The sequence below is a fragment of the Hemitrygon akajei genome, chromosome 2 (assembly GCF_048418815.1).
Source record: "Hemitrygon akajei chromosome 2, sHemAka1.3, whole genome shotgun sequence".
Taxonomy (NCBI): domain Eukaryota; kingdom Metazoa; phylum Chordata; class Chondrichthyes; order Myliobatiformes; family Dasyatidae; genus Hemitrygon; species Hemitrygon akajei.
In genome coordinates this window covers 112,515,058-112,659,236 of record NC_133125.1, presented here as the reverse complement: position 1 = coordinate 112,659,236, position 144,179 = coordinate 112,515,058, and positions in this window count along the sequence as shown.

Genomic DNA, 144,179 nt, shown 5'->3' with positions numbered 1-144,179 from the left:
ATTTGAAGGCTCTTGGCCCGTATTTGCAGGAATTCAGAAGAATGAGGAGTGACCTCAGTGAAACCTATTGAATGGTAAAAGGTCTTGGTAGAGTGGATGTGCAGAGGCCATTTCCTATTATGGGAAAGTCTAAGACCAGTGGACACAACCTCAGAACAGAGGGATGTCCTTTTAAAATGAAGATGAGGAGGAATTTCATTTGCCAACAAGTGCTGAATCTGTTAAATTCTGTGGAGGTCAAGCCTCTATGTATATTTAAGGTAAAAGCTGATAGATTCTTGATTGGTTGGGACATGAAAGGATATGGGGAGAAGGCTGTACACTGGAGCTGACAGGAAAATTGGATCAGCCATGATGAAATGGTGGAGCAGACTCGATGAGCCAAATGGCCTAATGCTGTTCCTACATCTTATAGTCTTAACTTACTTTTTATAAATCATTCCTGAAATGCTGAAATTTCTCTTTTGCATACACATACACATTAAATGCTCTTATGTCACCAAAAAGTGAAAGGGAATATACATATATTATATCTTATTATTCAAAAGTTTAAATTTGTCTGTTTTCTGAAGAAAATATTTCATTCATTTGGATTAACATTCATTTGAATCAGAGAGAAAATTTTCAGATGCCTTAGTGTATTTTTGATTTCTGTTCATCTGTCTTTACTCTTGCCATTATCAAGGACGTGTATTTTCCTTTTCATGTTGGTACAGACAAGATCAGAAAAACTTGAAAAGTGATGGAATGATCGCTTGTCTTTGTTTTAAAATATGCACCAGCTTTTCATGAGATAGTTCTGACTTATCTAATTAAATTGATTCGAATAGGATTAGCTCATCGTGAAAATGTTGCTCCAATTCTGTGGTATAAAATACAACTACTTCTAAAGAATACTACTGAATGTCAGTTATGTCCAACATGCTGTGTTCAAATAGTATACCAGAATCAGAATCAGGTTTAATATCACTGGCAAATGTCATGAATTTTTTTGTGACAACAGTACAATGCAAAACATAATAATAGAGAAAAAAAACAGATGACAGTAAATATATACACACACACACACACACACACACACACACACACACACACAATAAATATAATAGTTAAATTAAACAAGTAGTGCTAAAATAGAAATTTTAAAAATATCGAGGTAGTGTTCATGGGTTCAATGTCCATTCAGCAATCAGATGACAGAGGGGGAAAAGTTATTCCTGAATCACTGAGTGTGTGCCTTTGGGCTTCTGCACCTCCTTCCTGATAGTAGCAATGAGAATAAGGCACGACCTGGGTCATGGGCATTCTTAATGATGGATGCCACCTTTTTGAGGCATCACTCCTTAAAGATGTCCTGGATACTACAGAGCATTAACATGTCAAATCAAAAGCAAGTTTTCTGGCTTCTTTCAAATAAGTTTAACTGTGTTTTGAATTTGTTTACAAGTCAAATAATTTTGATAATTCTGTGAAACAGTTTTGGGTGAGATTTTAGCAACATTTTTGTAATTCTGGCATTGGGAAGCCACTGAGGAACCAAGCGACTAAGACATTCAGATGAATGTTACCTGTAGTAGCTGTTTATATTCCTATTTTAAACCTGTTGAAAAATTGTGTCCTAAAATTGTGCCAAAAATGTTATTTTCTATTACACTCTGTTTGAGGGCGAACAGCTTCCAGTTGGTTTCACATGAGTAGTTTGTAACATGTGTTAGGCTTTTTGGTGAGTGTGCTGAACCGTATTATAGACCTGAGCTGGGCTTTTAGAAAATTTGCACAATTGCTCCAGTATATTTACAGCAGATTGCAGGGCATCAAAAATGACTGCCTGTTCCTCCATTTCTTTAAATTGTTTGCTCTGTGGAGTGATTACTATATGTCACGGAGACATAATTCCTCACTGGGAAATGATATTTCAATCTTTTATAAGCTGATCCCTCTCTCTAGGAATATAAAATTGCATTAATAAGCTTTGCCAAATGTAAAGCCATTATAAGATTACAGTTGCTGGTGTTAAAATATTGCTTTGCTGAAGCTGCTGTTGCTTCATACGCTATAATTATATCCGATCTATTATGAGCCATTCTTGCAGTATTAACGCCTGACACTTTGTCATTACTCAGCCTTCTTCTCCTCCTATCCCCTGTACTACGTGAACATAGTGATAGTTTAAAACAACCATCTCTCCATATCTGCATGCTGACATTCAAATTCCTTAAATTCTCACAAATCTTCAGGGTCTCTCCTAACATATTTAATTATTTGTTGTCACATTTTGTCTACAAGCATTTACGTGCTCATTTTCTACTTGTTCAGTTAACAAGAAGGTAGAGCAGAACACAGAACAGTACAGGGCAGGAACTGGCCCTTTACCCAATGATGCCTGTGTCACACACATTGCAAAATGGAACTAATTATTTATTGCTGTAAAAGAACCTAATCCTTCCATTCTGTGCATGCTCATGTATTTATCTACCTGCCTCTTGAACACCACAATGGTCTCAGCATCCACCACTACCCCTGACAGTCCATTCCAGACACCCACCACGAACCTGCGCCATACATCTCCTTTAAACTTTCTCCTGTCATCCTGAATGCAGGCCCTTTAGTATTCAACAATTGCACCCTGGGAAAAGGATGCTGGCTCATTACTCTCTCAATGTCTCACAGAATCTTATAAAAATTCCTCAGATATCCCCGCAGCCTCTGATGCTCCAGAGAAAACAACCAGAGTGCGTCCAACCTTCCTGATAACTCATGCTCTCTAATCCAGGCAGTATCCTCATAAACCTCTTCTGTAATTGGTCAATATCTTGTTGTACACTTGGAAAGTCTTCAACACAGATATATATAATTTTGACTAATTGGGACATTTTGGGACCAGTACAGTTTGTCCCAATTAAGCAGTTGCACTAATTAGCTGAAATTTCATGGCAATAGTTGAAAAGTTATTTTTAAAAAACTACCTTTTAACTGAGTAACAAATTATATATTTAAATGAGATATAGAACACATTAGAACAATACCAATACCACTGGTGGTTGTCCATCATATCCAATGATGATAAGAATCTTGTGCAGGAGAGTTTTTAAAGTGGAAATTCTGTTGCACTGGAGAGACCCCACTCTCCCAGCCTCGGAAGTCCAGGCCCAGTGGGGCAGGCTGATGTCACTGGGACTTTCCCTGGTTGCATTGGTTTACCATGACTTATTCTGTGCCTTATCTGGTCCTTTGCTTTCCACGTGTCATTGCAGAACTGCCATTGGCTCTCACTGTAGATTTCATCCTCCCAGTCCACCGGAGCTGACTTAGCATGCTAGGACAGGCATATCTCTATCGCACTGGGGCTGTGGGGCCTGTCGGCTGAGCTCCCCTGGTCTAGTCCACCCGTCCAAGTGGTGAGCTGGGGTGTGGCCACTGTTGCATGCGAACAGCTACTTGGAGTCACAGGTGAGAGCTGAATGTCTGGTAGGGACCAAAGGTAATATTCAAGATGATTGTCAATACTTTCAAATTTTTTGTATACCCAACTTGTTGAAGTAGTGAAATAATTTAATTTTCACTCCCTGTCTGAATGCTTGAAACCTCAGTGAGCAAAACAGTTCTGAATTGTCTTACTGCTATTTCTTAACAACTATCAGTGACAAAAATCTCATTTTGAACACAAACACACACATCTAAAGACTACCTAAATACTGATTGCTCTAAGCATAGTGATGTGTCTAATGGCCCCACAAAATGAACATGACTGATGCTAGTTAGAAGTTGTTTGCCAGTAGTCTCCTGCCCCAATTAAGTGTCATAGTGTCCCAAATAAATAAAAGGAATCCCAATTATTTTCTTGATTAGGTTTGTTCTTTACGGGTTGTCCCAAATAAGTGGCTGACCCAATTAACCGATGGTCCAATTAACTGGAATCCACTGTAGTTCAGCACGGATTGGATGGGCCCAAGGGCTCTTTCTGTGCTGTAGTGTTCTGTGATTCTGTGACTCTATAATATTTACTTAGTTGTTATGGATAGCAAACCATTTGCTATTGGTTTGAGCACTTGAAAAAAAATTTGCTTCAGTTTAGGTATTTTCTTTGATGCTACTTTTAGTGGACACGGTGTTATGGCTTGCTAGTTTACTTGATCCTTTTAGGATTACTATGCCCCAGTTCTCAAAAGCACTGGAGTCACAATCACATGTGTCATTTATTCCAGTTTGATCCACTGTTATGACATTATTTCCAGAATTTTTGGTACCATACAGTCCTTTGATATTTCTGGTTCTAGGTACATTTTTCCCACATGGCCTTTATCATTTCAGAGTATTCTGAATTATTTTGTAAGTTAGTATTAAGCCAGGTCATTATCCCAGATAATTCAATGTAACATTTTACATAAAATCTTCTTTTCTTGTTTTCCATCTGCTGAAGCTGATTATACTCTTTAGAGGTTTAGAGAATGTTCTGACTTCAGTTGCTCTCCTCAGATAGTAACAGTTGATGAACATAAATCAGATTCAGCTTTTATAATCTTGTTTAATTTGATTCTGAAAGGAAGCACTTCGCCATTGTTATTTTTCTCTGTAGAAATAAAACAAATCAGAATATTGTTCTCAGTTGGGCCCTTTTACATGACTTGATAGGGTGAATGGATAAATCATTTGTTTATAAATTTCCCAATTGATTTTAGGGCATAAATGACTCATTTGATCATATTCATAATCAACCTATTTGTCTTTGTTGTCTCTTTTAGGGTTTATATAATTTCAGCTAATTGATATGAAATTATATTTCCTTCTTGTAGAGTTATGCAATATAAACTATATTTTATATAGTTCTCATAATGCAGAAGGAGATCATTCAGCCCATTGAGCCTATGTCAGTTCCCAGAATTTTTCCATCAGTCTCAATTTGTCATTTCCTTTTCCTCTCTCATCAACAACCACCAGCAACCTCACCCTCACTCTCCAGTTACCTATATATATTTCAGTTCATTTGCAGTATCCAATCATTCTTTCAGATGCAAGACAAAATCAGAACACCTGCAAGAAAGCCAAGTGGTCCCAGGGAAAACATAAAAACTTGACATAAGTCAAAGTTGAGTTCATTGTCTTATGCACAAGTACATGTGTGAGCAGGTGCAGCGAAAAACTTATGTACTTGCAGCAGCATCACCAGCGCATAGCATTATATAAACATCATTCACAAAAAGCATTGATTAAATATAAATGATACACCTTTAACAAGGAAGAACACATATAGAACATTTGAGTGCAAAGTGCTTGACGTGGTCATAGCAACGCTTAACTGGAATGAAGAGGTTTTGCTAGTTGTTTCCTTCAGCAAATGGCTGAAGGAAAGTGGCTGCTTTTGAACCTAGTTATTGAACTTAGTACCAGAAGTTACAACTAAACCCAGGTTTATGGAACCATCAAGTAGGAGTGTTAACTGCTTTACCACTATACCATTGAGCTTTAAAGTGATTGAGCCATTGAGAGATAGAGTATTCACAAAGTCTTATCAAGCACCCATTACGCTAACACGTACAAACAAGCTGGATGAACTCAGCAGGTCGGGCAGCATCTGTTAAAACACACAGTCTATGTTTTGGGGCGAGACCCTTCGTCAGGACTGAAGAAGGAAGGGGCAGGGGCCCTATCAAGAAGGTGAGGGAAGGGTGGAAGGTGCCAGGTGAAAAACCAATCAGAGGAAAGAACAAGGGGTGGGTGAGGGGAAGCAAGGAGGGGATAGGCAGGGGAGGTGAAGAAGGAATATAAGGGGAAAGCACTATGGGTAGTAGAAGAAGGCAGAATCATGAGAGAGGTGATAGGCAGCTGGAAGAGGAGGCAGAGTGAAAGTGGGATGGGGGAAGGAGGGAGAAGGAAGTTGGAGAATTCGATGTTCATACCAAGGGGCTGGAGACTACCCAGACGGTATATGAGGTGTTGTTCCTCCAACCTGAGTTTGGCTTCATCATGGCAGTAGAGGAGGCCATGTATGGACATATCCGAATGGGAATGTGAAGCAGAGTTGAAGTGGATGGCAACAGGGAGATCCTGTCTATTGTGACGGACGGAGCGTAGGTGCTCGACGAAGTGGTCCCCCAATCTGCGTCAGGTCTCGCCAATGTAGAGGAGGCTGCACCGGGAGCTAATTACACTAATCCTACATCAATCTCAATTTTTACTCTTCCTATATATCCATTAACTTCCACCAGGTTCTCCCACTCACCTAAGCAATGGAGTCAATTTTACAGTGAATAAGTGATCTAACTACAAACCTTGGTATGTGGGAGGAAATGAGAGTAACTGGAGGGAAGCAGCATGGTCTTAGGAAGAATGTGCGAACTCCATACAGGTGGCACCCGAGGTTAGAATTGAACTCTGGCACTCTTTGACAGCAGCTCTACTAGTGGCACCACTGTGCTGATCCAATATTAGACCAGCTTATTGCACTATATTGCATGTTCCATAGTACAAATACTTATATCTGCACACAATTCCTCTCCATCTGATCATGCCCAACTCCCATTAACATTTGCTTGTGTGGCTCTAAATTCATTTTAACAACTTAATGTTTTGAACAAATATTCTCTGTAGCTTGTTTATAGATCTCCTCTAGTTATTGTTTCATCCTCCTACACATTTGTCCTGAGTTATTACATTTTCTGACTTTTGGAGTGGGTACATATCCTCTTGTATAGGAAGTACTTCTCTTCATTCTAATAGTGTCACCTTATGACGTTTTTCTTGAATTCATCTGATCCTTTTCTAACTAAATTGTATCTTTTTATGGTTTCAAACATGCACTTCACAATCCCTGAAGACTAGATTTGCATATTCAGTACTCAATGGTTTTCAAAGGTTGCTCATGTGTAAAGTAATGATTCTTTGAGATATTCTTTTACATTTTAGTCAACATTGTTTAATTACAAGTTCAGTAGAATCTTGCTGCAGGTTTGGCTAGAGGAAAAAGGATCTAATGCCTGTGCATTATCAGAATAGTTCAATTGTCTGATATCTTCTCTCAGCAGATAAAGGGTTGATGTCCATTTCCTGGGTTTTTGTACAGATGATCATTTTCCTATGCCTAACTCTCAAATGAGGAGCGTCATTGTACAATGTTTAATTCTCAACAGAGTTTAAAAGCCATTATCCATTCTCCAGTTTCTTAGTCCTGATGTAGATAGGGAATCATTGTTTGTTATCTGATATTGAAGCACAAAGACGGGGATACATTGATTAATATCTGAGTCACAACCGGTGTCCGTGATCTTATCACTTTGTCCTGACAGAGACAGTAATTCTAGAATTATGTCCTAATCCTAACAGTCAGAACAATTCTAATACCTGAATCCAGACAAAAGAAACCATTGTCCAATGTCCAGATTTTATGGAAGGGATTTGACCAGTATCTTACAAATTGTGCTTTCTCCCTTTCCCCAATTTTCCTAATTACCAGAAAATGTTCACATCACATTCAGGAGAGAAGCAGAAGCAGGAAAATATTCTTTCATTCAATGGGATAAGAAGGTAAAGCAATGGGAAGGAAGAAACCTTGTGTCCATTGCAATTAGAAGTTTTTTCTTCAATGCTGTATAACTTTAATGAACATAGGTTTAAAGCGAGCAGCAGCTATGAGAAATATAATGGCTCCATGGAGTAAATGGTTACCAAAAGAAACAAGCAAAAATGAATAAGTGAGCAATACAGATAAGATTCATTTATTATTCATATTGACACATAGTAGTCCTAAGGATTTCAATCTTCCTCTTAATAGCAGAAGTACAGTATGCACACAGTAAGGAATTGAGTGACATTCTTAGGGTCTCATTCTAAAATGAAAGTTTATGGAATCTACAAGAGCTAATGTAATGCTAGCTTTAGATCTAAGGTGAGGAGAGAATATTAAACAAAGAAGATATTCGGAATCTAGTGTTCATGACATTCTCATACTCAAAGATGCAGTGGTAGAAAACAAAGTAGAATCCAGGTAAAAGATCAATTCTAGTTGCTATTTTAACAGAATAGCAACAAGTAAAATGATCTAGAAAACAGAAAACGGAGGATGAAGGTCAAAAGTTTAAAGGTGATAATCTATTGATACATTAATGCCAGGGGAAATTATCTGCAGGTGATGGTGTCTCTTTGCATTTCACTTGTTGCTCCCCGAGGAAGATGCTAGTGTACGTCTCTATCTCTCTTGCTCAATGCTGCCGGAAGATAGTGTTAGAGTCCTGGTTTGTGGGCAAGGTTTAATAGACACAGTTTGTGGGTTGGACTCTAGTTCATGTTATACTGTGTTTCTGGTTTCTTCTGCTCCTATTTTTGTTGCTATTTTGTGTGATTTTGATCAGGGTTTTCTGGCTTGGCGGCCTGAAGATAACATATGACACAGTGTTAGATTGGGTTGAAATGAACTGGATTGAAGATGCCTAGACTTTTTGATGACTTTGGTAGTTTCGTGTTTTATATTCCGTGTTTTTCACTCGTTTTTCACTGCTTGCATGATTTGATTTTTTATGGTGTCCTGGGGGTTTGATGTTTTTCTTTGAATTGGTCCATGCTGTTTCTTTGTTTTGTGGCTGTCTCTGGGAAGATGTATCTCAGGGAGGAATACTGCATACATACTTTGATCACAAGTGTACTTTGAATCTTGAATTTGGAACTAATGCCAAAATTAATGTTCATTAAGAAGAATGGGGATAGTTTGCAATAGCAGTAAAATATTAAAAACATTAAGATGAAAGAGGAATTGTGTAATATTTTGAAAGTTCATGAAAGGAATTGTCAGGTCCCTAAACAAAATTAAGCTGTGATATATCTGGAAATGTAAAGATTTTAAAAGAGATCATGAGGAAAATAACTGGAGAACATTAAGCGGTTCTTCAAGTAAATTCCAAATGAACAAAAGGTATAAAGGGAAATCACTCCATTGAGCTCAATTGAATGGAATACAGAACAGTGAAGCATCTGAAGCCATGATGTATATGTTGATCACAATATCAATTTAAACTAATTCTGTCTACCTACACAGGATTTATATCTCTCTGTTAACTGCTTGTCCATGTCCCTGTCTAAATGTCTCATAAGAAATGCTTTCATATTGCATATTTCATATCCCATTCATCTTGCAGAGTGTCCCCTCTCACCTTTGCCCTCCAATATTTGACTCTGTTGAGTCTACCATGGTCTTTCATAAATTCCCATACTTTTATGATGTCACCCCTTGGCCATCGTTGCTCCTGAGAAAGTGATACAAATTTGTCCAACTTCTCTTATAACTGTTACTCTCTAATCCATGTAACATCCTAGTGAACCTTTTCCACATCCTCTCCAAAGCCCCCCTACATTCTTCTTGTAAAGCAGCAATGAACTGCACATAATACTATAAGCTGTTTTCTATGGCCAAATACAACCCAACAAATCTCCAGGAATCCTGTGTCACTTAATCTTCTAGATCAGCCCACCATGAAGGACCTTGTCAAAAGCTTTTCGAAAATCCATGAATACAATATCCACTTCCTACACTCATCTTTGTTACATCCACAATAAACTCAATCAAATTTGTAAGACATGACCTTTCCTGTATGAGGCCAGTCTGACTATCCCTAATAAGTCTAACTTTCCTAAATATACGAAGATCCTATCCCCGAGGATCTTCTCCAATAATTTCATTGGTTGAGGTTACCCTCCAGATATCAGTGTATACACATTGAGTGGGAAACAATCTATTGTTGATATATCTGACATTTCATCTATATTGACCTTTTCTTCTGTGCTGGATTCACCATTGAGCCCATTGGTTAAGGATGCAAATGATGAAAAGAGAGTGTGAATGTACTTCACGTGATTTAGCCCAGGGTTAGCTAGAATAGGAAACCCAAAACAATCAATTAAATTGGTGATTGGCCTTATGGGAAAAAAAACCAAGGGCAAGCATGTGCATGAGATATTTTAATATTATTATTCACTTGATAAAATTTGGCTCTTGATTCCTCAATACAGGCGGCCCCTATTTTTTGAACGTTCGCTTTACGACAGTTCTTTGTTACAAAAGACCTAAATTAGTACCTGTTTTTCGCTAACCAAAGAGGATTTTCGCTTTTACGAAAAAAAGGCACCCATTTTATATGTGTGTTTACTCCAAAAAAGACTACCATGACCGTGAAGCTTTGTGCGGGCAGTTGTGTGCGCATGCGTGTACGTGCGTAGGCGTGTATGTGCAGATTTTTTTTCTCCAAACTGATTTTGCCTCGCTGTCTTCCCGATTTTGATAAGTAAAACTACACTGTACATACAATATTTCTACTTCATATAGTCTATACATTTATCATATCATTCCTGCTTTTACTATATGTTTGTATTATTTTAGGTTTTATATGTTATTTGGTATGATTTGGTAGGTTATTTTTTGGGTCTGGGAACGCTCAAAAATTTTTCCCATATAAATTAATGGTAATTGCTTCTTCGCTTTATGACATTTCGGCTTACAAACGGTTTCACAGGAACGCCCTACCTTCGGATAGTGGGGGAAACCTGTATTTGAATTCAATGTATTGTTCAAAAAATTCAAATGTATTTAAATCTTTTTATGGTGTTTTTATTCTAGTTATTTATTAATTATTCAGAAGTCTTTAACAAAAGACTAGAAAAATAAAGTATATTGTATACTTTTCTCTGACATTAAATGTACCTATTGAAACCTATTGAAGTTCTGCCCTCATTGAGGTGTTGTAACATCAGTTAGACAGTCAGCCAAACTCCATTCAAAAATGACATGAGTCAAGATATAGATTCTTAGCTGCTTAGTTTTATTGCAGACTCAATGGCATGACATAGTTAACAAGGAACAAAATTGAAAAACACCAAAATACAGGGCCATTACCACATTGTTCCATTCACACAAGTAAATATACACAGGTAAATAAGAAATCAACTTAAAAGCAACACTTCTGCTAGGGAAACAACAGGATGGCTTTAGATAAAACTTCTTCAGCTCTTAACATAAACCTCGGGTCATCTGCCGACCAATGTGCTCTCCGATTTACTACTTCCTGCCTGCACTGGAAGTGACCTCATGGAGATCGGAAACTGCTCGTTTCAAAATAAAACCTGAATGTGTTTAAGGCCATAGAAAAACCTAAATGAATTGCCCTAAGGGCAGAACGCTCCTCTCCTGACCTTTGTGAGGTCACTATTAAATACTTTGCTATAATGTCTGATATCTGTCTTCTTTGGGAAATGGAAAGCAATGAGATTCAGCATAAAAAGTGACTTCCTAGATAAGGTGACTGAGTTGCTGAGGGAACGTCTTGGAATGATGATACAGTCACAGACTGGTGACCTTCAGTGAAAGGAAATAAGGTTGCCCAGGCACAAGATGTAACATACGATACACTTCCTTTCCTGTTATATTTTTAAACAAGTATGATTAAGCAAGGTTATCAGCCCCTTTTTAAAAACATTTTGCAATTAGAGGTAAAAAAAAAATCACTGAAAGGCATTAAACAAAATGTACCAGACATGAGAACGGGTAGGGTGTATATTTGAAACTGCTACTTTTCTCTCTTATTTCAGAGTAGACCAAGGTTGGCAATGAGCACTAGGTGACTGAGACCTATAGGGGTAATTTCCCATCTAATTGCATTTTATACATTTAAGAGCTCCCAAGGTTACAAAAGATTTGACTTAATGAAAATTTTCCATCCATCTTCAAAGTTACAGTATACTACAACTATAATAACAAAGCAACACATACCTGGTTTGAAGAGAGAGGATGGTGTGTTGTTCGAGGAATGTATAGCTGCTTTAAATCTTGCAGCGAGTCCCTCCAGTCTTCCCACTTGTGGAGTTTCTCCTCTGGGATGGCCGTGTCCCAGTTACACATGTCTGCAGGAAGTTCCAGAAGCAGAGCTTTTCCCTGGGTAGAAACAGGAGCCACCGAACACAGGGGATGAAATACACTGCTCACTGAGGACAGCGCTCTGTGCCGAATGAATGGCTTGCTGCTGCTTGATACTGCAAAGGTGAAGATGCCGATTACTCTCCCACTGGAGTCCCGAACTGCATTGCATAGTTCTGGCTTCTCCACTGAGGTCCATGTCCTTAACAATTGCTGCACAGTCTGCATGTGGGGACACTTTCATAGCATCGTCACTGTTTGAAGCAAACTTATGCAGCTACAGCTTGACTGAGAAATGATTGGGGCCTCTGCGAGAGGTCATCGGTAGGTATAGACACAAGCCCGTCGTCAACATAAAAATTACATTCCACAAACTGAACGATGTTGGCTCCATGTTCACGAGCACCTTCTCGGATGGCTCGTCTAAGCCTGCAGATAGCAACAGCTGGGGAGGGCCTATTGGCAAAAATGTGGACTTTCATTCTATAGTTGATGACATCCTTGGCCATGTCATTGACCCTGTACAAGAAAAACCCAAGGTAATTCCTGTGACAAAAAAAAACAATGGATTATTTATTGTATGTCCTCAAGCATAGCAACCTGTTTCAAACATGAAAGTGGATCAAAACCCTCAGAAGGGAAATATTGAGGTCTGGGCCTGTGAGGAGCACCTAGGTGAAAGATGTGCCAAAATACTGGGTGTTGGAGTCAAATACCATTCGGATCTGAGCAGGTTTTTGAGGATGCTAGACTCCACAAGTTGGCAGGTACCGGCATTCCTCATTTCCTTACAGCAGAGGCGCTACTCCAGCATGGTTGTTCTCAAAAATCTTGCCCATAAAGGCAACAAACTGCTCTCTCATCTCTGCCTGTCTTTTCAGAGTTTGCTGTAGGTAGATGAGGTGGCTAAGGGACTTTACCCAATTGTTTGATAAGCACTGCTGAGGAACTCCACAAGGGAGAGGAGTAGCATGGCTATTTGTCACATCCATGGAGACTTCCTTGTCCATTCTTTTCAGGAAAATTGTATTTTTGATGGATGTTTATTGTCAGACTTTGTCTGATTGAATACGGTTTGTCCAAGTGTCTCCTCTATTACCCTGCTGAGCATGGGCAGACTGTTGCGTCATTCCCCACTGTGACTGACATTCTCCTTCAGCTGCATGAAGCCATTGCAGGGGATGAGAACAGAAGGACAGCCATTCTCCAGCACACTAGTCTTCGATGTGCCCACACTTAACATAAGAACATAAGAAATAGGAGCAGGAGTAGGCCATCCGGCCCATCGAGTTTCCTCCTCCATTCAACATGTTCATGACTGATCTGGCCATGGACTCATCTCCACTTACCTGCCTTTTCCTCATAACCCTTAATTCCCCTACAATGCAATAATCTATCCAGTAAATATGTCCTAAATATATGTACTGAGCTAGCCTCCACAGCTTCTTTAGGCAGAGAATTCCACAGATTCCCACTCTCTGGGAAAAGCAGTTCCTCCTCACCTCCATCCTAAATCTAATCCTCCAAATCCAGAGGCTATATCCCTTAGTTCCAGTCTCACCTCCAGTGGAAACAACCTTCCTGTCTTTATCTTATCTATCCCTTTCATAATTTTATACATTTCTATAAGATCTCCTCTCATTCTTCTGAACTCCAGAGCGTACAGTCCCAGGTGATTCGATCTCTCTCACTTGGCTGATGTGCATCTTCAAACACACATCTCCCACTGCCAACCAGCCCAGATCCACACTCTGTGTGAAAGGGGCATCGTGTGGTCAATTGACCTACTGTCTGACTCTCCCGAGCAAAGTGAAGATCTCTGCACTGGGGTCGAGCTCTGGAATGTGTGCTGCCTCACTTCTCAGACATGGATGGTGAAGAGCTGAAATGGCGTTGGTATTTCAGAGTAATTATTGAGTATCTTGCTGCACACAGTTAGAGGCAAAAGAGAAAGTCTGACCTTACCATTAAGTGATGCAAACTGGAAGCCCTCTGCCTTCCTCCCAAATGTCTCAATCGTACCAGCACAGGTTCTGAGTGAGTTCAGTGGCTTTTAACATCGAGCAGCTCAAAGAAGTTTGACCTTCTATCCTATTGAATTGAAAAGAAATTAATCCTCCAACCATATTTCAGTGGTTTTCTCAAACTATTTCTTGTTTGAGTTTAGAAAAAATTAGAAGTGTTGTTTTTGACCCTTCAATTAAATTTGAAGAAACTTGGAGACCATTTATTCAACATTTTCATATGAGCTAAACTGACTTTTCCTAAACCTTACTTTTATTATCCTTAATTATTTGGACGGAGGTACAGAGTTATTGATGCTGCTGTGTATATTTGACATAATGCAATGGCCCATGTTGGTTAGGTTTTTTTTTTGGAGGGTTTTTTTTTCTTATTTACTCCTTTTTTCGTAATTACTAGGAGTTTGGGAGGTTATTATATATGGATTATCATCTATTTGTATTTATACTTTAACCTATTAATTATGTATTCTCAAACTCTCTGTATCTATGTTTCTCTTATGTTTGTTTAAAATTAATAAAAAGATATAAAAAGAAAAGAAAGAAGTTTGACCTGGACAATGAGTAGTTACTTTGGTTGTCAAGTATGATGTACAGGCTGATAGCTCCTTCATGCTAGCCTTGAGAGTAGACGCTAACAAGACAGATCCCTGAGCAAGACCTAGCTACCTGCTCTGGACCACAAACCTTGCTGCATTGGGAGTTAACCACAGCCTTGATAGAAGGGTTTCCTTCTTCTTAGGAGCAGCCTTGATAGGAGGGTTCCCTTCTTCCACCCGCCGTGGTCTGATAAGTACTTTGAAGTCTTGAGGGCTTGAGGTGCTGGGAAGTGGGTGAATGGCTGTGTTACGGTGAGTGCTATCACACTCAATGGTGTCACAATGGTTGTTGTGATGCATCTAGTGTTGTAGTGTAGTGGTTAGTGCTTGTCACTCACACTTTCAGCTTCCACAGCTGGCTAGCAGACTTGAGAAAAGGAGAGCTGAATGTGTAAGCCTCTCTCTGCTAGTACATAGTCTATGCAACAGCAAGCCTCTTGTAGTGCCTCCTCACTGAGGACACATGGAAACTAAACTCCTTTCAGACTGTTGCGGAAAAGGTATTACTCAGACACGAAGGGAGATCGCCTCAGAAAGTCTTTATTGTAGCCTGATATCATGGAGAGCTCCTCCTGCTAAAAGCGGAGTTCCGAGACTCTGTCTGACGATGGGTCACACTCTTATTTATATCCCAAGCATACAAGAGAAAAATCCGTAAATCAGAAGGAGGAACTTCAATGGCAGTTCTGCTAAGTAGCAAAGTTGCAGGATATGTCCTTGAGCAGTTACACATTTACTTCAGTGTTAATTTCTCAAAAGAGTATATCAGACAGGCTAAAAGAGCATATCAGACATGTGATGAACAACAAATACAAACATAGTTATTTTAATCAGCCTGACTGAAAGGCACATTGTCAGCAGCACAGAGTACATTAGTCACAGTAGACTCTGATTTTACATCTGAAAATCATTAACCCTTCCTTGCTCAATACAGTGTTCAGCTCTGGGTATTTTCTTCCACAGTTCAGGTACAGAACACTGCTGTGAAGAAAAAACTCTATAACCCCTTAGTATCTAGCTAGTAACAAAATTTCTTCCACACAGACTCAGGCCAGACTACACAGGATGAGGAGGAGATCTGGTCCCTGCACACATAACACTCAGGCCCACCAGTGGGTGGACACACCCTGCTGCTCGGCTACATGGACTTGTGCAGAAGAGAAGAAGGCTATGGGAATAAACCCAAACAGCAAATCCAAAGTGGAGCCCCTAAGGCAGCTGGACGTCATTGAAGATCCTTCTGGCAGCTACTGCAGCCAAGCTGGTACCAAATGCATTGCTTCATAAGCTTTCTTTTGGACTACATTGGTGAGGCCAAGAGGGGGATCTTGGATGTCTGGGCATCTCAGGATTTCCATACCTTCTGCCCAAGCTTGTGATAATGATGATCATCTCCCATTGTCCTTCAAGACAGATGGATGCCAACCAAGCAACCATCACACTCTGTGCACTTCACGGTGGCTTTGCAGTCGATGTTTTGCCAACTAAGCCACTGAGGCGCAGCACTTAAAGCAAATTCCATTATCTTTGAGAAGGTCCTTTCTTTCATTGAGAGTCTTTACTGTAAAGCTTCTGCATTTCCTGAGTGGCTGTGGCTTGTTATGAATGAGGCAGTTCTTCCCTGGCACACTGCTCTTGTTTTACAGAGGATCCCACGTGCAAATCCTTGGCTGAAGGGATCTCTGTCTTGCGGACAGATATGCAGCTCTGTGTCACAATTCTTGAAGGTAAATCAATCTGATTTCCCTGGTGCACGGCTGCTACTTGGAACAGTGCAGGTGGGGTAATTTCTTTAGCGTACCTCACAGCAGATGAGCCTGACAAAGTAATCGAATGGGGAAAAATAGCCACTATTTTCTTTCTTGAACCTCAAGCCAGTGGTTATCAATTTTTCCTGGAGTCCATGGAAGGGGTTTCTCCACTATGAAGCCAACACCACGGGCAGTGCCCAGGTAGGTCAAACCCAGCAAATGCCTCTCTTTCTTAGCACGCTGTAGTTCTATAAGAAGGTCTTCCAGTTCCCTCTAGTTGATGCGGTCTTTGACAGAGGTTCTAGGAAAATCATCTAACTCCCTAGAGACTCCTCAATAACTGCTTGTGCGGTGTAACACTCCTGAGCCATTCCCAGGCCTTCTCTAAGAGTTGTGACAGGGTTACTTATATGCACTGAGCATATCCTCTTGACATACTCCCTGGATTCTTTGTCAGTAGCTCCAACACTTGTGTCACTGTGAGGCCCAGCTCCCTTGTGACATTGTTGAATGATGACTACCACACTCTGTGGCTCTCAGGTGTGTCACCGAACTGGTAAAGGGTCGTGCTCACTAAGTCACCACGAACCAGGTGTTGTACAAAGTGTTTTGTTACAGGTGCCAGGCTGGCAGAAGCTGCCTCGTTCTGGGGGACATACAACTGGGATGTAGTGTTCAGTGACTCGTTGTGGGGGTAGTGAGCTGTTATAGCATCCATCTGTTGCTTATTCTCCCTGTGGTGGGCATTTGTATTGGACTCTTTGGGAAGCGGTTTGAAGGAAACGATAAATGTATTGTCAGTAAACAAATGCACGATGAGGCCACTCTCAGGTTGGAGGAGCAACAGCTTACATTCTGTCTGGGTAGTCTGGCAGATGGACATCGATTTCTCAGAATTCCTCCCCTTCACCATTCCCATTTCCCTCTCTCGCCTTATCTCCTTACCTGCCCATTACCTCTTTCTGGTGCTCCTCTCCCTTCCCTTTCTTCCATGGCCTTCTGTCCTCTCCTATCAGATTCCCCCTTCTCCAGCCCTTTGTTTCTTTCACTAATCAACTTCCCAACTCCTTACGTCACCACTCCCCCTTTCCTGGTTTCACTTATCACCTGCTACCTTATACATCTTCCTCCCCTCCACACCTTCTTACTCTGACTTCATCTCTTTATTCCAGTCCTGCTGAAGAGTCTTGGCCCAAAACATTGATTGCTTACTCTTTTCCATAGATACTGCCTGGCCTGCTGAGTTCCTCCAGCATTTTGAGTGTATTACTGTATCAACAGCAATGGGTGGCTTCTCAGTTCTGTCAAGTTGTCAGCATGAGTCAAGTTCTGAAGGAGATCGCTAGAGAATAAAGCTGCCATCGGGAAATTGGGAAGAGGCAGGAAAAGCTGTTTGGTTCTGTGACATGCGAAGTTGAAGCTGTGCTTTCACAAATTTGCCTCTACATTCTGCAACATCTTTTTTTGCCACTGCTGTGCTAATCCTTTCCTACTTCATCGCTGCCTCTCGGTGAAGGGTAAGTACCCTTAGTTGGTCCTCTAATTTTGCCTCTTCTTATTGCCATTCAACTTCTTCCATGTTAATCTTTATCTCCTTCTCAGTAGGTGAAGTGCATATTTTTGCCACCTCTGCCTTGGCATGTGCCCTTGCTGTTGCACAAGCTGATGAGGCTGATGTACAGGAACTCCTACAGCTGGATATGGAAACATTATCATCCTGTTTCTGTTCCAAGAGCCAGTTTTTTAGACGTTAGGAGGTTTTACTTGTAGCCGCATTTGTTGAAGCACCAGTGATCTCGGCTTTTCACTGCACTGCCCTTACTGAGGTGTTGTAACATCAACTAGACGGTCAACCAAACTCCATTCTAAAATGACATGAGAGTCAGGGTATAGTCTCCTAGCTCATTGTTTTATTGCAGACTCAATGACATGGCATAGTGAATAAGGAGTGAAACTGAAAAACTTCAAAATACAGTGCAATTACTCATTGTTCCATTCACACAAGTAAGAATACACAGGTAAGTAAGAAGTTAGTTAAGTTTCCTACAGGTAAATATTATTGGATTCTGACAAGTAAATACTACAGGTAAATAACATGTGTAAACCATTAGCATCTAGGTTAGCGTCTAATAAACTCTAAGATATTATTCTACATTAGCAAAATCTTATCGACACATTAAATTACTTCTAAACAATAACATCAACTAATGAACAATGCATCTGCTGGGGAAATAATAGGATAGATTTGGATAGAAACTTCTTTAGCTCCTAACATAAACCCCTAGCCTTCCACCAGCCAATGTGCTTTCCTACTTACCACTTCCTGACTCTACACGAAGTGACCTAATACAGACCAGAAGCTGCTCATTTCAAAATAAAAGCTGAATGTGTTTAATCACATAGAAAAGCATAAACGAATTGCTTGAAGGGCAGCACAAACAGCCTTTAGCAAAGGTGTTCAGCTGCAGAAACTGAGAATGACATGCCACTTGGATGCTGCTCATCGTACAAGCCGATGATGCCAAAGTAGACATTAGCAAGGCCTTTGAGAAGATCCCACATGATATTCTGGTCTGGAAGGTTCTGTCGCATGGAATGAAGGGTAAGTTAGCCAATTAGATGCAAAATTCTTTGGCTGGTAGAAAAGGATTGCTTTTCTGATTGGAGGGACTGTGACCAGCTGTGTGCTGTAGGGATTTGTGCTGGGCATAATGTTGTTTGTCATCTATATTAATGAATTGTATGAGAATGTAATGGCTTTGTTAATAAGTTTGTGGATGACACCAAAATTGATGGTATAGTGGACACTGAAGGATGTTATCTAAGAGTACAGCAACATTTAGATCCACCGGGAAAGTAGGTCAGGGAATGGCAGGTGGAATTTAATTTGAAGAAGTGCAAAGTATTGTTTTTTTGGGAATAAAAAAATCAAGGACAGCACATGGACAGCAAATTGCTGGGCCCTCAAGGGTGCTGTAGAATGAAGAGCCTGGCGTGTAGGTACATAATTCCCTGAAAGTGGGGACGCAACAGGGAGGCAGAATGTTACGTTACCACTGAATGTTACATGGAGTTCTGGTCTAGTTATAGGAAGGATGCCTTTAGGCTGAAAAAGAGAAGATTCAAGAGTGTGTTATCAAGATGAGAGGGCTTGAGTTATAAGGAGAGACTGGAAATACATACTTTCCGTGGAGTGATGGAAGCTGCGGAGTGACCTTGTGGAGGTATATAAAATCATGATGCATCGGGATAAGGTAAACAGTGCTAGGGTCGAGAAGTCTTAAGCTACACCATAAAAGCATTTAAAGGGGAACAGAGGGGCAAATTTTTCCCACAGAGGGCAGTGGGTATCTGTGGAACAATCTGCCAAAGGCCATGGTAAAGGAGGAATTGTTTACAATGTTCAAAACACATTTGGGCAGGTATATGGAAAGCAAAGACTTCAAGAGTTATAGGTCAAATGCAAGTAACTGATCCTAACTTAGTCTGTGTGGATGGGCTGAACCGAAGACCCTGTATCTGTACTGTGTATGTCTCTGACATTTCCAGCATTTGAAAAATCTATCAACCTGGCCCTTCCAATTAGAATATTTAGCTGAATTTTGAAAAGGATTCACAAATAGATCAGTGAATACATTCACAGGAGTGAGTGGGTTTGTTTTGACAAGGTTCCTCAACATTGAGTAACTTAGGCACATGATTCTGCCAACTTTCATTCTTGGATTCTGATTGAGTTGTCTCAAATGATTCCAAATCAGCTTTAGATATTTTTTCATAGTTTACTGTTCTCAAGCCAATCCCAGAGCATAGCAAAATGGTGAAGAGACTCTTCAGGTAAAAGGGGCAGGAAACAAACTTTGAGGAATGATGAGCAGGTATTTCAAATGATTAAGAAAATTCTGTCTAAGGGAATGAGCTATTCTAACACAGTCCACAAGCTGTAATAAATGGAAGGTTACAGTTGAATTTTATTGCATTTGTTTAATGACTTAGTAAATAATATTATGGCTATTTGTTTTTCAGGATGACATTTGGCACTGTCCACATGTAGCTTCTCCAAACCAATGGGGCAGATTTAAATACATTAAAATAGAATGGGAAAAAAGATGTTTGGTGGGCAATATGTAGCAGTGAAAAAACTGACATCTGCTGGTAGCTCATTATCAGTGGAATGTCAAGAGGTTCGATTAGGGGTGATAAATAATATGCTGTAAAGAATGACAATCAGATTTGCAGTTACAGGAAAAAGATGTTCTCAAATACTCTTTGAACAAGTCTAATTCTCTGGAAATCTTTGGTCCATGACCATCAAAGCTGAGAAGTAGCTTTTGGAGTGACATTGAAAGCCTTAAATCTGTGTATTAGGAACATAGAGAAGACCAAACTATCTGCGAGCCTGCCTTTAATAGTTACTTCCTGCACCATCTACAGAAGAATCTGTAGTTCTATATTGGACCCACCTGCCATCTGAGAGCACACAAAAAAATCCAAGTGGAACCAAATCATCTTTAAATAGAAGACAGAGAATAGATAATATCATAAGGTTAATATGATGTGTTGACAATGTCACTTAGACTCCAAAACTGTAGATTTGTTCTAACTGGAGATTAGTTGTTTGTTCAGCACAAGTAAGTACCAAGGAGAAAACAGTGGAAGAATGTCTCCTCTCCTGGATCCACATTTTATTCACTAGCTCATGCTCCACCCCTTCATCTCACCTTTTCATATTGTCCATCTCCCCAATTCAGATGAAACATCTCGACTCAAAATGCTGACTCACTATTTCCTTCCTTTGGAGATGCCTGACCTTCTGTGCTTTTATTTAACTCCCAATAGATCATATTTCATACCCTTTAGATATAAAGAAAACAACAGTGATTATATGTGATTTAAAGATTACAATGCATAGATTATGCATATTTTCCATGAGAACATATAGAATTCTACATTTAAAATGTATGTTTCTTGTTCTTAGTTGAATATCACCAGTTGGAACTTCGTGTGATCCAGACTCCAGAGCTGACAACACAGGGCCTCTTTATCACTGTTACAATGGGATAAAATACTTCAGCTCAAAATATTAGGTGTCTGATCTCAACAACTATTCCTTCATCTATTGTCTTTCTATATCGATGGATGTGTCTCTTTCCTTTCAGTGCAGTGGAGTACTGCAGCAGGTACACAGATCAATGGTACATGTGACCAATGATTGAGAATGTCAGATTTACTTTCTCTCAACATTTAAATTATATCTTTATAAGACCATAACATATAGGAGCAGAATTAGGCCATTTGGCCCATCAAGCCTGTTTTGCCATTTTATCATGGCTGATCAATTTCCCCCTCAGCCTTCTCCCCATATCCCTTTTATGTAGGTGTCCTCTGAGATATCCAGTATTTTATTGTAAGTTTCCAAAGCGTAAGTGGTCTTCTGCTGTACGCTGGTATCTGCTCCCTTAGCAAAGAGTGATGTTTGTTAAGGCAATTGTCTTTGTAATTTCAAAACTGAACACTCCTTGTAGGTTGTGGTTGCATTTAAAAGCTGGTTCTTGGTTGTATTAATGTATTAATTAAATCAATGGTCACCATGCTCTATTATTCCGATCGTGGCATAGTACTCCCAAATATTGCCAGATGATGAATGTCAACTGACGCATGTCCAAGCAGATCTGAACAATCCTCAGATAATGAAATGTCAAGTATAGCTTCTGTTATGGCACAAACCATCTGCACTAGCTTCCAAGGTTCAGACGTCTAACTTACCAGAGATGGCTAGCTGCTGTGGCCTCTTTAAAGATTCAGGACTGTCCCACTAATTGGCAATCAAGTTTTAGACACCCAGGATTGAGCACTTAATGAGCATCTAAACTGAGGTTCGTTGCTCAATCAGAAGCCTACTCATGATTTAGTCTAGTGTTGTTTTGATGCTCTGATTCTCGATCTAATTTGAAACCAAATCTCCATCCTCGCCTCGGATATGCCAGCATTTGTCTCCAAGCCATCCGCATCAAGGACTCTCATTACAGCTTTATTCAGGGAATTGTGCAGTCACGGGATACAGGAGGGAGTGTCAGCAGGGTCAGTTTGGATTTCAAGTGTCTCTTTCTTAGGAGTTCCTTGGAATTAAGGATCACCTACTTCCACTCCAATTCTGTGAGTTCTGAGGTAGCTACTGAAGCAAATATGGGAACTGTGGACTCTTCCATAGCAGGAGCAGGTTGTAACTTATGAGAAAGGTCCACTATTTTAACCATTTCCTGAGCTTCTGTGTATTCCCAATGCCTGGCTTCTAAACTCTGAATAGCATCCTAAATGCACCCTGTCAACTCTGAACAGTCATGCCCAGATGCTCCCAGGAATTACTGGAGATGTTGCATTCCTTTAAGCAGGATTCGAGCATATCCCTGATTCCTTTCCTCTATTTCCTTGTAATCTCTTTTCATAACAGAGTTTGGAATCACATGTCTATTTGAGAAGGCTGGGGTTTGCCATGCAGATCATGTTGTTTGCCCATGATAACAGACTGAATGAAATTAAGGCCTCACTTCCAGATTTGATGACCAAAGAAAAGATTTTTAGATTAGTCATGTGAATTTGAAAGACTTTGCAAAGACAGCATTGGTGGTATTTTCCCAATGTATTGAGCTGCCTGCTTCAGGTAGTCCAGGAATCAAAAAGCATACAGCAGGGCTGGGATGACTACTCTGCGGGAGAGATTCATGCTTGTACTGTTTGGAGATCTTGATCTTTAAGTACCCTTTAGTTCCCTTGAGGAAAGGCTATGCTGGAGCAAAATAATCTGAGAAATGGCATTTATCATTTGAATCAAAAAAGTTCTAGACAAGTATTATCACCATCTCCAAAAATATGGATGCGAACTACTTATCTAGACATCTAATGGCATTACTTGCCAAGTCCCCAGCCATCACACCTGGGTACTCACAAATGCCTAAGACCTGAAAATGAATTAGTTCGGCCAAATAAAACTTCTTCAGTTCTGAACAAGGGCGACATCTCAGATGCCTTGGAATAGAAAGTTTCATGTTAGAATGCAGTGGAAATTGAAACACTGGAATGGATCTGAAACCGAGAGAATGGGATTGTGTCCTTACAAGAGGCAGTGTGGAGAATTAGTCTAGTCGGCTAGTTGACAGTAACTATAGTTTACAGTGAGAGTCAGTTAGTTTACAATAACTATTGGCGGACAGTCAGTCTCCTGAGATGGAGAAAGGGGACAGTGGTGTTGAATTTGAGAGCAGCGTAGAAGTTGGTAACAATGAAATTGATGAAATTATCAAGCTCTGCTTGGGCTTAGCCAGATAAAATATTTGGCTGCAAGAGCAAGTCAGAGTTGAACATTACATGGTGATCAACATCCTTAGAACCTCAGACACGAGTGAGAAGCATGATGGCATTCTCAAACTTGCCTGGAATTTGCAATTTTGGCCCCAAAGACTTTAGTCTGCTTGACTGGTATGTCAGTCACTTTCCTGACTGTTCATTCTCTCCAATACCTGAACTAGAGCAGCAATGTGAACACTTCAGCTGGTCTGACAGTGTGTCCTAAACTCACAACCACTGTATCAGGAAAGACATGTGATGCACCATCAATGACTCTCTCTGAGACGTGAAGTCGAGATATTGGCTTTTATTGACTGGAAGAAAGAACAAGCAGTAGTTGACCACCATGCTACATCCTGGAGAATGAGGCCGGGCTCAGGCCTCAATCGCCTTTATACCGGGGTCTGTGGGAGGAGCCACAGGAGCAGTCAGCGGGGGGTGAGTCCAGACAGGTATATGTAGTTCACCACAACATGGGAAGCAGGTGCATAGAACATCATCATTTGCATATTCTCTTCTAAGTTTTACACCATTCCTGCAATCCCTCATCAACACTTGGAATTTCCTACCCTCCTTCAGCAGAAGCACTTCAGTATTTGGGAGGTGAGTTCAAAACCAACAGCTGAAGAGATTTAGGGTTGGGCAATAAATTCTGAGTTACCAATAATGCTCACTTTCTAAAACATTAATTAAATTTAATTACATTTTAGAATGTCCCTGCATTTTCTGAAATAGTTCGGGATATTAATTACTTTGATACAGCGCTGCAGACCAATGGCTTTAACATTCTCTGCAATCAAAGTACAGCTCAGTCATTTAAAGGTAAAGGAGGTGGAGTGTGCTGCATGATTAACTCATTGTGATGCTGTTGTGGCAATTGTGTCTCAATCCTCCTCTCTCAACTTGGAACATCTAGGCTCAAATATCATCTATTTTATCTGCTGAGGGAGATTTCCGCCATCATCCTGATAGCAGTGTACATTCCACTTCAGACCAACACCAGCAGGCACTGGAGGAGCTGAGCAGTGCGATCAGCAGTCAGAAACAGTGCACCTGGATGCCTTCATGGCAACCAGGCCAGGTTGAAGAAGTCTCTGAACAATTACCACCAACATATCACCTGTGGAGCCAGAGGAGCCAACGCACTTGACCACTGTTATACCACCAAGTAGAACACTTACCATGCCATCCCACACCCACACTTTGGAAAGTCCAATCAAGTCCAAAATAGTTGTATTTCTACTCCCAGTGTATAGGCAAAGACTAAAGATCGCAGCACCAGGGTGAGGATCAAGCAGGTATGATCAAGGGAGACAGAAGTGCATTTACAGGACTACTTTGAATTAGTGGACTGAACAATCTTCAGGAAATTATCTTTGAATCTAAGTGAATACATCACAGTGCTTACCAACTATATCAAGACCCGTGTGGATGAGTATGTACCTATGAGAACACACTGGCTATATCAAACCAACAGCTGTGGATAAACCAGGAGATTTGTAGTCTGCTGAGGGTGAGATCTGTGACATTCAAGATTGGTGATCCAAAACTATACAAGAAGTTGAGATACGACCTATGTAATCTATTTTAAGAGGGGAAACAATTTCAATTGAAGTTAGAGGTGCAATCCAATCCATTGAAGAATAAGACTACAGTTATGTGAATCTCTGCAGCATCTAGTGACCCTGTGAACTTTACCTCAAACGATGATGTCAGAACATCTTTCAAGAGGGTGTACCCTTTCAAGGCTTCAGGCCTTGATAGAGTAATTGGTAGGGCTCTTAAAACCTGTGACAACCAACTTATGCAAGCAACCAACTTATGGGATTGATAGAAGTTGCAGAAAGCTGTAATCTCATGCAGCTCCATCATGGGCACTAGCCTCCCCGACATCAGCTCCCAGAAACTCTCCTCAAAAGGTGATGCGACAAAAAGGTGGCATCCATCATTAAGAACCCCCATCACTCAGAACATGCCCATCCTTCTCTCATTGCTACCAACAAGGCAGTGGTATCGGAGCCTGAAGACACACACTAAATGTTTCAGAAACAACTTCTTCCCTTTCACCATCAGAAGTCTGAATGGACAGAACCTATGAACATCGTCTCACTATCTTTGCTCTCTTTTAGCACTTCTTTTATATATATATATATATACACATACACACATACACATATACACACATATAATATAATTTATAGTTTTTTGTTACATATTGCAAAACAACAAATTTCATGGCATATCTAATTCTGATTCCGATTCTGACAGTTTTTGTGTGGGGAATTTCTTTTGGTTTTGTCTGGGTGAAAATGAGATTCAGATTATTATTTTGTGATTGTTTGAAGAACAGTAACTTTTAGTTCTTCTCAATCAGTTCATTTTGAAATTTTCAAAAGGTTTATACATGTAATTGCAGAATTATTATACAGCAGTGTGAAGCTTCAGACTCTATGAGGATCCTCATTACCACACTTCAATGAATACATTTTTTTTCATTTATAGAATTTCAGAATTAAGGGCTCAGTCAGTTTTTATGGGCCATTCGTAATTGCCCTGGAGCTGATTTTTTTGATTGTAATTGTTCCCACACTGCTGGCCATGCCTTGGTTGCCAAGGCTGTCAATGCCTGAGTTAACTCAACAACATCAACCATTATAACATTGTCTTGTTGCAGCAAAACATGCCAAGAACATTTCAAATGAAAACTATTGCAGAAATGTTGAATATAGAGTCATAGAAAAGTACAGCACAGAAACAGGTTATTTGGCCCATCGAGTCCATACATGTAAACTGCTTACTGACTTCAACATGTACCAGGACCATAGCCCTCCATACACCTGCCATCCATGTATCTACCCGAACTTCTCTTAAATGTTGAAATCGAGCTTGCATGCACTACTTATGCTGGCAGCTCATTCCACACTCTCACAACCTTCTGAGTGAAGAAGTTTCCCCTTATGTTCTCCTTAAACTTTTCACCTTTCACCCTTAACCCATGACCTCAGTGGAAAAAGCCTGCTTGCATTTACCCTATCTATACCCCTCATAATTTTGTATACCTCTCTAACAAATCTCCTCTCAAGCTTCTAAATTCAAAGGATTAAATTATTAATGTATTCAATATTTCCTTATAACTTGGGTGGGTCCTCCAGACCCAGCAACATCCTTATAATTTTTTTCAATACTCTTTCAAACCTATTTACATCTTTCCTGTAGGTAGATAAACAAAACAACACTCAATATTCCAAATAAGGCTCTCCAACGTCTTAGACAACTTCACCATAACAATCTGTCTCCTATACTTAAGACATTGATTTATGAAGGCCAATGTTTGGCTTTATGGTCAAAGCCATAAAGCTTTCTTCATGATTCTACCTACCTGTGACACCATTTTCAATGAATTATGTATCAGTATTCCCAGATCCCTTTGATCTACCACACTCCTCAGAGCACTACCACTCAGACTGTAAGACCTACTCTGGTTGGTCCTATACAGGGCAGAACCACACACTTGTCTGGGTTAAATTATATCTGCCAACTTCAGCCCGTTTTTCCAGCTGGTCCAGATCTCACTGCAATGTGTTGTAGCCTTCCTCACTGTCCACTACATCCCCAATCTTGGTGTCATCCTCATATCTGCTGATCTAGTTAACCACATTATCATCCAGATCATTGATATAGATGACAAACCATATCAATGATCCGGATCAGGCCTCCAGTCAGAGAGGCAACCATCTACTAGCACCCTCTGGTTTCTCCCACAAAGTCAATGTCTAATCCAATTTATTACCTCATCTTGAATGCTGAGTGACTGAACCTTCTTGACCAACCTCCCATGAAGGTCCTTGTCAAATATCTTGCTTAACTCCATGTAGGCAACATCCAATGCCTTGTCTTCATTGACTTGTCTTCAAAAAACTCAGTAAGTTTGGTTAGACATAACCTCCCACGCCCAAAGCCATGCAGACTATCCATAATCCAACCGTTTCTGTTACAGTGACATTGCTTAGTCTCTCCACTTCATCTCAGCGCAGAATAAGGATTTTTTTTTTGTAATTTACTAAAAATGTTTAATCAAGACTTTTGCACAGCCAACAATAATTCATATCTGGATTTTATAAATCTAGCTGGGCAGGCAGAGACATCAGTCTCACCAAACCTACTTAGCATTTAAGTAAATTATTCAATCTCTCTCTCATTTTGTAAGAAATTTCTAAACATATATCAAATATAGTGGCTGGCAGGTATTTATTTTATTCTCCATTGATGATTTATATATTTGACTTAAGTGTGCTCATCACTAATGGATCTAGTAGAAAATAACTTCAAGCCAAACAAGTAAATATATATCTAGGAACATGTTTCTCTCTGTTATATACTTGACAAGAAAGTTATTGTTTTGTCATGTGAGAATTTAACTCATGAGCCCCTTACCAGGCATATCATGATACCATAACTATAAAATGAAAATTCATTGAATTTTCCTTCAGCTAATTGGAATTTTCCCAATTAGCTGGAGTTTCATGGAAATAGTTAAAAAGGTACCAAGCAGCACATACAAAATACAGAATAAATTAGAACATTTCAATGCACTATGGGGTGCCACGGGAGTGTAGCGTTTATCACCATGGGAGTGTAGTGTTTAGTGCCAAGGGAGTGTGACATTTAGCACCACACTGTTACAGCTCTTTTCTCCAAGGAGAACAGGCTCAGCTTCTCAATTCTAGCTTTATACCTGGAATTCCTTGTCCAATTATATGGTCTTTTCTGTATTCTCCACGGGGCCTTCTCATCCCATCAATAGGATGAGAATTGGCTACTGTCTAGTTGAAGCCTGACTAGTATTTTGAACTAGTTCAGTGTAATTTCTTTGTACTCTTTGCCTCTATTAATGAATGCCAGAAACATACGGATTCTGAACCACTTAACATTCCTAGCCACTTACAAAAAATTATACACTAGAACAGTCAAGTCTCGTCTGTTTATGCACTTTCATTATAACTGTCCCACATCTCTACTCTTTCTGCCATGATATGTCACTTCACACTTCTCTGAATTAAATCTCAATTGTTAATTGTTTGTCTAACATCCGCCTATTCTCAACTTCCAAGCCTATCATCCCTCAACCCTTCCTTATCCACATATCACCTACTGGATCCATCACTCGCTCACCATCTCCTCCTCCCTTTTCCTTATAAACTATCTTCCCTCTTCATTCTCAGTCCTGATACAGGGTCTTGACCTCAAAGATCAACAATTCCATTCCTCTCATAAAGTTACCAACCTGAGTTCTTACAGCAATTTGTTTTCTCAATCCAGATTCCGGAACCTGCAGCCTCTTGCTTCACTAGTGTAACATTGCCTTTGCCAAGCAGAAAAATAACAAATTTCTGTTTCACTCCACTGGCAGTTTCCCTGCATGTGGGGAGGACTGGGTTATTAAAGCAAGCTTTTCTTGTAACTTTCATCCAAGCTTCCTCAGCAGCATCAGATACATGACATCTGAACCTAATAGCTATTTTACTTTAAGGATAGACAACCTTTCTAGCACCTTCTTCCTATCAGTTTTCGCCCCGCCTGTTTACCCTACTATCTTCTCTTTGTTATATAAGTGTGAAGCAAGAACAGGAAACACTGCAGTAGTATTAAATGTTTTTACTAAGTTATGTTAATCACTAGTATACATTGGGCAACTCACAGTGCAGGAGCGATGAACCAAACCCACTGAGATGAAACCATGCACCCTCAAAATCCTGCACAAGTAGTAACAGGCCAGATTGATTCACTACATGCCACTCTAGACTATCTCCCGAAGGCAAGCTGTGGAGCATGCTTTGTCTCAGGACAAATTGTGCTTTTCAGACATAAGGCTCTCCTGATTTCTCCCATAGCAGACTTCAAGAATTAATGCTTGAATAAACATAATTTCTTTGAATTTGCCTGGGGGAATATCTTTGTTCTTGCATTTCTGCATCATTAGGATCAATCTTGTATTGAAATTACCTTTGTTTTTAATGGGGGTCTGGCACAGCTGTGAGATCCTGAAGTCTGCCATGAAAATATTGAAGTGCATCCTCCAAACATTGTGCAAAGCCTCAAACACATTTGTCAGTTTGGATTTGATCTGTAAGTGCAGAGCACCTAAGTACTTCTGCCTGAATTCTCCCAAGTGCATGCAAGTTTTTTTCGCACTGCAACCAGGTTTCATCATTTTTCTCCAGTCCTGATGAAGTGTCTCAGTCTGAAGTGCTAACTTTTCCATAGATGCTGCCTGGCCTGCTGAGTTCCTCCAGCATTCTGTGTGAGTTGCTCAGGTATAAGGGATTGATTTTGCCATAGCTGTGGCCTAAAATGGAAAGGGCACTCAGAGCAGAGTGGCCATTCTCGTTTTGATCTTCGTCTTCAACTGCTACAGAGCAAGAATGATAACAGAGTAGTAGGATTCAACATTTTACTGAGTCATATTAGCCACTATACATGCTGGGCAACTCACAGGGTGGGAGCCACAAACTATACCCACCACGACAAAACCGTGCACCCTTGAAAACACATGCAAAAAGAGTGGGCCTTCCACACATATGAGGCCCAGTTGATTCACCACATGATCAATCAGCAGAACATATATGCCTACTTGCCACATTCTCACAATCGATCTGTTATGGTTCTGCTCAAGGACACATTTGAGAAGGAGCAAAAGAGAATATGAAATGGTAACAGACCTAACCAGCTACCATCCACCGCCACTCTCCTCCATCTGATGGAACTGGTCCTCACACTCAACAACTTCTGCTTTGGCTCCTCGCTCTTTCTCCAAACCCAAGATATAGCCATGGACCCCTCCATGGGCCCCAGCTATGCCTGCCTTTTCATTGGCTACGTGGAACAGTTCATACATCAGTCTCCAGTGGTGATGATCCCAACTCTTTCTGCGCTACGTTGCTGACTGCTTTGATGTTGTTTCTTGCACCCATGCTGAGCTCATCGATTTTATTAGCTTTGCCTCCAATTTCCTCCCTGCCCTTAAATTTACTTCATCTATCCCAGACATTGTTTTTCCCTCTCTCAATCTCTCTGACTCCATCTCTGGAGACAGACTGTCTATTGACATCTTTTAAAAACCCACTGATGCTCACAGCTATCTTGACTATATCTCCTCCCACCATGTCACTTGCAAAAATACTTTTCTCAGTTCCTCTGTCTCTGCCACATTTGTACTCAAGATGAGGATTTCCATTCCAGAACATCTCAGGTGTTCTTTACCCGCATCTCCTCCATTTCCTGGATATCCACCATTAACATCTTTCCTTACTTTTCTATCAGATCGCTGACAGGTGGTAAGAGTGGGCACCCTCACCTCTGCCCCTCTGACCCAACACAGGAGCCCCTCAGGGATATGTTCTAAGCCCCCTCCTTTACTCTCTGTATACCCATGACGGTGTTGCTACCCACTGCTCCAATCTGCTAATTAAATTTTCCGACAATACTACATTGATTGGACTAATCTCAAATAATAATGAGGCAGCCTGTAAGTCATCACCCTGACACAGAGGTGTCAAGAAAACAACCTCTCCCTCAATGTCACAAAAACAAAGGAGCTGGTTGTGGACCACAGGAAGAATGGAGACAGGCTCACTCCTATAGATATCAATAGATCTGGGGTTGACAGGGTCTATAGCTTTAAGTTCCTCAACATATACATCACCGAGGATCTCATGTAGTCTGTACATACCAGCTGGGTGGTGAAAAAGTACAACAGCGCCTCTCTCACCTGAGACGGTTGAAGAAGTTTGGCATGAGCCTCCAAATGCTAAGGTATTTCTCCAGAGGCACAATTGAGAGTATCCTGGCTGCATCACTGCCTGGTATGGGAACTGTAATTCCCTCAATCGCAGGACTCTGCAGAGAGTGATGCGGACAGCCCAGCGCATCTGTAGGTGTGAACTTCCCACTGTTCAGGACATTTACAGAGACAGATGCATAAAAAAAGGCCGAAAGGATCGTTAGGGACCTGAGTCACCCCAACCACACACTGTTCAAGCTGCTACCATCTGGGAAATGTTACCGCAGCATTAAAGCCAGGACCAACCTGCTCCAGGACAGCTTCTTCCACCAGGCCATCAGACTGATTAATTCATGCTGATACAATTGTATTTCTAAGCTATTTTGACTGTCCTGTTGTGCATACTATTTATTACAAATTACTATAAATTGCACATTGCACATTTAGATGGAGATGTAACGTAAAGATTTTTACTCCTCATGTATGTGAAGGATGTAAGAAATAATGTCAATTCAATTCATAAGCCTCTGCATTCAGCACATAACTCTCCATAATGTCTGCCATCCCTAATGGGTTCCTACCCCTAAACACAACTTCCTCTTTACCTTGTCCTCTCTGCTTTTCACTGGGATTGCTCTTTCCATGCCTCCCTTGTCCATTCCTACCTCCCCACCGATCTGTCTCCTGGCGCTTAGCCCTGTCAGCAGGACAAATGCATCACCTGCCCCTTCACCAACAGTCAGGGCCCCAACAGTCCTTCCTGGTGAAGCAACAGTTCACCTGCAAGTTTGTTGGGGGTCATCAACAGTATCCAGTGCTCCTAGTGTGGCCTGCCATGAGATGCGACATGGATTGGGAGACGAGTTCATCGAGCACCTTTGCTCTGTTCACCACAAAAGCCAGGAACTCCGATGGCCTCCTCTTTTACCATTACTCATTCTGGCTCCCCTCTAACCCTTTTGCTTCTCCTCACTTGCCTATCACCTCCCTCTTTTGCCCTCCTTTTGTCCCTTTCTCCCTGATCCTCTCTCCTCACCTCTCAGATTCCTTCTACTTCAGTCCTTCTGCTTTTCCAGGGTGCCTTCAAAAAGGTGAACTCATGGGGGAGCAGTACAATGGATACCATTAAATACTCCCGTTTCAGCCTGCTGCAGTTGAGAATTACAACTGCATCCAAGGCCCGTACAGTTAATAAAGGTGATTTAGGCAATTGAATAATCTATTGCTGATTAAAACTGACAGAAATAATGCTGACTGTGGCTGTAAGATCCTCACTGGGAGGACAGCTCATCAGAAACATGGCTGTTACTTGCAGCTGCAAGTGTATTTTTTAAAAAAAAGGTTTTTGACTGTCATTACCGACTGCCTTGCTGGCAAATGTACGGTCTCTGGTAAATAAAAACAATGATCTCAGAGCCAGGGTGCTCCATCAGAGAGACATTCAGACAGCGTGTATCCTCTGCCTTCCCCCTCATCTGACTTTACCTTTCACCTGGCAGTTTGTACTTCTTCCCCTCACCCCACCTTCTTATTCTGGCTATTTCCCTTTCCTTTCCAGTCCTGATGAAGTGTCTTGACCCAACATATCAACTGTTCACTCCTCTCCATAGTATGCTGCCTGACCCGCTAAACTTCTCAAGCATTTTGTATGTGTTGCCTCTGGATTTCCAGCATTTTCAGAATCTTTTCTGTTTGTGAAAAAGTGAAAACTTTCTTAGGTTTAGTATCTTCATTTTCATTTCCTTTTCTCCTGTCATCACGTTTACAACTTTACAAAATATAAGATATAAAACAGCATGTTCAGATTGCCTAGAGGTACTTTTTGATGCAACATTTAGATTCTTCTGCTTGGTGCTCTGAAAGAAATATAGTAAGTGACAGATATTCAAACACGTCAATATTATTGCCAATTTCAAAATGAAACTATAGCAACACACAAAATTCTGGAGGGGCTAAGCAAGTCAGGCAGCATCTATGGAGAGAAATAGACAGACTTTTCATGAGGACTCAAAATATCTCAGCCTGAAATGTTGTTTATTTCTTCCCTTCCATAGATGTTGCCTCACTTGCTGAGTTCCTGCAGCATTTTGGGTGTGTTGCTTAAGATTTCCAGCATCTATAGAATCTCTTGTGTTCAGGATGAAGCTTTGACTAATTAGGGAACAAATATCAGAGACAGCTGAACTATTGGCTTTGCAGTGGAGGAAGAACAGCACACCTCCATCCCCTAACCCTTACATACAGTTCATATTCTATACCTTCACAGTATGGTCCAGGTCAATTTTGACCCGGCCCAAGAATCCCCTCATAACTAGTGTCTATACCAAATTTTGAACCACAGAGCTATTTAGAATGTATAAATAGCCTATCTGACATTAATAGATGGGTGATTAATCCTTAATTAATGTTTCAGAGATCTAAAATCCATGTCAATAGATACGGGTCAAATTTGACCCGGAACAGCCTCAATGTACAAAAATTTGTAGCGCTTGTACAAAAGTATAACATTTTTAAATATTTTCATTTTTGCACATTTTGGGTCACTTTAGGAAATGCTAAAAAAAAAATGGCATTTAGGGTGTTTTTACTGCTGTCAAATGTCAAAACGGGTCAAATTTGACCCAAACAGTATGTAAGGGCTAACAACAGTTGCCTCCACTCCCAACTTCTCAGGAATCTGTTCTCACAGAATGAGTCAGGAAGGAAGACTGCCATTTGAGCAAAATTATCTACAGGTAGCATACATCCATATGAAATATCTTGCAATATTTATTGGGGATTATACAGTACACAATGGTCAGATGAACCATTTTCTCCATTATTGCTTCTCAAAGAAAAGATGTCATATTTTCTTCTGAAGATGTGGTCATACAAAATAAAATGCATTTTAATATCATTAATGCTCTGAATACTAACATAGAAACGATGCATGCTGTAGATTCAAAAGTAACAGTGTTAGTTCTGAGAATCAATATCAGCTCGGGAATTGTTCAGCAAATTTAACATTGGTTCCCAGAACAGAAATTGATTCTGTGTTGGCATTGGATCTCATAATTGACACTGCTCATCCATATTAACATCAAAATTAAACAAAAATGAATATTTAAGAATGTTTTTTGTTCCAGTAGTACATAAAGTGACGGGACGTGACCCTACACTTATATTTGTCAGGCAATGTTAAGTCACTAATTGCACTGACAGTTGTTTAATATTTCCTCAGGATAGTGACATATTAATACAGATAGCACACAGATTTAATTTTACTTTTTTTAGTTTTATTTTAGTCATTTAATTCTCTTTTGTATTCCGTACTGCTCTTTGTTTTACTTCTTTTAATCCATTTTAGCTTCAGGAGAATTATTTCAAATCACCTCCCTGCAATCCCAAGTGACATGCAGTATAAGCTAGATACCTGTTTTCTCAAGGACCAGACACCAAAAATGAATTAACTGAAAATAAATGTCAAAGCTAAGGAGATCTGCACTCCACAGGTCATCCAGATAACTCCTTCAATAACCTTATTCATGTCAGAAATTTCATAGTTGACTTGCATTAATTATTTCAGACAAGCTGCCTTCTGTGTGGACACTGCATGTCGTATGTTACTGTAGCAACATAATAATCGTGGTAATAGTTCTGAGTTTTTAATGGTTCTCTCCTGCTACATCACCACCTCACCCATAATTTTACAATGATAACATAATTTTTTTTTAAGTATAAAGATTAAACTTGAGAACAAAACCTGTTTTTAAATTAAAGTGCAACTTCAATTGATGATAGAACTGCAGCTATTATTATGTTTCAGGACTGCTCATTCAAGGAAAAAATACTGAAAGTTACTATGATATATCTCCATTTCAGGAATGAGATTAATACAAAAATGATTTCTTATATCAACAGCCTGCCAAACAAGTAACCGTAGTGAGGAGGAAATAATCTTTATTATTATGTGAAAAAATTACAGATGAGGAAATTGAAGCTAACTTAACTGCTTAAACAAATACTTATCGCAAGAATGTGCAAATTTTAATGAAAGCATCTTCCTAGGTTTTCAAAACTATTCCTACACCTAATTGGATACTATCAAAGTACCTGTGATACTCAAGTTCCATCTTCAATGTCAGGAAGTCTGTGTGGGCATGTGGGCACCTCCTGAGGATTCCATAGACACACATTAGTTCACTAAACACCAGACAGCCCATTACAGTTCTCAGGTCAGTCATTAGAAGGGATACAATTGGATGTGAATCTTCATGGTGATTAATACTGAGGTGGGGATGGCAGTGAACTGATTTTGATAACAATTTGCAAGGGCTGATCTTTGACAAAGGGCTAGATGCTTAACTGTTGGTAGTGGAGGATTGTTTAGGAGACTGTAGTCAGATAGGAATGGATTTCTGTTCCACCCAGCAACTCATGTTAAAAATTTATTTTTCACTTGTTCAGTTTTTGGGATGCAGGAGCCATTGGTAATGTCAGCATTTGGAAATCATGTCTAAATGCCATTACGAAAATAATGATAGGAAAGCTTCTTGAAATTTTGTAGCCCGTCTAGTGAAGGCATCAGCTAGGTGTTGATTGTTCCCAGACATAGCCCAAATATCAGAGAGAGAGTGGCAATTTATTTCCAGGGCACAATAATGTGTGATTTGGAGGGGGACCTTCAGATGCTAATATTCCCATATGCTTCCTGCTAACTCTTTTTTTTAAGGTAAATACTACAAACCTGGGAGGCATTGTTAAAGAGCCAAGTTGTTAAAATTTAAGGAAGATATCATACTTTCCAGTCATAATGTCAGAGTGATAGGACGCTGGATTGGATGCCAACCATTCAAATCCCACAATCCTGAATGATGTTCAGCATTCTAAATGCTGTCAGGGAAGAATGTTACACTGGCGAGTACTTTGTAGTTTGTGGAAAGACTTTTGAATGTCAGGAGATGAGTCTCTCGCCTTGGGATATCAGCCAGTGAAGTCTTCTTGCAACTATATTATTTATGTGGTATGTCCAGTTGAATTCTCAGTTTATAGTCACCACCATGATGTTGGTGGTGGGAGAATCAGAATTATCATGTCATTGAAAGTCAAAAATTGACACTTTTGTTGGAGGTACTAGCTAAAAAAGATGTGCTGGCATTGGAAAAGGTCCAGGGGAGGTTCACAAGACTGATTCTGGGAATGAAGGGGTTAATGTATGAGGAGTATTTGATGGCTCTGGGCCTGTACTCACTGGAGTCTCATTGAAACCCATAGGATATTGAAAGGCCTAGACAGAGTGGATGTGCAGAGGATATTTTCTACAGTGGGAAGGTCTATACCAGAGTGCACAGCCTCAGAATAGAGGGATATCCATTTAGAACAGAGATGAGGAGAAATCCCTTTTTGCCAGAGGTTAGTGGATCTATGGAATTTCTTGCCATACATGGCTGTGGAGGCCAAGTCATTGGTTATATTTAAAACAGAGGCTGATATGTTCTTCATTAGTCAGGGCATCAAAGGGAGACGGCCAGGGAATGGGGTTGAGAGGGATAATAAATCAGAATCAGATTTATTATCACCAGCAGTGTCATGAAATCAGCCATGATGGAATGGCTGAGCAGACTAGATGGGTTGAATGGCCCAATATTGCTCCAGTGGTCTTAGGGTCCTATTTTTCTGGAACTTTGTAATAGGAGTATCAGTTGCCAAAAAAATAGTCTGTGCCTGAATGTTGTATAGATCTTAGGAACATTGAAAGAGAAAAACCTACAGCACAATACAGGCCCTTCAGCCTACAATGCTGTGCCGAACATGTACTTACTTTAGAAATTACCTCAGGTTACCCATAGCCCTCTATTTTTCTGAGCTCCATATACCTATCCAGGTGTCGCTTGAAAGACCCCATCGTACCCGCCTCCACCACCGTCGCTGGCAGCCCATTCCACACACTCACCACTCTCTGCATGAAAAGCTTACCCCTGACATCTCCTCTGTATCTACTTCTAAGCACCTCTAAACTCAGTCTTCTCATGTTAGTCATTTCAGCCCTGGGAAAAGGCCTCTGACTATCCACATAATCACGATGTGTCTTGCTGCAAGCTTCATTTTCTGAGGGGTTGCAAGTGGAATGGATATCACTGCTAAAATCAACCATCCATTTTGATATGTGTGAGGTCTCACCCTTGATGCTGGTTGACCATAGCATTATCACAACCTTCGGATTCCTGAAGATATCAGAGAACGTATGCTTTTAGTCACCCAGGATAAAACAACCTCTTCCCAATAATTAGTCCAAGTGAACCTATTCTGGATTTTCAGAATGGTCTGTATATCCTTTCTTAAATAAGAGGATTAAAACTCTATAAAACTCCAGCTGTGTCTTCATTGGCACCCTATATAATTTAACAATACTTTTCTATTTTTAAACTCTGTGCCTCTGAGAATAAAAACCAATATGCTGCGACTGCCTTCTAACCATTTGCTACGCCTGCTTGCTAGCTTCTTCATGATATGTGCACAAGGACAACTAAATGATTGTACTTTGTTCATCAGTAATCCACCTCATTTAGATGAAAACCTGCCATTGTGGTCTTTTACTGAAACATATGACTTCACATTTACCCTCATCAAACACAATTTGTCAAGTTCAGAATTCAGGATCAAGATTATTATATCATTATATGACATGATTTCAGCAACAGTAGCGCGGAGAGCTAAAGTTACTATAAATGACAAAATAACCACTGTAAATAATGCAAAAATAGAAATAATGAAATAGAGTTTGTGGGTTCATGAACTCTACAGAAATCTGATGAAAGGGGCTGGTGAGTTTTTGCCCACTTATTTATCAATATCCAGTTGCAGAACCCCAGTGACTTCATCAAAATGTGTCTTCCCACCTATATTTGTCATCAGCAAATTCAGAAACCTTACAAGCTTGTTAATATATGGTTATTATAAATCATGAATAATTGAGGACCAATAGCTTTCAACCTGATAAGAACTGCTCCTTTTAACTCACTGCCTTCTATGCAATAACTAATCTTCAGTCAATAGTAACATACTATTGCTCCAGCCATTTCTGTGGGCACTTGTCAACTGCCTTTTGAAATTCTACATATAACATATCTGCAGGACCCAGTTCACTGACACGCCTGGTTATATCCTTTAAGAGCTATATCAGATAAGGTGTACCTTTCATAAAACTATGTTTACTTGGCCTGATTACATTAACTTTCCAAAATATCTAGTTAGGGCTTTACTTTCAAAATTGGAATGCTGTTCCATAGAGGGCTGTGGATGTTCAGCCACTATGTTCAAACTAGATATTTCAATTTAACCAACAGACTATGATCACTGGCATATGCTTAAACACAAGAAATTCTGAAGATGTTGGAACTCCAGAATAACACATACAAAATGCTGAAGTAACTCAACAGGGCAGGCAGCAGCTATAGAAATGTCAGGACACTGGAGCAGGGATCCAATTGCAGACCCAGTACTGTGCACACAGTGATATTAATTGAGTAACAAATCCTAAGGTATAAACCAAGTCAGCCTCAAAGTTCAGGCAGAGATCAAAGCAGCCAGAGAAATCCAAAAACCAAAATTGGGAGACAGACAGTGTACAGATACAAATACCAGAAAGGCTCATGAAAATTCATTGACACACTCTAGCAACAAACAGGTGAAAGCACAGGACTGAAATACACTGAGCAATAAACAGAGAGGCAGATGATAGGTGGAGCACAATGAGACACAGGTGGCAGCAATACAGGTAATAATGAGAAGCAGATGAGAGACAAAGTAAACACAAGGAAATCTGCAGATGCTGGAAATTCAAGCAACACACACAAAATGCTGATGGAATGCAGCAGGCTTGGCAGCAGATATAGGGAGAAGCATTGTCGATGTTTCGGGCCAACGTTTCCTGACAAAGGGTCTCGGCCCGAAACGTCGACAGTGCTTCTCCCTATAGATGCTGCCTGGCCTGCTGCGTCCCACCAGCATTTTGTGTGTGTTTCTTGAGAGATGGAGTACTCAGTGAATCCGGGACTGGAGTAGAGCAGGAGTGGGGACAGGAGCACATGACAATACAGAACCACAGACTAACACCTCGGGGGGAAAACACACAAAAAGACAGAGTTCAACTAGAGGTACTGACAAGAAAGGAATAAACAGCCAGCATTTCAGGCTGAGACCTTTCATCAGGACTGGAAAGCCAAGAGAGAGAAGTTAGAATAAGTAGGTAGGGGGTGGGAAAAGAGTACAATCTAGAAGGTAATAGGTGAAGCCAGGTTGGTGACGGAGGGTGGAAGAAGTAAGAAGATGGAAGATGATAGGTGGAGAAAGTAAAGAACTGAAGAAGAAAGAATCTGATAGGAGAAGAATGTGGACCAAGGGAGGGGCACCGGGTGGAGGTGATAGGTGAGTAAGGAGATGAGAAAAGGTAAGGGGGAAGACCGACAGTGGGAAACATTACTGGAAGTTAGAGAAATTGAAATTCATGTGATCAGCTTTGGAGGCTGCCTAAACAGAACCTGAGAGTGGCCTTATTGTGACAGTAGAGGAGGCTATGGACTGATATTATGGAAATGGAACCACTATTATTTCTCATGGCTTTTGTCTATCATGATAAAGTGATTATAATTTCTGCACTGGAAATGCACTCTCTAATAGATTAATGGTATCAGCTTTAGAATTAGAAGCATTGAGAATGGACTTCACAAGTTTCTGTGACATTTAAATGGTTCCTTGAATCATTCTGTTTTACAGAATGCCTGAATTCAGAACAAGAAATAAATAAAGCTCTTAGGAAGAATCAATGAATGGTTGAAGTACAAATGGTTGCAATTCAATTTCACCAGGCAGTGCTTGAAAATTGACGTCAATCCATGTGTGTTCCACATAACAAGAGGGTGTTGTGTGCAAATCTACCTTGCAATCTAAATCATTCATTCTAATTTTCCGTCTAGTCTGATTCTCATCAATAAATTGTCCTAGCATGCTCCTCAACAAAAGCTCATTTTCCATTGTATGGCCTTGAAAACCCCCTTGCAATTTGAACATGGAAGGGCAATGAAGTGGGGGAAATGACAAAAATTAAAATTAGACATTTAGGACACAAAAATTTATTATATGGGCTTTCCTCAGGCTGAACAGCTGAAAATTGGCACAGATTTAGTATAAAGACTAATGGGATAGGCTAGACTATACTTCAGAGCCACTTACAGATGACAGTGCAAAAAGTGACACAATGGGAATTCTGGCTGTAAGTAATTCATTCCAACTCTCTATTTTAAAAACCAGACTGCCCTTGTAGCCTTTGCTCTTCAATAAGCTCCATTTCTCTCTTTATCTCAGATCTATTCACAGAATGAGAAGGATCAAAATCTTTCTAACATAGTGGGTGTGATGTGCTTTTGTTATATTTACACAGCCAAGAATATGCTTATTATCTGGTGTTAGGAGAAATAAATTCCATTTAAAGGACTGCACACTTGTAACCAAGAGGGCTCCCATTTAAATTTCTGGCTAAGCATTTTATCTAAAAGCTTAAAATGTAATGTTTTATAAATAAAACAGTTTTAGAGAGTAAGCCCTTAATTTGCATGTTAGTATTTAGGCTACCCTTTAAAAAAATAAAATAATAATAAAAATAATTAAAACAACACACAAAAAATGCTGGTGGAACACAGCAGGTCAGGCAGCATCTATAAGGAGAAGCACTGTCGACGATTCGGGCCAAGACCCTTCGTCAGAACTTATATATCCGAGACTTTGTCAGGATATAATTATAAAAATAATTATACAGAATAGACACACAATCAAAGCTTAATATTTGGGAAACCTTAGGCAAACTGATTTCCTTATTTAAAAAAGAATATAAGTATATCAGAAAATGCTCCGAGGAATTTTTGATGTTTTAACTTTCTTCCTTAATAACTAGAATAACTTAGCTGCCTTATAAGAAACGCCAGACAGGTTTTGCTTGTACCTGCCGAAGGTGAGAATGAGAAGTAATTTGAATAAAACATGTAATGCCCTCAGGGATCTTGACAGAGTGAATGTTGAGACAGGACCTTTTTTCTCATGGAATATAAAAACAAGACTCTCTGCTTTAAAATAAGGTATTATCCAATTTATGGCAATAAAGTATCTTATTTCCTATCAGAAGATTGTGTCTTTGGAACTCTCTTCAAAGGTCTGTGAAAAAGACACTTCTTAAGGTAGATTTAGTTAGATTCTTGATAAGCAATTCAAAGCAAGGATGGTTTACTCAGCCTCCCATTCATTCAATATCTTGGAACTGGAATTGGACTTGGGAGTGATTTATTGCCACCATTGGTATGGAAGCTCCTTTTGTAAAATACTGTTCAGGGTAAAATACTGTACTGTTCATTACACTTCAGGGTGCGTGTAACTTACTTCTGCTCCTAATTTTTATGTATATTTGTTTGTAAAGTAATATTAAGTCAGTAACTTAGCATAGTTACAGGTTCTAAAAACCCACATTGTTCTTTTGGAATCTAACATTAATCAACATATTCTCGAGGAAGAGGCAACAATAAAAATTGGCCCCATGCAAAAAGCACAACAAAGTAACATTCTTAATATTATAATGCGATTCCATGTATTGTGATGAAGTTCTGCCCACTCTAAAAATGGACTGAACACGGTGAGGTGTGAGTTTGGATAAACCTGACATTGTTTGCTTTCTATCATTCATAAGTACCATCGTCGTGCGTGACATTCATTTCTTAATAGTGACTGAATAGCTTTCATTCACAGTCCTCTAGATTACTACTCACACATGAACTAAATTGTTCTTGTTCCGCCCTCCCATTCCATCTGTGAATAATGACTGTGTCAGTAGCAGATATGTTCCCTGTGTAAGTGTATTTGCAGAGACTTCTAATTGCAGATATCTGTGCTTGACAAGGGCAAGGAGCACAATTACTTTGAGGCTGAGAGGAAGTGGTGATGTGGCTTCTGAAAGTCTTCCCCAGCCACCATGTCTCTGACCTCACCTCCCCCTCTGTCGTATTCTGTTGAAGAACAGTTGACATGGAAACAAGTCCAACAGCAAATGAGGGCAAGAGAGCACCCAGTATTGGCCTCATCCTGATCATCACACTTGTGTGCAGCTGCATCAGGCCACACATAAACCGAAGTACAAATGCAGGCTCCAGTGTCTCTATGTCACTATGTCCAAGTCTCCCTGCTGTTGCAGATAATACTTATGACCCCATTGCCACACAACATACCTGTCACCTGAAGATTACCACCCCCTCAGTCCTTTGCAGAAAAGTTCTTACAAACACCTTTGACCACAAATCCATAAGGCAGTGATCACCATGGGCATCCTATGGCTACTGCGGAGCTCTGTGTATACATAGGTGGTTCCCTGAGCAAACAGTTCAAATTATCTGGCAAAATGCTCCATTGCCAAGGTTCACCAACCAATACCTAGACCTTACTTGGTTGGTAGTGAGAGGATTCTTCCCAATTAGATCCTTCCTATGTTGTGGAAATATCACCGTAATGCACACTCCTCTCAGAGTGGCTGCAGTGAAGATTAGAGTCATCCCCCACTTTTCATACTATATATTCATTAAGACTTCATGGGAAAGGATGCAAGCATCCCCACTGGCACAAGTGTGTAGTTAAGGCCCTAGTGCAGAGGGAGAGACACTAAAGAGGATGAACAGTTCATTGACCTTTACTAAGAACTGTGCACAAAAAGGAAAAAGAATATACGCTAGGCCAACATTAACTGAAACTCTTAAACTGAAAGTAAACACCAACATAGTGGCTCGGAAGTAGTAACTTACTACTAAATGAATACCAAATCTTTACAGCGTCCATCAAAATGGGAGACTCCTTTTCTAGAACAAGGACAAAGGCAATATTGTAAGGAGCAAAGGGAGAAAATCCAAGTGCAGGACACAGGCACAGAGATTGAGTTTGGATGCTTACACTGGCATAAACGCCAAACAGCAAACCGGAGGGATCTTGACTCAGAGACTTAACACAGAGCCTTGACTCAGAGGGATGGAGTCTCATAGGTAAACCTTGAAACTGGAGCTAACCTTAGAACAAACAGTTCTAAGCAGTCAGGAAATGTATTTCACTCACAGGAAGACGGCCAAAAATCTGGCAACTAGTGGTTGTGATGCCAGGGTTCTTGTACTGCAGTTCTAGATGGAAACCAGGTGTGCTGTCATCAAAGCGAATTAGAAGCCATTGGAAAATTAATGGTCGGAACCATTGCACAATCAAAGGAAATTAGGAGCAAGATAGGGAATAAATGATCAGAACCATGTGTCAGGGTCCGGTCCGGTCCGCAATCCACATTCCGGGTCTCGGTCCAGTCCGAGTGCTCTGGACTCCGGGTCCTGCAGTTGTCCCTCCCGTCACCCATGAACTAGTTAGGACCTTCCAGGCTCAAAGAGGCACACCTGTGACTCATTGAGCTGCAGGTGTTTATAAGGGGCCTTAGGACTGGGACCAGGTGGGTGGTCGTTTTGTTCTGTATCCTGTTCTGCCCTGGTTGCCACCTGCTTGGAATCCTGTTCTACCCTGGTTGCTGCCCTGCTCGGAATCCTGCTCTGCCCTGGTTGCTGGACTGTTCTGTATATGCTCTATCCGGTTGGTCTTGTTCCCCTGCTTCTCTCCTGTGCGATGCTCCCGCGGTTCCGCCTTATTCTCCTTGCTTGTGCTGCCATGCTGTCGGTTGCCTTTCCCAATTTACCGGTGTATCACGGTAGTCCTGCTGTTCACCTTGGACCCAGCATACTACCCGTTGCTTCCGTTGGGCAGATCCGGCTGGACTGCCGCTGCCCGGCAGGGGTTCTGCCCCTTCTTACCCGTGCTTCCGTTGGGCAGATCCGGCCGGACTGCCACTGCCCGGCAGGGGTTCTGCCCCTTCCACCTATTGCTCCCTAAGGGTTGTGCCCTGCACCTGCCCAGGTGTCCGCGACTGGCCCAGGCCTCTGTGTTTTCCGCCTGGGAGGCGGCCCTGCCCGGGATCCATGCGGCCCGCCCTAGGGACTCCTACCCTTTCCTCCCTTCGATTCCCATGGACTGCGCCCCGCATCTGCCCAGGTGTCCACGACTGGCCCAGGCTGCTGTGTTCCCGCCTGGGAGGCCGCCCTGCCCGGGATCCCTGAGTCCCGTCATGAGGGATCTGCCTGCCTGCCTGCCCCGAACTGTGGGATCTGCTCTGCCAGCCTGAACTCCGGGAGCAGGCTCCGCTCTGCCTGCCTGACACATTATCTACCTGAACCCCAGCTCTACCCTTAAATGCCATGACACCCCCATCCTGTCCTCCCCCTAGTACTTCAGTGTCTGCGTCCTGCATTTGGGTCCATCTGGCCCCGTTCCTGACACCATGACAGGTAAGCAGAGAGTGTAGATGTTGCTGTACTTCTGATCAAGTTTCAGCAAGACTGGAACAAGAGGAATGGAGTTAAATGAACTGAAATGAATTTACTTTATTACTTACATCCTTCACATACATGCATGTAAAAATCTTCACCTTATGTCTCTGTCTAAAAGTGCAATGTGAAATTAATAATAATTTGTAATAAATAGTATGTGCAACAGGACAGTCAATATAGTTTAGAATTACAATTGTATCAGCGTGAATTAATCAGTCTGATGGCCTGGTGGAAGAAGTTGTCCCAGAGCCTTTTGGTCCTGGCTTTTATGCAGCGGCACCATTTCGCAGATGATAGTGGCTGGAATAGTATGTGGTTGGGGTGGCTCAAGTCCTCAATGATCCTTCGGGTCCTTTTTACGCACCTGTCTCTGTAAACGTCCTGAATAGTGGGAAATACACATCTACAGATGCTCTGCGCTGTCTGCACCACTCTCTGCAGAGTCTTGGGATTGAGGAAAATACAATTCCCATACCAGGCAGTGATGCAGCCAGTCAAGATGCTCTCAATTGTGCTCCTGGAGAAATTCCTTAGGATTTAGGGACTCATGCAAACCTCTTCAAACATTTGAGGTGAAAGAGGTGCTGTTGTGCCTTTTTCACCACATAGCTGGTGTGTACAGACCACGTGAGATCCTCAGTGATGTGTATGCTGAGGAACTTTAAGCTGTTCACCCTCAACACCAGATCCATTGATCTCAATGGGGGTGAGCCTATCTCTACTCCTTCTGTAGTCCACAACCAGCTCCTTTGTTTTTGCTGCGTTGAGGGAGAGGTTGTTTTCTTGACACCACTGTGTCAGGGTGATGACTTCTTCTCTGACGGCTGCCTTGTTATTATTTGAGATTAGGCCAATCAATGTAGTATTGTCAGCAAATTTAATTGGCAGATTGGAGCTGAGGGTGCTGAAACAGTCTTGAGAAGGGGGCTCCTGTGTAGAAGGTCAGAGGGGCAGAGGTGAGGGAGCCCACTTTTACAACCTGCCAGCGATCTGACAGGAAGTCCAGAATCGAACTGCACAAGGCAGGGTGAAGGCCGAGGTCTCCACAATGCCACCATAATGAAATACTAATTGGCTGGAACATGCATCTCACAAGTGTAATTGCCAAACACGTTCTGCAGCTCGCCTGAAAGGGCATGCAGACCCACAGCAGAGTCCATCGTTATGACACTGTCTTGGCGACTCACAGGCAAAAATCATATACAGGACTTGTCCTATATGCTGTCCACAGACACACAAGGATAGACATGAGGTATTTCCAGAAATCATCAGCTCTGTGAAAGACGATTTTTGGCTTGCTCATTACTTGTTGGTCTTACAGATTTCCATAAGGGAACGTTGCCAACTGGCACTTTCCAGGCTGTAGGAAAATGAGCTGAGAAATGCATTGAATGTTGGTGTAGCCAATGCAAAAGCTCTCTGGGGAAGGACCACAATCTAGGATCCTCCCACTATGCAACACAGAGGAGCTGACTTGAACAGGGAATGTTGTATCACCTCAGGGGAGCTAAATCAGAGGTTCTGTTTTTTTAAAGCTACTGAATGTAAAATCACAGTAAGAATGTATAAGATTTTGTTGTAATTTGATTTGTTTTTGTATTTTATTATGAATAAAGTTTACTTTTGAAATAATAGAACAATTAACATAGGATAAGTCCTTTATGGCACTCATTCACTTCCCAGAAACCAACATGGGAAACAGCTGGCAGTGCAAGTTCTGGATGGGGAACCAATTTATTTATTTATTTGTTTGTTTGTTTATTTATATAATGATAAAGTGCAGAAACAGGTAATTCCAGCCCAATGAGCACACACGGCCCAATTACACGGATATGACCAATGAACCTCCTAATTTGAATGGATATGGAACTGGAGCACCCAGATGAAACCCACGTAGTCAATCCTCACAGATAGTGGCACTGTAAAACATCAGACTAATCGCTACGCTACTTTACCACCCTGTGCTATTTAAAAGTAAATTTGACCAGTGTTTTTTGTAGGTTTGGTGATTGGGTATTACAACTAACCACTGACAAAAGCAAAGGAGGGTGAATTCCAATTGCTAGGCATAAAGCTAGAAGTTCATTCACAGAATTCTGAAGGAACTATATCTATCCAGTTAAAAATGGGTTAACCTGGAGGTGAACAATTTCGCAAACATTGCTGATAGTTTTGGTGAACAGCAGGTATTTCATTTCTTTTACTGGTGGTTTTTCAATCTCTTTAGCACTTGTTTTTCAATATAAGATGTCTACAAACGACATCACAGCAGTGGAACCTGCAATGTTTGAGATTTTCATTGGCCAGTCCAGGTCTATCTCTTCCCCTTAGGGCAGCCACTTGCTTGTCAGAAGATAGTACATCATTTTTTCAGTGCTGAAAGACTGTTGCTTGCATAGTGGACTGTCCTTTATGGAACTGGATGTAAAATATTTCACTTGTTAATCAAAATGGTGATGAGTGAAATAACTTATCCACCTCTATAGATAACAGCAAGCTAATCAGTAATATTAGTTTCAAAATTGTGTTACACAAACACTGCTATCTGTGAACTTTGTAATTTATGTCATTGCTCTATTCCAAGCTCTGTTGCAGAAAGAGATTACAAGATGGACAAAAGTAATGATAAAGCAGAATCTATAGTGTGTGTCTTCTAACAATTACACTCCAACATTTGGAAATAAAACTGGTAAGATTCCTAGAAATTGAGAACAGCTTTACTTTCAAGTGATCTTATCTGTTGCAATGGTACAACTAACTGATCCTCTAGTAAGAGGACAGCAGTAGACCAACCAGAATACAATGTAGATAGTCAGTAGGATCATGCACAGAAGAAGAAGAAAAAAATATAAATTAGATAGTGTCTTAATATGATACACACACTCCTAGTTGGTGCAGGCAATTATGAGACCAGAAATGTATATTGCCACACACACAAAATGCTGGAGGAACTTGGCAGGTCAGGCAACATCTATGAAAATGAATAAACAGTTGACCTTTTGGGCTGAGACTTTGTCATTCATGTAGATAGCTACTTTGCTTCTGGCAGTCTTCCTCAAATATAAATTATTAACCTAAGTATTCCAATAATTTTGACACAGTTCATAGTTAAAGTTTGAATTTGAGAAGGAAGTTTCAGAAGATTATTTAAATTCTTCACTCATGGGTGTGTTTGCCACTGGCAAGGCCAATATTTATCAAACATTCCTAATTACCATCAGAACATGGAGAATTGAGAATATGATCATGAGAAAGCAATATCCACCTCTTCCGATCATTCTTCTATGAGCAACAATATTTCATCATTGGCCCTACCAAAAATGAACCATTATCCCAGCAGGATCATTCTAAATAAATAGACTTCACATCACCAATTGTGCAAGATAAGTGCAGCAAATGAGACACAGTGGATTCCAGTTAATTAGGCCATCAGTTTATCAGGGCAGCCACTTATTTGGGACAAATCTTAATGAACAAAAACTGATTGAAAAAGTAGCCAGCGTTCCCTTCATTTAATGGCGGCAGGTGACAGTCGGTAAATGGTTTCTCATTAGCATCAATATCGTGCACATCTTGTGTCTTAGACACCACAATGTGCTTAGAGTGAAAAGTTTTTAAATAGCATTACTTGCATGTTTGTGTTCAAAAAGCAGCAACTTTTGTCACTGATAGTGGAAAAGTAATAAACAATAAGACAATTCAGAACTGTTTTGCTCACTGCAGTTTCAGGCATTCAGGCTTGGAGATGCCAGAAATGGCTGGAAGTGAAAATGAATCGATCTCACAACTTCAACAAATTAGGAACTATGAAAAATTAAAATATATCAACAATCATTTTGAATGATACAATGAAAATGAAGATTTGGAGGATGTAATCATCAAAAGCATGGTTTGAACGTAGTCTACTATCTGCACCATGTGTCAACGCTGATTTTGTTCATATACAGTCAGTCAAAAGAACACTGAATGAATTCCTCCATCGATAACTATTAGGAACTAATGCACAGTTATATAGTAATGTAGCCATTTTGGTAGTGTTCTAATTTATTTTGTATTTCATTTAAATGCATAATTTGTTACACAGTTAAACATTAGTTTGTCTCTCTAATACCTTTTTAACTATTTCCTTGAAACTTCAGCAAATTGGTGCAGCTATTTAATTGAGCCAAAATAAATTAATTAATTGATATATAACCATATAACAATTACAGCATGGAAACAGGCCATCTCGGCCCTTCCAGTCCATGCCGAATGCTTACCCTCACCTAATCCCACTGACCCACACTCAGCCCATAATCCTCCATTCCTTTCCTGTCCATATACCTATCCAATTTTACTTTAAATGACAATACCAAACCTGCCTCTACCACTTCTACTGGAAGCTCATTCCACACAGCTACCACTCTCTAGAGTAAAGAAATTTCCCCTCGTGTTACCCTTAAACTTTTGCCCCCTAACTCTCAACTCATGTCCTCTTGTTTGAATCTCCCCTACTCTCAATGGAAAAAGCCTATCCACATCAACTCTATCTATCCCCCTCATAATTTTAAATACCTCTATCAAGTCCCCTCTCAACCTTCTATGCTCCAAAGAATAAAGACCTAATGTGTTCAACCTTTCCCTGTAACTTAGTTGCTGAAACCCAGGTAACATTCTAGTAAATCTTCTCTGTACTCTCTCTATTTTGTGGACATCTTTCCTATAATTTGGTGACCAAAACTGTACACAATACTCCAAATTCCGCCTTACCAATGCCTTGTACAATTTTAACATTACATCCCAACTCCTATACTCAATGCTCTGATTTATAAAGGCCAACATACCAAAAGCTTTCTTCACCACCCTATCCACATGAGATTCCACTCTCAGGGAACTATGCACCATTATTCCTAGATCACTCTGTTCTACTGCATTCTTCAATGCCCTACCATTTACCATATATGTCCTATTTGGATTATTCCTATCAAAATGTAGTACCTCACACTTATCAGCATTAAACTCCATCTGCCATCGTTCAGCCCACTCTTCTAACTGGCATAAATCTCTCTGCAAGCTTTGAAAACCTACTTCATTATCCACAACACCACCTACCTTAGTATCATCTGCATACTTACTAATCCAATTTACCACCCCATCATCCAGATCATTAATGTATATGACAAACAACATTGGACCCAGTACAGATCCCTGAGACACACCACTAGTCACCGGCCTCCAACCTGACAAACAGTTATCCACTGCTACTCTCTAGCATCTCCCATCCAGCCACTGTTGAATCCATTTTACTACTTCAATATTAATACCTAATAATTGAGCCTTCCTAACTAACCTTCCATGCGGAACCTTGTCAAAGGCCTTACTGAAGTCCATATAGACAACATCCACTGCTTTACCCTCGTCAACTTCCCTTGTAACCTCTTCAAAAAATTCAGTAAGATTTGTCAAACATGACCTTCCACGCACAAATCCATGTTGACTGTTCCTAATCAGACCCTGTCTATCCAAATAATTATATATACCATCTCTAAGAATACTTCCCATTAATTTACCCACTACTGATGTCAAACTGACAGGCCTGTAATTGCTACGTTTACTCTTAGAACCCTTTTTAAACAATGGAACCACATGAGCAATACACCAATCCTCCGGCACCATCCCCGTTTCTAATGACATTTGAAATACTTCTGTCAGAGCCTCTGCTATTTCTACACTAACCTCCTTCAAGGTCCAAGGGAATATCCTGTCAGGACCTGGAGATTTATCCACTTTTATTTTCCTTAAAAATGACAGTACTTCCTCCTCTTTAATCATCATAGTTTCCATAACTTCCCTACTTGTTTCCCTTACCTTACACAATTCAATATCCTTCTCCTAATTGAATACTGAAGAAAAGAAATTGTTCAAAATCTCCCCCATCTCTTTCGGCTCCACACATAGCTGTCCACTTTGATTCTCTAAGGGACTAATTTATCCCTCACTATCCTTTTGCAATTAATATAACTGTAGAAACCCTTCAGATTTATTCTCACCTTACTTGCCAAAGCAACCTTGTATCTTCTTTTCACTTTTCTAATTTCTTCCTTAAGATTCTTCTTACATTCTTTATATTCATCGAGCACCTCATTTATTCCATGCTGCCTATATTTATTGTAGATATCTCTCTTTTTCCTAACCAAGTTTCCAATATCCCTTGAAAACCATGGCTCTCTCAAACTTTTAACCTTTCCTTTCAACCTAACAGGAACATAAAGATTCTGTACCCTCAAAATTTCACCTTTAAATTAGCTCCATTTCTCTATTACATCCTTCCCATAAAACAAATTGTCCCAATCCACTCCTTCTAAATCCTTTCGCATCTCCTCAAAGTTAGCCTTTCTCCAATAAAAAATCTCAACCCTTGGTCCAGTTCTATCCTTTTCCATAATTATATTGAAATTAATGGCATTGTGATCACTGGACCCAAAGTGCTTCCCAACACATACCTCCGTCACCTGACCTATTTAATTCCCTAACAGAAGATCCAACATTGCCCCTTCTCTAGTTGGTACCTCTATGTATTGCTGCAAAAAACTATCCTGCACACATTTTACAAACTCCAAACCATCCATTCCTTTTACAGTTTGGGCTTCCCAGTCTATGTGTCTAACTTGTTCAATCTTTCTCTGTAACTTGAGTGCTGAAACCCAGGTAACATTCAAGTAAATCTCCTCTGTACTCTCTCTATTTTGTTGACATCTTTCCTATAACTTGGTGACCAGAACTGTACACAATACTCCAAATTTGGCCTCATGATTGCCTTGTACAGTTTTAAAATTACATCCCAACTCCTATACTCAATGCTCTGATTTATAAAGGCCAGTTTACCAAAAGCTTTCTTCTTCACCCTATCCACATGAGACTCCACCTTCAGGGAACTACAGACAGACATACTTTATTGATCCCGAGGGAAATTGGGTTTCGTTACAGCCGCACCAACCAAGAATGGTGAAGAAATATAGCAATATAAAACCATAAATAATTAAATAATAATAAGTTAATCATGCCAAGTGGAAATAAGTCCAGGAGCAGCCTACTGGCACAGGGTGTCTGACACTCCGAGGGAGTTTGATGGCCACAGGTAAGAATGACTTCCTATGAGGCTCAGTGTTACATCTCAGTGGAATGAGTGCTCCCCAACACATATCTCTGTCACATGACCTATTTCATTCCCTAACAGAAGATTCAACACTGCCCCTTCTCTAGTTGGTACCTCTATGTATTACTGTAAAAAAACTATCCTGCACACATTTTACAAACTCCAATCCTTCCAGCCCTTTTACAGTATGGGCTTCCCAGTCTATGTGTGGAAAATTAAAATCTCCCACAATTAACACCCTGTGATTACCACAAATATCTGCTATCTCCTTGCAAATTTGCTCCTCCAATTCTCGCTCTCCATTAGGTGGTCTATAACTCACCCCTATAAGTGTTACTACACCTTTTCCATTCCTCAATTCCATCCAAATAGTCTCCCTAGATGAGCCCTCTAACGTATCCTGCCAGAGCACCGCTGTAATATTTTCTCTGACAACCAATGCAACACCTCCCCCTCTTGTCCCTCTGATTCTATCACACCTGAAGTAATGAAATCCAGGAATATTTAGTTGCCAATCACACCCCTCCTGCAACCATGTGTCACTAATAGCTACAACATCATATTTCCAGGTATCAATCCATGGTCTAAGCTCATCCACCTTTCTTACAATGCTCTTAGCATTCAAATAAATGCATTTAAGAAATTCTCCACCTCTTCCTCTCTGTTTATCTCTAATAGTACAAAGAATTTTACTGTCTTCTTTTTCTTCTTTCTCCCCTACATCTGTTCCTACTCTCTGGTTCCCCTCCCCCCTCGTATCTAGTTTAAATCCACTGGAGCCTCTCTAGCAAACCTACCTGCAAGAATATTTGTCCCCTTCCAGTTCCAATGTAAACTGTCCCGCCGGAACAGGTCCCACCTTTCCTGGAAAACTGCCCAATTATCTATAAATCTGAAGCCCTCACTCCTGCACCATGTCTTCAGCCACGTGTTGATCTGCACTATCTTACTATTTCTAAACCCACCTGCACGTGGCATTGGTAGCAATCCTGAGATTGCTATCCTGGAGGTCCTGTCCTTTAACTTGGCACCTAACTCCCTAAACTCACCTTTCAGGACCTCCTCACTCTTCCTACCCACGTCATTGGTCCCTACATGGACCATGACATCCGGCTGCTCACCCTCCCTCTTGAGAATACTGAATGTAGTGGTTTCCAATTAGCTATGACACATTGGGACAATGGAATCCACTGTACACATTAATTGAATTATGATCTATTTTGTGCAATAATACTTGTAACACTATTTGATTATTCACAAGAGATTTCACTTCCCTTGTCACTTAGTGAGGAAGCAAACTTTATTTTTCATTTAAATGGTTAATAAAACAATGTGAAATAAGCTCTTCCTGTAATTCCTGAATCATTTACTCTTTTTGCAACTGTCTTCACTGTGGAAGACACTAGTAGTATGTCGAATGTTTGAAAGTGCCAGGGGAAGAAGTACATGCAGTTGCTATGACGGGGAAGATGCTGCTTGGGAAACTGAAAGTTCTGATAGTAGATAAGTCACCTGGACCTGACGGACACACCAGGATTTTAAAACTGGTGGCTGAAGAGACTGTGGATGTATTTGTAATGATCTTTCAAGAATCACTGCATTCTGGCATGGTTCCAGAGGACTAGAAATTGCAAATGTCATTCCACTCTTCAAGAAGGGAAAGGGGCAGAAGAAAGGAAATAATTCGCCAGTTAGCCTGACCTCAGTAGTTGGGAAGATATTGGAGTCGATTGTTAAGGATGTACTTTCAGGGTACTTGGAGGCACATGATAAAATAGGCTGTAGTCAGCATGGTTTCGTCAAGGGAAAATCTTGCCTGACAAATCTGTTGGAATTCTTTGAGAAATAACAAGCAGGGTAGGCAAAGGAGAATCAATAGATGTTGTATACTTGGGTTTTCAAAATGTTTTTAACAAGATTGAGGTTTGAATTCTGACTTGGCCACTCCAGGACATTAATTTTGTTTTTTTTCTAAGCCATTCCTGTGTAGCTTTGGCTTTCTGCTTGAGGTCATTGTCTTGCTGGAAAACAAATCTCCTAAGTCATAGTTCTCTTGCAGACTGCATCGAGTTTTTTCTCCAGAATTTCCCTGCATTTTGCTGCATTCATTTTACCCTCTACCTTCACAAGCCTTCCAGGGTCTGCTGCAGTGAAGTATCCCCACAGCATGATGCAGACACCACCATGCTTCATAGTAGGCATGGTGTGTTTTTGATGATGTGTTTTGTTTGGCTTACACCAAACATAGTGTTTAGTCTGATGGCCAAAAGGCTCAATTTTGGTTTCATCAGACCACAGAACCTTCTTCTAGCTGACTTCAGAGTCTCCCACATGCCTTCTGGCAAATTCTAGCCAAGATTTCATTTAAGTTTTTTTAATAGTGGCTTTCTTTTTGCCACTCTGTCATAAAGCAGTGACTGGTGAAGCACCCGGGCAACAGTTGCTGTATGCACAGTCTCTCCCATCTCAGCCACGAAGCTTGTAACCCCTCCAGCATTGTCATAGGTCTCTTAGTGGCCTCCCTCACTAGTCCCCTTCTTGCATGTTCACTCAGCTTTTGAGGACAGTCTGCTCTAAGCAGATTTACAGCTGTGTCATATTCTTTCCATTTCTTGATAACTGACTTAAACATACTCCAAGGAATATTTAGTGACTTGAAAATTTGCTTGTATCCATCTTCTGACTTGCGCTTTTCAATAACCTACTTGCGAAGTTGCGTGGAGTGCTCTTTCGTCTTGATGGTGTAGTTTTTGCCAGGATACTGACTCTCCAGCAGTTGGACCTTCCAGATACAGGTGTATTTTTACTACAGTCAACTGAGACACATTGACTGCACACAGGTCTCCAAAGACAGATCTGCATTTAACTAATTATATGATTTCTAAAACCAACTGGCTGCACCAGTGATGATTGTGTGTCATATTAAAGGGGAGAGGGTGAATACTTATGCAATCAATTATTTTGTGTTTCATATTTGTAATTAATTTCAATTACTTGGTAGAGATCTGTTTTCACATTGACAAGAAAGGGACTTTTTCTGTTGATCATTGTCAAAAAAAGCCAAATTAAATCCACTGTGACTCAATGCTGTAAAAAAAAATAGAACATGAAAACTTCCCAAGGGGTGGCGTGGAATACTTTTTATAGGCACTGTATTTCAGGAAATCTCAACATCGGTGTGGGGAATTTTCTGATAAAAACTGGGCCGTTCGAATTCAAAAGTCTGAAATTTTTCCACGTCATATTTCAATGTATATGACTTCAGCATTAGTCACACTTCTTTTAACATTGTCTTGCAATCTCTTTTTGAATTTAGTACAATAAAATGTTTTCTTTGTTTATCCACACTGAATGAATTTATGAACCTATAATTCATGTGTAGTGATGTTTTATATACAAATATATATCTCACATAAATAATACAAATTACTGGCAACTTTATTTATTATGCATAATATTTTTCATGATATTGTTGAATGAAACTGGGGATTTATTGCTCATTTAAATATGAGCTCAGATAAGATCAGAGTGAATTTGATCAATTGGATTGGATTATTATCCTCTGAATATGATCAAACAATCTATTTTGGAAAGGAGAATTATTTGTAATAAGATGAACTATGAACTGAGCTCCATCTGCAAGTCACACAGGGCCATGATGTTGTCCCAGTGTCAAACTATGTGCATAGATCTCGATTTCTTTGATGTTTACAATCTTACTAATACACACGAAGACTTGAAGTTACTTCTGGCATGCTTTCAATTGGTGTTGTTATTCTTGCATCAATAAACACGATGTCCTTGAAATAATAATTAGCAATTATTGACAGGAAATTCATCAGAACTTGGCATCTTGAGAACACTATATGATAATACTCAAGAAAGTCAAATGATAAGATCATGAATCCCTTTGTTGATGTTAAAAAGCTGACTGCAGATAGGTGAAATATTTATGAAATAAAGTTTTGTGAAAACGAGGATAAATATCCAATATTTAATTAGTTGACTTCCAATAACATAATTAACATAATTGCTCAATATTAATTAAGACCATTTAAGTCTAGAAATCCATTTAAGCTATTTTACAATGATAATTTGTACAGTCATAATATAGGAATTTAGAAAAAAATCCATATTCTAAATTCTAAATTGTATTTTAGCTGTTATTGTCCGGCAACTTCAAGAAATCAGGAGGTTGTAGAAGATAAATGATGAAGATTTGGACCAAAGGCTCTATCCCCAAGTTGGAAAATGTCTGAAGGATGCTTTGTTAAAGAAGATTCCTCCACAGTTACCCAGTTTAGGACAATCTCCCTCCTTACCGTGGAGTGCAAAACATTCTTCTTGGTGCTTGCAAGAAGGTGGACCTCTTACTTAATGGAGAACCACTATATCAACACATCCATCCAGAAATGTTGCACCTGGGTTTTTCTGGGTACCTTGAACACATCTCAATAATTAGCTAATTGATCCACGAGGCCAGGCAGAAAAAAGGTGCCCTAACAGTCATCTGATTAAACCTAGCGGATCAATTCCACACGTCCTCATCCAGGTTGGCTTCGACAAATGCCATATCCCGCCAATAACCCGAGACGTGATGACCAGCTACCCAGGAAGATTCAAGCTACACTTCACTTCAGCTCACTTCACAACCAGGTGACAAGACATCGAAAAAGGAAATTGCACTGGCTGTACCATCTCCCCCTTCTTGTTTTTCATGGGGATGAACCTCATATCAACAGCAGCAGATGTAACCAGTGGCCCAGCGTCGGAGCCTATCATCTGACAACCTGCAATATGGGGGTTCATGGATGACATCACAGTGACCACTGTAACCCATGACCAAACAAAAGAAGGGTTTTGTTTTGGAAACCCTGGACGACGTAGCTACCTGGTCTAGGATGATCCTCAAGGGCAGGAAGTCCAGATGCATGGTGATCAAAAATGGCAAGATTATTAGCAAGTTTGGTCTTCAAGTACAGGGAGAAGTCATTCCATCCATTGATGACAACCCAGTAAGGTGTCTTGGAAAGTGGTTTAATGCAGCAATGATGGACAGTGCCAACATCACTGACACTGTAAAGCAGACAAAAGAGAGGCTGAAGAAGATTGACAAAACCAGACTTCCTGGTAAATTTAAGATATGGCTGTACCAACATGGTCTTCTACCAAGGCTGCCCTGGCTTTCCACAGTGTATGAGTTCCCATGACCACTGTAGAAGGCATCAAGCGGAGAGTCAACAAGCACCTGTGGAGGTGGCTAGGGATCCCCACAAGGTTTTCTTCAGTCGGGCTCTAAATAAGATCAGGCCAGCTGCAGCTGCCGTTGTCACCAGTAGTGGAGGAGGTCAAAGTGGGAAAGGTAGAGTTGGGTTAATACTGAAGGGCTCTGGTGACAAGCTAATAAACCAAGCAGGATTCACAACAAGATCGGAACAAAAGTGGGACACCATCTCAGCCACTGATCAGGCAGGGAGCACCCTGCAATTGAGAAGCATTATCGTCAAAGCATGCCTGGGATGGCAAGACCTCGGCTCAACGATGGGGAAGTACAAGTGCAAGGGCTAGGCGTGACATGGTCCAGGCAGAGGTACGGAACTGCAAGGACGAAAGGCAAATGTTGGCTATTCCCTGTGGAGAATGGCTGCAGAGGGATCCCGGCAAGGTCGGCTTAGAGGATGAAAAGAGCAAGAACCAAACAGCTCACAGGATGGGGGAGGAGGCAGAAAGAGCCTCTTGCTGGATATGCGGCAGGGAAGAGGAGTTGAGCTGGAACTCAGCAGCAAATGGGCAGTGACTTGAGCACCTTTGCTGACTCGCCAACTGAAGAGTGTAGTGGTTAAGGGTTGAAGGTTGGGCACCACCTGACGACACCTGCTCCTGACCCAAGGCTACGGTTACCTCATTAAGTAACTGAAGAAAGCACCCCGGTGTATGATGCCAGCATGTCATTTAATCACATACCATTGACCCCAACAACCTCTGAATTATACTGAGCAAAAAAGTATGATACAGCCCATCACATAGAAGACCAAAAAGATTCCTGGTAAATCAAACAACAGCTGGAAAAATAACCATTAGAGCACCATTTGCCTATGATTATTTGGCCAATTAACTTGAAAATGCCACTGAATTTCCACTGAAGCACTTTGAATACTATGACTGATGTCTCAGCGTCACGGAGCCAAATTCTATGCCCCAAACATATGACTGAAATAGACAGGAAGGTGGATAGGTGGTGGGGTGATGCACCTTCAAGTAACCTCTCTGGAACTGGATGGTATTGAATACCATGACAGTGGGCCTCAAAATCAGGCCTCATTTTTGACCATTTTGCACATGTAAAAACATGCACAATATATTCTAATTCCAGCTTCATACATTTTCCTCGTTTTGCATATGACAAAAGGGCACAAGAGAGATCACGCTGAACAATAATCTATTCAGAAACGTTTCTGTGGTAATTCTGAAAGAGACATTGAAGTTTCAGCGTTGTTTGTTGTTAAGAATCCTTATCTGTCAATATTGTAAAATTGAGAGGCAAACTGGCCATAATTTTCATCAAAAGTAATTCCCAATATTAGTATATTTTGAAGTTATATATGAGTATACTGAGTGGTGGGGTAAAGATACATCTCTACCAAAGGAGGTATAAGACACTCGTTCCCTCTGTTAGCCTGTAGGTCACCCTTGGGTAAGGTGTAGCACCTGCACATAGCCCCAATACCAAACAACTCCACCTCCCTCCACCGACCAGGGTCACGTGAAGCCATGGGAGCAGGTGGTGGATGGTCACATGAGCAGCTAGTGCATATCACAAGCCCTGGTTATGTGACTACTGATGCCAGCCCCAGAATCTCTGAAGAGTATTGATAATGACTGGGGTCACCCATCTCGTAAAGGCACTGCCCAGAAGAAAAAAAATTGCCAAGAACAATGGAAATACCATTTTTGTCCATGTTATACAATGTGGTGTTACAGGGAGAAATAATCACGACAAAGACGTGATGTGGTTTCCTCAATGAGAATTTACTCAAGTCAAGAAAGTACCGCGATGTCCCCTGGGTATGTAGGTGGAGACAGAAGCAATCGACCTCAGGCTAGCAGATCAAGGCTACTCTGCAGATCACTGATAATACAATTAGGGCTTAACTTTACACAATAAAGAATAAAAGAAACAATGAAATGGATTAAATACCTGTTAGTATTTTAGCCCTTTTTAACATGTGTTTACACTGTTTTTATACAATTTTTGAACAACAGATCTTTAGTGTCTTATCCTTTAACTTGTCACAGTGGCACATAATGAACAAACGGATACGGGGATATAAAATATATTAGGTAGGCTTTTGCTGGAACTACTGTAGAAGTTTGAACCTGAGCTGACCGGAATTAGGACTCAGAGCAGAATTTCAAATGGGGAAGAACAGTCATCTGGAGGACAAAGTGTTAATAATTCCAGTAGATGGAGCAGGTTTGTAAATGAACATAAAGGGAAGGCTAAACTAAGTTGCATTTATTTTGATGCAAGGAGTTTTCCTTGTAAATAGGTGAATGTCAAGCTTCAATTCACAAGTAGAAATGTGCTATCACTGAGATAGGGTTGAAAAACAAGCAGGACTGACTCCCAGTGAACAGCATTTTCATGTGAAACAGAAGGGCATGTGAAAGAGGAGGTAGCATTGCTCTTTTGGTAAGGGATGCACTACTTGAATACTGAGGGAAGATATGATAGAAGGCTCCTGAAATGACCCCATAAGGATAGAAATTCAGAGCAAACTGTGAGATATCATTTTGATGTGGATGTATTATGGATCAGCTAAAATAGAGGAAGAATAAAAATTATGTATTTAAATAGCAGAGAAATGTGATCAATTTCTCAAATATTAACTGTGACTGTCTTAGCACAAAAAGCTCAAAGGAGACAGACATTACGAGTTGTCTCCAGCAGTGTTGTGAATTAATATTTCAGTAGTATTTGACAAAGTTGTAAATATATTGTTTGACTAAGCATTCTTTGTTGTTTACATAATTCAATACAGGTTAAATTACAATTCATGATCATTAGTGTGTGTCTTACCAAAGCAAAAACTAAACGTACATGAGTTAATTCAGACTCCCGTGTTTTTCTTTCAATTAGTTGTATATTTTGGAGTTGCAAAGCATAACAGTGATGACAAGGAAATTTTAAAACAGATCTGAGATGACTACCTACCTGTTGAAGCACAATACTGTTATTTCATCACAGGGACAGAAAGATGTTGAATTTACAAAAAAGGCAAAAAATGGATGGAATTCATGGGTTCATAATCAGTGAGTACTGGGTGATAATAACTATAAATGAGAAAAGCAGGAGTGACTGGATACATCAGAAAGATAGATTGCACAACAAATAAATGGATATTGTATACTGAGTGAAATGAACAGTATTTTGAAGCAAATAAAGCAGCCAATGAAAAGCAGGAGCTAGTTTTGTTGAGGGCATTGGGTGGAAAGACATACAGTTTCTTAGAAGTTTGACTGCTCCAACCAAACCACCCAAAATAAGTTTTGCTGATATTGTGAAAGTAACATGTGAACATTTAGTACCAAATCATTGTTGATAGCAGAATGCTTTAAATATCAAAAGTGGAATCAAAAGGAAGGGGAGTCCATTTCAGCTTATATAGTTTAATTGAACAAATTGTCTGAGCATTGTCAGTTCAGTTATGGGCTTACTGATGCACTGAGAGATTGTTTAGTTTGTGGAATCTTACAAGAAAACATTCAAAAACGGCTGAAAACTGAAGCACAACTCACATTTCAAAGAGCAGTTGAAACTGCTATATCAATGAAAACAGCAACCAGAGACACAATTGAGTTGCAGTAAGGAATGAGAGTGAACATGAACAAAATTGCAATGTCTAAACAGAAACCTGCCTGGCCGAACAAATAATGTTACCAGTGTGGCAGGGGCTCACATACATCAATCCACTTCAGGTTTAAAGGTGAAACTTGCAGAAAATGCAACAATGTATAACACATACAAAGAGCATATCAGGCAGGCAAAATAAACGGACTGCTCTGGAAGGGGAAAAGATAAAAATAATGCTGAGAGTGATTCAAGACTGGGAAGCCTTCACATTTAGCATGTGAAAACTAACAGGAGACAAGCAATATGACTTACATCAGAAGTAAACAACAAATTAATTAAAATGGAACTGGACACTGGCTCAGCTGTTCCAGTCATTCCCAAAATGAGTTTGAATGGCATTTCAAAGATACTGAACTGAAGCCTGCATATATCCAACTAAGAACTTGTATTGGAGAAAATATACTGTAACTCCTGAGGGAATGACATTCACAACAATAAAATACAACAACCAACATGCCACATTGGGTTTGTATGTGGTAAAAACAGGAGGGCCAGCATTGTGAGGCCATGATTGGCTGAGACAACATTATACATAAACACTATGATTCACATCATCCAGTGAAGCTTGACTGAGATTTCTCACCTTATGTTATAAGTGCAGTCAAGTCAGATGTCACACAAAGTATGATAGAGAGTCCTTGAGTCTAGTTTGGGGTGTAAAACATTTCAACCAATACCTTTATGGGAGAGAGTTTACCCTCATTACTGATCATCAACCACTAGCGTCTATCTTCAATCCACAGAAGAGAATTCCACTAACGGCAGCAGCATGAACACAGAGAACAAAAAAAAACTTTTTCTTAGAGAACACAATTACAAGGTCAAATTCAAGAGGATGATTTATCATTGAACTCCCGATGGATTGTTCCATTTAGCCTTAGAAAAGGAATTACCTTAAAGATTTTCAGAAGAGGACACTCCTCTTCATGTATTCTCCTTAATTCAAATCAGAAGTCTCCCTATTATGGCAGAGAAGATCCAAAGATAAACCAGAAAAGACCCCACACCATCTCAGGTCTACATAGCCACCCAAAATGGCTGTATTTTGCAGCAGAAATTCCATCTCCCCCGTTTTTACCAGCACCGGGTGGATGATCTTGCCTTTGATAGAGTTTGCCTTATGTGGGGATTGAGAGCTGTTCTACCATCCAAGCTGAGAGTGTTGGAGGAGCTACAGTACATGTCATTATCTAGACATGGTCAAAATCGAAGAATTAGCTTGAAGTATTGTCTGGAAACGCCACCTGCATTAGAGCAGCAGATTCAGCAGTTTGCCAAGCACTGTTAAGGATACCAACCCATCCCAAAAATTCCAAGGACAGTGCCTCTCCATCCCTGGTAATGGCCTGCATTGCCCTGGTAGAGGATTCATGCAGAGTCTGCCAGAAAATTCATGGGCACAAATTTCGTGGTACTAGTGGAGGTAGCTACAAATTGGCCAGAAGTGTTCCCGATAGTGATCATTGTCGATGTGTTGTGAAGCCTCTTCTTAAGGTCTGTTGTTCCAGAGCACTTAGTCAGTGACAATGGTCCACAGTTTGAAGTAGAACACTTTCAGTCATTCCTGAAAATGAATGGAATAAAATATATTACATCTGTACTGTACCACCCAGCTACAAATAACTTGGTGAGAAGGTTTGTCCAGAGTCTAAAGAATGCACTGTGAGCAATGCCAGCAGAACACACTACACTGAATCAGAAGCTCGTCAGCATCCTCCTTGCATATCAGATTGCCGCACACTCCACAGTGAAAACTCATCAGCTATTCTGCTCCCAGGGCTGTCCCTTGCACTCACACTTGGATCTGCACAAACCCAATCTCAGAAGTAGTATGCAGGACAAACTGCTGAGACAAATTGAGGGCTCCTCCCATAAAGAGGTTTGACATTTCACTCTTGGACAAGTAATCTTGGTGAAGGACTACAGAGGTGATCAAAAGTGGGTACTTGTGAAAGTTTAAGGACAGAACTGGACCACTCTTCTACACGGTGGAGATTGCCTCTGATGCCACCTGGAGATGACACATCAATCAGTTGAGAAGAGCAGAATCAATTGTTAGTGAAGAAAGGTTGACAGAGCTCTCAGAACCACTTCCTGCAGTCCCAGAGTCAACTCCTATAACCACTGCAGGGGAGGTCCAAGAACCTGAGATTGTTTGACACCCACAAGTCTCACCTGCCAAGCAGAGTAACCACCTTTGTCAGGAAAACTGTTAGGCCACAAAAGTAAAAAATCCTCCACAGTGATTAAATCTTTAAGCCTGAAAAGGACAATTTAAAATTTACTATGCTGTGGATGTCTATGTAGTAATTGTATTATATAGAATACTGGAATATGTATGTATGTATATAATTTGAGATGCATTCTACATTGAGTTGGAATTTAAAGCTAAGCGGGGAGGAGTGTTCTGCATTTAATATTTCAATAATACTTGAGAAAGTATTTGATAAGGCATTATTTGTGTTTACATAATTCATTACAGGTTATATGTAAAAGCACATGAATAAAAAGCACCTTACTAAAGTAAAGACTAAGCATAGACGAGTTATCCTGGACTACCATGTTTCTTTTTTGATTTGTGTTATGCTTTGGAGTAACAAAACATAACAGGGAATATTTTAGAATAGTATGTAGATAGACCAATGTGGAAATGAGTATTACTGGACCTTATCTTGGAAAATGTAGGCAAACAGACTGTAGGAGCATTAGTGAAGGAGCATTCTGGAGATTGTGATCATAGCTCCACATATTTCAAGCTAGTTATGAAAAAATAGGGGTAGACCAGGAATACAGGTCTTAAACTGAGGGAAGGCCAATTTCATTAAATTAAGTCCGGTCATTGTGCTACAGGAAATAAATTTTATGACAGGAATGGGTGCTGAGGAGACTTACCAAGACGGTGCATTTCAGATATAAGGAGAAACTGGAGAGTCTTGGTCCATTTTCCCTGGAGTGGGGGAGATTAAGAAGGGACTTACTTGAGGTATAAAAATAATGAGGACTAAAAATAGGGTAGACTACAGAAAACCTTTCCCTGTATCTAAGTTGAATATAAAAAGAGGGCATAGATTTAGGGTAAGGGTTATGAGCATCAGAAGGAACCTTAAAGTGACATTTTTTTACAAACAGAGAGAGGAATGAGTACAATGACTGCATTGCCTGAGAGAACTTTGAAACAAAGTACCGACAACATTTAAAATGCAAGTAGACAGGCATTGAAACTGAATGATCCTGTTTCCATGATGTGCATGCAAACAGATGCACTTAGTGGCCACTCTGAAATGTACACCTGTACATAGAAACATAGAAAACCTACAGCACAAAACAGGCCCTTCGGCCCACAATGCTGGACCCAACATGTACTTACTTTAGTAATTACTTGGGGTTACCAATAGCCATCTATTTTTCTAAGCTCCAGGTACCTATCCAGGAGTCTCTTAAAAGACCCTATCATATCCGCCTCCACCACCGTCGCCGGCAGCACATTCCACACACTCACCACTCTCTGAGTAAAAATAAACTTACCCCAACATCTCCTCTGTACCTACTTCCAAGCACATTAAAACTGTGCCTTCTTGTGTTAGCCATTTCAGCCTGGGAAGAAGCCTCTGACTATCCACACGATCAATGCCTCTCATTATCTTATACACCTCTATCAGGTCATCTCTCATCCTCTGTCACTTCAAGGAGAAATGGCCAAGTTCACTCAACCTATTCTCATAAGGCATGCTCCCCAATCCAGGCAACATCCTTGTAAATCTCCTCTGCACTCTTTCTATAGTTTCCACATCCTTCCTGTAGTGAGGTGAGCAACACTGAGCACAGTACTCCAAGTGGGGTCTGACCAGGGTCCTACATAGCTGTAACATTACCCCTCGGCTCTTAATCTCAGTCCCATGGTTCATGCGTAATCTGAGCTATGACTGGTTTGGAATGGCAAGTAGTAGTGGTGGAATGGAAGAGGAGGATATAAGGGAAGAAACTACAGACAGGTAGGAAAAGTGGAAATAAAGGAGAAAATGATAATGATGATAGAGAACAATGATTGACTTGAAGGAAGGTGATAGAAGAAGTAAATAAAGTAACGTTTAAGTTTAAACAAGGGAGTGAAGTAAGCATATTGAGTCCAATAGCACTGACTGACAATCTAAAGAAGGTATAGGAGATATAAGTATGGTAAATATTCTGCGTGAAGGAGCACCACACACAAAATGCTAGAGGAACTCAGCAGGCCAGGCAGCGTCTATGGACAGTTGGTGTTTTGGGATGAGACCCTTCAAACTGCCAAAGGGTCTTGGCCTGAATCATCAACTGTGCTCTTTTCCATAGATGCTGCCTCACCTGCTGAGCTCCTCCAGCATTTTTTGTGTGTTACTTGGATTTCCACCATCTGCAGATTTTTTCTTGTACGTGTAAGATCACCGTTGGTTGTTTGTAAAATTTCAGACCAGGGGCACAAAACAATGAAGGTACTAAATTTTGGAAAAAGAGGTTATAGAAAAGAGAGTGTTAGGGAAAAAGTGGTGTTAAAGGGGTGATAATGGAATTAACAGCTGGAGAAAACTTAGAGGAACTAAAGAAAAAGATTAAAGGGGGATTGGTGACTGAAATTTTAAAAAATTGAAAGCAATGAAGAATGGAGGAAAGGTTGGTTCCACATCTGTTATGTTAACATTTCAGGGTTCAACCTTACCAGAAAAAGTAACAATTGGATTCATGTGCTGTAGTACAAGAGCCTCTGTTCCACCCCCACTGATGTGTTATATATCTCATAAATATGGGCATGTGGTCGCGGTGTGTTAAAAGGAAGGCAGAGATGTGGTAGATGCGGAAGAGAACATCTGTATGAACAGGGAAAAGAGAAGGGAAGAAACATTAATAGAGAACTTGGGAGCATGAAGTAAGGAAGCATTAGAGACAGATGGAAATGATGAGGGTGCATTAAATGTCACCCTCATTTAAGAACCCTCATGTCAGAATTGAATAGTGTTTTTAGAGAGACAATGAAACATCCCCTGGGAAGGATCAGATTAATCAAGTTATTTAATCATGTACAGGGAAAAAGAAAACCTAGTGAAGTATGGAAGGAAGCAATCAGAGTTCAAATACAGTACACAGACCAGACAAAAATCTTAACAATCCAGCACGTTATAGACCAATGGTATTAACCTCACATTTACATAAAACCATGGAAAAAGGATTAATAGCAGGTGGACATATTACAATGAAACAAGATGGAGTATTATAAAATATCAGTGCTTTAGGAGAGGAAGAGGAACCATGGATCCAGTTTGATGACTAGAACATGAGGTGAGTAAGCCTCAATTGAAGAGAGAAAGTGCAGTAGAAGTCTATTCTGATGTAGAGAAAGCATATGGTAGGATGTGGAAGGAAGGTTTGAACATCAAATTATATAGATTAGGAATTAAAGGTCAAATGCTAAATTAGATGGAACATTTTATACATTGGTAGGTCTATCATGGTGCGATTTGGGAAATCTATGTCAAGTAAACAAATCTATGTCAAGTACACTTCAGGGAAGTATTGTTTGTCCATTTTAACTGCTATAATGATAAATGATACATTTTCTAATATAAATAGTAGTATTGGAGTATTATTATTCGCAGATGATGGAGTTACGTGGGAAGGAACTGGGACTGTGGTATTTATTATGTGGAAAATTCGAGAGATTAGGTATTAAACTGGGTATTCAAATTTTCAGCAGAGAATTCCAAAATAATGCATTTCCCTTGCAAGAGGATAAAACAATATTTAAAACAAAAACTTAATGATATAGAATTAGAAAGTGTAGATACCTTTACATTTTTAGGAATTTGGTTTGATAAAGGACATACCTGCTCAACACATATTAGGGAAATAACCAAAAGTAAGAAAGTGCTAAATGTTATGAGGTATTTTATAGGAACAAATGGGGAATTGATAGGAACTCATTAGAAGATATATATATATATAGGATTAATAAAATCAATACAGGTTTCGCCCGCTATCCGAAGGTAAAGTGTTCCTATGAAATGGTTCATAAACCGGAATGTCGTTAAGTGAATAAACAATTATCATTTATTTATGTGGTGAACTACATATACCTGTATGGACACGCCCCTCTGCTGACTGCTCCCGTGGCTCCTCCCACAGACCCCTGAATAAAGGCGATTGGAGGCACTGCTCCTCCCTCAGTCACGCGAATCTCTTCCAGGTACAATTGGAAGCATGCAAGCCAGAGTTCAAAGGCAATGGCTGCTTCGGGAGATTGAGGATCAATGTCCAATTTATCTGGTCATAAAATGCTCTCAATGTTTTAAAATTGCAGCTAATAAAATTGATGCACCATCAATAACTTTCGGAGTCGGGAGGCGAACAATAGGCTTTTATTAGCTGCAAGAGACCATGATTAGCAGCAAGAGACCATCACACAACATCCTGGAGACTGAGGGGGGAGCAGTGCCTCCAATCGCCTTTATACAGGGGTCTGTGGGAGGAGCCACAGGAGCAGTCAGCAGAGGGGCGTGTCCAGACAGGTATATGTAGTTCACCACAATTTATACGGGAAAAATTTGTGAGTGTTCCCAGACCTAAAAAAAACCTACAAAATCATGCCAAATAACACATAAAACCTAAAATAACAGTAACATATAGTAAAAGCAGGAATGATATGATAAATATACAGCCTAAATAAAGTAGAAATACTTTTCTGCAATCATTTCAGCACTGTCTAGCGTAGCGAAAATCTCACTACACAGCGTATAATCTCACTACATAGTGCTACTAGCATAGCAGAAGCACTCCCTCCAGTAACCTTTAAGCTATGAAGCTGCCAAATCATACCAAATAACACATAAAAATACACAGCTTATATAAAGTAGAAATAATGTATGTACAGTATAGCTTCACTTACCGGAATTAGGCAGGTCACTAACGTCTTCTATGTCTGCCTACCTCGATGTTGAAGGCCGAGGTTCGTCGTCTGCTGTGGCTGATGTGGAAGACTTGAAAAACGACAGTATGCTTGACTGCTTAGCCTCGCACATTTTTCTATCACACAGTTCTTTGTAAGCACTCAAACCATCCTGCAAATATGCCCTAAACCTACATACCCTTTCAAAATTGAAGTCATACTTTTTGCATTGCAGCGTTGTCAATCGCAGCGAAAATCTCACACAATTGCTTCACGTTCAGTTCCTGGACGACTTCACTTTTGGGCGATTCGCTACTACGTTCAGTTTCGATTGTTATCCATTCCTCTTGCAATTGTATTAGCTCTTCATCTGTCAGTTTCTTCTATCAAAATAAATGTCTTGTTTGGCAATTTTTTTCCAATAAATTGCAGTTTCATCATAGTTAAACACTTGCTTATATGAATAACTACCTTCTGTAATTATTTTCTTCATTTCTGCTGGGAACTTTTCGGCAGCTTCAGTATCAGCCGAAGCACTGTCTCCCATAAACGTTAACCTATGAAGCTGCCCTCGCCTCAGAAACAGATCAAACCACCCCTGACTACATTTAAATTCCACTTTCATAACACTTTCACCACCATCGTCCAGTGCTTTCTGCTTCAGCTTATTAAAAAAGGCTAACTGATTTCTCCTTAAGTATAAGATAACTTAACGGAACACCACGCTTTGTACACCCATCAATCCACTCAAGCAATAGAGTTTCTATTTTATCCATTATTGAATGCCGACTAAGAGAGACCACTTTGCTACCAGCAGAAGCAACAGTAACATCGGCAGCTTTCAAGATTCTTTCTCTCTGTGTGTAAATAGTGTGAATATTAGACGCAGGCAAGTTCAATGCGCAGACAATGTCCTTACTTTGTTCACCACGATCGAAACGCTTAATTATGTCTAGTTTTATGCTAAGTGTAACATCCTTACGAGCTCTTTTAGGCTTTTTCAATACCTTAGAACTCATCTTGCTAACAGATGTACAAAATAAATTTAGATAAAGCACAGATGCTCACAGGCATGTATTTAAGCAATGCTGGCTAGAATGCAGTTCCGGGGTAGGAGCTTGGCCACTCGGGGTGCGTGCTGCCTTTTTTTATAAAAGTGAAAACACCTTCTGTTAGCAAAAACAGGTAACTAATGTAGGTCCTTCATAACAGCAAGGTGTCATAAAGCGAACATTCGAAAAACGGGGGCCACCTGTACTGGACTATGGAAGAATGGTATATGAATCACCATCACACAGTATGCTCAAGATACTGGACATAACCAAAAGTCAAACATTAAGTTTACTCAGTAGGGCAAAAGGCACCCTCTTCCTTAAGCAAAGTTCATCATCACAATCCAGCAGTAGCGATATTGACATAATGCCTGTGATTCATTATTTTTTGGGGGGACACATACTGTCTAGGACTAGATTATTTATGTAAATATAATCAGCGAGATTTAGGGTCTATCATATCTGACCCTACTCATATCTTATCTTGGCATATCTCTATATCTGCATCTAATGTTCATGGCAAAGCTGTTATATCTATTCATATAACACACACAAAATGCTGAAGGAACTCAGCAGGCCAGGCAGCATCTATGGAAAAGAGTACAGTCGACATTTCAGACTTGGACCCTCTTATTCATGTGTTCACTATGAAAGCTATCTTTTGTTTGAGTTCAGAAGGCACCATTCCAGTTTGGCATAGTTTGTGCCATGACACTCTACATTGTCCTAAAATGGGGTAATGATTCTGGAATCTTCAATGATGGTCCATCAGAAAAGCATTACATTTCAACAAGGTTCCTATTGATTAATAAGAAATGGTCTAAATTCATGGAATAATACTTACTTTATGTGCAGAAATAGGGCTTATACCTCTCTTTGATGTAATTGGTTAGGATATTTTTATTTGGAGTATGTCCTTCCTGCTATGAGATATATACAGACTTTATCCTTGCTTCTCGAGTCTGGACGTAAATGAAACAAACCAGATCATTGTTACTTTTACATCATATCACATCATTTTTATTCCGATTTTATGATGTTGCAAAGAGTATGAGATTAAAAACATAAGAGGGGTGTTTTTAATTTCTCTTATACTCCTTTCAACATCAGCATCAGCAATAACGCTTGGGAAAAGTAACATCAGCCTTGGAAAAAATAACACAGAAACAATTGCCATGTGTAAAATGGTTCGTCAAACTCGTATGGCATTAGGTCTTCTCTTAACAGTAGTGTCGTACTTACATACCTAGCGAGTCTGAAGACAGAACTAATTCAGCTGATCATATTCAGAGAGATGCAGCTAAAATACATCAGTCTGATGGATAGGATTTCTTTGATTGGATTAATTTAAGTCTCAGAAACTGGGATTACTCAATATTACAAGTCATATTATTTATCCCGATATGTCTAATCATAATTTGCATCTTTTTTACTTGTATAAGGGTTATCATTAATAGAGCAGTTCAAACTCATGTAAGGGAGCTACTTACAAAGACAATCTACCTAACATTGATATAATCCTATCAATCCTTTGATAGTTTCATAATAAAGGTAAATTTTGATTATTTAATACTTACATAGATATCACAGTTTTTCTGCCTCTGAATTTCTAAATGTAATGTTTCTAAATATGTGATTGTAATCCATCATTCCCCCTTTGATTCTAAATATGTGATTTAGAATCAAGAGGGGAATGTTGTATTAGGCTATATCGGTGTTATTTTCTTTGCAGTTTAACTTATGCTTGTTTGTATTTTTATATAATTAACTATGTATATGCGATTTTCAGTGTGCTTCCTAGTAGTCAAAGATCTTCTGAATTCTGTCTTGAGTATTGTATTATTTCAATAGGGACTATACGATTGGTTACCTCTTCTCTACAAAATTTGAATGGATTGTCTGTTATCTATGGAAATCCAATGGAATTAACAAACTGGTATGAGAAGAGCAGAGTGCATTGGCTCACACACTTTTCTTTGTTCTCTTTCCTGTTGCACCTTCTTTCTTGGTGTCTTCCTTCCTCAATTCCTTTGTTTTTGTAGTGCTTAATAAACGACTGTGAGTACCAAATTTTATGCCTCGCTCTTGACTTCTGAAAAATCTCTGATCAAAAACATCAGAATCTAACAACTGTGAACATACACTCAGTGGCCACTTTATTATGTACCTCCTATTCTTAATAAAGTGGCCACTGACCATAAATTGGCTGTGTATGCCATTCAACTCCTTACTTTATTCCAGCTGTCCACACTTTCTCTCAAGGAATAGCATACTATTTTTTTCAAATATATGAACTGCAAGATCCCTGAGAGCTTATAGCTGAGAAAGACTGTGGTTGATAGTGCAAGAAAAATATTATTAGTTTCTACCTCCATCCATCCCATGAGAAAATCTACATTCTAAAAAAGGATAGCTAAAGGCATTCAGCTGGTGTTGCAGTTTGGAAAGGAATGTCGATACTGAGATGAAACCAGATACCACTTGGATATGTGCCTGTGCATTAGTTCTACTGGTTAATGTGACATTTACTACAGCTTTAATTAACATGTTCTTCATCTATTCATTTCTATTTGAAATAAGAATCCACTTAATATATTTCAGCTTGTCTGCTTTCTTTACTCATCCCACAGAATAAAACATTTTTTCTTCCCTGCTGGAAGCCAATTTGACTTTTCACACACCTTGAGTTTCCTGACCACAGTCATCCAAAGCAGTTAAATGCAATCTTATCAATTATGTATCTTTATCTTCATGGTGCCTCTTATTACATTCACAGTGCAATGCTCAGAATATGTAATTGTACATTCCAGAGCATTGACTCAATTCTTACCATTCAGATACTGCAGTCTAACTTAGTTATATTCCCAAAGGAGATGGGGGCGAGAAGAAAAACGTATCAACAAAACTATCAGTATTTCAAGTTCAATTTTAGCTATATGCAAGGAAGCATGATCGGCATGTAACAAACTACATATATTGTGAATTATACTGTATTAGTCCATTATGCATTGCTTTCCTTCAGTCCTCATTTCAAAGTTAATTCATATTACCTCATATTAATTCATTTTAGTCTTACTGTAAGCATTAAAACTGTAATGCAGCTGCATAAATATATGATTTTCCAATCTGTTGGCAGAAAGACATGTACCCTAACCATAACCATACCGTCTATATGAGCTCGATTAGTTCAAAGTTCAAAGTTCAAGTTCAAAGTACATTTATTATCACGTATGTATAAATAATACAACCTTGAGATTTGCCTGCTTACAGGCAGCCACAAAACAAGAAACCCAAAAGAACCCAATTTTTAAAAAAGGCGAACACCCAATGCACTGAAAGGGAGAAAAAGATCGTGCAAACAGTTAAAGAAAGTAACAGCATCCAGAACTAAAGTGAGTCCATAAACCCAAAGCCGAGAGCAGCTGGAGCAGGCCCATAGCATCAGCTTCAGTTCATCACACAGCGGGGCAAATCGTTGAGAAGTTCGCAGATAGGAAGACCGGAGCAGGATACAACCTCTGCCTCCGCGCCGTGGAGAGTGGGGTGAATGTTGCGGAGGAGCGAACAGAACCAGCCCCACCCTCACATAATCAGCTCATAAACATTAATAATTTTTCTAACCAGAAAACTTAGGTTTAAAGTTAACCAGTAATCCAGCATAACCACCATATCTGGAAGTAAATTTTGAGCTTCAGTAAAACCAGGTTTCTGCACTAAAGCACCGTATCTAGCCTTTATCAAATCACAATCAATCAAAAACAAGCTTTCCTCCATCTGCCCTGTCAGTTTTTCCTCATAGTTTGAAGACATTCCATCAATTCACAAAAGTCTCTCGATCACAGTGCTGGTTTTCATTATAATTTAACTTTTGGAGTTCAGCTCAGTTTATACTACCTGAGGATTCCTCATTTTACTGGCCTTTCTGGTGCATTTTATTTTTGTTTTTGTAGAGAACTTGATGTATCTATGTTGTAGCTTACATTTTCTCCTCCTCCTTCCCCATGGTCAGATTCCTCAGCGGCTTATCGATTTGGCTGTTTCAACTGAATGATGAGGTGGTGACAGCAGCAAAGCACGACAGATACTAACAGCTCTTCTATTGGATGGAGCAGGATCATTGAGAGCAGCATAAGCAGAAACACAACTTCAGCACATCAGTGGAATGCATACTGAAACTGCAGTGTGCCATTCACAATATGCTTGAGGTCCACATGAAGTTCTGTGTCAACAATCCTGTTGCCCTGTAGCCTCTCTTTCACGTTGCATGACAATTTTAGAAAAGGTTGCATACCAGAATGAAGGTAGTATGACAATTCCTATGATACAAATTAATGACTTTAATTTTACAAAAAATGCAAAAATAAATCTGCAAGTTACTTGAAGATTTAAAAAAATCAGAGAATGTGAAAAATATTTAACTTGTCAGCCAGCATATGTGGAAAGAGAAGCACAGATGCATATCATATTTTTTTTTACTGAGTTAAGTATTGTATGTAATTAGTTTTGCTACAACAAGTGTATGGGACATTGGAAAAAAGTTGAATTTCCCCATGGGGATGAATAAAGTATCTATCTATCTATCTATCTATCTAACTTTTCAGGTAGAAGATTGCTCATCAGAATGGTGTGATAAAACGTTGACTTTGTTTGACTTTCCACAAATGTTACCTGACTTTCAGGTCACTTTGATTATGATAGCATACCAGCCAAACCAAGAAATTATGGATATTCTTTTGCATGAGTTAGTCTTAGAGTTTACAATGCATTTTTAACAATGGCACTCAACCACGGGGAAGCCTGCAAATGTTACAGTGCCAAGTACAGAAATTTCTCCATCTTCTGGGTGGGAAAGGAAAATGGATTTGACTATCTTCAATGAAACATAGAAACATAAAAACATAGAAAATAGGTGCAGGAGTAGGCCGTTTGGCCCTTCAAGCCTGAACCGCCATTCAGAATGATCATGGCTGATCATCCAACTCAGAACCCTGTACCCTATGCCTGCTTTCTCTCCATACCCCCGATCCCTTTAACCACAAGGGCCATATCTAACTTCATGAATAATGGAATACTCTCCACTGTTCAACAATATTTACAAAGCTTGCTATCAGCCACAAAAAAATAACTTCCTTGACTGGAATGTCACACCATACTAAGTTACACTTTCAGCAACTCCTAAATTGTAGGCCATAAGACCACAAGGCATAGCAGCAAAATTAGGCCATTTGGTCTCTACCATTCAATCCTGCCTGTTCCATTTTTTTGCCGTTCCTCAGCCCTACTCCCCGGTCTTCACCCCATAACATTTGATGCCATCTCCTATCAAGAACCAATCAATCTCCACCTTAAATACACCCAACGACCTGGCCTCCACAGCTGCCTGTAGTAACAAATCCCACAAATTCACCACCCTCTGGATAAAGAAATTGCTCTGTATCTGTGTTTTAAATGAATGCCCCTCTATCCTGAGGCTGTGCCCTCTTGTTCTAGATTCCCCCACCATGGGAAACATTCTTTTCACATCTACTCTGTCTAGGGATTTCAATATTCTAAAGGCTTCAATGAAATCCCCCCCCCCACATCCTTCTAAATTCCAGAAAGTAAAAGCCCAGAGCCATCAAATGTCCCTCATATGATAATTCCTTCATTCGCAGAATCATCCTTGTGAACCTCCTCTGAACCATCTCCAATGCCAGCACATCTTTTCCTAGATAAAGAGCCCAAACCTGTTCACATTACTCAAGGTGAGGCTTCACCAGTGCCTTATAAAGTCTCAGCATCACATCCTTGCTCTCATATTCTAGACCTTGTGCCATGAATGCTAACATTGCATTTGCTTTCCTCACCACAGACTCAACCTGCAAGATAACCTCTAAGGTGTCCCGTACAAGGACTCCCAAGTTCCTTTGCATCTCAGATTTTTGGATTTTCTCTCCATTTAGAAAATAGTCTGTACATTTATTTCTTCTACCAAAGTGCATGACCATGCATTTTCAAACATTATATTTCATTTGCCACTTTCTTGCACATTTTCCTAATCTGTCTAAGTCCTTCTGCATTCTACCTGTATCCTCAAAACTACCTGCCCCTCCACCAATCATTGTATCATCTGCAAACTGGGCAACAAAGCCATCTATTGCATCATCTAAATCATTTATATACAGCATAAAAAAGCAGTCCCAACACCAACCCCTGTAGAACGCCACTAGTCACCGGCAGCCAGCCAGAAAAAGATCCTTTTATTCCCACTTGCTGCCTCCTACCAGTCAGCCAATCATCTAACCATGCAAGTAACTTTCCCATAATACCATGGGCTCTTAACTTGGTAAGCAGCCTCATGTATGGCACCTTGTCAAAGGACTTCTGTAAATATAAATATACAACATCCACTGCATCCCCTTTATCTATTTTACTTGTAATCACCTCAAATAATTCCAACAGGCTTGTTGGACAAGATTTTCCATTGAGGAAACCATACTGACTTTATCCTGTCTTGTTCTGTGTCACCAAGTACACCATAACCTCGCCTTTAACAATTGACTCCGACATCTTCTCAACCACTGAAATCAAGCTGACTGGTCTGTAATTTCCTTTCTGCTGCCTTCCTCTTTTCTTAAATATTTAACCTCTGCCAAAGAAAGTGACTGGTTGATAGGACAAGTGCACCAAACAAGTAGGTTCTTCCTTCAGTCCTTCACCATCCGTACATGGAAATATATCAAAGATGCATCATGGCTGGCTCCCATTCCTGAAATGTTCTATGAACAGCATTGTCAGAGCATTTCATCATGATCACAGTGGTTCAAATTAATGTCTCACCATTGCCATCTCAAGAAAAATGTTAATTAAAGCAGAAGAATCTGATGGAGAAGTGAGGATATTGAAAAGCAATAGAAGAGCCAGAAGCAGGCAGCTGCACTTTGTTAATCCTTACCAAAAACTTGCATCTTCTGGATTGTTCTTCTGAGAGCATTGGAAACTGACAAATTCCTAATAGAAGTATTTAAAATTGTAGGTGATTTGACATTTAAGTAAGTTATTTTTACCAGCTGATATTTAGCTTTTTAAATGTTGTTCAACTGGTAGAATATTCTATTCTGCTCCTGACTTCTTCCTTGTAAATAGTGGAAAGGCTTTGGGATATTAAAAGGTATGTCACTCACCACAGGGTACCAAGACACAAACCTTCTCTTAGTAATGTTATTTATGTTTTGGTCCAGATGAGTTTTCTTACCAATGGTGACCTTGAGGATATTATTGTTGGTACACAGTAATAACAAAACTGAAGAAAATATGAAGAAAAGTTGCTTCAGCTTTTTTTTGTGGAGATGTTCACTTCATAACGTAGAACACAGAACAGTATTAGCACAGTACAAGCTCTTCAGCCCACAAGGTTGTTCCAACCCTTTAACGTAGGCTCAGAATAACCTAATGCTTCCTTCCCAAATGGCCTTCCATATCTCTGACATCCTCCCTATACTTTCCTCCAAACACCCTAAAATTTGGACCCTCATCTCTATCTCTATCATGGGAAAAAATACTCGGGCTGTCCACTCTATCTATACTTCTTATCGTATTGTATACCTCTTTCAAGCCACTTATCATCTTCCATTACTGCAAAGAGGAAAGCCTTAGCTCGCTCAACCTATGACATCCTGATGTGCTGGTAAATCTTCTCCGCAACTTCTCTAAAGCTTCCTCTTCATGCTATAATGAGGTGCCTTTAATATGCGGTATAAATAACTAAATATTTTCTAGGTCGCTTGAAGACATGAGTTAATTCATCCGCTGAGAAGCTGCATGTCAACTTATTTTCCTCATCGTACTCTATTTCCCCAGACTCTGCCACACCAGTCCCTGTGAGTTTTGAAAATTTAAAGAATCCTGAAAGAACAATATAATTATAAAATCCAAGTGACAATTGCATTAAATCATTCAGCAACAACCCAAAGTTGTTATTCATTCCTGCTGACAATTTTGTGTTAATATATGTAAGAATAAAAGTGGAATGTTGAAGGGAGTCTTGAGCTCAAAGGCACAATAATTCCATGTGGCTTTGGTTATTTTCCTCACTCATTTAATATTCAGTGCTATTCAAATCACAAGTTTGAACACATGTTGTGGATGCCACTTGGAAAAAACTTGTTGCCGCTGATAACCATATTTGCTTAAAGTGAAGGTCAGTTTGCAACCAATGGGCATATTTATAAATAAAGCACCAACCACATATCATCACTGACTGAAGATGCTTTCAGCCAAATCTTGCTAGATGGTGCCATGTACTGCCCACTACTGCATGGTTTCCAAAGCACAGTCAGCATTAGAGTCATGGTCTTTCCACAGTATGCAATAGAGGGCGTGCACCAATAACCTACATCTCAGAGGTGGGAACTAAAACGTGCCTGAAAACTACCAGATGGACTACAGATAGCTTCTGCTCAATGTTGAGTGGAGGGACAGAACAGAATGTGGCTTAGAAGTTTGGACCACCTGCTCCTATCCAGAATATCTGTGAGAACAATTGTCTAGTCATTAATGCATTCCATCCACTTATCTTACTGAAACTCATTTATAGTTACAACCTTAAAGTGTAAAGGTTGATTATTGTATCATTACAATAGTACGCACAACCCTATGCAGGTTGATGGATTCGTGATTGGTCAAAGCATGAAGGGTGATAAGGCAGGAAATTGGGACTGAGAGAAAAATATGGATTAGCCATGATGAAATGGCAGAGCAGACTCAATGGGCCAAGAGGTCCTATTATGATCCTATATCTTACGATCCTATGGTCTTATGAGTTTTCTGCTGCAGTTAAGAATATTTTATTATTGTGAATTATTTGAAAAATGGAGAGTAACATTAAGGATAATTTTGAAAACATTCTGCAAGTTGACTTCAGTACAGGATTTTCAGTAAAAATTTAGTAATAATTAGCTGAAGTAAAATCAAACAATATACTGTATGAAAGAATGATATTTCAGTAACACTTTCTTATCATACTTGCAAAACTAATTTGTCATCAGTGCTACAAATATTTACTAAAATTGTTCATTCCTTATATTTCTTTTCTCAAGCTGAGTTTCTATTAAATAAAAATGTCTGAATTGCTAACAGATTTTCATATGCATGTCTAACTCAATCACACAAACTGTGTTGTGATGTGAAACTTCAAAAGGTTTTTTGGGACATGAAAGTTGACAATAAGAGAGTTCGAGGCATAATGACCATTAAGTATGAATTACTAAGGAGGTAAACTGTTTTTTGTCAGAAAAAGTGAGGCAAAGAGTTTTTTCTGTACTTTTGGGACCAATTAAATCTTAAGACTTCATAAAGGTTGCAAGAAAATTACTAGGATTTGACATTTGAAGCTGTTTTTCTTGAAAAGGCAGGATCAGGTTGGGACTGTTTTTCAATGCTCTGCACTATACTGTTTTTATGGTTGGATAGTTTTTACCAATTTACAGTTTTCCGGTTGGGTGGTGGGGTGGAGATACATCTCTATCAAAGGAGGTGTAAGGAGCTCCTTCCCTCTGCAAGCCTCCAAGTTACTCTTGGGCAAGGTGTAGCACCTGCTTAGGCCCCAAATCAGGGTCTCATAAAGCCACGGAAGCAGGTGGTGGATGGTTTTATGAGCATCTGGTGCATACCCAAGTCCTGCTTATGCAACCACTGACACCAGACAGGCAATCTCTGAGAATAGCTGTGGTCACCCATCTTGTGAAGACACAGCCCGGAAAAAGGTAATGGCAAATCACTTCTGTAGCAAAATTTGCCAAGAACAGTCATGGTCACCATGATGGCTTATGCCATATATCATAGCACACAATGATGATGATGAATAAGGTAATAATTTGTTCAGAACTGATTGGATTGTATCAGAGGAACATACATAAAAACATAGGTGGCAAACCTTTCCATCATTGATGTCTGATAGGGTCTGAAAAAAGCAGTGCCTGAACCTTCACAAAATCAGAAGGCAAATCTGTATAACTACACACAGTGTTAATCTATAAGATTCCACTATATTATATTTTCTTCTCTTTTCTACCTACAAAATGGAAGAAAATCATAGAGTCATAGAGAAGTATAGTGCAGAAATAGGCCTTTCAGCCCATCTAGTCCATGCCCAGGGGTGCAGTGCTAATTTTTTAGGTGCCGGAGCTGACAAAATGCTTGCCTTTTCCTATATCCTCTCTCTATATATGTCACATACAATTTGTGTACCTGCTCATTTCACGTACTGGGCAACTTCCTTTCCCCATTCATGTAATGAACAGGTACACAAATTGGGTGTGACATATATATGAATAGGGTTTCTTATGATGTCAAGCACTAAACCAAGATGAAAGAAATATATGAATTCCAGATCTCCACAGAAATATAGTGATAGTTAAGACATTAACAAGATTATAGTCTATCACTACATTTCAGTGTCTAACTGGTACAATAAAACATATAATACTTAATTTAATAATATGACAAAGTATTGCCCAGTTGCACTCACTAATTATCATAAAATGTAACTATCAAGCAAGTAAAGAAAAAAAAGTAATTACCTACTTACCAAATGCCACCAATTGACCGGGCTGACAACGAACATTGAAAAACTGACTAACTCTGTTGCATTAATAAAGCACCTTGTTAAATGTATAAAGCATGTCTGTATCAGTATTATCTTGCATTTCCATAAAATGTTACATTAGGCTGTTACACATCTATTGTCAGAGAAGTACTTGCATAAATAGGTAAACCACCTTCATAAAAGCAAGGACAGAAAACAGGGTAAAGTGAGTACAGTATACTTATTTATTCAGTAAGTTATGGGTCAAAGTATTTGGTGAGTACATTTCTAACTCTTCTGGCTTCAGTCTCGTTGCCATCTGTCCCGAATTTGTTAGGTTGCATTCAAGAAAACAATGAAATAGCGCGCTGCCGTCTGATTGCGTTTTCAGAAGTCTCCGGCTACCCCGTCCACACTGATCTGCCCGAACAGCGTTTTCAAAAATATCCAGCCTAGAAAGCGTTTCTGAAAAGCTCCAGTTTCGGGGGACGAAAACGCTGTTTTAGTGTGGACGGAGGGTAAAAACGAAAAGAAAAAGCTTCAGTTACGGATTTATCCAGTGTAGTCCGGATGTAGCCTAAAGCACTGAAGAATTTCTCGGCCCATATCTTTAATGTAAGTGGCAAGTATTTGATCTTTTTTTCCCAGTCCTGATGAAGGGTTGACTGTACTCTTTTCCATAGATGCTGCCTAGCCTGTTGAGTTCCTCCAGCATTTTGGGTGTGATGCTAGTGTTTGATCTATAGTACTTTTTCAGTAGAAAATAAATACAGGTTTATTGATGCTTCACCTGCAATTTTAGAACCACAGTTACAGTAAACCAGGTACAAAAGTATTAACATTAAAGCAGGAAGATAGGTTGACCTTCAACAACTAGAAATACATAGCTGGAAAGAGGTTCATTGATTTGAGATTTTTTATATGTCATACACATTAATCATCTAAAACATTAAGCTACACCATGTATTGAACTATGGTGTTCAGCCAAAAGAAAGCAAAATGCTATCAATCTTCATAATACTTTAATCATTGTATAACATTATCTGCTTTCCTTTTTGATTCAATTACTAAGTGTTTCTCAAATATGTTAGGTCTGGTTATTTACCATGTCAGATATTTAGTAAATTAGTCATTCTCTGAGCTAGTAATTTACATTAATTTTGCAAATTAATTATTTTTTTTATTTGATTTGTAAATCATAGGATTATACTCTTTGACAAGAGGTGCCATGGATGTTCCCAGACTCACTGGAATTTTTTTGCTTTGAACAAATAAAGCCTTTATCTAGTGAAGCCTTGTATGAATATGTAACAAAGTTGATTTACATATCTTTGAAAGGAATGCGTTGTTTCTGTGGAAGTGAAGCACAAGGAATTTATGCAAAGCCTTTCCCTATATGATATAGATGTCAAGAAAAGACATGAAAAAGGAAAGAATAAAAGAAACTTCAACCAATGCTTGCAACAATATCCAACAATATCTATGAACAGAGCATATGTTGATAAATTATTCTAACTATGAAGCTACTTTTGAGTAAAGTAATCTTTTATGATACTAATGGACCAAATTGAGCTGCAGTACAGCTGTCTGCTCTAACTCATCTTAGACTTCAACACCAAATCTTAGACTTCAACACCAAATTGGCAAAAAATAGAAGTATTTTGGAAGTTGCTGCATCTGTTCTCTTGCTCAGATCGATCCCAGATTTATTGACATGATTATCATCCAATGTACAGGAGCCTAACACAATTGCTGTTCAGCCTTACAGTTAAAACCTTTAAGGTATTGACCCTTTAACAACTTGTCCCTACTTTTCAACACTGGCTCCAGACACAACTCTGGAAAGTATGGACTACTTCCCATATCTTGAGAATACAGACACTGATGACCTTTAGTGCAACAGAATAATTCCTTGTAGCTTCTATCTGTTCAAAGCAGAGTAGACATCATACCAGGCTGAGATGCACCCTATCAGGATACTTTCTTACCCACACAGCCCTAGTGTAGAGAGAGAAGAGTAGTGGGTAGAGTAGTGGGCCAAGTGCATATCCTTAAAAGCCAGTCAGGAAGAGATGTTATGACTCATCTGTACAGACTGAGGATAGCGGCATTGACAACGACATCCAGAGCCACATTAAACCGGCATCAGCTGCCTTTGGGAGACTTCAGCGTAGAGTCTTTCAGAACAGGAGCCTTCGTCCCTCCACAAAGGTCTATACCTGTATACCAAATGGTCTATGTCACCACCCTCCTTTATGGCTGTGAAGCTTGGGTAATCTACAGCCATCACATCAAGTCCTTGGAGCGCTTCCACATAAGCTGCTTTCAGCGCATCCTGGGAGTTACTTGGTGTGAGCGGGTGCCTCACACTGAAATACTTGTAAAGACCAACTGCAGAAGTATTGAGGCCATGATCACCCAGAGTCAGTTGCAGTGACTGGGGCACGTGATAAGGATGCCCCCATGTCAGCTACCCCGCAGAGTGTTATACGACCAGCTACATCATGGTCAACACTCAGCTGGAGGGCCGAAGAAGCACTATAAGGATCGGATGAAGAATGCTTTAAGGAAGTGCAAGATCAGACCTGAGGACCTGGAGGATGTTGCTGCTGACCGTAACACTTGGTGACAGCTGTGTAGGGATGGGGTTCATATTCTGGAGATGGAAAGAACAACCAGAAGGCAGCAGAAGAGAGCCAGGAGAAATGCGACCATGGTTGCCATCACTACCACCACTACCACATACACATGTCCAACCTGCAATAAAACTCGTGGGTCCAGGATAGGACTGTATAGTCATCAAAGATTACCCAATTTCCCTCAGGATCAATAAAGTATGTCTGTCTATATGTCTGTCTGTCAAAGATCTCAACGTTAAAGGAGTGGACGTCGTCATCGAATTCCAATGGACAACCCAAGAAGACAGACTGTGGTCTCCTGATCAGAAAGTCGAGAATCCAGTTGCAGAAGAGGTATGGAGGCCCAGGATTAAAAGTTTGATGATTAGTACTAAGGGATGATGGTATTGAATGTAATCAATAAACAGGAGACTGACCTATGCATGGTTTGATGTTCTCTAGATGCTTCAAGTCAGAATCAAGATTACATCTGCTGTTGACCTGCAGTGAGTCCAGATTCTTCTACCTATAATTTCTACCAATAATGTTGAATCCTTGTTAAAGGAAATTAAGTGGTTTATTTTATCTATCTTCTTCACAAAATTATGCACTGGTATCCCATATAATGACATTTAACAAAGAACTCTAATATTTTGTAAGGCTTGAATGTTAAAAGGCCTGAACAGATTAGATATGAAAAAGTTACTTCCCATGGTAGGGGAGTCTAGGACAAGAGGTCACGACTTCAGGATTGAAGGACGTCCATTTAGAACAGAGATGAGGAGAAATTACTTTAGTCAAAGGGTGGTAAATCGGTGGAATTTGTTGCCACAAGCAGTTGTGGAGGTCAAGTCATTGGGTGCATTTAAGGCAGAGATAGATAGGTTCTTGATTAGCCAGGGCATTAAAAGGTACGGGGAGGAGGCAGGTGAGTGGGGATGACTGGAAGAATTAAATCAGCCCATGAATGAATGGCGAAGCAGACACAATGGGCCAAATGGCCTACATCTGCTCCTATATCTTATGGTCTTATGGTCTAACTGATTTTTCAATGCTCTGATCCTCTGGTCCATAATCACTCACACAGTTCTGTCCCTCTCATACTTTTCACAAAATCTGTGCACTACTGTACCAGGAGCATGGATATAACCCAGCTATGAACTTAGAGCAACACACTGAAAATCCTGGAGGAACTCAGCAAGTCAGGCAGAATCTATGGAAAAGAATAAACAGTCAACTTTTTGGGTCAAGACCCTTCTCCAGGACTGAAAAGGAAGGGACAACATCAGAGTAAAAAGGCAGGGTGAGGGGAAGGAGGAAGCTGATAGCTGAAGTCAAGTGGGTGGGAAAAGTAAAGAACTGGAGAAGAAGGAATCTGATAGGAGAGGAGAGAGGACCATAAGGGAAAGGCAACTTAAAGGCCAATCATTACTGGATACATTCTAGGTTTCCATTACAGCACAACTATCAGTAACACATCTCTCTCTTTATATATAATATACAGTAACCCATGCTAGTGTTGATTTAATCAACACTCATTTTCTGATAACTTCACATTTTGATTAATGATTTGAACATAGATGTACAGTACAAGGCACAGCTTCCAATTTTTCTGATAACACAATTGGAAGTCCAGCTCACAGGCCGACAGGGAGTGAGGAAGATGTTTGGCACACTGTCCTTCATCCATCAGTGCTCAAGTATAGGAGTTGTGAGATAATGTTACAATTGTAAAGAATCTGAATCAGTACCAGGATTATTATCAATGACATATGAAAAGACACAGAAGAAGAGGGAAAGGATAATAATGTCTACCTCAGTACTTAAAAAGAAACAATTAGTATTAGACGCAGCATATATTGAATTACAGGTGGCCCCCATTTTTCGAACATTCGCATTATGACTGCTCGCTATTACGAAAGACCTACATTAGCACCTGTTTTCGCTAACAAAGAGGATTTTTGCTTTTACAAAAAAAAGGCGCCCACTTTATACGTGTGTTTACCCTGAGAAAGACTACCATGACCCCAAAGCCTTGTGCAGGCAGTTGTGTGTGCATGCGTGTACATGCGTATGTGTGTACGTGCCCATTTTTTTTCTCCAATTCGATTTTGGCTTGCTGTCTTCCCAATTTTGATAAGTGAAACTACACCATACATACAATATTTCTACTTTATGTAGGCTATGTATTTATCATATCATTCCTGCTTTTACTATATGTTCATGTTATTTTAGATTTTATGTGTTATTTGGTATGATTTGGTAGGTTATTTTTTGGGTCTGGGAACACTCAAAAATTTTTCCCATATAAACTAATGGTAATTGCTTCTTCACTTTACGACATTTCGGCTTATGAAAGGTTTCATAGGAACGCTCTTGCTTCTGATGGGGGGGGGGGGGTGGGAAGAACCTGTAGATGTACCCTGAACTAATCTAGGAAGAGTTTAAGAAAATGTTTCCCTTGCACTGTAGATTGACATGAGTGTCATACAAAAGACAGACTATAGTGTTAATAAATACAGTGTATTCCAATTAATTGGGACACATTGAGACCAGTAAATTTTGGCCCAATTAAGTGGTGGCCCCAACTAGCCAAAGTTTCAAGGAAATAGATGAAGGGTATTATAAAAAGACAAACTACCATTTAACTGACTTACAAATTATGTATTTAAATGAAATACAGAGCAAATTAGAATACTACCAGTACTACTACAATACTATAAAACTGCGTATTAGTTCCTAATCATTATTGACAGACTAATTCACCCAGTGTACGTGCTGTTTTCTTTTGATTGACTGTAAATGAAAAAAATCAGCATAAAAACCTAGTGTAAATAATGGACTACCTTCATACAATGCTTTAATGGCTGCATCCTCCAAATCTTCACTTTCATTATAACATTGAAGATGATTGTTGTTATCTTCAAATTCATCATGGTTCCTAACTTGTTGAAGTTTCATTTTCACTTCCGGCCATTTCTGGCATCTCCAAGCCTCAATTCTTGAAACCACAGTAAGCAAAATAATTCTGAATTGTCTTAATGCTTATTTCTCGCTAACTATCTCTGACTGAAATGACTCCTTTTTGAACAGAAATGCATGTAACTGACATCATTTAAAAACTGATCACTTTAAACGCAGTGTAGTGTCCAGTGGATGCAGAAGTGCAAGCTACCCTGATTAAACAATGGCCCACTTAACTGGAATCCACTGTACAGAGAACACCTACATAATGTATTTCTAAGTATTCTGGAATAGCCCTAGATGGGGATGCCATCTTAAAAAATGTTATAGTAAATGTGTTGCAAGCCATGTTAAAGGAAATGAATACTGACCCTTGTGTGGGATGAGAAGAGTTAAGTAAAAATGTGAGTGCTTTTGCAATATTGCCACAGGCAATTTCAACATCAAAGGATGAGAATTGTTAAGGAAAACGATAACAAAATTCTTGTGAGCACAGGAGGCTGCCCAGATAGTCCACTCTAGCCTCTGCATATTATTGTATACTGTTTAAAGGTATTGCAACATATGTCCTTTACCATTTGAATGTTATTTTAACTTATAGTTCTGAAATATATTTAACTAAAAGTTCAATATAAATTTTATTATCAAAGTACATATATGTCATGGTATACGACATTGAGATTAATTTGCCTGTGTGCATACCCAGCAAATCTATAGGATAGTAACTATAACAGGATCAATGAAAGATCAACAAGAGTGCAGAAGACAATAAACTGTGCAAATGCAAATATAAATAAATAGCAATAAATAATGAGAACATGAGTTAATAAGTTGAGAGTCTTTAAAGTGAGAATATTGACCGTGGGAACATTTCAATGATGGGCCAATGAGTGCAGTTATCCCCTTTTATTCAAGAGCCTGATGGTTGTGGGATAGTAACTGTTCCTGAACCTCAGAGTATAAGTCCTGAGGCGCTTGTACCTTCTGCCTGTTGGCAGCAGCAAGAAGAGAGCATGACCTGGATGGTGAGAATCTCTGATGATGGGTGCTGCTTTCCTGTGACATTGTTTCATGTAGATGTGCTCAGTGGTTGATAGGACTCTACCTATGATGGACTGGGCCGAATCCGCTAGTTTTTGTAAGATTTTCCATTCAAAAGCACTGGTTTTTCCATACCAGGCCATGATACAACCAGTGAATATACTCTCCACTACACATCTATAGAAGTTTGTCAAGGTTTCAGATGTCATGTCAAATCTCCACAGACTCCTATGAAAGCTACCATGCTTTCCTCACAATTGCACTTGTGTGCTGGATCCAGAACAGGTCCTCTGAAATAGTAACACCCTGGAATTTGAAGTTGCTGACCCTCTCCACCTCTGATTTTCCAATGAGAATTGACTCATGGACCTCTGGTTTCTCTTTCCTGACATCTATCATCAGTTCCTTGGTTTTGCTGACATTGAGTGAGAGATTATTGGTATGGAAACACTCAGCCTAATTTTCAACCTCCCTCATGTATGTTCATTCATCACCACCTTTAACTCGGCCCACTATAGTGGCATCATCAGCAATCTTGAATATGGTGTTGGAGTTATGCTTAGCCACACAGTCATAGGTGCAAAGGGAGTAGAGCAGGGGGCTAAGCACACAGCCCTGTGGTGCACCTGTGTTGATGGAGCCAGTGGAAGAGATGTTGTTGTCAATCTTAACTGATGGGCATCTAGAATCATGGAATCCAACTGCACAAGGAGATATTGAGGCCAAGGTCTTAAAGTTTATTGATTAGTATCAAGGAGATGATGATATTGAATGCTGAGTTGTAGTTGATAAAAAGCATCCTGATGCAAGCATCTTTGCTGTTCTGATGTTTCAGGATTGAGTGAAGAGCCAAGGAGATAGCATCTGCTGACAACCTGTTGCTCTGGTAGGCAAATTGGAATGGATCCACGTCGCCTCTCAGGCAGGAGCTGATTTGTTTCATCACCAGCCTCTCAAAACACTTCATCACTGTGGATGTAAGTGCAACTGGGTGATAATCATTGAGGCAGGTCACCACACTCTCCTTCTGCACTGGTATAATTGAAGCTTGCTTGAAGCAGGTGGGTACCACACATAGCCAAAGTGAGAGGTTAAAGATCTCAGTGAACACACCAGCCAATTGGTCAGCACAGGTCTTTAGTATGTGGCCAGGTACCCCATCTGGTACAGCTGCTTTCTGTAGTTTCACTCTCTTGAAGGCAGCCCGCATGTCAGCCTCGGAGACGGAGATCATAGGATCATCAGGAGAAGTGGGCATTCGAGATGGTTTCTCTATGGCCTGACAGTCAAAGCGAGCATTGCAGACATTGAGTTCACCTAAAAGGGAAAACTTGCTGTCTCCAATAGAGGTTGATTTAACTTTGTGGGAGTTGATGGCATTCAAGCTCTGCCACAATTGTCGAGCATCCTTTGAAGATTCAAGTTTTGGCCAGAGTTTTCACTTTGCCCATGAGATGGCTTTCCCGAAATTCTACCTGCATCTCTTGTAGCTTCCTTGGTCTCCAGACTGATCTGGCCCTCAGAAGATTTTGGATCTCGTGGTTAATCCAGGGCTTCTGACTGGGGAAGACTCTGAATGATTTAGTGGAGATACACTCATCTGCAGCTGTTTTAATAAAGCTTGCTATGACTCCGGTGTATTCATTCAGATCCCTAGATGACTGCTTGAACGCCTAGTACACTGACTCAAAGTAACCCAGTAACCGTTCCTCTGCCTCCCATGACCACCTCATAGTTGTCTTAATCTCTGGAGCCTTGCTTTTAGTCTCTGCCTTTATGCAGGAAGGAAAAGGACAGACAGGTGATCTGATTTATCAAAACGTGCTTGGGGCAAGAAACAGTAGGCATTCCTTATCTTAGTATAACAGTGGTCTGGTATGTTGGGACCTGTGGTACTACAGGTTATATGCTGATGGTAATTGGGCAGGATTTTCTTCAAACAAGCCCGGCTGAAGTCTCTGACTATAATTTGAATTGCTTTGGGATGAGCTGTTTCTTGTTTGGAGAAAACATCACGCGGTACCTGATTATACACTGCATTCAGGATTACACATGAGAACTCCCAAAGTAAATAGATTGGATGGTATTTAGCTGTTAGGTGTTCCAAGTCAGGGAAGCAGTGTTTGACAGAACCGTCACATTGGAACACCCCCAAGAATTAACCATAAAACACATAAAATAACAGTGACCAAGGTTTGGCTGATCATCACCAGATTAACATCTGCTTACAATTTCACTCTATTTCTGTATTGTTCTGCTGAGTATTATGGGTATGTTATGTTAACAAATGAACGTATGACAACATTTGCGGCTGCCCCCAGCATATTTCTAGGTGTGTTAGTTGTTTAGGCAAATGATGCGTTTCACTGTATGTTTTGATGAATCTGAATCTGTTAACAGTTTTAATGTTACCTCTTTTATATGCATATGGCTTTTGTGACCCACTTGTGGCTGGCATTTTTGTTTTGAGCAGCAATAGCTATATCCACTTAATGCCATTGTTAATGTATTGTCTTTACATTCCTGGGTTCATGTCAACACACATGAGCTCTGGGTGGTGGGAACAATAGAGGTGAAATATGGGGGCATCGACATGGGGTGCGTTTTGTTTGTGGACTGTCTGGCTTCTGGGATCGAAGATGTTCTTGGCACCAAGGTGATTTTGATTACAGTCATCTTCATTCTTCACCACCACAGACTATGCACTTTACTTTAAATGATCCTTTCTCAAATTGTACAGAAAAACTTGTACACATACCATCTGGTGCAAACCCTGATGTCACTTTTCTTTGATGGTTTTTCCCCCGATCTGTTACTGGAGAGAAAAAAAATGGATATGCAGGTGTGTTCACTTCACACAATATCTGAAGCTCCATTGCTAACTTTCTCCAGCTCCACTCAAGTTGCAAAGCCCCATGCCCTAACAACAGCCTGCATCCTTGCAGCCAGTGCTGTTGTAAGCAATAACATTGACTTTTCTTATACCTTGGGGTTGCACATGATTACAGACAATTGGGGAAACTATGTGGGGTTTTCAACTCTTTAGGAACCAATAAAACATGGTGAATTAACTATAAATCTTTTTCTACTATTCAAGTACTTACTGCACTTGCTGTTATAAATTGTGTGGCCCGTACCAATAGGAGTGTTGAAATAGCTAAAGGCATCAAACAGGTTGACTCCGCTGCCAAGGCAGCAAAAACAGAAGTTTAAGTACAAGTAGTACCCTACTGTGTTCAGGTTGCCAATCTACTTCACTGTGTGATGTATCTGAGGTTGAAAAGGCTTTATGGACCAAAGCGCGTGTCTGCAACACAGTAGAAGATGATGGGCATAATTGAAAATTAATAGTTTGCACCAAGATTCCTAATCAAAGCAGGAAAAGGAGCAGTGAACTGTATGATTTTTCAGAAGCTTAATCACAGAAAGACATTGCAAGTGGTGCCACTGCTGGGCCCTTCCCCTGGAGGCCATTTGTGTACCTTCAAATTGACCTAAATGTGTGCACCTTTACTTCTGCTTAAACAGATGGACATCCATACTATGAGTGAAAACATGTTGTACTATTGTGTGGCACCAGTGCAAACTCTTAGAGGTTTTCATCAACAGGTACTTGAGGCTCAAAAAGTCAAGACTGCAGAGTGTTAGACCTACAACCTGGTCACATGTAACAAGGTACAGTGTCACACATGGCAGGGTAAGTGAAAAGCTTGTTTTGCACGTCATCCATTCTGATCTTTACATTAGAGCAGCACATTGTGGCAGTACAAGGAAAAGCAATAACAGAATATATAATAAAGTGTAGCCGCTATAGAGAAAGTGCAGTGCACATGGACAGTGAGGTGCAAGGTCAGATTGAGGGAGATTGTGATAACAAAATTGGTAAGGTCGACAGTGACATGCCGAATTTCTTCCTCAGGTCTTCTATGTTAAAGGTCTGTACAAGCTGGGCTTCCACATTAAAGCTTTTCTGTAATTCTAGCAGACGCCTGCTGACTACAAAGTGTGACCATCACTGAGACTGCTAATCATATGTACAAATAGATAGATAGATACTTTATTCATCCCCATGGGGAAATTCAACTTTTTTTTCCCAATGTCCCATACACTTGTTGTAGCAAAACTAATTACATACAATACTTAACTCAGTAAAAAAAAATATGATATGCAACTAAATCACTATCTCAAAAAGCATTAATAATAGCTTTTAAAAAGTTCTTAAGTCCTGGCGGTTGAATTGTAAAGCCTAATGGCATTGGGGAGTATTGACCTCTTCATCCTGTCTGAGGAGCATTGCATCGATAGTAACCTGTCACTGAAACTGCTTCTCTGTCTCTGGATGGTGCTATGTAGAGGATGTTCAGAGTTTTCCATAATTGACCGTAGCCTACTCAGTGCCCTTCGCTCAGCTACCGATGTTAAACTCTCCAGTACTTTGCCCACGACAGAGCCCGCCTTCCTTACCAGCTTATTAAGACGTGAGGCGTCCCTCTTCTTAATGCTTCCTCCCCAACACGCCACCACAAAGAAGAGGGCGCTCTCCACAACTGACCTATAGAACATCTTCAGCATCTCACTACAGACATTGAATGACGCCAACCTTCTAAGGAAGTACAGTCGACTCTGTGCCTTCCTGCACAAGGCATCTGTGTTGGCAGTCCAGTCTAGCTTCTCGTCTAACTGTACTCCCAGATACTTGTAGGTCTTAACCTGCTCCACACATTCTCCATTAATGATCACTGGCTCCATATGAGGCCCAGATCTCCTAAAGTCCACCACCATCTCCTTGGTCTTGGTGTTATTGAGACGCAGGTAGTTTGAGTTGCACCATATCACAAAGTCCTGTATCGGTTTCCTATACTCCTCCTCCTGTCCATTCCTGACACACCCCACTATGGCCGTGTCATCAGCGAACTTCTGCACATGGCAGGACTCCGAGTTATATTGGAAGTCTGATGTGTACAGGGTGAACAGGACCGGAGAGAGTACGGTTCCCTGCGGCGCTCCTGTGCTGCTGACCACCGTGTCAGACCTACAGTCTCCCAACCGCACATACTGAGGTCTATCTGTATGTATCAGTATAAATGGCGAGCTCACAGAGTCAGTACAAGCGTTGGGAAGCACTAATTGGGCAGAAGTATAAAGAGGAGATCCCTGAGTTTCTGGAGTGAGGATAAAATGGGGGAATGGCTGCTTAAATATAAAGACAAGAGAATTCTCATCATGTTTAAAGATAGGAAGTTCCTGAGTATAAAAATAAATGAGAGATGCTAATATAAAGAATAGGTGGTCACTGAGTGCCCATAAACAGAGGGATGTTGATCTCTTAGTAAACAGGACGGAGCATGAGATCAACATGACAGTATCAATGAGAAGATAAATCTGGCCATAACTGTTGAACCTGTACATGAGAGAGAAGATCATAAAGTGAGAATGTGAGATTTTCTCAGAAGTATAATAAACAAGAAATTACTGAGGAAAAAGCGCAGAAAAACGCAGAGCTCATCACTAAGTGAATATTTCATTTTGAAATGCAGTGCGGAGTAGGGCCCTTCGAGCTGTGCCACCTAGCAACCCCCAACAACCCCGATTTAATCCTAACCTAATCACAGAACAACTTACAATGATCAAGTGACCCACTGCCCAGTACGTCTTTGAACAATGACAGGAAACTGGTGGATCCAGAGAAAACTCAAGCGTTCCACAGGAAGAACATACAAACTCCTTACAGCAGAGGCCAGGATTGAACTCTGAACTCCAACTCCAAGTGTTGCGCTAACCACTACGATACTATGGCACACGCAACAATACCGTGGCACCCACCTACCGCACGAATATGAAGAATGATAATACTATACTCCACCATCGTTCAGTATAAAGAGTGCAGTCAAGCGAGCCTGCAGAGTGAGGGATTGCTGAATGAACATAAAGAATGGAAAAATGTTCATGATGCATACAGCCTAGAAATGACAAAGTGGATCAGAAATTTGAGGCAGGAGTGCAAGGAGCAGAGTATTGCCAGGAGAACAATATAAAAAGGAACAGGCAATCATTGAGGAAGCATGGAGAATGTGAGATTGTTCAGTGACAATGGACAATCCAAGATCACTGGGTGTAAGCAAAAGCATTGACCGTGTGTAAAATAAGTGACAAAGAAAGCACCACTTTCTTCCTCAGGAGTTTTTGGGGATTCAGCATGTCATCAAAAACCTTGACAAACTTCCATATATGTGTGATGGAACGTGCATTGACTGGCTGCATTACAGATTGGTATGGAAACACAAGTGCCCTTGAGCAGAAAGTCCTTCGAAAGGTAATGGATTTGGCCCAGTACATCATGGGTAGAGCCCTCCCAACCATTGAGCACATCTACATGAAATGTTGTTGCAGAAAACAGAAGAATCAAAGATCCTCACCTGCCAGGCCATGCTCTTTTCGCGCTGCAGCCATCAGGTTGAAGGTACAAGTGCCTCAGGACTCACACCTGCAGGTTCAAAAACAGTTTCTACCCCTCAACCATCAGGCTCTTGAACAAAAGAGGACAACTACACTCATTCTACTTCTGGTGTTCCCGCAGCACATGGTCTCACTTTAAGGTCTCTTTATCTTGTCATTTCATGCTCTCGTTTATTGCTATTGCTATTTATTTATATTTTCATTACAAGTTTTTATTGTCTTCTATGCCTTTGTTCTTTCATTGATCCTGTCTACAGATTTGCTGAGTATGCTTGTAGGAAAAAGAATCACAGGGTGGTGGCATGTATGTACTCAGATAATAAATTTTACTTCGAAATTTGAACTTTGAAATAGGAGGTTGCTGACTAATCAGGTACTTGTTGATTATAAAATGTGCAATATTATTGGACAAAAGTGAAAATCAGTTGACTATTAAGTGAGGAGATAAAGGATTCCTGAGAATAAAGTGCAACAACTTACCGTACTCTGTGGTTGAGAGATTCCTGTGTATATAACTAAGATAATGTAAATTATGTAAAAAGAGTACTAAAGTTCTGTGTGACCTGAAAACTGAGTTAGTACCAAGAACAAGCGATAACCATAAGGAAAACCTGGTGATAGTAATTGTAAAGACTAAGTTGAAGATCTCAAGCGAAGAATAAAGACACGGAGTTCATTGATTGAATAACTGAAATGAGAGAGTGCTGAGCTTAAAGAATAAATTAATTGCAAAGACCCAGACATCACAGAATGAATGAAAAAAGCATGAGATATTTGAGTGTAAATAATAGTTTAATCCTGACCATTAAATGCAAGAAATTTCAATGTAAATAAAGACAGGGAGATACTTCATGGACAGGAGATCACTGAGAATGTGTAAGAAAAATGGGCAATTCACTGTGTGAGTCTAAGTGTGCAGAACTGCGGGATATAAAGTGCTGGAAATTGCTGAGTGAGTGACTGGAGCAGAAGATTGCTTTGTGTTTATACAACAGGATATCAAAGGATGAGCATGGAAAAGGGCTGAGTGATGTGTGAACATAACTAACAGGCCATCCCTACATATCAAGAGTGGGTGCTGGCTGAGTTTGTATAAAATATCGTGTATTGCTGTGTGAACATAAAGGTCAGGAGGTCCCTGCCGATAAAGAATAAAGTTTGCTGAATGAGTATTCAGAACAATAGCTTATTGAGTTAGGTTAAAAAAACATGACATTACTGTGTGGCAAAACTAATCCAAAATCAAAACCAACAATTGCCACTATCCTTCAACTGTCCCAGGGTTGTTATACTTGTATGATGCACCCTCAGCTCCAATGAAAGGATTGTTCCAAAGAATTGAATCCTCTAATAGCAAATGTACTGTACATTTTTTAAACAACGTTAAATGGTCAGCAAAGATATTATCTCCAGCGGTCCCAAGCTACAAACAGCCACGAAATAAGCAAAAGCATGTATCTTATTCTTTTTGCTTTTTCTACACCCTCATTAATGTGACTATTTACCATGATAAACATAATAAATGCTCAACACAGAATACAATGCAGATAGAGAGCAGATCCATGGCTCCAATAATCACTAAATGAATATACAGATAAGGCATTTTGACTTCAGTGAAAGGAACACAGTCAAGTCAAAATAAGGAACATGAGATTGTCGGTATAAAGAGCAGAGTATTACTGAAAGGATAGAAACAACAGGAGATCACTGACAGAATATCAAAATGGTGTGATTGCTGGGAGAGCACAAAGAATATGCACAAAATCCAAAAAAAAAACGTAGAGATTGCTGAATGTCTTTGAAAAGGAGATCACCAAGAACAAATAGTGAGTGATTGGCAAGCATAGAGAGCTGAAGGGCATTGAAAAGGCCCCTTGGACAATCTGGTTCCTCACCGATTTCGCCCACTGAAGCTCTGTGGTAGACTAAAACATCAAGACTAGAACACTAAGACAGCAGGCAGTGTGTTTGCTAATCAGGCATTCAGGAGTTTCTCTCTCTCTCTCTCTCTCTCTCTCTCTCTCTCTCTCTCTCTCTCTCTCTCTCTCTCTCTCTCACACACACACACACACACCTTCTCTCTCTCTCTCTCTCTCTCTCTCTCTCTCTCTCTCTCTCTCTCTCTCTCTCTCTCTCTCTCCCTCTCTCTCTCTCTCACACACACACACAACTTCTCTCTCCCTCACTGGGAGAGAGCAGATCTAAGATATTGAAGTGCTGGTTTGTGTGCTATAGGTTTGATAGATCAAGGGTTCTTTGCAGCTTCTGTTGTTGCTTGGTGTTGGTTCTTCTACTGCCACAGGGAGGGTCAATGCTTTCGTTGTTGCTTGTGCGAAGGAAGCAGAGGGTGCTTTGAGGCTTTAATCTTTCTATCATTCATTTTATGGGGGATCCTGCTTTGTGGATGTCCGTGAAGAGTATATATTTCAGGTTGTTTATTGTATACATAATCTGATATTAAATGAACCTTTGAAACTTTGATATTAGGAAATAATCACTGAGTGACCACAAAGAATGTAAAACCATTGAGTACAAATCACCAGGAAAGGATGAGTCAGCCCAGAGTTGGGAGATACCTGAGTTAGTATAAGGACCAAGGGATTGTAGAGTAGAAAGAATGGGAGAAGGCTAAGTATAAAGAGCAGTAGGTCACTCAGTAAAAAAGCATCGGAGATAAGATGACTGAGAATGAAGAGTGGGAGATATACTGAGAGAGCACAAAGAACCAAAGGTTCCTAAGTGATTGAGAGATTTGGTAAGAGATTATAAAAGAATGGAGATCCTAGTGTACACCAGTCAGGGCACAGGAGTGAGACCAGTTGCTAGTACACGGGAGAACGTGCTTGGGAAAATGAAAGGTCTGAAGATAGATAAGTCACCTGGACCACTGGACTACAACTAGGGTTCTGAAAAATGTGGCTGAAAAGATTGTGGAGGAATTAGAAATGATCTTTCAAGAATCAATAGATTCTGGCATGGTTCTGGAGGACAGAAAAATTGCAAATGTCGCTCCACTCCTCAAGAAGGGTGGCAATCAGAAGAAAAGAAATTACAGGCCAGTTAGCCTGAGCTCAGTGATTGAGAAGATATTTGAATCAATTTTTAAGGATGTGGTTTCAGGGTACTTGGTGGCGCATGATAAAACTAGGCTAAATTCAGAAGGACTTAGACAGATTAGGAGAATGAGCAAACTGTGGCTGATGGAATACAATGTGGGAAGTGTATGGTCATTCACTTTATTTGAAGGAATAGAAGTGTACACTATTTTCTAAACAAGTAGAAATTTCAAAAATCTGAGGAACAAAGAGATTTGGGAGTCCTCATGCAGGATTCCCTAAACATTAATTTTCAGGTTGAATCAGTGGTAAAGAAAGCAAATGTGATGTTAGCATTCATTTCAAGACGACTAGATTATAAAAACAAGGATGTAATGCTGAGAATTTATAAAGCACTCACAGTGAGTATTATAAGCAGTTTTGGGCCCCTGATCTAAGAAAGGATGTGCTGACATTGGGGAGAGTTCAAAGGAGGTTCACAAAAAATGATTCTTGGAATGAAAGGCTTATCGTATTAGGAGCAATTGATGGCTCTGGGCCTGTACTTGCTGTAATTTAGAAGAATGAAGAGGAATCTCATTGAAACCTATCAAATTTTGAAAGGCCTCGATAGAGTGGATGTGGAGAGGTTGTTTCTAATGGCAGGGAAGTCTAGTACCAGAAAGAACAGCCTCGGAATACAGGGACATCCATTTAGACAAGAGGAATTTCTTTAGCCAGAGAGTGGTGAATCTGTGGAAATCATTACTACATGCAGTTGTGGTGATCAGCTCATTGGGTGTATTTAAAGCTGATAGCTTCTTGTTTAGTCAGGGCCTGAAAGGTTATGGGGAAAGGACAGGGGAATCGGTTGAGAGGAAAATGGATCAGCCAGGATGTAATGGTGTAGTAGACTTGATGGATCAAATGGCCTAATTCTGCTCCTATGTCTTATGGTCTTATGGTGTAACATGTTAACTCCTTTGCACTAGGAATCAACTTGATGAACTTGTTTGAAATATTGACAATTATTACAATAGGCATGAGCTATTAAAATGTTGTAACTGGGTGTTTGCGCAATCACAGCTACTATTCTCCCCTATAACGAGGAATATGCATGCATTGGAGGTGATTTAGAATATATTTGTTATATTGTTTCCTTCAATAATTGATGTGTGAGATAATGTTTAGACAGTAGGTTCTACATTTACTAGAGTTTCAGAAATATAAGAAGTGAATGTTAAAATACATGAGTTTCTGAGAAGGCTTGAGAGGGCAGATGCTTAGAAGAAGTGCTTCCTTTTGGGATAAATTATAACTAAGAAAAAAGAGGTTTCAGAATAAGGAGTTGCCCTGTAAGGTAGAAATAAGAAGGAATTTGTTTGCTCAGTTAGTATTTAGAACTCACTGTCCAGAGAACTGTTGTGACTGAATCACAGAAACATCAGAAAATAGGAGCAGGGTCCCTCAAGCATGTTGCATCATGACTGGTCTGCCCCAGGCCTCAACTCTTTTCCTGTGGCAGTTTCCGTTCATCTGGAACGCCCCCGTCTTTATCTCTCTCCTCTTTGCACACCTCCAACGATATACCTCTGAGTTTTTCTGAGATTCACTGTCCTCTGCCAAATGAAATCTCCTAATCACATCAGTCTTAAATGACCAATCCTCTTGTCTTGCAATTTGAGTTACTGTATCTATCCAAGGATTATTTTTGGATACTTCTGTTGGTGGTTCAAATTTTGTGGAAGCAGGAGTGTGGAATTGAGACTGAGATCTGCTCAGCCATGATCTAATTAGAAAATAGAAGAGCTCAGTGCAGGAATGGGCCTTACAAGGAGGCAGTAAGCAGAGCAATGAAGATTCATCAAGGGCATAACAGGAAGATGTCGAGGGATCAGTGAGGCAGGGAGTGGTGGAGCAAAAAATAACAATGAACAACAAAGAGATGAGGAGGTGGCAATTGGAGCAGCAAAAACACAACAAGGAAGCAGAAGGGAGGTGGAAAGTGGAACAATAATGGAAGTACAGCTATACAATATCAGCAGGTTAGTATGTTGAAGACACTGACTGCAGCAGAGGGGAGATGGTAGGTCATCTATATGTGGAACATTGAGAAGTAGGTAGAGGGAAAAACAAAGGGTTGGAAGGAGATCAAGGTCAGAAAACAACAAGACCAACAACACATAGGGAGAAATTTTAAATTTTCTCAAATAGCATTGAAAGCTTCAAGAAGATTGGATAGAAATATAAGGATTTCTTGAAGACAGAGGCTTGAATTTGTGTTTAATGTGCAAGAAAAAATACTGCAGCACACAGATGAAATGAAACTTCAACATGGCATTACAATACCAAGCACTCTACTTCTAATTTTCATTGTACACGACAATTACACGAAACAAAACAAAGCAGATTTAGGACTGGAGAGTTTCCAACTAGATATCTTTCATAAGGACAAAATGAACTCAGAAGTGTACTGCGAAAAGCTACAAAATTCCCTCATTAATTAACATAACATTTTGGGCTTTCACATAGAAGTTTTTATGAAAGGCAGTGTCATGCTAAAACTACAAATTAAAAAAGTTAGTCTGAATCACATTCAACTCCATGTCAGTTCTAGATTCATACCAGCTAAAAGATGGCACAAAAATCCATATGTACTTCTCAGTTGCAGCAAGCATAACAAGTACAAATGGTGTGCTGTCATAGAATAACTGGCATCTGTAATGAGAATCATGGGGAAAGTTCCAGTAACAGGGAGAACAAGTTTGAAGTTTAAAAATAACTGATGGAGCTTGCCATCTCTTCAGTGGTAAATAATATCATCAAAAAAATTAATAATTTGGGTTTGAAATTCAATAAATTGGTTGCCATTTTAACAGATGGTACACCTTCAATGAGGGGTGAACATAAATGAATGACCAAAGATTCTTAGCAATACCTACATGATCAAAAAGATCAGCTCAGACAGAATCACTGTGTTATCTAGTGTAAAATCTATATGGCAAAGATTTTTGTTCTACATGTGTCCGTTGTCGATTTCACAAAATTATATGGACTCAACCACCATCAATTTTGAATATATTTAGGAGAAATTGATGTTTAGTAAGTGTGATTTGGAGTGGTAGATCTGCCCCTCATCACAAAACAGTTATGCAGTAATGGTATAAAGATTTTCAAGAAGTTTTGATAATCAAGGAACAGATTTTGTTTGTGAGTTGAATGGGTAAATGATCTGTCATCATCGAAAGATAGCATTTAGAAAGTATAAAACAAATGAAAACAATTCCAGGAACATCAAAACTGAAATCAGGAAGAATCCACTTGCAAAGGTCTTGAGATTATGAGTCTTCAATGTGAAAACTGGAGACCAATTCATCCCAATTATTACGGTCATACATCAGGTTTCTGTTAAATGATGGATGATAAGATGGATAATGAATCAGTCGTGAATCATCTTTGGAAATTTCTCAGATTCAAGGATGACCTACTTCTGCTTCATCTCTGTAGGTTTTGATGGGGCTGATGAGGACAAAGCATGACCTGCAGACATTACCGCAACTGGACCAAAAGGTGCTGGATAGAATAACCTGAGGTTGTGTGGGATGTGATGTATTTCTTCCACTTTTTGTTCCACTGCATTTCTCAAAGCTTACAAAGGAAAGTGAGGTTCTCTGTTCCACCCTACTTATTCCATTTCTATTTTCGTGAGGTCATAAACTATGGATTCCATGAGTAACTGGGATGCTATACCTTAGAAAGCATGGATGGTGCCATTTGATATTTTTAATAAGTATGTGTAATACCTGCCCAATAAAAAAACATGTTATTCAGAATGAGTGCAATCCATTCCCTCAAAGATACTGTAAAGCTAACTTGATTGTGCACTACTTTTTTATTACTTGCAAGCTTTCATGAAATGTTCCTTGTTTCCTCTCCCTCCATATGAACTAGAGAAGAGTGTTGTCTTTCTGCCTGTATGCAACCTCCCCTGATCCAAGTAAACTGCTGGTCTTCCATCCAGGAGCAGTTCACTGCTATTCAGAATTAGTGAGATTCCTGACATCATTAGCTTGATGCCCTTATCAAGCACAGAGATGCGAAGCAAACAAGTGTCTTCTCCTACAGAGCAGTAAGGGGAAATCCTTAAGAAGATTACTCTTGCCTACAGACAGTAAGATGCGCTCATGTACAGCTGGAACAGAAAAATATCGCACATGAGCAGATCAATCTCCTACAGGGCTAAGTGGATGGTATTTGTGATATCATCTCCCTTCCTCAAAAGCAGTGAGCTGCCTGTCACTTCAGACTCTTTTTCTATAATGGGCACAACCCTCTCAGACTGTGCAGAGAGATGGCTCAGGGAAGAAAATTGAAGAGACCAGCGACCAGACTTCAGCGTTTCAGAGATCGTCAGCTACCTCTGCTATCCTCTGGAGTTTGAAAATCTTCATAGCAACTAAAGTGATAAATTTTTATTTGAGTTGTTGCCTTCAATCGTTTCAAATCACTATTTTATTATGCCTATAAATATCACAGTAGCTACATGATCTGGTGGCGCAGTGACATCAGCGCCGGACTCCAGAGCGAAGGTTCCCGAGTTCGAATCCAGTCCCGGATTCCCGGTTCCCGGACATGCTTTCCATCCGTGCCGGGTTGAGTGTCAAGCTCACAACTCGGCCTCATAAAAAAACACTGCACTGTGAGAAGGACATGAGGGACCACTCACAGAATCTTTCCTCCAAGACAACCACTTGAAAAAAAGTAAGTGGTCACCAAGGCTCTGGCAGAGTATGGCACACACAAAAAAAACATGATCTAAGTCAAATATTTCTGATAGATCCTCATGATCAGGTAAGGCAAAAAACCAATTTACACTGTCCTTGGACTTCAGTACTTAGTGAACCAAAGGTCTGAGATATATATTTCAAGGACATGAATGGAATTCATTGTACTACTATGATCTGTAATTGATCATGTATCAATAGAACACCATTTACAAATGAACGGTGGTTTTTTTTGTGATGTATGGGAAGATAAATATTACAGTAACTACTACTGCCTTGTTGAATCCACACAGAAGCAGACATAATCATTGCATAATTAAAAATTGGAATCTGAGACTGCAGTGTTATTTATTTTCATGAAAATATCATGTTAATTTCTGATGTCAAATTAAGCTTTTGCCTTTCAGTTCTTAGATCACAACCTAATGTAATTCAATATATTTTTCATCTTTCAATGACTAATATCAGAACTGCCAGTAGTTGACAAGGAATTAGGCTAATCTTTGGAACTGCTTTAAAAAATGTTAGAATTGTGCTAGACTGGTTTCCTTAAGTTAACAGATTTCATAACCTAGCATGACATTCTTCCAATGTAAAAGAAAGACTTGTGATTTCCTGATGCTTCATTTTCTCCCTTTCATATTGTATTCTACATAACATTAATATAACATTGTCTGACTGAAGTCTTTCTACGAGAGGCTGAAATTTGTGTAGAAGGCTCCAGCAGTTAGTATTGCATCTTCCTCATTGCTGTGATGTATGTGTTCAGCTTTATCTTTGTGTGGTCTTCAATGCTAACTGCATTGATTTTTTTTTCTAAATGTCAATAGTGATTCTTTCTCTTAGGAGAAGCCAGAAAGTGGTAGGAGGTGGTTGACTCTCTGACTGGAGACCTGTGATCAGTGGTGTGCCACAGGGATTGGTGTTGGATCTCTTGTTGCTTGTCATCTATATCAATGGTCTATATGACGATGTGTTAAACAGGATCAGCAAATTTGTGGATCACACCTAGACTGGCAATGCAGTGGATAGCGAGGAAGGTTATCAAAGCTTACAGTGGGATCTGGACCAGCTGCAAAAATGGTCTGAAAATAGCAGATGGAATATAATGCAAACAAGTGTGAGATATTGCATTTTGAGAGGACAAGACAGGATAGGACTTCACGGTGAAAGTTGGGGCATCTAAGAATCCGGTAGAAAAGAGTGAAATGGGAATTCAGATCTATAATTCCTTCAGGTATCACAATTTGATAGTGTTGTACAGGTGTTGAAGATAGATAGGGTCATAAAAAGTGCTGTTGTCACATTGGCCTTCATAATTCAGGGCATTGAGTACAGGAGCTGGGAAATTATGTTGAAGATGTATAAGATGCTGGGGAAACCTAATTTGGAGGGTTGTGGGCAGTTCTGGTCACCCACTTATAGGAAAGCAATCAAGAAGGCTGAAAGGTTACAGAGAAAATTTGCAAGGATGTTACCTGACTAAAAGGAGAAGGTTGAATAGGTTAGGACTTTACTCTCTGGAACACAGAAGGATGAGGGGAGATGTGATAGAGGTATACAAAATTATCAAAGTTATAGATAGGCATTCTTCCACTGAGGCTGGGTGAGACTAGAACTAAAGGTCATAGGTTGAGGATGAAAGGTGAAATATTTAATGGAACCTGAGGAGTGGCTTCTTCATTCAGAGGGTGACGATGAGAGTGTGGAATGAACTGCTAGTGGAAGTGCTGGATGTAAGTGCCAACATTTAAGTGAAATTTGGGTAGGTACATTAAAGGGCTTGAAGGGCTATGGTCTTTGCGTTGGTCAATGGAACTAGACATAATAACCATGGAGTAAATGGGCCAAAGGGCCTGTTTCTATGCCTCTGTGACTATGCTGTTCCACATGGTCTATAAATGCACATTGTCGTGTAGATCATCTAATTAATGCTTTTAGTGACAAGGCTATAGTTTGTATTTGGTGATGAGCTTTCTACTTTGCTATTTTTCAATGTTCATCATGTAGGTAGGACTTTACCTCCTGCTTTCCAAAAAAGGCATTATGGAGAATAAACAATTTTCAGTTAGCATGTGGACAGAGAGGAAACTATCAAAGACTCTGATCTTCATAAAAGAGATTTTGCAACTACTGTCACAGGAAACAAAGTGAACAATCTTGTTAAAGGATGTCCACCTGTGAAGGCTGTGAAGTCTGCAGGTCATTGATTGATTGAACACAGTCTCCTTAGTACAACTGCTGGGAATACACAAGGAAAGCATCCAGTGGTATGGAGAAAGGTTAAAGCAAATATCATTGTTCACTTTTCCTCAAAAAGACTAATGCAAAGACCTTGACCAGTCACACATGCTGATCTGTAAAATGACTCTGTTTCACAGAAATTGCAAAGTATGCAATCATAGTGAGTGTGGTCATTTGCAATATCATTTGCAAAACGTCAGTGACAGGAGGATAATAACTAGGGACACAGAGCATGCTGCTTTTCAGGGTGTCCATGTAATTGCCAAATATTCATAAATATGCAATGGATTTGCAAAGAAGATTACTGTGGATAATAGCCTTATGATCTTACATATCTTGGAATCCATTCTAATAACAGAAAACCAGAGTAAGAGACTCAGTAGGGCAGTTGGAATATTTATATAAAGTTAATGACATTTGAATACCTATTTATGGCATAATGTATTAATTTTCAGCTCAGACAGGCTCATGAACATTTCCCTGTTAAATTTCCTATTCACTCAGAAATTTAAATTTCAAATTAGTATTAAGTAACTTCTATATATTTAATATCCTGAATTTAGGTGTTAATGATTGTCCTTTAACAACTCCTAGCTGATCATTCCTAAGTTCCTCAAAATCTTAAGGCTAACTTTTCCACTGGACGTGTATTTGCAAAATGCTACTTCTTATATAATATTTCAGAGTTCACTTTTGTGTTGCATTCGCTGAAGGAATGGAGTTCAAAACTGTAATTTGTACAGAATTTTTCTGGATCTAATTACTTTATGACCCAGATTTTCCACTTTGGATTCAGTCAGTAATCTAGAACTAACTTTGCCTAAAACTGAGCTAGTTTTGCAAAGGGAATTTTTGCTTAGATTTTGATGCAAACATATTTGTATATTGATAAAATCCATGAATAGTTGCAATTAGTCTGAATATTAGAAGATATTTGTAATAAAATATTAATTGAAATGTCTTCCTTTCTATGATTAAGAGTGATGATCAAGTGTGATTTTCTTTGGGTGAGCCAGGTTCATTTCTGATCTTTGGTATTATCTGCAGCTATTTGTCTGTTCTCTGTGTGACCATGTTGGTTTCTCCCTAATACTCTGGTTTCCTTTCACAAATTAAAGCCATGAAGGTTGGTAGTTTACTTGGTGTTAGAGTAATTCTTGGGTTTAGGTCATTTATACTTAGCAAGTAGCAAGTGGCTTTGGCCACCAGTCCTCTGTTCTGTTTGTCAATACATTTCCTAAAAACTGTGAATATCGGAATATCACTCCAGGCGCTGCTGGTGCCTGTGGGATGGATGTGAGATTTGCGTGTAGTTTCAAAGACAGCATTATCTATACTTTGTAAATATGGCTTGTCCTTCATGTTAAGCATGTATGTGGATTCCGTTTGGAACAAAGGATTCCTGAATACCAGCCCCGATGCTGCTGGTTCCGGTGGGATGGATGTAATCAGAAGATGTGAAAAGGCAATCTCTCCTCTTGGCCCTCCTGGGCAAAAATAAATTTGCACCAGGAATGGCCAACCTAGGAGGATCTACTCAAATAGGGCAGCAAACTGCCCTTCCTTGAAATTCCACCCCCCCCCCCAGTTTTTTGCGTGCCTCTATATCTACCCTAATATTTCCTAATCGCTACATACCAAATGTTAAGCAAAGAGGCTGTTCCAGAAATTTGAACAAGTCTTTAGAAATGCGGCTTCTTTCATGTGCCTGTCGGCTCTTTCCCCGCAGGCTGACTGCAGCTTAATCACATTCCTTTGTCTTCAGCCCTTCATTTTCTGGTCGCTGAATCTGTCTTTCCAGGAGCACCCACAGGCCCTCTCATCGATGTACGGGAAGGGGTTGGGGTGGCCTCTACGTAAATGTCTGCAAGGACCTCTCCCTGGTGGCACCCCCTTCCAAACTGTCCAGTCCATCACTGGCCCAACTGCTGAAAGGGCCCAGCTCCTCAGACTGGGGGTGACTGCTTTCAGATGTCGTGTGCTGTACGCCATTGAAGTTGTGGAACTTGCTGCCTCTGCTTTAACTTAAAAATCCCTCCCCATCTGTTTTCCAATATTTTCTATTCTATGCTATTAAACTAATCATCTACCTTCGGCAACCAGCCTTCTTTACAGAGTACCATCATCATCACACTTTAGCAGGCTATTCATGGTTTTCCATCATGCTCTCAGTGTCTTCTGCCACACTCCCAGCACTTTCTGCCTTTGCCTTTCCTCCAGGTATGTTTTCATCAGCTGTGGTCAGGTCTGGTATGGCCGGCTGGTGTTCCTCTCTTAGGTTCTCTGTAATTACATGGTTACTGGGTACACTGGATCCCCCCTCTGTCTGTGGGAGCAACAAGAGTGTGGGTCGTATGCTTTAACCTGAGTCCAGTGCCTCTCCGAGTCTGCACACAGACAAGAGTATCTTTGGTTAAGAGTACCATCTGTGGTCCTGTCCACCTGGGTGCAAACCCTGGCCTTTCCAGCAGCACCCTCACCATGACTTAGTCACCGGGCTGTGGAAGGACTATCCCCTTTCCCTCTGGCTCTCTCTGATCAGCGATTCGCTGCTGTTCTTTTGCTCAGTCCTTCAACATTTTAAGTTGGTTACAAAGGTCTTTCACATATTGGGTCATTCTATCTCTGTAAGCCCCAAGCTCCCTGCAACCCGTAATTACCCCATAAGGGGGTTGCATTGCTTGCCCCATCAATAATTCGTAGGGGCTGAGACCCAACGTGCATTCAGGGTTGTGCGCAATCTCATCAGGATTCCTGGTAATTCGTCATCCCATGTCTTTCCTGTCTCAGCTATAGCTTTGGCTAATTGTTTGGTTCATCCTTTCTACCATCCCTGAACTCTGGGGGTGGTAGGGCACGGGGAACCATTGTTGAATCCCTAGCAGTCCGCACATTTACTTCATCACTTTCCCCGTGAAATGTGCTCCCTAATCCGAGTTCACCTGAACTGAGGTTCCCCACCTTGGGAGCATTTCCTGAACTAGGATCCATGCAGCAGTGCTGGTGGTACAGTCCCTTGCTGGGAGAGCCTCTACCCACCGGGTGAAGTGGTCCATAATTACTGGACAGTAGCTCTTCCCCCTGCTTTTCGGCAGAGGCCCTGTGAAATCTATCTGGATGTTCTCCCAAGCTCCCCTCGGCCAAGGCTGATTTGCCAGCTGTAGCTTCCTGCCCTTACCAGGGTTATGCTGGGTGCAAACAATACAACGGCAGCAGAATTTCTCAACATGCCTGCCCATCCCTGGCCACCACCCGTCCTGCCGGAGGGTTGTGCTCATGCTTTGCCTTCCCTGATGCATCACCTCATGATATAACTTCAGCAGTATATGCCTAATACGAGGAGTGATTGATAAGTTTGTGGCCTAAGGTAGAAGGAGTCAATTTTGGAAAACCTAGCACATTTATTTTTCACCATAGTCCCCTCCTACATTTACACACTTAGTCCAGTGGTCGTGGAGCATACGGATCTTGGACCTCCAGAAAGTGTCCACAGCAGGGGTGATTGATGTTTGTGGCTTAAGGCAGAAGGAGATGAGTTATACACTCTCGTTACATGCACATGCAGGTCAACTCTTTGAGTGATTATGCAGAAAGTTTGAAGTTAATAACTCATCTCCTTCTACCTTAGGCCATGAACTTATCAATCACCCCTCATACATGGTGGGGCACTGTGACACTTTCCTCCCCTTGTGGCCAGCACCTGTCTGGTCCCTCCTTTGCCCCTTTTCTCCTCCATTTTTTCTTCTCTTCTGCCTCCACCTCTTCATATAATTTTACTAAACTGTCTTCTCTCGTTCCTCCCTGAACTCTTTCAATTTCAATTGCCTTCTTCACAGCAACATCGGCCCACTCATTTCCCTTCTGTTTCATGCTCTCACCTTTCTGGTGTCATTATTCCTTCGCTATACCCTGAACATCGGTCAGTGCATCAGTTTTTATAGGGTGCTGCTTCTGGGGTTTAATACAGATCCTCCACTATTTAAACTGGGTTTATCTTTACTCGACCACAATCTTGCTTGTGTCTAGCCCACACTGCTGGGAACTGCTGATGAAGTAACCCATAGACACCATCCTGGTTCCAGTCTCTGGTGATCGGCGCAGCTGTGACTATGCTAGCCCGGTTGTGTATTCTGTTGGTTTTATGTGTTTGCTGCCCCTGACTTGTCCATAGTATTTCTCCCTTTTCCAAATCTATAATGGTCCCTGCTTCACTTAGGATTTCTTTTCCAAGGATAGTGCCCTCAATATTTGAACATACCCAGAAATACACAGGAAGCTGCACTCCCCGGATTTCTAGTATTTGCAACTCGCTTCTTTCTGCTTTCACTGTTTTCCCTCCTACACTCTTAATATAAATGGTCTGTCCAGTTGTTGGCAAGGATAAGTCTGTTATCGATACCGATGCCCATGTCTACTAATATATTGCACTGTCGTCCCCCTAACGTTGCTGTTTTGTACATCCATGGGTCACCAGTGCTGGCAGTGGGGCCCGCCGCCACATCTTTTTCTGACCTAGGAGCCGTCTTTACTCGTTCTATGATCTGATGGACAGTCAGATTGGTCAGACTGGGTACCGATGGGGTGAGAGATTGTGTGTCTGCTGTGATCTTCACCTGCTTTTCTTTCCTCTGTTTTGGACACTGCCTCCAACCATGTCCCAATAGGCCGCACCTGTAGCGTATCAACTCCTTTACCCTCCCATGTTTATTCCAGAAGTTCCTTGCTTCGTGTCCTGGCTGCCAGCAAACAGAACAAACTCTCTAGGACATCACTGCAGCTGCATCCACTATAGCCTCTTCACGATTTCTCTTGCACTTCCTTCGGTCTATCTCACTGGCCCATGAAACTATCACAGAGTAGGTCGACCCCACCGATACGCCTAAATCTGAAACTTCCTGGTGGGCTGAGCTCATGCCTTCCTTCAACATTTTCAGGAAGACTGGGTTGTCCCTCCCTGGATTATCCAACCCTGAATACTCCTCTACACTCGATATTTATGTTCTGCATAATCTATGGCCGTCTCATCAACTTTTTGAATCACCGCCATTATCGTTCCCCAGCTTCTCTTGCCTCCCCCCAGTCGCTGCAGCACTTCCCCTTTAAAAGAGCGATATCTTCCTTCATTACTGGCACTCCCGGTAGTTGCCCAATTATCATCCCGCACCCCCGGGCCATTCTGTCCCACATATTCCTCGGGAACTTCGCTTTCACCAATATGTGTATATCTTTAGGGTGCATATGGTGAATTTCAACCATTTCCTCAAGCATAAGCTAGAATTCTGAATTTGCACAGGCGATTTTAAGTGAGGGCAACTCAGACAAAACGCTCTGTTTCGCCCCGGGGGTGAAGAGCTTATGAATGGTCGTAATCATTGTCAAGGGCTGGCTTGGATCATCAGGGTTCTCAACCTCGTGTTGCCTGACCTCAGTAGGTGCCATTCTGGTAGATTTATCTGGGTAAAACCTCTCTCTGAGATATATCCACACTAATTTCCACACTATGCAAAATATAAAAGACGGGTACCAGTTAAATAGCACATACTTAAAACCACAAAATAGATACTCCACAATCTGCCACTTTTGAGCACCTGAACTCACGATGCCTGCGGTATTCCTCTGCATCACACTTACACACGCATACACTAAAATGTAGCTTCCTGAACAAATATACACACCCCCACTCTGGCGTCCCAAACTGTCGGTTACCCCCTTTCACAACTGGTGGCTCCGTCTCACCAAGTTAACATGCAACGTTTCCTCACTTACATAAACACACATCACTTTCATATCTACCAGCTCAGCTCTCCGCGTTCGTCGTACCTCGTTTTCCCATGTACCACCAACCCGAACAGATCCAAGTATGAGTGGTATTTTAGAAAATTCTCACCCACTTAGACTGCTAAGATCGTTGGACACACGATGGGTCACAAAGGGATCCCTCTCCTGACACCAAATGTTGTTGCGTGAATGAAATCACCTGAGAGGGAGCTACTGGTAGATACAAAACAGCTTCTTTATTCGACAAAACAAGCTACAGCAGCAGGCATCATATCATTCAGAGACGCTTTCAGTGGAAAGGTCTGTTGGCCCTGTGATGGTGCTCGATATTTATTTGCTAAACACAAAGGGCAATCTGTATTTACAAAGTATAGACAATGCTTTCTTTTGAAGCTACATACAAACTTTTCACATCTTCTGATTACATCCATCCCACCAGCACCAGCAGCATCTGGACTGGTATTCAGGAATCCATTGTTCCAAACTGAATCCACAATACATTTATTTCGTATTTTACATGCTTAACATGAAGGACAAGCCATATTTACAAAATGTAGATAATGCTGTCTTTGAAACTACACGCAAACCTCACACCTTCTGGTTTACATCCATCCCACAGGCACCACCAGAGTCTGGACTGGTATTCCGGTATACACAGCTTTTCAGAAATGCATTGTCAAAGAACAGAAGACAGGTGGCCGAAGCCATTTGCAAAGTGTAAATGACCTAAACCCAAAAATTACTCTAAAACTTGGTGGCCATAACTTGTTGTATGTGAGTGGTGGAACCTATAGGGAGTTAGTGGGAATATGAGGGAAAAAAGCTTAAAGAACAAAATAGTGAGTTGGGGGGCAAGGAATGGGATTGTGCTGTGAGCCAGCATAGACTTCATAGGGAAAAATAGCCTTTTTTATATTGTATGGAAATAACATTAATTATTACAGTTGTGGACAGGTTTATGGTGAAACATAAGGGTCTTCATCAAAGGTCCTGTTCATAAACTGTGAATTAGCTAATTTTAATTAACTAACCATCAGTAGTGCATTATACAAAACTAATTTTGTTTGTCTGATTTAAAATATTTCCTGAAATAGTTTAAAGGTGCCTAGTAGAGCCCTTGCAAAGCCATCTTAAATCTAAGACAATTCTCGTTTTCATTGAGAAGTGCGTTTACCAGAAAGACACAAAATCTGATCTGAAGAATGATCTGACCAGTTTTATGAGCATAACCATCTTCTAATAGATTGCTGTCTAAACTATACTAGCTAGTTGATCTGTGATCTTTGGTCCTGGTTCATCAGATTGTAAACAAATTGCGCTGCAATTATCATTGCCCTCCAATTAAAATGCATGTTCCGATTTAAATGTTGACTCTGCGTACTTTGCTAATCAGTATTCAACTCAGACAGAAGAAGTTTGATCTTGGAGCAGAAGTCATTTTCTGGCTGAATCAACTTCACTGCAAGCGTATTTTATGTTAATTAGGAACTCCTAGGCCATAAAATAGGACAGTCTGTTATTACTTTGGGTGATACATTTGCTAATTTGCTTTCAATTTCAATAGCAGATTGCAAGAATAAAACTTTCGGTGGAAACTGACAAATTAGGTTGCTCGCAATGCTGCTTGGCAAATCATATTGGGAGCAGTTAGTCCAGGGATTGGGGGTTGGGGGATTTTTTACCCAATGTATTGCTGTTGATAGGAATATTACAACATTTGACTATCAATGAAAAGTAATTTCACAATATTTGTAAACCTGTTTAGACAGCCACACCTGTCTAAAAGAGGCCCAACATTTTCCATATTGTCACGGTTAGCATCTACAGAATAATGTGAAGACATTCAGTATTAAGAGAATATAGACATAATTTCAAACCAAAGACAGAAGGCAATTCATCAAATCCATTTTGATATAAATTTATCTCTCAGTTCCTACAGATTACTTGCATGCTTGATTTTTTTTTGTTATTCATTTCAATATGCACAAAGTTTAAAGAATATATAGAAACAGTAAGTGCTGGAAATATTCTGATTGCATGTCTGTTTTCTTTTTGTGGAAGTGTCAGTTAAAGAGGTGAATATCATTGGTAAAATATCATGAATGAATTAACTTTTCATCTATTATTATCACTAACAGTAATTTAATCTTTAATATTTTAGAATCAGAAAATGTTTGAAATGCAAAGCTGGCTGATCTGCATTTAAATGAGGAAATGGCAGATTAATCTCTCATTGTGATCCTTTGTCAGAACTTCCGACTGAGGATTTGTTTCAATGAATTCATTCACTCTAGTTCTTCCTGAAGCAACATAGAAATTATAAGTTGCTTATTTAAAGTAGTTCAATAGGTTGACAGGAATCCAAATCAGTTCCATTAATTTCTGGGCTGTCATGGTCCCATGCAAAGAAATGACAGGTTTTGTAATATATGTAAATGTGCAATGGTTGGTAGAGTTGAAACCTGAAAAATGCTTCAATTCATATCTTAATATCATTCACTTAAGATTAGAATCCTGCTGTATCCTGATAGCAATAAGAAAGTTAACTGTTGGGCATTCACTCAGTTTTTACCCAGTTGCAATTATCAGGATAAAGCTTTCAGTACAACACTTTCAAAAATAATTTGTCCATTTATCTTTCCAGGCATGCTTGTCTGTAACAAGTACATTGTGCTTTGAGCATGAGGCTCACCAGGGTGACCTTTCTTCTGAAAAACATTAATGCAACCGAACCTCAGAACCAATAAAGCAAATGCTGACTTGAATGTCCTATGTGTGCAAGCATCTATTGGACCTTCTACATGCATCATTCCTCATGAGTCCATCCAGATGTACCTACTTGCGTGTCTGCCACCCACCTATTGATACATGCAGTCTTTGTGACTATAATCATATTTTGTTTATATCATTGCAATCTCTTTGAGGGAATACTACCCAAGCAGTCCCATTGTGCTTCCCCTCCCTCTCTCTACCATCGACAAAAACCTTAGCTAGATCTGTCACATGAAGAGTTTAACTACAAGAACAGCTCATGTCTGGCTGTCTTGGTTGCTCAAAGATTTTCCAAGATTTAAAAAGTAGAAGTGGGATGAAATATTTTTCAGTTTATCTGGATGAATGCAACTTTAATAATATTTTCAATCCTCGGTTGATGTGACTATTGATAGAGAGCACTAATAGTTGCATTAAGACTGTTATTTCTCTAAGGATTTTGCCAATAAGCTGCAAAACTATTTATCGGCAGTTGCAAAAGGGGAGTCTTTAAGGATCATTTGAATAAAGAGATATGCCTTGTATATTTGTCAGCACCTTCTGCAAATAAACTTTATTAAATGTCCAGAATTAATAGAAAACATAATTCATACAATCATTGTTCAAGTCAGAGCAAATTGATAGATTTACAAACAGACAAGATGGCCAAGAAGTTAAAGCAATGGATTGCCAATCAACTCTTCTTGGCAAGCATGGGGTTGAATACCATCCTCATCATGAGTTGTTGCTATGGGTAACAGGTAATGCTTTGTGTGCTACAGTAGCATAGTGGTTAGTGTGATGCTATTACAGCTCGGGGCACTCTGGAGTTTGGAGTTCAATTCCAGTGTCACCTGTAAGAAGTTTGTATGTTCTCCACATAAGATGCATTGGTTTCCTTTGGGTGCTCCAGCTTCCTCCCACAGTCCAAAGAGGTAACAGTTAGTTGGTTAATTGATCACTATAATTTGTCCTTTGATTAATCTGGTATTAAATGGGTGGGTTGCTGGGCAGCACAACTCATTGGCCTAGAAGTGCCCGTTCCACGCTGCAATTCTGAATAAATAAAATAAGACTAAATGAACTTGCAGGCAACATTGACTCCCTCCACTACTGATGCATTGTCGCTCCAGTATGACCATTTACCAAATATTCTTCAGCAACTTTTCAAGGGTTCTTTGACAGGAACAGCCAATTCTATGACCTGGCAGCCTGATGTTCAAGGAAAGCAAAAACTTCTGAACACAATACATGAAGGGTAAGACTTTGATCATGCAGTGGTAGGGCCTTGGGGAATGTTGTAGAATAGAGACCTAGAAGTACTAGCTAGATAGATAGATAGATAGATACTTTATTCATCCCCATGGGGAAATTCAACTTTTTTTCCAATGTCCCATACACTTCTTGTAGCAAAACTAATTACATACAATACTTAACTCAGTAAAAAAAATATGATATGCATCTAAATCACTATCTCAAAAAGCATTAATAATAGCTTTTAATAGAAGTTGTGATATTATGTTGCATTTGTACAAGGCATTGGCAAAACTGCATTAGGAATAGAGTATTGTGTTCAGTTTTGGTCATGTTATAGGAATGATTCTATTAATCTGAAAAGAACATAGAATATTACAGCACATTACAGACCCTTTGGCCCACAATGTTGTGCTGACTTTTAAGCCTACTCTAAAATCAATATAACCCTTCCCTCTCCTCCATAGCCCTTAATTTTTCTATCATCTATTTGCCTATTTAAGAGTTTAATAAATACATCCAATGTATTTGCCTCTACCATCACCCCTTGCAGGGCATTTCACACACCTGCCATGCTCTGTGTAAAGAATTTACCTCTGATATCCTTCCTATACTTTCCTCCAATCACCTTAAAATGATGCCCCCTTGTATTAGCCATTTCTGCCCTGTGAAAATGACTTTGGTTATCCACCATATCTATGCCTTCTATCATCTTGTACACCTCTATCAAGTCACCTTTCATCCTCCTCTGCTCCAAAGAGAGAAGTCCTTGCACACTTTAACTAACATCATAAGACATGTTCTCTAATCCAAGCAACATCCTGGTAAATCTCCTGAGCACCTTCTCTAAAGCTTCACACCCTTCCAACAATGAGGTAACCAAAGCTGAACAAAATATCCTTAAGTGTAGTCAAACCAGTGTTTTATAGAGCTGTAACATTACCTTGGGGCTTTTCAACTTAATCTGTTGTATGATAAAGGCCAACAAACCATGCATCTTCTTAACAACTCTATCAATTTCTGTGGCAGTTTAGAGAAAACTAAGAACATGGACCCCAAGATACCTTTGTTCCTCCACACTACAAGGAAATCCTGGCAGTAACCCCGTTTTCTGCCTTCAAATTCAACCTTCCAAAATGAATATCTTCACACCACTCTAGATTGAACTCCATCTGCCACTTTTCAGGCCAGCTCTCTATCCCGTCAATGTCCTGTACAACCTACAACAACCCTCCACACTTCCACAACTGCAGCAGCCATTATGTCAACAGCAAACTTAATAACCTACCCTTCCACTTCCTCATCCAATTCATTTATAAAAATCACAAAAAGCAGAAATCCCAGAACAGGTCCCTATGGAACACCACTGTCAACGTCCTGTAGGCAAAATATTCCCCATTTACTTCTGCCTACCTCTGGGCCAATTCTGAATCCACACAGTTGAGTTTCCCTGGTTCCTATGCCTCCTGACATTGTGTATGGTAATACCATGGGGAACATCATCGAACCCATTTCTAAAATCCATATACATCACATCCACTGCTCTACCTTCATCAAACTGTGCTGAGGACTTTCTTAAGGATGTTGCCAGAACATAAGGGAGAGAGGTTTGGCAGGTTGGAACAATTTTCACTGAAACATTGGAGAATGAATGGTAATCTTAGAGATGTGTATTAAGTCATTGGGGACATGCATAAGGTGAATATGCACAGTCTTTTCCCCAGAGTTGGGAAATCAAAAACTAGGGGGCAAAGATTTAAGATGAGAGAGGAAGAGATTTTGTAGGAAACTAAGAGGTAATATTGTCACCCAGTTAGTGGTCAGTACAGTGGCATGCAAAAGTTTGGGCACCCCTGGTTAAAATTTTTGTTACTGTGAATAGTTAAGTGAGTAGAAAATGAACTGATCTCCAAAAGTCATAAAGTTAAAGATGAAACATACTTTTCAACATTTTAAGCAAGATTAGTGTATTATTTTTGTTTTATACAATTTTAGAGTGAAAAAAAGGAAAGGAGCACCATGCAAAAGTTTGGGCACCCCAAGAGATTTGAGCTCTCAGATAACTTTTACCAAGCACTCAGACCTTAATTATCTTGTTAGGGGTATAGCTTATTCACAGTCATCATTAGGAAAGGCCAGGTGATGCAAATTTTAAAGCTTTATAAATACCCTGACTCCTCAAACCTTGTCCTAACAATCAGCAGCCATGGGCTCCTCTAAGCAGCTCCCTAGCACTCTAAAAATTAAAATAAATGATGCCCACAAAACAGGAGAAGATAAAAAAGCATTTTCAGGTAGCCGTTTCCTCCATTCGTAATGTAATTAAGAAATATACAGGAACGGTGGAGGTCAAGTTGAGGTCTGGAAGACCAAGAAAACTATCTGAGAGAACTGCTCGTAGGATTGCTAGAAAGGCAAATCAAAACCCCCGTTTGACTGCAAAAGACCTTCAGGAAGATTTAGCAGACTTTGGAGTGATGGTACACTGTTCTACTGTGCAGCGACACCTGCACAAATATGACCATCATGGAAGTCATCAGAAGAAAACCTTTCCTGTGTCCTTACCACAGAATTCAGTGTCAGAAGTTTGCAAAGGAACATCTAAGCAAGCCTGATACATTTTGGAAACAAGTCCCGTGGACTGATGAAGTTAAAAAAGAACTTTTTGGCCACAATGAGCAAAGGCATGTTTGGAGAAAAAAGGGTGCAGGATTTCATGAAAAGAACACCTCTCCAACTGTTAAGTATGGGGGTGGATCAATCATGCTTTGGGCTTGTGTTGCAGCCAGTGACACAGGGAACATTTCACTGGTAGAGGGAAGAATGAATTCAGTTAAATACCAGCAAATTCTGGAAGCAAACATCACACCATCTGTAAAAGAGCTGAAGATGAAAAGAGGATGGCTTTTAGAACAGAAAAATGATCCTAAACACACCTCAAAATCCACAATGGACTACCTCAAGAGGCGCAAACTGAAGTTTTTGCCAAGACCCTCACAGTCCCCTGACCTAAACATCATCGAAAATCTCTGGATAGACCTCAAAAGAGCAATGCATGCAAGACGGCCCAAGAGTCTCACAGAACTAAAAGCCTTTTTCAAGGAAGAATGGGTGAAAATCCCCAAAACAAGAATGGAAAGACTCTTAGTTGGCTGCAGAAAGCGTTTACAAGCTGTGATACTTGCCAAAGGGGGTGTTACTAAGTACTGACCATGCAGGGTGCCCAAACTTTTGCTTTGGGTGCTTTTCATTTTTTGTTATTTTGAAACTGTAAAAGATGGAAATAAAAAAGTAATCTTGCTTGAAATATTAAAGAAGTATGTCAGCTTTAACTTTATTTAACTGATTTAACTAAATCAGGTCATCTTTTACTCGCTTAGCTATTCACAGTAACAGAAATTTTGCCCAAACTTTTACATGCCACTGTATTTGGAATGAGTTTCATATTTTGACCTAATGAAGTCCTGTGAAGGATCTTGGCCAGAAACGTTGACTGTTTATTTGTCCTTGATGTTGCCTGACCAGCTGAGCTCCTCCAGCACCTTATGTGTGTTCCTCATTATTCCTAGTATCTGCAGGGCCCTGGTGTAGATAGACTGAGTTCCCAGATGAAGTGTTTGAGTCAGATACATCAACAAAATTAGAAAGGTACTTTGATAGGAGCATGAATATTAAAGTTTTAGAAGGTTATGGGCCGAACATGGGCAAATGGGGCCAGTTTAAATGGGAATGCTGGTTGGCAAGGATTACCTGAGCCAGCTGTGCTGTATGAATCTATGACTTCCCTCATGTCATGCACCATCCTGACTTGGAAGTACAGTGGACTTAGTAAATTGGGACACATCAGGGCCAGTATATTTTGGCTGCATCAATTAGCTCAAATGCAAAGGTTCAAAGATTCATTTATTATTATAGTATACCACTCTGTAATTCTTCAATTTTCCAAGAAGCCATGAAACCAAGACAGAAAAGGATGGTAGTATGATCACCAACCTACAAATCCATCAACCCCACACACACAAAAACTGAGCAAAATGAATCAGGCACATCAACCTCCAAATCTCCCTCCCCACACAAAAAATCTAACAAAATGGATCAGGCACATTGATCCCCAAATCGCCCACCATGCACTAAAAACAGGGTATCAGGCAAGAAAACACAGAATATAAAAACTGTAAGACTGAAAATAGAGTTTACATTCCAAAGTCCACATCCAAGGTGCAGAAAAACCAGGACATTATGCTCCAACAGTTCTAGAATTAGATTCAAAATGCAAAACAATCATAAAAGAGATAAAAGAAGTGAGAAAAGATAGTTTCATGATCTATTCAGAAGATGTTGACCAAACAAAATGTTATACGTAGGTGCCATCTTAACCGGAATTGTTAGATGGAAATAGTTAAAAAGGCATAAAAAAGACAAACTACCGTTTAACGGAATAAGAAATTACATATTTAAATGAAATGCAGAACAAATTAGAACACTAACAGTAGGACTACAGTACTATAAAACTGCTACTTTGTTCTTCAAGCCTGAATATTTGAAACTACAGTGAGGGGAACAGTTTAGAATTGTCTTACTGCTTATTTCTCAACAACTATCAGTGACAAAGACCAATACTTTTTGAGCAGAAACACACAGAACTGATGCTATTTAAAAACTGTTCACTGTAAGTCCTGTATAGTGTCTAATGACCACATAAGTGCACACGACTGACGCTAGTTAGAAACTGTTTGGCAACAGTCACCTTCACATTTAAGCAGCAGGATGTCCCAAATCAACAAAGGGAATCCTGGCTAGTTTTTTAAATTAGTTTTTCTTAAATAAAAGTTGTCTCAAATAAGCAGCTGCTCTGATTAACTAATGACACATTTACCCAAAATCAACGGTATGTCATTGTTCTTTTGATTGTACTGTGTCAAACACTCAAAGTTCCTTCCTAACTGTTCAGTGAGATTAACTTTACCACAAAGGCAACCGGTGTGATCCTAAACACAAACGATTCTGTAGGTGCTGGAAATCTAGAGCAAAACACACAAAATGCTGAGGGAACTCAGCAGATCAGGCAGCATCCAAGAGAAGAATGAACAGTTGATTTTCAGGCTGAAACCCTTCATCAGATCTGGAAAAGAAGGGGTAAAAGCCAGAATTAGGTGGGGGAGGGGAAGGAGTGAAAAATGGGAAATGATTGGTGAAATGAGGTGGGGTGAGGGTGGGTGAGTGGGGAAGGAGAATGATTTAAGAAACTGCAAGATGATAGGGGAAAGAGGTAAAAGGCTGAAGAAGAAGGAATCTATGAGGAGAGGACAGTGGACTACGGAATGAAGGGAAGGAGGAGCGAGACCAGAATTAAGAATGGAAAAATGGGAGAAGAAGAAAGGAATTATCAGGAGTTAGAGAAATCGATGTTCATGCTCCCAAACCTGAGTTTAGTCTCATCATCGTAGCCCAGGAAGCCAAGGCCAGACATTGCAGAATGGTAATGGGATGTCAAATAAAGTTGGGCAGCCACCAGGAAATCCTGCCTTTTATGGCAGAAAGAGCAAAGATACTAGACAAAACAGTCCCCTAATTTATATCAGGTCTCACTAATGTATAGGAGGGTACATTGGAAACACTGGATACGATAGATGGCTCTGACAGACTTACAGGAGAAGTGTTGTTATACTTGAAGAACTGTTTGGGGTCCTGAATGGTAGTAAAGGGGGAGGTGTAGGATAGGTATAGCACATGTCACACTTGCGTGGGTAATTGCCAGAGGGATATCAGTGTAGAAAGATGAGTGAACAAAGGAGATGGGGGTGGTGCAGTGGGAGGGAGAGAAGATGTATTTAGTGGTAAGATCATGTTGGCAATGGTGGAGATTAGAGAGAATAATGTACTGGGCATGGGTGTTCCTGGAGGGAAAGGTGAACCCAATCCTGTTTATGGCAGTGGGAGTTCGGGTAAGTGCAGATGTGCAGAAAATGGAGGAGATGTGGGTAAGGGCAGCACTGGTCGTGGTGGAAGGGCAACCCCATTCTTTGAAAAAGAGGACATCTTAGATGTTCTAAAATGGAAAGCCTCACCCTGAGAACAGATGGATATCAAAGACAGAGTGTTTGAGCTGGACCAAGTAAATTCAAGGTCAGGAATTTTCAAGGTCAGAAAAGTTGGAAGAAAATTCCTGAATTGTTCTTTTGCAGTCTTGAAGGATCTTGAAAATAATGTTCACTTTCTAAAGTAACACAAGCACCCTCCTAATCACACAAAGATATCTATAAATGGAATACATATAAATTTACTCCTCTTGCATGTATAGAATTATAATGGATGATAAATGCTGACTTACTCCCAATGGCCACATTCCATTAAAAAATTAAAAAGAACACAGAGGGAGGGCACGTGAAGTTTAACATGCATGTAATTGTCATCAGGGAAAATGGTAACACATTTGATTAGGACCAAAGTTAGTGTCTTAACCTAAACAAACTGGTAAAGCATTCATGAAAAAGATCAACTATGCATTTACTTTCAGAATCTGGGCATCATTGACAAGGCCGACGGCTATTGTTTACCACTACATACTCTTAAAGAGGTGGTGGTGAGACATATTCTTGAATCACTGCAGTTCTAGTGAAGATGCTCCCACACTGCTGTCAGGGTGTCCCAGGATTTCACAATGTGTGTTTGATATGCTGAGGCTTTCCAAAATAGGCTTTTTTGTTACTTTCATTGCTTCCATTTTTTCTTCCAGGTTTGTAGATTATTTGGACTGAGGTGCCTCGAATTTATTTGCATCTTATTTTATAACTCTATTCCATTTACTTGACTTCAGGCACACCACACTGAAAAATGGTTATTGGAGAATGGTTATTGTATTTGATTGTCTCAATACAAAGAAATATTGAAGAAAAGTACAACAATAAATAAATATATATATTTTAAAGACAAGGAGCAATGCATCCTAGCATCACTGGACACAGGAGAAATCAACACAGTTTTTTGTTTTTAAATTTTGTAATTGTGATTAATTAAAAACTTCAACAAATAATTTTTCATGAGATCAACACTGTCAAACATTCATTACCTGAGTAAAGTAACATCTCAAGATGTGTAGCACAATTTCTAACTGTTGCAGAGTCTAATCCTGGAACCTACAGTAATTCAGTACTTAAATTATCTCCTGAATGAAGCATTGAAATTGCTCTCCTTCCAGCATTTTTCATTTTAAGTTGAGTTAAACTTGTAGTTCACGTTTCCAGAAAAATTCTAAGGATGCATGCAGCAAAAATATCAGATCCTATCTCACAGCCTCCTCCAAGAAGACCACAACCTGGTCATGGTTTGCAGGCTTGTGTACCACAATGACCTGGAGAGTTATGGAGAGCATAAGATAGTGGAGCTGAATTAGATCATTTGCCCCATTGAGTCTGCTCCACCATTTTGTTATGGCTGATCCACTTTTCCTCAGCCGCAATCTCCTACCTTCCCCCCATATCCCTTCATGCCCTGACCAATGAAGAATCTATCAACCTCTCCCTTAAATATACATAAAGAATTGACCTCCACAGCTGCCTGTGGCAGCAAATTCCACAGATTCACTACTCTCTGGCTAAAGAACTTCCTCCTCATCATTGGGTGTATTTAAGGCAGAGATTGATAGGTTCTTGACCAGACATGGCATCGAAGGTTACAGGGAGAAGGCCGGGAACTGGGGTTGAAGAGGAGAAAAAAAAGATCAGCCATGATTGAATGGCGGAGCAGACTCGATGGACCAGGTGGCCTAATTCTGCTCCTACATCTTATGGTCTTAGGTAGTCCTTCTGGAATACATGTCTCCATAGTTTTTTTGGGGGTAGGGCATTCCCAGATTCCACAACATGTGTATGGTATGCAGAAGGTGACCAAGAGAGGTTTGTTGGCCATTTCCTGATCCTCATCTCTGTTCTAAAACAACACCCCTCTATTCTGAGGCTGTGTCCTTGAGTCTTAGATACTCCCATGAAAGGAAACATCCTCTCCACATGTGGCAACAAATTCACCACCCTTTAGCTAAAGAAATTTCTCCACATCTCTGTTTTGAAAGGGTGTCCCTCTATCCTGAAGCTGTGCCCACTTGCCCTTGACTCTTTCATCATGGGAAACATCCTTTCCACATCTACTCTGTCTAGGCCTTTCAACATTCGAAAGATTTCAATGAGATCCTGCCTCATCCTTCTGTCTGCAGAGGTTAAATAAGGTTTCTCACCACCAATTTCGCAAGGGCTTTTAGGGTAGACAGCGTGAATGTTGGCTTTTTAATGATGCTCAGTTCCTGAAGAAATAACATATCCGCAGCCATAATAGCCTGCCGATGCTGGAAATCTGAAACAACACACAAAGAGCTTGAGGAAATTAACAGGCCAGGCTGCATCTATGGAGCGAAACATTTTGGGTCATTACCCTTCACCAGGACTCGAAAGAAAGAGGGTAGACAGCCAGTATAAAATAGAGGGGGAGGGAGTAGTGGTGCAATAGCTGGTAACGGGTGAATCCAGATGAGGGAGTTTGATAGCCAGATAAGGGAGGGAAGAGAAGGGGAATGTTGTAAGAAGCAAGAAGGTGATAAGCGGAAGTGACAAAGGGCTGAAGAAGATGGAATATAATAGGACAGGTCAGAGCACGGTGTAGAAAAGGGAATTAGATAGGGAAGGGAACTGGTGGGATGAATGTATGGGTGATGAGCAGATAGCGAAGATGAGCAAGGGGAAGGAGATTGTCATGGCCCAGTCCGTGAAGTCTGCGTTCTGGTCTGCTTTGTCACGGTCCGGTCCGTGGACTCCAGACTCCAGGTCTTCCGGCTGTCCCTTGTCTCATTTGGGCTTAATCGTAGGCACCTGATTCTCGTCTTGGGGCCTGGAATATAAGTGGCCCTGGGGCCGAGGATGGTTGTTGGTTTGTCTTGTCAGTATCATGTCCTTGTCTGGGTTTGTCCTGTTGGTATCCTGTTTTTGCCTCTGTGGGGTAAGTCAGGCCATCTTGCTGTTACCCTATGGTGGGATCTGTCCCTCCTGGTCCTTGCCTCTGTTGTGTAAGTCTGGCCGTCATTGCTGTTACCCTGAGGCTAGATTGTTCCCTTCCTTCCCTCTGAAGCTCTGCCTGCAACCTGTGTCTGGGGTCCTGCCTCTACCTGGAGCCCTACCTTGCCTCGCTTGTGTCTGGAAACTTGCCCTGTTTGGAACTATCTGCTGCTACCTAGCATTGGGAACAGCCTTTGTCTGTGTCTATGCCTTTGCTAGGTAGGTCTGGCTGTTTTGCTGCTACCTAGTGTTGGGAATGTTTTGTTGTGTTCAGCGTTCTGTGTAATGAGACCCGGCTCTAAGTCCTGTACCCAAGGAGGGGTCCCAGCTTGGTGTTCCATGTTCCTGTCTCCCCCTTGGCTCTGTTCTGCATTCCTGTTCTCCCTTGACCCAGGCTCTGTGTTCTCATCTTGTCGATGTGCCTTGCCCAGCCCGGTGCTGGGGTTCCCATGTCCTGTCCAGGAGTCTCACATCCAGTCCTGTGCCTCTCCTCATCCTGTAGCCATGTCTTGTCCTCGCCTGGTTCTGGAGTCCGAGCCCAAGTCAAGACCCAGGTTCTGGGTCCTTGTCCAGTCTTTGGCTCGGAGTCCAAGCCCAGGCTCCTAGTTCCCAGTTCCATGTCCTGGTTCTGCTATCCTCGTCAAGTCCTAGCCCAGGCCTGGCATCCTTGTCTCGTCCGGGGCCTTTGTCATGTCCAGCATCCTTTCTTCCTCACTTCCCTTGCTTCCTTCTCATGCCTAGTCCTGTTCCTTGTAGTTCAGTGTCTGTGTCTTGCTTTTGGGTCCACTGCCTTCACCCCCCATTATGACAGAGATAGAGTAATGGGGGCCAGTGACTCAGGAAATAAAGGAAGGGACAGAGGGGAATGGCTATCAGAGCCTAAAGAAATCATTATTCATGCTGCCTTACTGGAGGCCACCAAAGTGGAATATGAGGTTCTGTTCCTCTAATCTGTGTTTAGACTTGATTCAGTGGTGATGGAAGCCATATTGGTGTGGGAATGGGAAGTGGAATTAAGCTTGCTAGCCACTGGAATATGCTGGCTGGGTATTCCAGACACAGCAAAGGTGCTCAACGAATTAGTACCCAGTCGATATCAGGTCTCACTGATGAAGGGGAGGCTGCTGTAGGAGTTCAAGATGCAATAAATGACGAAGACAGACTAACAGCTGAAATGCCATCTTCTCTGGAAGAACTGGATAGGGCCCTGAATAATGTTAAAAGAGGAGGTATAGTGGCAGATGTAACATGTTTGTCTGGTGGCGGATTGATGGAGGCCCACCAGGCACCAATCCCACTCCAGGCACATTGCTATCATCGATCTGCTTGTACTCCACCCCTTCCTCCCACCATTTTTATACTAGTTATCTCCTCTTTCTTTCCAGTTCTGAAGAAGGGTCATAGTCCATTGGTGAGGCCACACTTGGAAGACTGTCTGCAGTTCTTGTCAGCTGGCTACAGGCAGGATGCCATAAAACTGCAGAGTGGAATCACGAGGTCCGGAGGCTTCAGTCCTATGGAGCACAGGGCTGAGAGGTTAATAACATCATGGGCAGAATTGTCTGGTCATAGTCCTTTTCACAGGACAGGTGAGTCTAAGACTAGAGAACATAGATCTAAGGTCAGGAGGAAAGTATTTAAAGGGTTCCTGAGTGCTGGAATTTTAATGCAGGAAGTGGTAGATTTGTGGAGCAAGCTGTCAGAGTAATTATGAGTTTAAAGGGCCTTTAGACAGGTATATTTATAGGAAGGATATGAGTTAAATACAGGCAAATGGGATGACATCAGTAATTAAATGTTTGGAATGGATGATTGTCCCAAAGGGCTGCTTCAGTGCTGAAGGACTGTATGACTCCCTGATTGAATGTGCGAACTCTTAGACTGAGATCTGAAGATGAATGAAGAGCTTCCATTGTTTCAACCAATGAGTTCTAGGCGAACTAATCCTACCGAAGAATTTTCGCCAACAATAAACACTTAACAATAGTGACTGATTCATAAACTCTTACCATTGGCAAACATTTCCCAGATAGTTTTCAAAATGTCTCACAAAATGTCCGTTCTCACTGACTCTATGCCAACTCTCAAAGTTTACCACCCAATCCCTTTCACCCTCTTATTTCCCTGTCATCTATTGTCTTTCCCAGCAACCCTCACCACTAATTCTCTTGCCACCTAGCAAGGCCACTAAAAAGTTATGGTAGCTATTTAACCTATCATAATATTTCTCATCTTCATGTAGTCACAGTTACTGTGTGCAATCTTCGCACTGAGTATGCCCAAGGTCAAGTTCAAACCCAAGTTACTGGAGCTGTGAGACAGCTGTTGTCACAACTGCACCATTATAGCATTCACTTGAAGCCAAAGTGATGGCCTAAATGATGTATGTAACAGGTGTCTGTCTGTAAGAATCTCCTTGACAAACGCTGGAAGACATATCTAATATCCTCTATTCAGGTTAAAAATAATGAAGTCACTATATGGAGCTGGGGAAAAGAGTACATTTTGGAAGCCAATTTGTGGAGATTATTACAGATTTCAAGGTGTTCTGCAAACAGTTCTTCAGTCAGCGTGCCATACTCTATAAATTGGTGTGAATAGAGTGCATCCTGAAAATTGCTGAGCAGATGTCAGCCTTTCCAATTGCTCATTTAAAAATCTCACCTCAAGAGCCACAGACCTGAGGTCAATGCAATTAAACCACTAATGAGAATGAAAGAATGGAAAGGTACAAAGAGGCTGGCTATAAATCAAGATACCTTGGCAGATGTGAAGGCAGAATTGTTATATCATGGTATTAGCTAATTTTCCTCTTAAAACATGATCCAGTTTACCTCTCCATTGAAAAGTATATACAGCATCCTCTTGACTCTTCAGTTACACTATTATTGTTATTATCTGTCACACAGAGATGAACTGTTGTAAATGCTTATTGCATTTGGTAGGAAAGATTTTCTGTAACGATCCTTGTGACAGCGGAGCTGAATGAGTCTGTTCAAAAGGGTGCTTCACTACTTATTCAGTAGATCATGAAGAGGATGTGCCAGATTGTCCATAATGGATAACAATTTGTTTCAAGATCTCCTCTCCATCACTATCTCAGAAGTGTCTGGGTTGTAGCCAAGGATGGATCCAATCTTTTTGATGAGACATGTGCATAAAATTTAAATAATACAATTTAACTAAGCCCTAAATGCAGGCAAATGTTAAAAGCTACAATATATTGCTTTGGAAGTTGTTGAAGAAAGTAATGTCCAATAAAAAAAGATTGTCTGCATATAGCTAGCATGCAATAAAAAAACTTTATGGAAATGGTAACATACACATCATAGAGTAAAACAACATAAAGTTAGAAGCAGGGATTGTCAGTAGCCGTCATTCATGGATATAGAGAGATTGGACTGGCATTGATGGAGTCAGGATAGTGATAGACTCTTGCTGTTGGGGTATTCAAGGGAAGAAAGTAGGATTTATTGTTAGGGTTCCTAATGTATGAATAGCACTTAGTATTGGGAAGGATAGACTGCAAGACTGGCATTTAGTTTTGTTCTGATAATGGACGTCACCAATGCTTGAATTTGGTGGGATCAGACAAATGACTAACATTTGTTATTAGGGCATCAGGGTAAAGACTGTGTTGGTGTTGGGGATATGGGAGGAGCCACTGACCCTTGACATCGGAGAATAAAGTGTAAGTTCAATATTAGATTTTTCTAGGATTCAAGAACTTGGTTTTGGCAGGATCAGGGAGGATCTCAGGGAACATCCTGATTCATGGTGTAGGGAAGAACATCAACAATTGGTGTTGGTGAGTCAAGGGAGACAGAGGTATTTGGTTGTGGGGTTGCGAGGAATTAGGCGCTGTGATAACGTGGTTAATAGCATGTTGTGGCGACCCACTTCCTAGCGCACTCGAACCGGCTCACAAATAGCCAGCGCGCAGGCACAAAGGCCAGGTCCGCAACAAAGGGAGAAAAGCCTGCGGGGGTTTGTGAGTACGTGTCACTTAGAGCATCCACGCCCGGGGAGGGCGGGATGAGGGAGGCTTTAAAGCAAGGCTGTGAATTTCGAATAAAATCATCTTTAATTGCAGTTTACCGACTCCGTGTCGTTATTTTAGCGCTGCGTGTAGCACACCACTACAATGTCACTATTACAGCTCGGGGTGTCGGAGTTTGGAGTTCCATTACAGTTCCACCTGCAAGGAGTTTACATGCTCTCTCTGTGACTGCATATGTTTCCTCTGGGTGCTCCTGCTTTCTCCCACAATCCAAAGGCGTACTGGTTAGTAGGTTAATTGGTTATTTTAAATTGTCCTGTGATTATGCTTGTGTTGAATGGGTGGATTGGTCAATGGCGTGGCTCATTGGGCTAGAAGGACCTGTTACACACTGTATCTGTAAATACATAAACAAATAAATAGACCAACACTTTTGTTATGGAATCAGTATCATGACTGGAAGAAAAACAGCATTTTTCACGGGTAAGTATGAGAAAATTGGATCAGCAACACATTTCAGGGCAAAGATTGAATTAGGACCAGCCACTCCAGAGCAGTGGAATTGTTGGGTCAGTGGATGGATTAGAAAAGTGATGGGCCCTTCACATTATCGCACGGGTCTGATGCCCAAAAATGAAATTAAGGTATATACTGCCAGAAACCCAATCCATTGAGATGCTAACACAAACAAAAGATGCTGGAAATCCAAGTACCACACACAAAATGCTGGAGAAACTCAGCAGGGCAGGTAGCATCTATGTCTAGCTTCTGTCCTGCTGAAGGGTCTCAGCCCAAAACACCGAATGTACTCTTTACATAGATACTGCCTGGCCTGCCGAGTTCCTCCAGCATTTTGTGTGTGTTCTATTGAGATGCTAATTTGGATATGCTGTTCCAATGGTGTTCCATCTATGGCATACTCAGAATATTGTGATCTATATTCTATGTATTCCAGTAATCCTACAAAAACAAGCTTTGGAAAGGGTATAATATTAGCTGTGCACATCTGATATAGGGATTGCAAGATTAAGCCAGGAAGAGCCAGTTGAATTTTTTAAATGACAACTGGTAATGGTTATTGTTTTTTCTGGAAAAATAATTTATTTCCATTTGGGTGTAATTGGTACATTATGCAGTTGAACTATTAGGGACAAAAGTTATATTCTAAAAAGAGTGCAGTAGATCTTACATAAATTGTTAAATATCTATTCAGATCTTTCAATATATGACTCGCCGGGTAATCGTTCGTAATTTCAAAAGTCGACTTTTCTTCATAATATAGCAAAATATAATAGAATAAAAGATGCAAAGTTTACTTATTAGGTCATTGCATTCAGCAGTGTTCATTAATTTTTAAAAAATCATAAGATCATAACCATTCATATGGTCCCTTTCACTTTTAAGAGGTGCTTACCCACTTACCCAAGCTCAGAAAAAGTGGCAGAAGGAGACTTTTCTATGGTCCTTCCCTACACTCTTTACATTAGCTGCACCAAGCTTCAGTGCATCCCTCAACACATTCTCCTGCATCTTGGAATGTGTCAGTCAACAGCATTCCTTCACAGAAATCTCACTGTGCTGGAAGGTTTTGGAAGCTGAAAGAGCAAATTTATTATCTTCCAGCAGCACCGGATGCCTGTTTAATTGCATGCCACGAGGACTGCCCAAAGACCATGGGAGTCCTCTGTTATGCAGCTGCTGGAGATAAACCAAGACAAGTACACTTGTATCCTTCCTTCTCCATGCCAGCATAGCAAATCCACTGTTTGTGAATAGTTGTGTCTCTTTCCCACCACAACCATCCTGAGTATTGAGAGACTGAGGATAAAATGTTATTTGTACAGAAAGGATCTGACTGTGAGGGCACCCCTCACTGCCAGCCAAGTGATTTCCTAGATTTTGTTGGTGAGTTCCAGTGATGAGATATTCTGCAAGCTGGGTTGGACAGCTTGCTCAGAGAACCGCCTCCAAATGCATCCGCAGAGCTCCTGTCCCACAGTGTCTGCGAGTTATTTCATGTTGACCACTGACTGATCAACTTGTATTCAAAGGTACTTCCTTGGAAGAAATCTTCCACAAAGGACCTTCTTGCAGCAACCATGGAGGTCAGGTAGAACCTCAGCACAGGGTGATGCTTTGTGCCCACACACTTTGGATCTACACACAGACTGATGCAGTCACAGGCAAATGTGGTCATTACAATAAGGGTAACGTAGGGTACACTTCACCCCCAATGCACTTCCAAGGACTTGTGCATTGTTAACAACTGGATCTGCACCATCTCTGGCTCCCAGATGAACAGAAGGACGGTGTCGTTACCTAGGCAGAAGAGCAGGGAGCAGGTGACAATTGGACCATGTAGTGCAGCCCTTAGAGCACACTGCATCCGATGGCCAAGTTCTTACCGATTATGACAGAATGCCATTTTTGCAAGCCCAGCTTTAGTTTCACTTTCACAATGCACTCTAGGTAATTCTTGTTACATGCCATGCAATGTTCCATTCAAATCAATAGTTTGATTTGCTTGATTAGATTATATTTGCCTGTTCCAAGGTATGAAAGATGTGTGGCTGTTCCACTTTTTTTCTGTAGCTTCTGAGGGACCAAGTCTACTTGTATATTATAGTGTGATTTATAGACACATGCACCTTGCCTTGAATTAAGATGCATTTATCACTGCAAAATAAGTAGGTATCTTTGGCAAAATAGGCAAGAAAATAGGCAATAAGGGTGTCAGTAGAACATAGAACAATACAGCACAGTACAGGACATTCGGCCCACAATGTTGTGCTGACCCTTAAATCCTGCCTCCCATATAACCCTCCACCTTAAATTCCTCTATATACCTGTTTAGCAGTCGCTTAATTTCACTTAAATTTAACACTTATGGGTATAGCTTTTATTAAAAGCTATATTTATGAGCTTGTTATATTTACACATGGGTCTTCCTGAAGAGAATTCTATGTAAAATATTTATAAAGACATGAAAGCATGATTCTTCCTTTTCCTCAGAATCGAGAATCCATCTATATAAATAAGATTTTTAAAATCATTGGCTTTAAAGCTTGTATTTTGTGAATAGATTTTTTTCATACGAGCAAACTGAGCTGTTACATTTCCTTTCGTAGCAGAGAAACTTCACCCTGACATATCAGAAACAGCTTTCAGACCGCAGGCACTGTTACATGCAGGAGGTCACAAAATAGGATTGTGGTATTCCCCCTGGTCCAGGGATTCAGGCTTCAGCTGACTACACAGAAGTTACTTTACAGATGACTCACACAATGCTACATCTGAACCATGCACCCAAGCTACCCCCCGAACATACAGCTGGTGCGTGAGCATGGCTTTGTGCCAGACCTCATGCTGTGTCAGAGCAGCTCACATTGAACCTCTGTGTCAAACTAAAACATGGTTGTGAATGGCAAGTGCTAGATAGTGATGACTTTGCTCTGTAGGTAATTTCTCCTGAATTGAGACCAAGCTCACCTGGAGGGAAAAACTAATTAAAATTCACAAAGCAGCAGAAACCAGAAGTCATCATAAAAGTTGATTAAACAACAAGCAACAGAAATAATACGACATGAGCGGGAAATACATTGGCACAGCTAGTAGAGCTGCTGCTCTGAAACTCCAGTGAATTCTTTACTCCCGGCCTCTGCTGCTGTCTACGTTGATACATTTCTCCATGACCTGAGTGCTCCAGTTTCCTTTCACTCCCAAAAATAGGGATGGTAGCTTAATTAACCACTGTAAAAGTGTCCCTAGGTAAGTGTAAGGAGTCTCTGCACATCCTTGCCATAGAAGGCATGGCCTTCCTCTAGGTGTTCTGGTTTCCTCCCACAGTCCAAAGACATAGCAGGTAGGTTAATTGGTCATTGCAAATTGCCCCATGATTACATTAATTGGGCTTGTTGGAGGTTGCTGGGGTAGTGAGGCTCAAAGGGATGGAAGGGCCCACTTTGTGCTGGATCTCAATAAATAAATAATAAAATAAATATTTTAACTCTGTAACTAAAATATTGTACAAAATCATGGGGGTAGAATGTAAAATACTATAAATCATAATATAATCATAATATGCAAAAATAACTTATTCCAATCCATACACAACTTAAGTGTCATACTTGGACAATTTTCCCTTTTCAAGGAGATCAGATCTGTTCTTTAAATGATTAAATGATCTTTAAATGCTACTTATAGTTTATGGATGATTTTAGGCATATCTAAGCCTGCGAGTCAACACTCTCTCTCTCTCTCTCTCCCTCTCCCCCCCCCCCCTCCCTCTTATAGACTATTTGAAAGATTCAGCACTAAAACAAGATGCCCCTCAAAACACTGGATCAGAGTTTCAATCTGTATTTGTTGATTTTGATTCGCCATGAGCAATGCACTCTTTATGAATTGCACATCTGGAGTACTTGCTTTAGTCGGTCTTGTATGAGAAATGCAGTTTGCTGCAGGGTCCATTGACTGAGTGGAGAATAGTGGGGTGGCAGGCAAGGACAAGTAGAATTTTATTCTTCTGCTAGATGGGACAAAATGGTAGATTGTGGTCTGAGAAAAAGAGCAAGATTGTAAAGCTGGTGTTATTATCTGGGGAACAGAGGTTGCAAGCAGATTTGATAAAAGTTAGAGATAAATGTCTCCCTTTGACAAAGAAGTCAAGAAATAGAATAGAAAAGAAAAAATGAAGGCAAAAAGCTTATAAACAAAATGATGAAGAAAAAAATACAGGTTGCTAGTTTAGGTCTGGAACGTACAGCTGTGTGCAGTAGTGAATATAGATTCAATTGTGTCCAAAAGTGAGCTGAAGCTGTTTCTGAAAGGAAAGGATTTTCAGTGCTATGAGTAGGGTGCGAAATAACGTGAATTGTTTGTAACATCCATGCTTTGACCATTCTGTGATATTGCAAACTCTGAATTGACAGGAAAAGATGAAGATAGTAAAGTACCTGAATAGAAAAACAGAAGAATAACTGAAAATATATGAAAATGCTTGTCATGGTGAGTTGTGAGTAAAATAGTGTTTCTAGGAATTTTAATCAACTGAGTTGGCTGAATAATCTGCTGCACCTGTGGAAAAAAAACTAAAGGAGTTAGTTGAGAAATAGTCTGGTAAATGTATTGGACAGACCTGAAAAAGATGAAAGAAAATCCTCAACATTCACACATGCTGCTGACACAGTACACTGAATTACATTGCAGACATTCTTTCAAACACTCTGTCAACAGGGTACTTTAAAGTAAACTATGCATAATGCTATTAAACTGTGCTGATGTGTCAAGGCAGCATGAAATATTCAGAGAGTCATGCAATATATATTTGTCTCCCCAGATAAAAGTACACATTCAAGTAGGAACACAACTGTACGGATGAACTCAATTAGCAAAGCTGTCCCTGTCCTTTGAAGGTGAGATCATTGCCCGTGAAAGAAGTGCATGATAGAGGAAAGGACAGAAATTCTGGAAATATTCAGCAAATTAGGCAGCATCAATGGAAGGATCATTTCTTTGGTTGGTTCTGTTGGATAATTTACCTGTGGAGTAAGTTTAATTCATGTTTTTTTTATGTTAATTCACGTTTTTCAACTCTAGCAACGTCTGTCTCTTCACTATTTTGTTGCTTATTTTTGTGTGGCCGTACAAAGTAACTCCATCACCTTATGCATAAGTATTTGTGCCAATAACATATGGATTGGAACTTTCTGGACTCAACCTATTGCTGCAACTCTTTGCTACTGTTGAGAATGTTTTGCCCACAATCAGTCCATTAGAAACTTTTGTGGATACCGAGCCTCCATGGTTAGAAAGATGTGAAAGAACATTCAAGGAAACAAAGAGACTAATAGCATCAGATGAACTGCTCACCCAGTATGACCAATCTCATCCCATTAGACTGGTGTGTGATGTATTCTCTTATGGCATTGGAGCTGTTTTGTCACACACTATGAAAGATGGATCTGAACGCCCAATTGCATTTGCTTCAAGATCACCGACAAGCGCAGAATGCATCACCACTATCTTCTCAGACAGACATTTATTCTAGCGACAGATCACTAGCCCCTTGTGTCCATTTTCAATCCTAGGAAGGAAATTCCAGTGATGACTGCTACCCAGTTGCAACATTGGGTGCTTTCCTAGGAGACCACTCTTATGAGGAATAGATGGAGTGGACAGCCAGCACCTCTCCTCCAGGGCATCACTGCTCAATACAAGAGGACAAGGCTTTAAGGTAAGGGGTGGGAAGTTCAAGGGGGATATTAGAGTAAGGTCGCTTACTCAAAGAGTGGTTGGTGCGTGGAATGCGCTGTCTGAGTCAGGTGGTGGACGCAGATACACTAGTGAAATTTAAGAGACTACTAGACAGGTATGTGGAGGAATTTAAAGTGGGGGTTATATGGGAGGCAGGATTTAAGGGTCGGCACAACATTGTGGGCCAAAGGGACCATAATGGGGCCATAAGGTGTTGTCCTATTCTATGTTCTATGACATAGAGATCAAGGGTAAGGATGCAGAAGGTGTTTGATAAGTTGTCATAAAGTAAGGATGCATGGAGTTGGTGGCAATGTATTAGCATGGCTAGAAAATTGGTTAACCAATAAAAGGCAGAGAATTAGGATTTAATAAGGCCATTTGGCCCATCACATCTGCTCTGCTATTTCATCATGGCTGATTAATACCCCATTCTCCTGCCTTCTCCCATAACCTTTCATGCCCTGACTAATCAAGAACGTCCACCTTAAATACACTCAATGACTTGGCCTCCACATCCACCTGTGGTAATGAATTGCACAGATTCACCACCCTCTGGCTGAAGAAATTTCTACTCATTGATTCCAACATCTTCCCAACCACAGAGGTCAGGCTAACAGGTCTGTACCTCCCTTTTTTCTGTCTCCCTCCCTTCTTTAAGAGCGAAGTGATATTTTCCAGTCTTCCTGAACCATGTCAGAATCTAGTGATTCTTGAAAGATCATTACTAATGCCTCCACAATCTGCTCAGCTACCTCGTTCATAATTCTGGGGTGTAGTCCACCTGGTCCAGGTGACTTACCTACCTTCAGAACTTTCAGCTTCCCAAGCACCTTCTCCTTTGTAATTGTAACTGCGCTCACCTCACCCCTGACACTGTTGAACTTCCAGCATGCTGCTAGTTTCTTCCACAGTGAGGACTGATGCAAAATACTTATTTATTTCATCTGCCTCTTCCTTGTCCTTTATTATGACCTCTGTAGCATCAATTTCCAGCAGTCCAATTTCTACTCTTGCCTCTCTTTTACTCTTTATATAACTGAAAAAAACTATTGGTGTCCTCTTTGCTATTAATGGCTAGCTTCCAGTCATATTTCATCTCTTCACTCCTTTTGGTTTTTTAGTTGCCTTTTGTTGGTTTTTAAAAGCTTCACAATCCTTTAACTCCCCATTCATTTTTGCAGTATTATATACCCTCTATTTTGCTTTCATGTTGGCTTTGATAACTCTTGTCAGACATGGTTGTGTCATCCTACATTTAGAATATTTCTTCTTTCGGATATATCTATCCTGCGCCATTTGAATTGCTCCCAGAACTCCAACCATTGCTGCTGTGCCATCATCCCTGCTAGAATCCCCTTCCAAATAACTTTGGCCAGATCTTCCCTCATGTCTCTTTAATTCCCTTTACTCCACTATAACATTGATATATTTGCCTTTAGCTTCTCCCTCTCAAACTGCAAGATGAATTCTATCACATTATAATCACTGCCTCCTAAGGGCTCCTTACCTTAAGCTCCCTAATCAAATCCAGTTCATTACACAACACCCAATCCAGAATAGCCAATCCCCTAGTGGGATCAACCACAACCTGCTCTAAAAAGCCATCTCATAGGCATTCTATAAATTCTCTGTCTTGGAATCCAAAATCAGCACCAACCTAATTTTTCCAGTCTACCTGAATATTGAAATCCCCCTTGACTAACGGAACATTGTCCTTTTGGCATACATTTTCTATCTTCCACTGTAATTTGTAGACCACATCCTGGCTCCAGTTCAAAGACCTGTATATTATATTTGCAGTTTCTTCTACATCTTCTAATCCTATGTCACTTCTTTCTAAGGTTTCGATTTCAATTTTTACCAACAGAGTCATGCCATCCCATCTCCCTACATGCCTGTCCTTTTGATATATGTGCATCCTTGGTTGTTAAGCTCCCAACTATAACCTTTTCTCGGCCATAACTCAGTGATGCCCACAATGTCATATCTGCTAATCTAACTGTGGTACAAGATCACCTACCTTATTCTGTATACTGCAAGCATTTAAATATAACACCTTCTTTGCTGGTATTTCACCCTTTTCAATTTTGTCCTGTTACACTGCAACACATTCCATTGACTGTAATTTTGTCCTATCATCTACCTGTCCTTCCTGACAGTCTCTACTTGTATACCAACGATCTCATCCTAGCCCAATCCTTCAGATTCCCAACCCCCTACCAAATTAGTTTAAACTCTCCCCAATAATTCTAGCAAATATTTCCACAAAGATACTGGTTCTTCTTGAGATCAGGAGTAATCCATTCATTTTGTACAGGTCATATCTTCCTCAAAAGAGATTCCAGTGATCCAGAAATCTGAATCCCACTGTAATTGATTTCTGAGGAGATAATTTTCTCTAGATTATGCATGGAGTCTGTGGCTGGTTTGGGATGACTTTGCTTTTTCTATTAACCCTCAGAGTTATATATTTTATTTGAGTTTTTTTAAGTGAGTTAAATGTAACAGGAGAAAATCTGCAAATTCAGGAAATCAAAGTGCAGTAATACACACTAAATGCTGGAGAAATCAGCAGACCAGGCAGCATCTATGGAAATGAGTAAACAGTCGATGTTTCAGGCTGAGACCTTCATCAGGACTGGATCTTTACTCTTTTCCATAGATGGTGCCTGGGTTGCTGAATTCATCCAGCATTTTGTGTAGATGTTTTATTTAATCAGTTTCTCTGGGCTTCAACATGAAGGGAGATCTATTAAGCAGGGAAATCAGCCAGAAGAGAAAGATGAATAAGCCTTAGATGCCAATTAAGTTTGAGATTTTGCTTTCAACTCTAAATTTCTCAGTCTCAAACTGAATATTAAGCTTTGTAATGTTATGTTCACTTTCTTGCAAAGTTTTCTTTACTACAAGATCATTACTTAATTCTGCCTCAATATGCAAAGACCTATTGTTGGATTCTGGTGTTTTAATCCAAGATACCTTTAGAAATCTGTGAAGAGGTACAGAACTTATCACTTCACGGTTGTTTTATTAAGAGTTGAGAAAACAAAGAGAAATTGAAATAGACAGTGATGGGAGTCTACTGGTTATGAAAGACAAAGGAACAAAGATACACCCCACATGAACAGCTAATTTTGTACTACAAAGTTAAAAAGAAGTCCTTTCAAATTTGTAGATAAGAGACAACCAATTGGAAAGTACTCATATGAATACTGCAGTACCAATTTAAACAACGAGAAAGCACTTATTCACTTAATGCAAAGCAAAGAAGCTTCCAGAGCTTTTCAGAACTATACTTCGCTCCTGTCTGTAACAGTGCAATCCATGGATGCTGCACTGTAGAAATGTTTGGGAGAAACCGGTGGTAGTAGTTTACCAGGCCTAGGTACGTCCTCAGTTGTGACACATTTTCTGGTTTGGTTCCCTGTAGCAATGTTTTCAGAAATGCATTTCTCCTCTTACTGGTTCCTTTTGTAAAATCTAAATCTTTCAACTATTACCAGCAGTTTAGGGCTCAGGTGATTTTGTAAAATTGCAACAATTCCACCGAACATCGTGCTTGCTGGCTTTTCAGGAGTTACTGTTGCATGACAGCCTGTGTGTTTTAGTACCGATTAAGCTGAGAATCATGGCAGGCTTCCTTTTCCTCAACCACATCATTTGCATTGCAATACAGTTCAACATTCTCAATATGATTCCTAGTCCTCATTAGCACTATCAAATTCATTAAATTTCGTGAAAAAGGCAAGCATTACATTACTTTTACTTTACCTTTGCTAGTTGTGTGTCTTTCACTGTGTACCATGTAGTTACTCAGATGTCCCTTTGTTAGCGTCCATGTTGGGTCCGTGCTGTTTAACTTCTTCCTCTCACTGCTTCTCTCACAGAACTGTCAGTGCAGTTGGTGATCATCGCTAACTTTCAGGTTTGTGATTGTCGCCAATTTGTTTTGTCTGTATAACTACTTATCAATTAAATAAAAGCACACACATGGAGATTGAGGTTAACTGGTGTATTCACATTGCAGTGAGAGAGAGCGTGTGCATACATAGACAACAGATCAGTGTGAATGTGTGGTAAACTATGTATACCTGTCTGGACACACACCTCTGCTGACTGCTCCTGTGGCTCCTCCCACAGACCCCTATATAAAGGCGATTGGGGCACTGCTCCTCCCTTAGTCTTCAACATGGTCGTGCTCCCTTTTCGCTGTTAATAAAAGCCTATCATTCACTTCCAGTCTCCTAGAGTTATTGATGGTGCATCAGCATGCGTAGTTATCAGTCCATAATCAGAGCTAAGGGAGTCATTGCTCAAAAAGAAATAGATCTATACATTTCACTTTCTGTAAACACTGAGAATAGGATTTTCTTTAATGGATGTGTACGTGTCTTCTGGGGTAGAGAGCCAGTCATTCACCTTGGGTTAATTTATAATAGATAGTATCCAATAGTGCCCCACCTTGGGCTCTCATCACAGGAACAGTTCACCAGTTTAATTTAGCACAAGTCCTTCAGTTTAATGGTGTTTTAGAAGGTAATAATTCAGCCTTGCAGACGGAAACTCTTAAGTCACAAACGCAGCTATATGCTCTCAATCCTGGATGAATCTCAGAAGTGATAGGTTTCGCCTAAGTTGCCCAGTTGATGGTGGGAATTCTGACGAGTGATGGCATCACTTCCTGCTCAAATTACAATGAGATGTTGTCTTATGTTGTCTTATGTGGAAGAATAGAGAAGTATTGGTCAATTTCTTTACAGGAAAGATTTGGTGTTATCTTCAAAATTTAGGTTATTAACAACTTTCATCAGCTATTTCTGCATGAAAAGCAGGTGCCAGTCCATCTAATTTCTAGGGACCTGCATCCCAATCATCAGCATGTCCACTAACCAATCACTACTGTATTGAATGAAGCTTGACTCCTGGCTACTCAACTATTGCACTTTAAAATTATTTTTCACAAATGAGTCCCTTCATATTTATGCTTGTTTCTCCAATGTTAACACTGAAGAAATTTTCCATTCCATACATTATTATTATCTTCTTTAATTTGTGGTTACTGATTGTACCTGTACAATTCATGGAACATTTAAACTTTTTCTCTCTTTACCTTACAACTATTAGAAGGACTTATTCATATGAACTAGTTGACCTAAGCTTTGGTCACCATTACCTCCAACATTATCTCCAATTCCACCTGACTGCAAACATTTTTCTAAGCATTTGATTTCTTCCTAATACTTTCAAGGTTATAATTTCAAATTTATTTTGTTGGCCAGAAAAAAACTACAGTCTACAAATCAGTGAATTCAAATGAATCAACGAAAGTGGAAGCAGACAGAACAAAATGCCTTTGTTCTTGCCATGAGGTCAAATGAGATGGAAGCTGCCATTTTATGAAGAAACTCTGTGTTCTCCATTTTGTGGGATGAAGTGGTTTGACTTGATTACTGTTTTAAAGTAGACTTTAAAGTGATGCTCCCAGGTAAGGTGATGGACCAGAGATAATTTCCAAATAAGAAGTTATTTGTGAGGTGTTCTTTAATATAAAATTACATGCAGGTTTGTGCATGTTGGAGTCTGCGTCTGCCCCGAGATTTTTGAGCTGTTTGCTGATTGAGAACAAACAGCCGTTAATTACCAGTTGTCACTTGCTGGAAAAAGGACAATAAATGAATTCTGGCTTAGAGAAGAACCAATCATATTACGTTAAAGGTTAATCAGGTGACCTATAGCCAATGACATTGGAATGTAACATTTGAATTGTTTAGGAATGAGTAAAAAACAGTGATGATGGTGGAAGTGGATACGAAAGGGTCTTTTAAGAGACTCCTGGATAGGTACATGGAGCTCAGAAAAATAGAGGGCTATGGGTAACCCTAGGTAATTTCTAAAGTAAGTACATGTTCAGCACAGCTTTGTGGGCCGAAGAGACTTTATTGTGCTGTAGGTTTTCTATGTTTTTTTCTATGTTTCTAAAAGCAGAGGGTTTCAGCTACTAGGCGGTAATGAATCTTTGAGACCCACCATTGTGGAAGTGAGGTGCTCCACAGACATGGAGATTCAAAACAGAAGTATGAAGAGCCAGCTGAAACTTCTTTTTAACTGGTATTGTCTTTTCTATTCTTTGCCTGCTCATGGAGGGTCAGGAAAACTTAGTAGGTGTGCACACAGATATTTGATTGTATAAGTTCACATGTTTTTCCATTGAAACAATAAAAGTGTCTGTTGATGCTTAAAGTTTCCCTATCTGCCTACCTAATCGTAATTACTAAGGGGTAGATCTTTGTAACAATTTGTCACACATTCATCAAAACTTACATTGGAATGCATCATTTGCATAAACAACCAACATACCCTAGGGCAGGGTTCGCAACCTATTTTAGGCCATGGACCAGTACCATCAAACAAGGGGGCCATGGACCACAGGTTATGAACCTGTGTTTTAGAGAGTGTTAGGGGCAGCACCACAGGTGTTGCCACACATTCATAGATCTTCCCCAATAAATTTACAAATAAAGTTTGTTGATCATGAAGAAGGAACTAATATATGAAGAAAAGGTAAAATTATTGATGAGCAAATACACAAAATAAGTTTGACTTATCAGGACTTGAACTGGAAATTGTTGAAGCTTGTTAAACTATGTTGTTTAACTCCCAGAACCTCCAGAGAAACACCTTAAATGCTTATTTCAGAAGTTATGGTTAGCAAGCAGACAAAAACAGACATCTAACATACTCCGGTTTGGAGGCTGAAGTGTTGATGATTAACTTCAAATGAAATTGATATGCCTTCATATACAATACTTAAAAATGATGTTTGTCAAAATAACAATGAACTTAGTGGACTGTATGGAATATTAGGCATTTGATACTAACCTTTGTATTCCTGTCATGACTGCAACATACTACAAATATACCTTAAAGCAATCAATTGTAAAGGTTGAGCAAGAATAAAATTCTGAGACCAGTCAAGTATTCTATTTGAAAACTCAATTTCCACCGCTAGATTCAGGGAGTGCTACAAGAATTGGGAATTGCTGATCGCTATTGATTTTATTTTTGAACCAAGGAAATGAATAATAAGAAGTTTAAAAATTGCATTTTTGCCATGCAATTGGATTACTGCATTTTCAAAACATTTAATAATTTCAGCTTATAAACTTAGTATGGTTTTGGTGATATATTATTACTAACGTGCTCTCTGCAAAAGTCATAGATTGAGTTAAGCTGAGACCGTGTGACAGATAATAATGAAAATCACAAAGGTTTTCATGTTTGATCTGAAGAGTTACACATTCCTGTGAGCTGTATTATGGAATTATACCTTAGAATTACATTGGGATGTACAAAAACACATCAAATAGACCGTGGCAGATACGCAAACATTCTGCTCATGGCAAAACCATTCTGAAACACTGGAATGCATCAGGTAATGCCTTCTCTTCACATAATCTGCTTGAGCGGAGGGCAAAATAAAATCACTGGATGCTGTCGGGTTCTGTGGGAGAGTGAAGTCTTGGGATGGGGAGAGGTGTTGTGGATTGCAAGCAAAGATGGAGCGAGAAGTGGCTGCATAGGATTAATGCCAGGTGTAAGGTCAGGAGTAGGATTGGTGAATTGGAGAGCTGTGATTACTGGCACAGAAGTGAAGGTTGGCAGTAGGAGTTATGAATGTTGGGAGTGTTGGGGTCAGAGATGCTGTAGGGTAGAGAGATCAGTGGGTGAGGGCTGATTTGGGTCATAATTTGGAGGGTGACCTTAGGGGTCATTTGCACAAAATACATTTGTATTTGGTGGAGTCCCAAAAACAAAGAGGGCAAGTAAAGACTTGGAAAAAAGACCTATTTGGGTCAGCAAGTAATTAACAGGACAAACAACACCATGGTCTTTACTGCAAGAGGGTTTGAATATGAATGAAATAAAAGCAAATTGCTGGAAAAACTCAGCAGGTCAGGCAGCTTCTATGGAAATAGAAACAGTTAAGGTATCAAATCTGAGACGTTCATCAGAGAGAAAGAAATTATTCTAAGTATCAGGAAATGTAGGCCAGGGCAAAGGCAGAAGAAAGGGTATTTCTCTAAAAGAGTGAAAGACTATACCTATAAAGGTGCAGTTAAGCTCCTTTGCAAAATGTGTTGTTAATGTTATAAGGTCTGTGCAATGTTATATCGCTTGGTCTACCAAGATATGTACAGCAGGCCAGATTATACAAAGGAAAGAAATAGAAGAAAGGGACGGTAGGCAGAAATGGTCATTCCTGATACAAATATGATGAAAGAGTAAGTTACCTAGAGACAGAGAGGGAGAGTTTGATGTTGAATCCTGTACACTGCAACATGCCTACATTGGGCCTCACTGTGTCAATAGGCCAGAGACAGAAAGATTAGAGTGGGGGTGGAGTGTTGAGTTAAAACTTTAGGCAGCTAGAAGTTCTGGGTCATTAGAATTTTATTCCTCCATCCACAGCAGTGATCCAGAGGAGAGATAACTCAGATTGGATCTTTACTGTCCAGAATTTAGAGGACTGGGACTCAATCTCATCAAAACATACTATTTCCTTTTGCAGCTTTTGTCTAGTATATGAAAGGATATTTCCTCGGCTGGGGCAGTGAGCAGGTTAGAGAATGCTGGTGGTGTGGGGAATACAGTGCAGGTTGTACTAGGACCAAGGGTCCTTCCAGGAAGATTAGAGGAAATTTCTTCACCCAAATGCTCAAATATCTTTGGAGATCTCTGCCCAAGATCTGTAAAGGCTTGGTTAGTAGGTATGTTCAAGGCAAAGGTTAATTGATTTTTGGACACTAAGGAAATCAAATATAGTGCCAGATAATCTAATGTAAATGATCAGTGCCTAACTACAGAATCATGAAGAAGGTGTGAAGGGCTCAATGGTTTGCTCCTGCTTCTGCTTCTTATGTTCTTATGTTGTGGCCCTGAGGTCTGCTAATGAAAGTAACTATTAAAATGCACCTACATTGGTTCCAGTGACAAATGAGAAGACAGCTTCTCCATGAATGGCATGCAGTCTACTCAGAGCTGGCATCAAGTAACACATTGGATATTGACGTTGCGTGTCCAGGGGCCTTTCTACATCATGAATCAGACACATAAAATCCTGAGCAAAACCATGTAATTCAAGATTCATAAGGATTTTGTAGTGCAGGAAATCATAGCCCTGTGAAATCCAATTTTTCAGCATGCAAGCTTTGATTTCTACAGTTTACAAAACTGCTCGCCATTTTCAAGTTTTAATTCCCAGTAGAACAAAAGGACATTGTGATATTAATCTTGAGAAGCATAAACCTGATAAACTAACCATGATAGAGATTTTTCAGATTATAAATGAAGTGTGGTGACAGAATTCAATTGCAATTACCATTATAATATTACCAAACATTCAAGAAAAACTGTGTTACAATGTGTTATGAGGCTATCGAGGAACAATATTCCCAGATGTTGCAGGCAAGATAGCTGCTTAAAAGCTTCCTGAGGGCATAGTAATGTTGGAGATACAAAGTTTTAGCTGTGTTGTTTTAGGTATGGGCTTTGAACCACACAGTGGAATTTTATCTGCATTTCTAATTTCATAACTTGGCATTAAGTAACAACTTCAATGTTCTATTTACATTTAATAAATTACCATTAGTGCTCAGATAATCAAGGGAGCAAAGAAAATTTTTCAACAACATAATCAATTATTGACTGATTTTCAGTTAGTTAAATGGTGCAAAGTATATTCAAAATGTTTCATCCATTGAAAAAAGGTGGGAACAATTCCTGAGAACAATATGATGAAAGTTATTTGTTTGTTTAAGAAGCCATATTTAACATCTTTCTGATGAAATTTAGGAGCAATTTTAAGTGCGTAGGTGAGTGATAGAAAGTTTCATATGATTGTATCAGATTACATAGGATATATGGCACAAGCCTCCTGTGCATGCCAGCAATTGCAGTATTCTCTGGCCAAGCCTCCCCATCTTTCCTCATTTAAGCTTATCCATCTGAACTTTTATTCCTCCTTCATATGCCTGTTCAACCATCTGCGCTACTCTTCTCAACCACTCCCTGTGGCAGCAAGTTCCATTTACCCCTGTTTGGAATACCCAGTTGGAATTCTTTGATTCATGTTCCAACTTCATGCTTTTTCTCACAAGTGGGACCATGCTAGCTCTAGCTGGTAAATTGGTTTAGTTGTATCATGTGTATCAAGTCACAGTCTCTGGAATGCCATCCACCCTGATTATTTAATTACATCAATGCCTTAAGATAGTAGAAGGAAACTAGAACACCCACCTGAACACAATAAATACCAATCACTAAAAACTCACCATTTACAGACCTTTGGACTATTGGAGTCTGAGTGCTCCAAACCATTACTCTCCTTGCCCGGCCTCAGGGTCACTAAGCCATTGGAGCTAATGAACCACATTCTTTCTCTCTTGAGAAATCACCATGCTTGTTTTATATTTAAAGAACTCTTCATGCAGCAAAAGCCTGATCAATTTTGCATAACGCTTGCTAATGCACTCGAGAAGAATTATAGGGAACTTGCTACAATGGCTGATAGTCTACACTCAGCCGGGCAATGGTGCATCATCCTTCCTCCTTTCCATGCCTCAATAAGCCCCATCAGCAAAACCTCCAACATAAAGATGTCCATGGCCGCAAAGCTGACAATGGCTCTGTGCTTTTACCGTGCTCGCTTTGGTACGAATGCTAGGAAGTGCTGACCACCTTGCAGCTTCGACAGTGCCAGCTCATTGGGATATCAAGGTCTGTGAACACCGTGGGACCCAGGGGTCAGGGAAGTCTACTGTTTATTACAGACGCTTTTTCAGGGCGATGCTCCTCGGTGACATGGGTGCTCAAGTGAGTGTGCTGCCAGCATTGCTGTTGATCAGAAGGCAAAGCGTGACAAAACCTCACTGGAGGCTGCCAACAGCAGCAAGATATGGACTTATGGTTCACAATGGATGACGCTCTGCTTCAGTTGGTGATGTTACACATGGGACTTACTCCTGGCAAAAATGGCTGGATTTACTGATCCTCGGTCAACCTCGGCACCTTGCTCCATCGAATCAGGATCCCCCACCATGTCGAATCATATAACCGGCTCTCTCCAGCATCTTCTCTCTTCATCTCTCACCAAACAAAGACCCCAACTCATACCAGTGCCAGGCACACAAAAAAAAAACTCATTCCCTGATTCACATCCCAAAGCACCCATTACTTCTAACCAGAACCCAAGCGCTGCTTCTACAGAAAGACCATTATGTTAGCAATGAAACCTTTAGCAAGGCATTACACCTTCATGCCCTAACAATCAAGAAACTAGCAACCTCTGCCTTAAATATACATCAAAACTTGGCCTACGCAGCTGCCTGGGGCAATGAATTCCACAGATTCACCTCTCTCTGGTTAAAAAAATTCCTCCTCATTTCTGTTCTAAAAGGATGCCCCTCTTTTCTGAGGCTGTGTCCTCTGGTCATAGACTCTCCCACCATATGAAACCTCCTATCCACATTCACTCCATCAAGGTCTTCCACCATTCGATAGGTTGCAATGAGGTCACCCCTCAGTCTTCTGAATTCTCGTGAATACAGGCCCAGAGCCATCAAATGCTCTTCATGTGACACTTGTAAGCAGTTCTGGTTTCCTTATTGCTGGAAGGATGTAGAGGCTTTGTGGAGGAATCAGAAGGGGTTCAGTAGGATTTTGCCTGGATTAAAGAGTATTAGCCATAAGGAGAGCTTGGACAAACTTGAATTATTTTCTCCTGAGCACTGGAGGTAAGGGGAGGCCTGCTGGAAGTTTAGAAATCATGACAGTCATAGATAGGATGGAAAATCAGAGACGTTTTCCAGGGTGGACATATTAAATACTAGGGGGCATTGGTTTAACATGAGAGGAAAAGCTTAAGGGAGTTGTATGAGGCAATTTATTTTTACAGTAGAGAACTTTAAGTGTCTGGAACGTGTTGCCTGTGTGGATCATTTGAAGGCAGATGGGATGTTTAATTTGGCTCAGACATTGCAAGCTGAGGTGTCTGTTCCTGTGCTGTACTAGTCTATACTCAATGCTCTATCACCACTCTTCTATTTTCATGTAGACACTTCCTGTGCTCCTCCAGGCTTTCTGCTACATTAATCTCTGTTTCTCACTTAAGCTTCCACTTTGCCACGTGTTACTTTCTAGGCATCTTGTCTTCCCTAGGGTGCTAGACTTGACTAACTGTACACACACATTCCTGACCCCAAGCAGCAGTCCCCATACAGTAACTAAGAAAGGTGAAGGACCTATTATAGTCACTTAGGTATAGAGTCAGAGTTGGGCAAGGTTCTTTACACCCACCTACTCAAATGAGAGAGGTGATGCTGATATTGTAGTTGCAAAGGACGAGTGTGAAATGCCTGAGAAATGCATAGCAAGAGAGGAAGTATTAAGGAATTAGCATACTTGAACTTGAATTAATTGTCAGGAAAGATAAAATATTTCTTAGGCTATTGAAGGATGCAAGGAGGAATATGGTAAAGAATCTACCTACATTTTTTAGACCACCCTGATCTAT